This window comes from Gadus chalcogrammus, chromosome 6, assembly GCF_026213295.1.
Source record: "Gadus chalcogrammus isolate NIFS_2021 chromosome 6, NIFS_Gcha_1.0, whole genome shotgun sequence".
Classification (NCBI taxonomy): Eukaryota; Metazoa; Chordata; class Actinopteri; order Gadiformes; family Gadidae; genus Gadus; species Gadus chalcogrammus.
This window is the reverse complement of record NC_079417.1, coordinates 23,784,965-23,929,143: the sequence shown is the minus strand read 5'-3', so window position 1 is coordinate 23,929,143 and position 144,179 is coordinate 23,784,965. Positions and strand designations below refer to the sequence as shown.

At 44.5% G+C, this 144,179-nt stretch overlaps 3 protein-coding genes and 1 pseudogene across 3 annotated transcripts; all 4 read left to right on the top strand.

Annotated features, from left to right (window-relative positions):
• Window positions 1-23,977: 23,977 nt before the first annotated feature.
• xbp1 (X-box binding protein 1) lies at window positions 23,978-27,016 on the top strand. The gene is made up of 5 exons (XM_056593023.1): window positions 23,978-24,401; window positions 24,883-24,979; window positions 25,082-25,232; window positions 25,357-25,466; window positions 25,808-27,016. Exons 1-5 carry the CDS (start codon window positions 24,133-24,135, stop codon window positions 26,408-26,410), a joined length of 1,230 nt encoding a protein of 409 aa, XP_056448998.1. The 5' UTR covers window positions 23,978-24,132; the 3' UTR covers window positions 26,411-27,016.
• Window positions 27,017-44,577: 17,561 nt separating this feature from the next.
• LOC130384702 (uncharacterized) lies at window positions 44,578-45,861 on the top strand (annotated as a pseudogene).
• Window positions 45,862-62,598: 16,737 nt separating this feature from the next.
• On the top strand, window positions 62,599-122,533 carry LOC130384701 (uncharacterized). Its single transcript, XM_056593021.1, has 8 exons — window positions 62,599-62,914; window positions 105,220-105,290; window positions 105,541-105,714; window positions 105,974-106,029; window positions 106,107-106,169; window positions 106,258-106,320; window positions 107,530-107,580; window positions 122,030-122,533. Exons 2-8 carry the CDS (start codon window positions 105,263-105,265, stop codon window positions 122,159-122,161), a joined length of 567 nt encoding a protein of 188 aa, XP_056448996.1. The 5' UTR covers window positions 62,599-62,914; window positions 105,220-105,262; the 3' UTR covers window positions 122,162-122,533.
• Window positions 122,534-123,453: 920 nt separating this feature from the next.
• Window positions 123,454-132,105, top strand: LOC130384698 (uncharacterized). Its single transcript, XM_056593017.1, has 2 exons — window positions 123,454-123,994; window positions 128,609-132,105. The coding sequence occupies exon 2, from the start codon at window positions 128,744-128,746 to the stop codon at window positions 130,763-130,765; it is 2,022 nt and encodes a 673-aa protein (XP_056448992.1). The 5' UTR covers window positions 123,454-123,994; window positions 128,609-128,743; the 3' UTR covers window positions 130,766-132,105.
• The last annotated feature ends 12,074 nt before the right edge of the window (window positions 132,106-144,179 follow it).

Here is a 144,179-nt window from a genome sequence, read left to right as displayed (position 1 = left end):
CTATTTTATGTTGAAATGCGACGTAATCCAGTGTTCACGAAAAGTACACTGTCAACGTATGCTTTTGGCGACTGGGTTGGCTCTCAGATATACGTGTTTCTAACAAGATGATATCATTAAAAGTTACATAAAGTAACAGTTTAATAACACAAACGCAGGAAGCACGTGAGCTGCTAGTTTAGCGAAAGCAACCTGACGTCGTTGAAACATGCGAGCGAGCCGATCAAATCCTAATAACTATAAAACTAAAGATCAGACACAATCACTGACTGAAGATTATGCAAGTAAAAAGTATATTTCTCGCTAGAAATGTTATTAGAAACACGTTTAACGGTGAATCGGTCCTAAAATATTGCATTTCCCATTCAGATAATAAAGATTAATAAAGATCATACACATTCACTGACTGAAGATTATGTAAGGAAAATGTACATTTCTCGCTAGAAAAGTCATTAGAAACGCGTTTAATGGTGTATCTGTCCTAAAATATTGCATTTCCCATTCAGATAATAAAGATTAATAAAGATCATACACATTCACTGACTGAAGATTATGTAAGGAAAATGTACATTTCTCGCTAGAAATGTCATTAGAAACGCGTTTAATGGTGTATCTGTCCTAAAATATTGCATTTCCCATTCAGATAATAAAGATTAATATAAGCTACGCCGTGTTCCGGAGCCGCGGGGGATTCTGGGAATTGGGGTTCTCAGTTGACAAATGGGGCTTTTGTTAACTTGTTTTGTTGTTAGGATTAAGTGGGGTTAATGGGTTCGGGATGTTATGTGGTTGTGTGTTGTTCTATTAACATTGTTCGTGTGTTCATTATTGTCGACACCGTCACCGAGAGTGACGTGACCATCGTTTCGTCCAGCTGTTCCGTGTTGAAGTCTCGTTCAATAAAAACCAACTCTCGTTGTCGAGCGTTCAATAAAAACCAACTCTCGTTGTCGAGCGTGCCTCCCCCCTACAAACTTGTCTCCCCCCCCCTCAACAAATGTGTCCCCCCCCCCCCCCCCCCCCCCCTTCAACTAACGTGTCCCTCCCCCCCCTCCCTCCCCCCCCCCCCCCCCTTCATGGGTCTGATTCGCCGATTTCCCATGCTGATATCCCCGAAGATTCTCGGGCATCTTCGACAATTTGGCTATAGATTGTCTCATTACACGCTAAATAATATAATTATAGCCTTGTAGTGACCGTAACATAATTCACCTACAGTATTTCGTTATGTGTTGTTCTTTCAATTGTGTTGTTGTTTACTGCATGTCATTTACGTTCTTGGTGGTTCAGGGATCGCAGTCCCTAAGGATTACGTACGTCTCATGACGTCACAGACCATGCTGGATTTGTTTACCTTCAGCACGCTTTGTTTTCCGGTTTTCTTTTTTACAAAATAAACGAGTCACACGGCTGTTTGCTCAACGTGCGAAGTTGTGTTCTTAACTTATTGCAATTTCCACAGCCTAATTATATCTATAGGTTTTGGAATAAACATAACTAGGGTGCACTGTACTATCTGCGCACACCCTTTCTGAAGCCTCTCTCTCGCGCTCTCTCTCTCTCTCTCTCTCTCTCTCTCGCTCTCTCTCTCTGTCCCTCCCGCTCTCTCTTTCTCTCTCTCTCGTACCGTTTTGTGGAGCACGTTAATTGTCTTAGAACACTCCCATTCAGAATGCATTGGTTTACATTTCGTTTTGTGTAACACGCAAAAAGTCGGACTATCGTGCTCGGGAACACGCTTCAATAGATTAACGTTTGTGCGCAGGAGCACGCAATTGCGTGATACCGGGTTGGTTCTCAGCATACCGCAAAAAAATTAAGAGGGTTCAAGTTCCAGTCCCCAAATTCAGTTGAACCACTACCTGGACATTTGTGATGGACAGAGCTGCCTTCAGTTTTGGGCCATGAACAGGCGCAACCTCCCCTCTTTGTTCAAGGTGGAGGTAAGAGTTATGGCAGTCCCTGCATCAAGTGCACCTGTTGAACGTGTGTTCAGCCATGGTGGGGTGATAATGTCACCCCATCATTCACAACTCAGTGACAAAGTACTGTCAAATTTTTTTTTTTGCAAATGCAATGCATTGGAAGTCGATGTATGTTGCGCGGCTGCAAGATTGCTACCAGCTTTCAGGCTTGTGCATTACTATTTCCCCTTCCTACAGTATATGTATGTGATATTACTTTTGAAATATTCTTTTTTTTCATGTCTGATGCCATGTGTTGTATTCTACAATACTAATAATATTCTACAACATGTAAGGAGATTGAGTGATTGACTTGAACTGTTCTCGTATACAGCCACCTAGAGGTTCCATTTGATTCTGTTCATAGGTTGGATGTAATGATCATAAAAACATTTTCAACCTATTCACCAGTCGCGGATTGTGTATAGGGGCGATTTGGGCGACGCACTACCAACTGGGAGAAAGAGGATTTTTTTTATTTTTTTTATTCTATCACGGCAAAAGTAGTTTTCAGCGTTCTAGACCTATTATCTGTCATTGTCCAATCAGAATCGTCAGATTCAAGTCGCGTTTCAAATGGGCCCGCCTCTATGGGCGAATTCATCAACGGGGAAAATCGTCCAAGCCTTCTCCGTTGACTCTAATGTTAAAACTTTTTTTTTTTGGAAATTGAGCCTTCAATGCATTTTCAATGGGGATTTGGGACTCGCCCTAACGTGCTTGCGTCATACGTAACTGAGCAAAGAGCGCGAAGGGATATCTTCGATCAAGTCACTTGATGATTTCAACATGGCTGCAAATGTGCACAATTCCGTTTCGTCTCTCAAAGAAGTTCCATTTACAAAGCTGCAAACTTGTCGCCTTTCGGCGACAATCGCCGTTTTCTTGGTCAATTTGGTCATTCACGTGAATCGTGTAGAATCTGAGAGGTTTTTTTTGGGGTGGGGGGGGGGGGGGTCCATAATTGCAAAAAATTATCGGATCATTCTTATAATTGACATTTCTCTGGGCCAATCAGAATCTTGAAGCACACAGCGCCAACTGAGCTCGCCATTGGATGAGACGGTCGCCTGGCTACCGCGCATGAGCATCCGCATCCGCATGCGCATGCATGCGGCCAAACAACGCAAGAGAGCTTGCGAAACACTCTTCCAGGGGGTGTTCCACAAACTGAGGTTTAACAAACACTGATTTAACGCTGAACTCTAGGTTGATTTACCCTGTGCCGACTAACCCAGAGTTTTCGGTTCCACAGCAGCGGTTATGCATTAGTTCAATCAACTCGGGGTTGGTTAACACAGGGTTGTGCGCGTCCACACCAAACCTAAGAAGACGTGATGTATGGATCATGGAAACCCTGATCGAAATGGCGAAACGGGCCGCTTATTTCAATGAAATGGAACTTCAGGTTCTCCTGGAGAGCTATGACGAGGAGAAGGACATTATCACAAGAAAAGGGAACGCTAAAGCCTCTGCAACCCGGAGAACCAAAGCCTGGCAGCGGATCGCTGACCGCGTAAATGCGTTAGTTACACGTCAAAAGCATGATCCTTAATATTTGAGCCATGAATATATAAATATCCCAGTTAAGCATTCTTAAAGATCCTACCACATAACCCCTTTCTTCTAAAAAAATATGTACTCCGATGGCTTCCAAGCGGTCAGCGGATCAAGTATAAAAATGAAGTATAAAAAACATACAAACTGGTAAGCTTTTCCCACCATCGTATTGGTATAAATTGAAATGAGCCATTTTTTTCAGCCAATCGTGAAAAGGCAGTCTGGATCTGGCCCTCAAATTGTTTTGACCCCGGTGGAGGAGCTGTTAATAAACATAAATTCAGGGCGCCCTGGCATGGAGGGGGTACCTGGAGGTACCTACCTCCTCAGAGAGTCAGGGGCCATACCCCACTGGTTGAATGTAGGTTTTTGTGTTTTCTTGTATTTTAGATTTTTTTTGCCTTCGAAGTAACATGGGTCATCTGAAAGGACTGAGATGTGTTCAGCATCTCCAACATTATAGCCTGGATAAAACTACCATTTGCAAAAAACGGAGGGCTACGCAAATAGTCTGGAGTGAACTGAGGCCAGGTCCTCGATTGGTAGTGTTGGCCATGTAAGGCTATTTAAATATATTAAAGATTTGCGCGAGAATCTATAAGCCTATCTCTCCACTCCAGCAAAAAGTCATTTGATATGCCAAGATGTCGAGCCGTGGTCTTATCAATCGCTCCCGGTGGATTGCACGTATAATTTGCGCTCCGATATCAACAGTTCTCTCATCAAAAGGGCATGCCATTGTGAACACATGAAATCTGCGGTGAACGCGGATTAAATACCCAAAACCGGGTTATGTTTCAAACTTAACCTGCGCAAAACCTGCTCCGACCAGGTTTGATTCAGAGCATATGTTTCTATAGCAACTACCGTGATCCTTTTGGAACGGAAAACCTAGGGTTACAGCAAACCCTGGGTTAACTTACCCGGTTATGTGATAAAACCGGCTTTTTGGAACACCCCACAGGCTAAGAGACAAAAAAAAAAAGAAAAGTATGCTGAGTTTTGTTAAGTCACGCTCAGACTAGGGTCATTTGCACTGTCACCTTTTTTCCTCTGAGGAGTTTGCAGGTCTGCATTTAGTCGACGATCCAATTCCGGACAATTGGAAATGAAATATATTGTATATAGTTCTCTGCAACCCTATGGTGGCATCATGCCTTCAGTGTGTATATTGTATATAGTTCTCTGCAAACCTATGGTGTTATCATGCCTTCAGTGTGCATATTGTATATAGTTCTCTGCGAACCTATGGTGGCATCATGCCTTCAGTGTGTGTATTGTCTATAGTTCTCTGCGAACCTATGGTGGCATCATGCCTTCAGTGTGTATATTGTATATAGTTCTCTGCAAACCTATGGTGGCATCATGCCTTCAGTGTGCATATTGTAAATAGTTCTCTGCAAACCTATGGTGGCATCATGCCTTCAGTGTGCATATTGTAAATAGTTCTCTGCAAACCTATGGTGGCATCATGCCTTCAGTGTGCATATTGTATATAGTTCTCTGCAAACCTATGGTGGCATCATGCCTTCAGTGTGTCTTGAACAACCACGCATAAAAGGTTGCACATATTATATTGATATTTTATCGTATTTGTCTAAATGCATACTTAACTGTAGATAGATTTATGAGTGAAGTTACCAACACAATAGATTGTCCGTAACACACTCACCCCTTTTAGAATCACATTCTCTCAGTCTCACTCTCACTCTCTCACAAACACACATAATTCCCAATTATTATTGATGTATTTGCACTTTTAATCTTGCTGAATTCTACAAGGCAAATAAATTAAGTAAAAACTTAGTTCCCCGGCTCCATTCGTCTTTGTAAGGAAATGTTCTATTTTGTCTTTATTATTTTGTCAGAATGCACCAGAATGCTTCGTTTTTTTATATGAAAAACACAAAAAAATGGGCCCCAGACCCCCCTACAGGGGTTTGGTTTACAAACTTTCTGCCCCCCCTATAATAAAATTCACCAGCCGCCACTGCTATTCACGTAATGGTTTTGGAATGTTTTGAATAGTTTGAGTTATTATTGTTAATGTTAAGACATTGTTATTGTTAATGTTGAAATAAAACTCAATTTATGAACCTCTCTCTTTACCGATTTTTTAATTTGGAAACTGGGTTAGATCATCAGATTTTTGTATGACTTGACTTGGGACTTGCTTGATTCTCACCAGAGTGACTTGGGACTTGCTTGAGACTTGAAGGTTATGACTTGAGACTTGCTTGTGACTTGCACATGAGTGACTTACCCCCACCTCTGCTAAACGCTATAAGACTAGAGTAAGCCATCTCATTCCAAGATCTTTTCGTGTGAAGTGAAAAAAATTATCCCTCACCCTAAAATTTTCCGTCTCCTCCAAACTAAACAAGCGGCGTCTCTTCGGAGCTGTCATTTTCTTAAATAAGTAGCGGCAATATTGCAAATGAGCTCCTAACGCTGCCCTCTTCCGATTGGCCCCTGGTGAATCCCGCGCAGGGTCTCATCCAGGTCTGCGCCATCTCAGACCATTGCAGGCGTTCGAGCCGCTCTCTACACAAAGTCAACTTGCAGTAAGCATTAGTGATGGGAATTTCGGCCCTTTTTAGTGAGCTGGATCTCTTGGAACGGCTCACCAACAAGAGCTGGCTCTTTCGGCTCCCAAACGGCTCTTCATATTACCGCTTACGTATACCTTTTATAATGGTGCCATGCCGTAATTCCGTCGGTCATACAGTCTTGGAATCATTTTTTGAGAGAGTGTTTTCCTGCTTGGAGGAACATATTCCTCCAAGCAGATTGAGAGCCTGTGTGAAACTTCTGAATCCCTTGTCCTCCACAATTGAGAACGGTTGGAAATCACTTGCAATCAGGGCTTGCTGCATTGTCCTGCGTACTACGGTGCCGGTTTCGGTGCTCCCTAGCAGATGCTCCCCCCCCCCCCCCCCTTCTCCGTTTGTTTCATACATTTTAATTGACTAATTAAGGGCGCCCTCGAGCCCCCAACGCATTTGCCGCCCTAGGCGATCGCCTAGGTCGCCTATGCCGAGGCGTTGCCTGTCAGTCACAGGCAACGTGTGTCGCGCATCGAAATCCCCCACACCTCGCTGCTTGTTCTCATGATCGGTTGCTGGCTGCCATGCATGCGCCGTGACATGCATAGCACGCGTAGAATGAATGGATATAGCACCCGTAGCGAGGGAGAAAAAAAAAAACACTGGCTCGCGTTCGGGAGCCGACTCCCATCGTTCACTTAAAAGAGCCGGCTCTTTGAGCCAACTCGTTTGCCAACGACCCATCACTAGTAAGCATGCCTCGTGTTTCAATTCAAACACAGGTCTTGCCGCAGTTTGAGCCACTGCCTCTCACTCGGAGAGTGACTGTGTGTGAGTCGGAGGCAGAACGGTAGAGAGATAAGCAGAGTTACGAAATAGCAGCCCACTGGCGTGGCTCGAAATGGCTGTTATTTCAAATAGCACATTTTAATCTGATCGGTTAACCGGTATTAACCGGTTATTGAGGCTCGGTGGCCGGTCAAGAATATTTTACATTTTCGCCATCCCTAATTCATACCTCCAGATCTGGACGAAATTCGTCCGTCCATACCAAACGTTGTCTCCGGGACTACCCTTTATACCTCCGTCCGGTTTCAGCATTGTAATGGATGTTACGCAATACATCCTCTAGAGGGCAGAGACTGTTGTGTCACATATTAGCGGCATCGACAATCAAAAACATGGCATCTGTAGAGGAGATGATTTTGCTTTGTGTCATTCATAATCGGCAAAAAGAAAGGCGCATAAAGTGTAGGCCTACTCGGCGGTGGCATGTGACGCCCCTCACCTACCCACAGATTCTCTCCTCAAAATGTTGAGCCATTTTTAAACGAACAGTTACAACTCATTGCCAAAGCAGGTGAACAATAAAATAAAAAGGTCAGGTATGCATAATATAAGTATAAAACGTTCAATGAAATATATAAATACATATCTGATATTATACTTTTTCGCCTTATTGTTATACCTTTCCTGTTCCTTTGCTCTCAGACCGTAGTCGGGGAGCACAGGGGAGACGTTCCCTCCAGGGCCGATGTCCTTTCAGGGGTAACACCCATTCAATATGACCGGCAGTGGGTCTGTTTATAAGTCGGAAGACACAGGCATGGATTCTTGGCGTTTGGTACTTTATTTAACAGTAGGCTACAGTGGGGTGTTCCACAAAGCCGGTTTTATCACATAACCGGGTAAGTTAACCCAGGGTTTGCTGTAACCCTAGGTTTTCCGTTCCAAAAGGATCACGGTATGTTAGTTGCTATAGCAACATATGCTCTGAATCAAACCTGGTCGGACCAGGTTTTGCGCAGGTTAAGTTTGAAACATAACCCGGTTTTGGGTATTTCAACCGGCGTTTCATGTGTTCACAATGGCATGCCCTTTTGATGAGAGAACTGCTGATATCAGAGCGCAAATTATACGTGCAATCCACCGGGAGCGATTGATAAGACCACGGCTCGACATCTTGGCATATTGGATTACTTTTTGCTGGAGTGGAGAGATATAGATTCTCACGCAAATCTTTAATATATTAAAATATCCTTACATAGCCAACACTACCAATCGAGGACCTGGCCTCAGTTCACTCCAGACTATTTGCGTAGCCCTCCGTTTTTTTCAAATGGTAGTTTTATCTAGGCTATAATGCTGGAGATGCTGAGCACATCACAGTCATTTCAGATGACCCATCCAAGATTTGTATCAGCCTCCTATCATACAAAGAGCAATATTGTCTGAGTACTATGCCGAGAGGCATTTACAACATAAAGTATAAAATAGTCCTAACGGACTTGCATCCACTGGAGAATGTTCGATCGTAGCCGGCGGCTTCATTACAAGCACTGATCCATCTTGATCTGTGAAGTCGATGAATTGTCACTTTTAGGTTTTCTACCCAGTTACCAAAAAAAGAAACATTTGGAATAGTATGCGCTGTGGCAAGCACACGGTTTGCATGTGTTACTTCGAAGGCAAAAAAAATCTAAAATACAAGAAAACACAAAAACCTACATTCAGCCAGTGTGGGGTATGGCCCATGACTCTCTGAGGTGGTAGGTACCTCCAGGTACCCCCTCCATGCCAGGGCGCCCTGAATTTATGTTTATTAACAGCTCCTCCACCAGGGTCAAGACAATTTGAGGGCCAGATCCAGTCTGCCGACTGTCGGCCTTTTCACGATTGGCTTAAAAAAATGGCTTATTTAAATATATACCAATACGATGGTGGGAAAAGCTTACCAGTTTGTATGTTTTTTATACTTCATTTTTATACTTGATCCTCTGACCGCTTGGAAGCAATCGGAGTACATATTGTTTTAGAAGAAAGGGGTTATGTGGTAGGATCTTTAAGAATGCTTAACTGGGATATTTATATATTCATGGCTCAAATATTAAGGATCATGCTTTTGTGACGTGTTTTGACGTCAGCGATCCGCTGCCAGGCTTTGGTTCTCCGGGTTCCAGAGGTTTTAGCGTTCCTTTTTCTTGTGATAATGTCCTTCTCCTCGTCATAGCTCTCCAGGAGAACCTGGAGTTCCATTTCATTGAAATAAGCGGCCCGTTTCGCCATATCGATCAGGGTTTCCATGATCCATACATCACGTCTTTTTAAGTTTGGCGTGGACGCGCACAACCCTGTGTTAACCAACCCCGAGTTGATTGAACTAATGCATAACCGCTGCTGTGGAACCGAAAACTCTGGGTTGGTCGGCACAGGGTCAATCAACCTAGAGTTCAGCGTTAACTCAGTGTTTGTTAAACCTCCGCTCGTGGAACACCCCTCAGGTATACTCCCAAAACACAACCGGACTTGTTTAGTTCCTCCTAGACTGACACCCGCTCAATCGCTCGTTCACTCATTCGTCGACTCATTCGCTGACGTCTCTCACACACACACACACACACAGACATTCTCGCGCACGGACATACGCCACTCTCGTAACACTACCCCACTCTGGATGACAATCAAAACAGAATTTCACTCCAGCACAATAATCAACACCAACATGTCCATACAGATATACAGCCCTCATACACATTCAGGCCCCGTCCACACGAAGCCGAAACAGGCGAAACCGTGACGGTTTCGATCTATCCGGTTTCGCAGTATCTCCGTAAAGACGAAGCCAAGCGAAACCGGGTAGATCTGTAGAAACGCTGTAGTACACATTCCAGGCCCATAAGGGGCGCTGCTTCTGCTACAGAAATCCTTGTTGTTGTGAGTTCTGAGACTCCACGGGCTTAACAGTCATTGGCTAGAGGGTCGAGGGGTGGGGCGATGACATCATGGTTTACGGTTTCAGTCGGTTTCAGGCGTCCACACGAATCCAAAACGAAACCGGGTAGATTTGAAACCACCTCCGAGGGCGGTTTCAGAAGTTTGCGGTTTCGGTCAGCGGATTCGCCGGCTTTGTGTGGACGGAAGGCCGAACCGTACAAGACCTTTGCGGTTTCGCCATGAAATCGGCTTCGTGTGGACGGGGCCTCAATCTAGTTGAAAGGATGCAGTTTAACTAGTAGGCGTCGATTTAAGAGGAATGCCGATAAAGTGTAGCTTGTAGTGCAAGAATTTCCCATTTGGCAAGAATTTAACAGTGTGTTGCATTTAGTGCACATATTACAGTTGAGCAGAACAAACCCTGAAAAGGCATTACAATAACCATCGCTCAGGCTACGAGTAGACGATATAATTAGCATTTTAAAGGATAATAGTAGTTCTCTGTAATTGCTCAAAATATTAACAGACAAATACACCAAATGCAGTTTACCCCATAATGCATACAACAACCATAACGGTCAAGTTTTTCTCTTTTTTTTTAAGTATAGAAAATAACAATTAGCTGGAAGAGCCTATAACAGTTGACTTTGTATCAAACTTTTTTTTACATTTAAGTTCTCTTTTTTTTAATATATATTCTTTACCAAGAGAAATACAAAACATAAGCAATAAGCAACTTCTAAACTTCTAAACATTGTAAACATTGCCCTTAAAGTCTTGGAACTGCCCATGAACACGGGCGCTCAGTGAGCCACCCACTCACCAAACTGAGTCGTGGTCTACGCCTGCGCTGGGGCCTTTGAGAACGAGGGCTCTGAGGGTGCTGCACCGCTGCACCACCCCCATTGTCCTTGAAGTCCACAGGAACGGAGGAGTCAAGGTGAGTGGTGGAGGGCTGAGAAGCAGCTACATGAATGTCCACAGCTGGATCTGATGAGGGAAAGCTGGAGCTGTCAGAGAAGAGCTGGGGCAGACCCAGTAGAGTGTTAGCAGGATCTATGTCGTCTGGGGGTGACACCTCCATTGGTGTCCAGCTCTGGACTTGCTCCAGGGCCCAAGTATTGTCCAGTGGGCCCCGGCAGCGATAAGGCTTTAGCTGATCGTGGTGAACCACCTTTACTTTAATCTTTGGCCCTTTCTGGATTCGATAAACCAGGTCATCCAACTGACCCAGAACGAAGAATGGCCCTTCGTAAGACGGGAGGAAGTTCCTCACTCTGTTCTTGAATTTTTTTGTTCCTTTGATGAGGTACCACACAGCATCACCAACGTTGTAATGTGTGCGGCAGCAGTTCTTGTCATATTGTCTCTTTGCACGTTTCACAGACTCTCCGAGAGCATCTCTAGTGATTTGGTGCGCCAGCTCCAGTCGCTCTCGAAGGTGCTGGACATACACAGGGGCTGAGGGAGCTGGTTCAGGGTCCGGCGGCAGGCCGGATACCAGGTCTACTGGCTTACAGCTTGTTTGTTAGGTAGGGGAAAAGCTTCGACCCATTTTGTGAAATAGTCCTGTACTACCAGCACATATCTGTTGTTGCGCTCAGTCTCATTCAGTGGCCCCATTATATCCAAAGCGATGCGCTCCATAGGCGCTCCGACTCGAACAGTGCCCATGGGGGCTTGTGGTGTCTTCCGTGGCCTGGCTTTTGATGCGCAGCTGGTGCAGGTGTTACACCATAGGGCAACGTCCTCCCTCATTCTGTACCAGAAGTATCGGGTTTGCAGCCGAGCTACAGTGCGCTCTACACCAAAATGTCCACCAACTTGTCCCTCATGCACCTATCTCATGATGTCTGGCCGGTAGGTGTGGGGCAGCACTACTTGTGGATAGAATTGGGTATCGTCCAGGCAGTAGAAAGGTCTAACTAGCACTCCGTCTCTGATGTAGAGGCGTTTCCACTGGCTCCAATATGTCTTTGTGGCTGGGCTGCATGGTGAGACTGTTACCCATGCAGGACGTTCTCCGCTGGTTTCCAACCAGGTTCTGATGGGTGCAATGTCTGCGTCGTCTTCCTAGGCTTGTTGCAGCTCCTCCAGGGACAAACCACCAAACAGTTCATTTTCTTTTGACTTAGTCAGGTATATTTTCTCGGGTGGACTTTTTCTAAAGTTTTTAGAGTCAGCTGGCAGGGCCTTGTCTACCCCCACTAGACTTGCTTCTGCGGGAGCTGGGTGTCTCTCTACCCCCACTGGACTCAGCATCGCCTGGTTGATGTCCAAATTGCACTGCACAGCCTGGTGACTGATGTTCAACTGAGGAGGAGATGGGCTGGGGAGCTTACAAGGACATGACTGACGGCAGGGTCTCCGGAAGAGGCAGCACTTAGAGGGTTTTAGTTTCAGTTTGGCCTGGTCGAGACGACTGAAAACCTGATCCAGCTGCTGCAGCATCTGCGGATCGTCGCTGCCCAGCACCTGGTCCATCCAGCGCTGGAATGTCGCCGGAGCATTACACAGTCCAAATGGCATGACATTCCATTCAAACAGTCCACTTTTGGTGCAGAATGCTGCTGCTTTGCGTGCTGTTGGGGTCAGTTCGACCGGCCGCGAGGTCAAGGGTGCTGAACCATTTGGCATCAGACAGGGTGTCCAGCGTGTCCTGGATGCGGGGCAGAGGATATGCATCTTTAATCGTGCAGTCATTCAGGCCTCTATAGTCTATGCAGAGGCGGTACGTCCCATCTTTTTTCTTTACCATCACTATGGGCGATGCCCAACTGCTGTTGCTGCGGCAGGCCAGCCCCGCCCCCAGGCTCTGTTGAATCTGTTGGTCAGCATCCTGTTGTTTCTCCAACGCCATCCGGCGTGGTGGTTGCTTGACTGGGAGGCCTGGCATGGTTACGATGTCATGCTGAACCAGGCTGGTCCTGCCGAGGTCAGTGGGTCCTGTGGAGAACACATTCTCATAGGTGCACAGCAGCTGAGCTAGCTGCGGCTGCTCCTCTTGGTTAAGCTCAGTAGAGCTATGGGCATAGAGCTCCTGTGGGTGCTGGGGGACCGAAGGGGGGCTGCTGACAGTCTGTTCAGGCTGGTTGTGGGAAACCGCATTTGTAGGCTGCAGAACCTTTACCGGCTGGAGGAATCCCACGATGGTCCCCTTTTTAATGGTTACGGCACTGTTGCCCGGATTGAAGATGCGGAGGGGCATGGTCATATGGGGCTGAGCTTCCACCAAAACTCGGGCCACTAACAGTTTTTCTTTGGTGGGGCTCAGCATCAATCCCCCTTCAACTGGATCTTTAAGGTGGATGTTGCCTCTTACCACAAACTCCTGCCCAGCCTCCAGCACCACCGTCCGGGCCACTCTCACTCCGTGCGCCTTTGGTTTGTTTTTGGAATCGAAATACGGCACCTCTTCTCCAAACAGCACAATCCGTTGATTCCCAAAATCAAGACGTACCTGGGCCTGGCTCAGGAATGGATGGCCCAGGAGGGCCTCGTCACCAGCTATATCAGCAACCAGGAAGAGGACACCCACCTGACAGTCGTTGATATGGACAGGGATGTGAGCTTCGCCGAGCATGGGTATATCACCAGGCCCAACACCGATCAGAGTCTATACGATGGATGACTGAAGTGGAGGCCTGACATCTGGATGAATGGCGTTGTAAAGACACAGAGGAAAAACACTTTTCCGAGCCCCACTGTCCAAAACAGCGCACACTTCTAGCTCGTACACAAACATTTGAATGTTCATTTCTTGACCCTGGGCCTTAAGGGGAAGCATAGCTGACCTTGAGCTTTGAGGGGACATGGTTGAAGTTAGAGCCCTAGCTGCATTTCTTGGTGAGGGGCAATTTCTCTTCATGTGACCCAGGGCTGAACAGTTGTGACGCCGAATCTCATCCCATTTAATGTCTCTGGGGCTTTTACCTCTTGGTGTGTGACTGTGGCTGGGAGACGCAGGTTTAAAGATGGCTGATGGGGGCGCTGTAGCCGTCTTTAATTCTTCTTGGTCGGTTCCCTCTCTGATCACCATAGCACGGGGCCTGCGCTCAGCTATGTCACAGGCTCCTGAGTGCATGAGACCGGCGACATATGATTCTGCTCGCTTCGTGGTTTCATAGCGATGGGCAATGTCAAAGGCTTGGGCTAATGTTTGTGGGCGCTGCTCTAAAAGCTTTTGTACAATTTCTGCATCCCCTAGAGCAGGGGATGCAGAAATTTCTGCACCCCCTATACTGCCGAAGTAAAGGGTGTTACCCCTGAGAGAACATCGGAGGGAACGTTTCACCCAAGGCTGAAATAAAAGTACATGTATTTCTAATTGTTGGTCATCAACGAGGTTGTAAAGTAGTAACTTCGGGCACAACTGTCAAAATAAATGTATTTTTACGATCTTTATTCATTCATTGCGCCGCGGCTGAACTGACGGGGATATTCTCTGATATTATGAGGCTTAAAGACAGTGTGTTGCCTATCTTTGTACAATACAGGCTATATAAGGCATAATGGGGGAAAAAAAATCTCACGCACCCTTTTCAATCCGCGCATGCGGGGTATGGTTGCTAGGTTGTAACCAAGGACTCGAAAGGGCGCGAGAGAGTGCATGTTATGATGGTCAAGTGCAGAGCACTTGACCATCGATTAATCGCAATTCTTTTTTCTATGATAAATATCCCTTGATTTCTTTGTCCCATTAATTTTTCTCATTTTAATGCTCTTATCAACATGGAGAAGTGCATCGGCTTGCCTTGTGCAAATGTTTTTTTATTGATAACAACATTGGCATATCAAAACAGGATGATACAAAAAAAAAGCCTATAGTGCAATTTAACGATGAACATACAAACATACTGCCTTGAACATAGCAGTCAGGCTACTGCTTCTTTGTTTTGAGCCGAAGAAAAAAAAGAAAAAAAGAAAAGAAAAGAATTGCGTTAATCGTGCGATAAAAAATTAACGCCGTTAAAATTGGTTTGCGTTAACGTCGTTAATAACGCGTTCAACTGACAGCACTAATTATTATTGTTAAAACTTTATCTTTGTGTCAGAAAACAGTGTTCTATTGTGCACAGTTAATTGTGGCTACGCTACGGCTTTCTATATGGCTTGGTAGATCTCGATACACTATCAACTTTTAAAGTAGATCTTGGACCAAAAAAGGTTGGGCACCCCTGCCCTAGAGCATTAGTAAAGACTTCAACTCCTATGGCGTCCTGCTCAGCATCAGCCCTGTTGCTGTAGGCTACTGACACTCTCCCGTAGATGTCATATCGCAAAACATGGAGAGCCTCACCCGGTTTGCCGACATGCTGTCTCAGCTCGATAGCTACTGCAGCTGCATGCTGCGAGGAAGGGCCGTATGCAGTTTCTATCTCCTCCACCTGGCTAGGGTGACCAGATTTGAGTTTGTAAAAAAGGGGGGGGGGGGGGGGGGGGCGGGGTGTAGTGTACAGCATGCCACACCATGACCATGTGAATGCATACAAATTTCACAAATGAAATGACAAAAATGACACAAATGACAATATGAACATCTATTTATTGAACTTTAACAAAATTGCAAAGTGCAAATGTAAAACAAATCTTTTTTGTGGCATTTAAATGTGTCAATAATGATAACAAATAAAACATTCTAAATAATAAATTCTTTATATGGCCACATTAAAATAAGAAAATTAGAAACTTTTCAGTCCTCCTCATATATTAAAGCAATAATGACAACAAATACAATATTCTATAGCAACTTCGACAGAATGTGGGGCTATCACGGCATTAACAATGGCTTCTGTCTTGGTGCGAGCACTTGAGATTTTTTGAGCTGTCACCGAATCTGGGAAAATCTTTCTTAGCAAACCAGATTTGCAGTCCATTGATCTGTAGCTGTTGTGATGCTTTATAGTGTGAAAAGCAAGGGTACCCTCTGCAGCCGTAACAGAAGTGTCGGTTTTACTCACAAAAAAGTCGGTCACTTTACTCGATGAGCTCTCTCCTCTTGCTGCAGTTTTGTGTTTTGCAGAGTGCACGTGAGCTTCCAAATCGCTGCCACCTTTATTTGCCACTGACACGAAAGTGCCTGCTCTGCATGTCATGCACTCAGCTTCCGAAGCATCACGGCCGAGGCGAAAACATGGGTATTTCTTCTTTAGTTCGTCCGTGAACTTACATTTACGTTTAGGCATGGCTGCAGATGTAATGTGCTGTTGTAAACAGAGTGGAAGCGGCAAGGTGCTCAATGTTGCCAGATTGGAAATGGCAAAGTAACGTACCAAAGGCTAAAAATGGTCGTATTTGGAGGATAATTATCGTGGCTCTGGCAACCCTGAGATCGGTCGCCCAATGACAGACTCTCTCTACAGTCAGCTCGCGCAAGAAGGTGGAACGTAAGTGAGATACCATTTCCAGAACTTGGAAGGCTGTAATAACCATAGAGATATACAATGGTAATAACTAGTAGGTTATGTGAAAGACCCAGAAACACAAATATGCGACGAGGCAAAAAAAATAAAAAAAATAATAACAATAATATTTTTATTTATTTTTTGCGACGAGGCAAAATACCGGACGTTTTTGGAATCCCTGCCGGACGCATTTTTTAGGTCTCGAAAAGAGGACATGTCCGGGAAAAAGAGGACGTCTGGTCACCCTACACCTGGCGGACGTAGTCCCACTGGGCGGACCGAGATTTCTGTGGATGATGGCCCCGGCTGCAACCACCATGCAGAACTTCAACTGAACAGCCATTGTCTTTGCAGACCAGTAGTTAGCTTTAGCACAACTCTCAAACCTGTGCAGGAACTCTGTCCATGGTGTGGTGCCATCATACTGTCTGGGTCTCAAAGTGGGGACTCTTTCTCGATGATCATAGTCATCCTCACTCAAGGAGGAGGGCTGATGTGACTTTGGCTGCTCATCTTTGCGAAAAGAGCTCTTTAACTTCATAGTCTGACTGTGCCCTGGCTCCGGCGAATGTCCATAGTTAATATCCTATGATGAAGAAGGGCAGGTGGGGCAGAGGCATGTGGGGGCTGGGGGGCAACCGATCTTGGGGGTGCTGTGGATGTAACTCCCCTGGTCCGAGGAAAAGGGGTTTGAATGTTGCGGTGCAATAGCAGCAGGTTGTGGTATAAAGTCACTTTGTCTGTTGGCCGCACCACATTGAAAACGGTAGCTGTCCTCCTCGGAGTTAATGAAGGGGCTCCGGCTCGAGAACTTGGGTTGAATGAGCTCACATGACGCCGCCGCATGCTTCATTCTAATAGGCTCCACTTCATGGTGGAACACTTTAGAAAGTCCATAATAACTTTTCCTTGACTGGGGCTGGACTGGGGAAATTTTTCAGGCCGGGCATTTTTAACCAAGAGCAGGCCACCACCAGGTATTGACGGGGAAAAATGTAAGCGCGCTGTGTGACAGCGTGGGTTTTTTCCCCAACTGCCTTTTTGTCACACCATGAGTACCCCTTCACTCATGCAATGACTATGCTGCACACATTCGTTAATTTATCCACATACCCCCTGCAGTTTGCTTGCGCACCTCAGGTGGTATATGTACCATATACCCCTTGTTGGGAATCACTGCCTTAAACGATCAATGTGCACTAGGAGACACAAACATTTTAACACTATGAGAAGCATTATGAAAAGTTCTCCCAAAATACTGTTAGGCTTATCAAAAGTATGATCTATTGACCATAGGTCACATTAATTTTTAGACATGTCCTTTCTTTCAACCTTGTTACTTAAATTTAAGTAAAGGAATTATATTAAAAAATATTAATTAATTCATTTTAGTTAATATAATTATAATAAATGTAATACTGTAGGCTAAACTATGAATAATATATCATTACTTGTGTGATACAATGCATTATTAAAGCAAGAAATGACTGGATGACTGTACCAATGACTGGATGCAAAGGCTGACCTAAAATTGCAATACACAAAAAGGCCACAAGATGTTTATCTTTATCTCGCTACAAGCTACAAGTAACAGCAAGGATTTCTCTTATTACCAATTTGTGTTGCTAATCAACTGTCAATACAAAATAAAATGTTAGGTGTGTGAAATTATGCCAGGACTTGGAAAGAATAGGATTTTCATCCATTTAATTTTGAATATAAAATAAAAAGTGATGACACACATAACAATTGAAGTTAAACACTTATATTTACAATGAGTCAATAATTACTTAAGTGTACAAAATAAAATAAATTGCTTAACTTAACAAATCACTTAACTGTACAAAATAAATAGAAAAAATAAAGTAAATAAATACACAATTATACTGTATATTAAGAATATGAATATCAATAAAACAAACATTAAAACGAAAAGGAATGGGTAACTTACATGCAGCATGCAAACCAATGAGAGCTTTCAAATGGACCAGAACATCGTGAATCGTGAACCTACGGACTTCAGTGATGGTTTCATTCCGTCTATACGAGCAGGTGTGCGCCTTTTGTGAATCAAATCATGCTTCTGACATTTATAGTCACAAGTAAAATGACAATAGTATAATAATAGTCTGATATATTTATGTATTTATTTATTTCCACGGGGTTTTTGCCTTTCACATTCAGCCTCTCGCCACCAGGGGGGGCTGCAGCCCCCCCAGCCCCCCCACTTCCAGCGTCCATGGTCGGAAGGTATTTGTACGCAAGCCCAAGGAGATGATAGGCATCTGAGAGCATGTTGAATCTCCGAAGTACTTGATAGCAGCAGAGTGGGCAATCTTTTCAGGAATTGCAGATTTTGGTTACTATGCCACCATCTTCTTCAAATTCTGCTGAGGCTTCCTCTGCTGTTCTTGTCTTATACTCATCCACATGGGACTCCTTCAGCCTGTCCCACTGTGCGGCAAAACTTTTCAGTTCCGACTGTAGCTCATTCACTGTAGCCCTTGAGTCGAATTTCAGGAGACACATGCTGAGGTTTTTAAGTGCATTGCCCGGAAGAGTAATGGCTCTGATCTGATCAAACCTCCTGGGGTCCAGCCAAGCCAGGTCAGCAATTAGGGTGCCATGCGTGAGGAAACGCCTGTGTATTGCCTCTATAGCCACGTCCAGGATGGGGTTGTGCACCTTAACCTCGTAAAACTTGCCAGCCTCCATGGGGACCTCATCGTCTGCCATCTCTCCAGCCATGCGTCTTCTTTTTTTGGCCCTCTTCTCAGGCAGTGCAGCCTCCACCTCCACATCTGTGTTTTCCTCCCTCTCCTCCAGTTTCTCATTTGCCCATTTAACAAATGAGTCTCCTCCTGCTTGGTTTTCTCCCATAGACTGACCCTCTGATATGACTCCCTGATGAAGACAGCAATATCATTGATAAGAACAAAGAGGGAGCCACTTTCAATTACAGCCTGTGTTGTATCGGAGAGAACGAGATTCAACACATGTGCATAGCACCACACATGCACATGTGTTGGAGACTGTGCAGTCATCAGAGCCGAGAAGCCTTTGTATTGGCCCTGCATATTTGATGCCCCATCGGTTGTATTCCCAATGCACATCTCCTTGTCCAGGTTCAGGCGCTGTAAAACTCTGGAGATTAAATCAATAAAGGACTGTCCTGTGGATGCTTCACACCTTACCACTGCCACCAGCCTCTCCTGCACAGCCTCATTGACGTATCTCAGTATTACGGAGCACTGGTCATGGCCTGTTATGTCCTGGGTGGTGTCTAACTGAAGAGAAAACATCCATGCTTCCCGGACATCACTGGCGATGCTTTGTTGAATGAAGTGCCCAACAGCGTCAATCACTGAGTCTACAGTGGTTTTGGAAAGTAGGGTGATGAGGGAGCCTCTGCCTCTTCCACTGGTAGCACTTCCTGCTCGTCCCATCCTTACAAGTAAACACCTTCTGAACAACTGCACTGGTGTTCTGCTGTGGGTGGTGATCTAAGAATGCCTGTAAAAAGGCAGGCTCTGGGCGAGCAAAGTAGTTGATGCCTTGGCTCTCTCTCTGTGGCTCTTCTGCATCTCTCTGCTCCAACTCTGTACATCGAACCGTCTCACTCTCCTGCTCTTCCGTCTCTCTCTCTCTGACTTGTTCTACCAACTCACTCTCCTGCTCTTCTGGCTCTCTCAACTCCTCCCTCTCCTCACTTGCCCCCTTCTCTAAGGATGGTGAATCAACCTGAAGTAACAAACATTATCATTATCACAGTCACAACCTCAAGGCCCACATTTTTCCAAAGAAAGTAGCAGAGGCCAATATAACGTTTTATACCATGAAATTGCACAAAATCACATGCACACTGAAACATTTTGTTTCATGATTATAAATGGATTTAGGATTGTGGCCCAAGTAGGCATTAAAACTATATTTGAGCTTTTCATAAATATTTACCAAGTAATAAACTGGGCCCACTATTTACTGATCTGACGAAAGTACAGTATGTTTTGCAGCTTCTGGAAACTGGCAGCAGCCTGGAAGTAGCCTACTACTACAACAACAACAACACCATAACCATACCACAAACACCATACACAACCTTTAAATGAAGTATCTTATGCAGAGTTTATGTTTATTTTAAAATGATAAAACTACATTACTTTGAATCCCGTGCAGTTATTATAAAATTTTATACACATGTCAGTCTATGTAATTACTCCCCTTTCCCTTCCCTCTGTAACTGATACGCGGCAGCGTTGTAGCTAGCCATGCACACCATTTAACCTAGCCCAGCCTACATTGCTAGGCTAGGTTACATGACTGGCAGTGAGCAGCACCAAAATAATATCCGACGGTCCGACATTAATTCATATCTGAGTGACAAGGTTAGACAGCACTTAACTTCGACAGAAGATCAATATTTCTTTCTCACACATAGATGTCTGATTTATAAACATTTTGCTGTTCATTAATTAATAGCTGAAGTTAACCTTGACTTACCGTCATGGCCGCCTCGTCCACCTGCTGTCGAGCATCGGCTCCTCCACTACCTGTTGATGCTGCTGCTGCAGATGTGGAGGCTCCATGTCCACGAGCAGCAAACATATCAGCTATTTTTAGGCATTTCGTAGCATCTGCCTGAAGGGCTGCTTTTTTCTGGTCCCTGGCTCTTTCAGCGCCACCCTTTCTTTTCTTCCCACTCGGGTCCATATTGCCCGTTTTCGATCTGCCTGCTAGCAGTGGCTAACCAACCAAGTCACCAACGGAGGCTGATGGTGCGTTCGAGTATTCTCTGCGAACCGACTCGGATCTCGGATCTGATGCCACGCCCACACTTCAAGCGTTTAATTATTCGCTCGGTCGTTGGAGGAAAACATGGACGCCACCCGGAAAGCTGTTGTTGCGGTAGCATTGGCAGAGGACCAGGCGATCCAATATAAGTAGGCTATAGGCCATAGTCAAGTCAAGTCAAGTTTATTTATATAGCACATTTAAAACAACAGTAGTTGACCAAAGTGCTGTACACAAATACAATATATTTGTGTACATAGGCAGAGAAACGGATGCAGTAAGGTATTGCAGTAATACGAGTGATTGAAATGACCATTTAAACCACCAAAGTGGTACAAGCACAATGAAAACAGTTCATACTTCAAGTCACAATGGGCGCAGCCATCTTGAATTCTGTCTCGGAATTTCGCTCGGTCACCACTGAGTTCAACCGAGATGGCGAGATCGCCGTCCGAGGAAAAGGGGCGTGTTTGTGCGTGTCGCTAGGCAACGTCCTCGGACCTCCGAGACGGATGGATATTAAAACGCACCATGAGATGGAGGGGTAGGCGTAATTGGCCTGCCCCTCACCTCATTGGCCCAGGCTTCAATCAATCATGATAAAGGGCAGATCTGCCAGTTTAACTTGCATTAACTTGAATTGACGTTAATGTGGCCTGCATTGAAGTTAACGTGGCCTGCTACGTTAGACGCGAGTTTGGCATGAATAAAAAAATAAATAAAAGGCTTCAGGCCACCGGGCATATGCCCGCCATGCCCTATGCACAGTCCAGATACCGTATTTCCTTGACTCATATTGTCTATGGTCTCTTCCACATCACCGTCGTTTATCGTTACGAACGGGTTGGACTTTGAGTAGTTGAAATTGCACGGGCTACGGCGGTTAGCGTCCGCCATCTTAGCTTAGCTGAAACAGGTAAACAATGCCTCCCGCTTATTCTTTAGTCTCTTCTAAGTTCCCCGGTTTATTTCACCGTTCATTCTTTGCCCACCACTGTCTTTCTTGCGTGAGAGGGTCCCATCTGGGTCGGAAATGTTACACCTTTCCTGTTCCTTGGCTCTCAGACCGTAGTCTGAGAGCCAAGACCGTAGTCTGGCTCGGGGTCCGTCGTCTGCTGATTACGTCACACAATAGCTATCTACAGCAATAAGGTTTTTTATGGCTTAAATTAAAGAGCCTGTAATGATCTTTCATTTTGAACATAGACCATTCCCAACCTATCTGTATGGATAGTTTTCTTCTAAAAACAAAACATCCCTCGGAATCATCTTGGCTGTTAGGATAAGCCGTCCGTGTTGCCAGATTGGGCACATTTTCAGCCTGATTTGGCTACTTTGAATCACGTTAGGCGGGACATATGCCCAATCTGGCAACACAAACCGAAACTAGACATAGACCTACTCGCGCTCACACATGTGCTCGCTGTTGCCTCGTGGTTGCTATGACTACAGCCAGAGCTACAGCACAAAACAGCCAATCACAACTGTCCGACGTACAGCCAATCACAATGTACGCCCATTCAAGCGTACAGCCAATGATATTGTGTAACATAACCAGCAGACGACGGACCCCGAGCCGATCTGGAAGCCGAGCCGATATGGTACTTACACCGGCAGTGGGTCTGTTTATAGGTCGGAAGACACGGGCACAGATTCTTTGCATTTGGTACTTTATTTAACAGTACACGTATACTCTAGTGTTGGCTCGTTCGTTCGCGAACCGGTTCGAATGAACAAGTCTTTAGGACGAACGAACCGAAACCGGTTCGGTTCTCTTGTTCGTCTCGTTCACCATTCGATTCACCGGAAACTCGACTGAACGAACGAACGAGTTTCCGGTAGCACTAACTCCACTGAGTCTGACTGACTCAGCTGAGAACCGTGCAATGGCGTGCATTCCATGATGCGATTCACCGCTACCGGAAACTAGGCTGATTTGCGAACGACTCCTTCCAGTTCAGTCGAGTTCCCGGTGAATTGATTCACCGGAAACTCGACTGAGCTGGGAAGAGTCGTTTCCGAATCGTTTGTTCGTTCAGCCTGGTTTACGGTAGCGGTAAATCGCATCATGGAATGCACGTCATTGCACGGTTCTCAGTCAGACTCAGTGGAGTTAGTGCTACCGGAAACTCGACTGAACGAACGATTCGCGAACGACTCCTCTTGATGAACTGAATCACGCAAACTGGGACACGGAAACAAATCATTAAATCGACCACAAGTATACTCCAAAAACACAACCGGACTCGTTTAGTTCCTCCTACGTTGACACTCGGCCAATTGCTCGTTCACTCATTCGTCGACTCAATCGCTGACGTCACTCACACACACACACACAGACATTCTCGCTCACACACATACGCCACTCTCGTAACATTATTTTCACGAATGGTTGGACTTCTGACTCTATACTGCCGCCTCGATTTCCGTTGATATTGCGCCGTTTGATAAAAAACCAATCAACTAGAATTAAATGTATTCAAATCGTTTACAGACGGTTAATGGGCTTATTCTATAACCAAGTCCTTTGCCAACATTTACATGGCCACTAAGTATTTCCTTAACACTTAACACGGTACAGATGGCCTAGTGTGAGTGCGCCCTTAATCTACCAACACTGGTGAACGCTGGCAACAAAGAAACGACATTGCCAAGAACAGCAGACGAGGAAATGTGATGCAACTCCTTAATGTTGACAGAGTAACAAGATTCAACTCAAAACATGAGAAAATATTTGATATTTCATGATGGCACAATATACTCTTTAATTGGAAAATGTATATACAATTATGTTTACAAATATTAAATAGATTGGGTTCTGGAATTTAAAGGGAAAATACTATGTTCAGGCCTTTTCTCTCTATTTGTAGTCCGAGTTCTGTGAAAATGTACATCAGACCAGCGGCCAATCGGAGGCGAGAAATGCTTGTGCGTCATAACGCCAGTGAGCCTATCAGCGTGTACCACGACAGTAGAATAAGATCCCGAGCTCAGCCGCCCTTCCTATAGTTAGAACAGACGGGGATCAGGGAGCAGAGGAACCGGAGTCCATCTTTAAACACAACAGCGACTCCCCGTCACCTCCTCAGTACCCCTGACCCAGCAGGACTACCCCTTCACCTCTCAGGACCCAGACCCCAGGAGGACTACACCATGGTCGTCGTCACCGCGGGGCCCGGAGCCTCACACAAAGTGCTCCTGATAGCAGGGAAGAGGACCGGGTCTTCCGAGGCGACGCAGCCGGGCTTCCGCCGGCCGCCAGTGGGCTTCAGCCGGCCGCTGTCCGCCGTGCTGCCGCCGTCCGCCTCCTCGAGTCCCGCGTCGTCCGACTCGGACTCCCCATCGGTAGGTGGAGGTGGACCGCCGATGAGGAAGAGACAGCGGCTCACACACCTCAGCCCGGAGGAGAAGGCACTGCGCAGGTCAGTCTCATGCTTTTAAAATGTGCAAATGGTTGGTTTTGTCGACACTGTAATGAATCCTTGACATCGTTGAAATATTCCATTGTTCAGAATTTACCAAGGCGATTCGCCCGTCTAACGTCAAAACAGCAATTGAGAGAAACCCTCCAATCAAAGGCTCGTAAACGTTGCCTACTACATTTTGCAGCCACCAAAAATGAGTAATGTCGCTGAAAATATCACATCTTGAATCTTGTATGTTCAAAAACGTACTTTTGAGGATTTTTGTTGGTATTGGACTTTAAACGCCAGTGTCGAGCTCTAATGTCTAGACCCGCCCAGTCTGGGGGCTGGAGTCGGACACTGATACCCTGCTGGTCTGCCTGCGTGGCAGGAATAGGGCCCGTTGTTGCGCAACAGTTACCACGGCTCGGTCCATGAGCATCATGGAAGGAAAGTTTCATTAACATTTTTCTTCTTGTTCTTCCATTATTTCCCCCAGGAAACTCAAGAACAGAGTCGCAGCACAAACCGCTAGAGACAGAAAAAAAGCCAAAATGGGGGAACTGGAACAACAAGTCTTGGAGTTGGAGCTGGAGGTATGTGAACCCTCCCTCCCTCCTCCAATATTTGCTATGCAGAACAGCTGTTGGTTTTCATGAGGCAGTTGAAAGTACCAATATTTGTATCCCTCCCTGCAGAATCACAAACTTCACATTGAGAACGGGCTGCTGAGGGAGAAGAGCAGCGGCCTGGTAACCGAGAACGAGGAGCTGAGACAGCGGCTCGGCTTGAACGCCCTCGAGACGAAAGAGAGCGTAAGCATTCAAGACGGAACACTACTGAATCAGAGCACAGGATCGGTCGGGGGGCCAGCTCAGTCCATGTTCCAACGCTCACCCTCCTGTTTGTTCCTCAGGTCGTGGTCCAGGGGTCCGGTGGGGACGAGGCAGGTTTAGGGGTCGGGTCTTCTGAGTCCGCAGCACTCAGGCTATGTGTGCCTCCGCAGCAGGTGCAGGCCCAGTACCCTCTAAACCTGAAGACTTCCCAATGGTTCCAGATGGTCCTGACGCTTCAGACAATGAGGTGAACCTCCTTCAGATACATTCCTCTGTGTTGTCCCGCTATCGGCTGGTGTGAATTTAGGCAAACACGTTGGGCTGATGCATATTGTTGAAGGATTGCTTCTTCTTGCTTGTGTGCGATGGTAGTTTTGTGGACACCTGAAGGAGATGTTATATTGTACCCTGTTAGGGTGGTTTCATTGATCAGCTGTCTTTGGACTGAATGAAAACACCCTTGTGTCACATGATGGCCTCTTCCTGTGCAACTCCATGAAGATGCTAATACTGTGTCCACTGGTTGGTTCTTACAGGGTCAAGCTTCAGTAGGCTAACCCCCCCCCTCTCTCTCTCTCCCCCTGACAGTCTGATCTCCTCCTGGGCATTCTGGACATCCTTGACCCAGAGCTGTTCCTTAAGTCTTGTGAGCAGGAGTGTGCAGAGCCGCAGGTGTTGCTGGTCGGCCGGGGGCACCCACTACCGGCCGCCCCACCTGCAGCTCTGGGGGCCGCACCAGTTAAGTTGGAGGCCCTTAATGAACTGATCCACTTTGACCACATCTACACCAAGCCCGTGGATGTGGAGGAGTGCGACGGGCAGCACAGTGGCCACACGGAGAGCGACACCGAGGTGAAGATTGAGGCGCCGGTCTACCGCGCCTCCAGCTACGAAGACGACGCCGCCACCGACGCGGACGACGAGGTTGAGCTGGAGACGGAGACGGTCTATGTCAAGGACGAGCCCCAGGAGGAGGCCATCCCCCGGGGCCGGCCCACGGACGACTTCCTCTCGGCGGCGGCGCTGGGCGGCCTGGACAAAGAGGCCTACCTGGCGGACGCCTACAGCGACTCTGGATACGAGCGGTCCCCCTCCCCCATCAGCGACATGTCATCCTCCCCCCTGTGCTCCGAGAGCTCCTGGGAAGACGTCTTCGCCAACGAACTGTTCCCCCAGCTCTTCAGTGTCTGAAGCCCAAGCCAAAACCCTGTTGAACCCAGCCTGGTTGCTCACCTAGCGGCCATCTTGGTTCTTAAAGCTCACTTGGGTTTGGGGGTACTGAATGTGTGAAGTGTTCAGTCCCCCCCCCCCCCCCCACTACCAACGAGCATTTAGAAACAAGGTGGAAATAAGATGGCCGCGAGGTGGATGAATAGGGCCTGTAAGATGACTTGTGGTGTAGCAGAACCAGGTGTCGGCCATAAACGCATTTTAATCATTTAAAGCACCCTCTTAAAGTTAGAAGTAAATCAGAGTAATCCTTTTTTACAACAGCAGGTCTGTACATTTGGCGTTGCTGACTTATGTCAGATTTGAGTTCTCGGGTTACATGGCATCTCCAAATGCTATTGTGGCTCCAGATGGCCAAATCGTCCTATAGTGAAGGGTGGTTTGAGCTCCAGTATTTCAGTTGATGTGTCTATAGGGGACGGGGACTGATCATATAAATACAAATCTTATTTATTTGTGTATCATTTTCAGAGTCTTTGTATGTAATTCGTTGGCATGTAAAAATGCATTCTTTAATTTTATCGCTCTCCATGTAGTCTAATTACTGCATTAAAGCTTTGCATTCAATGATGTCTCCTTTTCTGTAGCAATAGAGGGAAAATTTTGTGGGGGGGGAAAGGGGCATGACCTGACATTAACATAGTATATGAAATGAGACGTCAGTTTTCTCAATACAGAATAAGCAAAAATTCTGTTTGTTCTACAGCCAGATGTAAACTTAGGAGCGCAGTCATCTGATATTCGGCTTTGTATATAGATGCAGGAAAAAATGCATGCTTGAATACAGTTTCAATAAGAAATCGGGACTTTGGGCCCCTTCTTGAACACAAACAGTTCTGCTTAATTTAAACAGACCTATGTCCTGCACTGAGTTTAACTGAAGGCATCTGCCTGTGCGAATGTTCATAAGCTTTAGTGCATTTCAATACTTTAATAAGTTTTCCATCACTTGACATTGTCAACAATATCCTGGGTTGGTTGCTTACTCTTTAACATCTGGTTCACTTCACATGTTGGAGATAAAGGAATTTGTTAATCATTCAGTCTGTGTAACTAGAACATTCACATTATGGCTGAAATACTAGTCGAGTTACTTATACTCATGAGGGTTCAAAGTGCATGCAGATAAGAGTGACATGATTATTTATTCCCTGCTATCTTGTAAAGTACACAAAAACACCCTTCTGGGAAGGATATAAAAATGGTGGCTTATTAACGGCATAATACTTTGTAGGAGAAGGGGGGAGGTTTGTGGGAGGAGAACTTGAGACAAGGGCTCAATGCTAGTTTACCAGGAGAACAGAGTGAGGTGGTTATTGTTATGTTGTCTCAGTCAAGGACAATAGGGGGGTAGGGCTTTGGGTGGGTGCGGTCACACTTTTCCCCCAAAGGCACCTTCTCTTATCACCACACTGCTGGGGCCTTAATTTATCTCCTGCGGGGGAGGGCTGGAGATAGGTGTATGTTGAGCCTTTATTAAACCGGGACACTGCCTACCCAGACTCTCCCAGGACTGATGAAATCAAGGCCTCTGTTCTACCCTCTTCTGATGTGACAGAGCCCAGCTCTGTGGACCACTGTCGGCTCTCATAGTTGAATGCCTTGGTTTTGTTAAGGGCTCTCGTTACAAGATGGCGCTTGTGGCCGCTAGCCAAAAATATTCCTGTGTACCGTGTCGCCCAGAACGGGTGTTGTTTTGGTTTATCATAACGTTACAGATAATTATAGATCACAATGTACTATTTGTAATTGAAAAAATAGTGTTACTACAGATATATACCATGTGTATTCATCAAGAAGTATTTTCCAGCAAATATAACGTAAACAAGTAAAAAAAGACCACACATAAAAACACCAAACACCAACCTCAGCTACTTGTCCTCCATTTTGAGCATTTTGTCTCAGTATAGGCAGAGAGCAGAGCAGGCGACCAGGTTCAGAGAATGTGGTGAGATGAAGACTGTTTCCGGTCTCATACAAGAAACCACAAAGAACTGGTTCAAACCCCACAGCTGTGCCAGGGAAACAGAAACATACTTTGAATTTGAGATTTCACTCGAAAGTGTGGCTTTTCTTCTTTCAAGCCTTACCTTCTTGTACAGACAACATGTAACTTAGATCGTTTTTTACCAGAATCCTTGTTGAGATGTTGGTAGCCTAAATGGAGGGTCTCCCATATATATTTGGACTATATTTGAATATATTACAATTATGTACACAGGACATAGACAAGTATTAAGTAAATTATTCCATGTTTCAATATCATGTCATTTGTCTGTTGCATTTCCGCCATGTTGGCCTTTCTCAATGCTGGCAAAAAGCCATGATGTTGGGCAACACTTCTTAATGCTTAAATTAGTGACAGATTTATTTCACATTTAATGCAACAATGTCATCACCTATGTGTGGATATGGATAAGCCCTACTGGCAGTGTCCTATCACAACACTTAGCAGTAGTTTAAATGGGGTTGCTAAACCTACCCTGGCAGCTGTCACACTACTGCCTATTCCCTATGTTTAAAGAGTTTATTTATTTATACTGTATCATCATATCACCATCACAACATCACTTCCAGGAGCTTTGCGGGAATGAGAAAACACAAAAATATAACATTTCTAAAACAAATATGTCCTTGGGTTTGCTTAGGGTGGATTTACCCAAGCGTCCATGCAGATACATTTGGTAGACCTCCCCATGTTTTACTGTAGAACCCATCAAGCCCTCTGCCTGCTCTTTGGGGTCATGTGAGAAGAGGGTACAGCAGCATGGGCGGGCAGTGATCTTGGGAAGGCAGTGATCTGGACCGGGACTCTGAGGTGTTCTGCTGGCTTCCATCCACTACTCTCTACGGATTGGCTGGAGACCAGGCAGTTTAGTGGAGGTGAACCACATCTGTGAAGTTCTTCCAGTCAAGGACATGACCAAACACAAATCAATACGAAAAGTTTAAACATTAGTAACAAAGTTGACAAACACAGTTATTTCTAAAGGTCATTAGAACTTGGCTTCTTAAAGAAACGCAACATGTAGCACAGGAAGTCTACATGCTGGCCCCACAAACACACACACACACACACACACACACACACACACACACACACACACACACACACACACACACACACACACACACACACACACACACACACACACACAGCATGAATAAGCCATTAGCAGCCAGGCTGAGCTACTTGTTATCCACTCTGTGATCTTGCATTGTCATGGACCAACCTCCACATCAAAACTTTCTAATGCAAGACTGAAGGCTGAAGTCGAGAAAAGTTTTTATATCTTCCACCAAAACAACTGCATGTATTGTTCTCTTCTTATCTAAAAAAATATCATTGAAGCCTGGCTGTTTGTAATGACAAGTGAGGCCATTTTGAAAATAGTTGCTTTTTTGAGCCCAGCCAGACACACAGCCACTCCAGCTCCCCTCAAGCAGTCAAGGTGATTAATCCTGTGCCCAGTTGTGAAAGGACAAGAGCTTAATTGGTCGGCTGAAACTCTTGCCTTTGTTACCACCGGCAACAAATAGCCCTCAGTCAACTGTTTACTTCACTGCTGCTGGACAGCACGGTACCTCAGAATCCAACATGGAGTCTACTATTGAGCCTCTACTAAAGCTTTTACGGTTATATTCTTAAAATAGTTGTTGGCTGTGTGTAGAAGGACAAAATGTCGGCTTGAAACCAGTTTTAATAAGAAATAGGGAATTGGTGCCCCTTCTGGAACACAATCAAACAGTTCCGCTTAATGTAAACAGATCTATGTCCTGCGCTGAGACAGGCTTGTCATAGTTGTTAGGTGGTAAGTAGACACTAAGCTGATGATTGATAAGAAGATAAATTATCAAATCTTATGACACAACTAAGAAAAAAAGGGCACACAGGGAAGATAATTGAATTATCTTGATCCTGAAAGAACAGGATGAGGATTATCGAGGAGGGGATTCATCCCCTCGGCCATCTGCCATCCTGCATGATCAGCTCATCACTATATCCTTACCAAGTGCCTGGGCTTAACACACCAATACGTCCCCATCTAAACACACCAATACGTCCCCAAACACACCAGTGGGTCCTCAAACCCACCAATACGTCCTCAAACACACCAATACATCCTTAGACTCACCAATATGTCCCCATCTAAACACACCAATATGTCCATATCTAAACACACAAATACGTCCCCATCTAAACACACCTATATGTCCCCATCTAAACACACCAATATGTCACCATCTAAACACACCAATACGTCCCCAAACACACCAGTACGTCCTTAACCAACCAATACGTCCTCAAACACACCAATACGTCCTCAGACTCACCAATCTGTCCCCATCTAAACACACCAATATGTCCCCATCTAAACACACCAATACGTCACCATCTAAACACACCAATACGTCACCATCTAAACACACCAATACGTCCTCAAACAAACCAATACGTCCCCAAACACACCAGTACGTCCTCAAACCCACCAATACGTCCTCAAACACACCAATACGTCCTCAGACTCACCAATATGTCCCCATCTAAACACACCAATACGTCCTCAAACAAACCAATACGTCCTCAAAACCACCAATACGTCTTCAGACTCACCAATATGTCTCTATCTAAACACGCCAATACGTCCCCATCTAAACACACCAATACGTCACCATCTAAACACACCAATACGTAACCATCTAAACACACCAATACCTCACCATCTAAACACACCAATACGTCCTTAAACACACCAATACGTCACAATCTAAACGCACCAATACGTCACCATCTAAACACACCAGTACTTCCTCAAACACACCAATACGTCCCCATCTAAACACTCCAATACGTCCTCAATCACACCAATACGTCCCCATCTAAACAAACCAATACGTCCTCAAACAAATCAATACGTCCCCATCTAAACAGTCCAATACGTCCTCAAACACACCAATACGTCCCCATCTAAACAAACCAATACGTCCTCAAACAAATCAATACATCCCCATCTAAACACACCAATACGTCCTCAAACACACCGATGTGTCCACATCTAAACACACCAATACGTCCCCAAACACACCAGTACATCCCCAAAAACACCAATACGTCCCCATCTAAACACACCAATGCATCCCCATGTAACCACACACGTCTCCGTTCAGACCACATAAGGCCCATAGAAGTCAGGGTTTGTGTTGTCAGCAGCAGAACGCAGCCGTTCCAGAGTGATGATGCGTCCGAAAGGCGACATTTCCCCCAGCCGTCACGACTCAATGGCAGCATGAAGCAACTCTAACGCACAAGCTGGCCACCCCAGCGTCACCAACACTGGCTTAACATCACAGGGCGACAGGTACTCTCTGCAAACAAACACAACTGGTATCAATCCACCTAAACGAGAGGGAGATAGAATAATGAAACTTAAATGGGAAACAGTTGGTGGCTCTAAGCACACAGAGTGGGTATTCAATAGTTATGGGTATACGATCTTATTCAACTTTTTTCGCTTTGGCAATGTAAATTTACGTTTTCTATGCCTATAAAGTTATCTAATTCTTGAATCTTGAGGGATACAGAGAAAGATGGAGAGTCGGATCTGAGAGAGGCAGAGCGAAAGAGAAAGGCACAGAGAGAGAGAAAGGCAAAGCGAGAGTGAGAGAGAGAGAGAGAGAGAGAGAGAGAGAGAGAGAGAGAGAGAGAGAGAGAGAGGCAGAGCATGAGAGAGAGAGCTGACGTCAGAGACTGCCAACGTCTTTCATCGCCATGGTTTCATTTCCTGTACATGTGGCGTATCCGTGACACGTGACAGGGCATGAATCCCCTCCACAGCGATTAGAGGAGCTCAGTTTAATAGCCAATCCTCTGCTCCTTTTGCTCTCTTCCTCTTTTGTAATCAAAGACCTTTAACCTTCTGGGGTTCGTTTCCAAAAAGCATAGTTGCTAACTTCCTTAGCAACCTACCACTTAGGGACTCAACCCTTAATAGAGTGGCGAAGTCACGCCCCTTCCGGTAGGGCTCATGGGACCTATGAGATCGAAAAATATGAATGGGTGTCAATGGAGAGAAAATAATAATTTTCTGGTCCCAGTCTTTATATGCCCTGGATTACACATATGTTGTTTGTGGATTTAAATGATAATTCATGCAAAGAAAACTAAAAATGTTCGTGAAGAAGTTTGATAATTTTAGGTTTTATGTGAGGCCGCTTTGTGAACTACAGCTCTTCGCTGCTCTCGACGCATATGATATACGTCACCACACCCGTCCTTGGAACTCGGCACAGAGATGGCGATCTCTCTGCCCCACTTCACCGCTTTTTCCAAGGAGAGGACAAAAGCATCGAAAGAGGTGAAAACCATTATAAGTAGGGGCACGTGCAGAGTTTCAGGTATGCCGATGGGAAGATTGTCGGTCTTCTCCACGCCAGTCGCAGGGAGCGTGACGTCACACACGAGCCGTGTAGTCTTTCTCGTTGTGTTTTCTCTACAGCCTTTATCTGAACAATTGCACAATAAACCGTTGAACTCATTGCATGAAAAATTATCCTTTAAATCCACAAACAACATATGTGTAATCCAGGGCATATAAAGACCGGGACGAGAAAATAATTATTTTCTCTCCATTGACACCCATTCATATTTTTCGATCTCATAGGTCCCATGAGCCCTACCGGAAGGGGCGTGACTTCGCCACTCTATAGGAAAGTGTTACCCAAAACCATTTCACCTACATAGTAAGCTCATAGTATCGAGCAAGTTATTAAACTCCATGGTACTAGCAATGTAAGGCTTCGTGACTGTTTCCCAACAACATAGTCTGGCTGAGTCCTTATTATCAACATGGTAAAAAGGCAAATTATGGATCTAGGCCTGATGTAGGTCCATAATATTATTATGCCACATGCTTCCTGGATATTCATGGTCACATGACCGATTTCAGTCTTCTTTGCCTTTTTTACGCAATTAGTATTCCGAGTTAGTGCAGTACCGCCTCCAAATTAGGGTGTGGAACATCACTGGACATTTAATGGGTCACAAATATTTTCTTTAACAATCCTGTTACTTTTACATATGTGATTAGATTCTGGGCAATGGGTTTCAGACAAGTGAATTAAGTGATTTAAAATAAAATAAAACAATTTAAAATAAAATAAAAAAAGTATCAAGAAACATGCATCCACTGCAGCGACAACACAAGATGTTGCCCCCCTGTCAAAATGAATAGGCTATCAAAATATTGTAGGGAGGAAACATACAGCCTAGGTACTTTTAAGAGATCGACAAGCCTCAAACATCAAAAATCTATAATTAGAACTGAGGAAACAAGATGCATCTGGCAGGGCTCGAAACAGTGGCAAAAAAAACCAGACCTGTTACACTCAGCCAATCGCGACTCTTGCACAGAATTGGGGAGAAAAGTCATTTATTTACTTATCCATATCCTAGAGCAGGGGTCGGCAATAGGGATGGGCAAAATTATTCTTTTCCGGGAACTAGTTCTTTCATTTCAGTTCACTATAACGATTCGTTCGTTTGATTAGTTCGTTTTGATTCGTTCATTACGTCAGATTACGTCATTTGACAGGGAATCTCACAGGTGTCTGCCCCCCCCCCGCGAGACGGCCCTGAGCATAATTTAAGCGACTTCTAGGCTCTACCCCCTGTGAAAATCGACAAGATATACTATATCGTATAACCAAACGTCCCACCAATATTTATACCACTTGCATACTCTCTATATGTCATTCATGGTTTTACAATTATAATTTTATTTTATTTTACATTGAATTCTTCATTATTCAGGCATTACAGAACTTTCATGGTCATAAATAAAAAATATGAACTGCAGTTTAATTTCTTTGTTTGTTCTTGAATTGACATAGAATGGAGCAAAGACTCCTGGGATTGGGAAATGCGTTTATCCAATAAACAGATGGAGGTCAAGTCTACACACAGATGTTAACTCATTTTTGCATGCGGGTCTCTTCATTCATAAAACATTCGGGAATATGCAAATTATTCTAAAGAGGTCTAGACTCCGTGCGCAGCCCCGCCTTCTCCAGTGAACCAAGAAAGCCTGCACTGTGACGAACGGGGGGTTTTACCCCCTCGGACACAGGAAACTTGAGATAAGACGGTGAAATCGCCGGGCGTGCAAAACCTCGACCGAACCGGCTTGGCAGTGTAGAAAGGCCTTATGCTGGAGAGAGGGCAGTAGTGCGCACCTGAAAAAGCAGCCAACCACTCTTAAAACACTTCACGCAACACAACACAACACAACAACACACACTCACACACACACCACGGCGGGGGCTGACCGACTTCACACACACACACACACAAACAACGGCGGTTGCTGATTGACTGCGCACACACACACGCACATATATGGCGGGTGCTGACTGACTGCGCACACACACAAACCTCCGTTCCTAGCCTACTCACCATTAGAAGAGCTGTAGGCAAAGTAGCCTCATCAGAGACTCTACTTGCGTTAAACAGCAAAGTCTCAGAGCTTGGCGTCTTAAATCATTTGTGGACTTTTGTCAACAGCTCCTGCCTTTCTCTACGTGCAGTATCACACAAAAATACGTAATGTCGGGTCGCCATGGTTGTTGTATATAGGCCTATAAAGGGGGGTTCCTTTTCATTGAATATTGCATATTTTCCAATAACTCTGGCTCAGCCCCTTGCAGCTTACGCGTGACCATGACGAGTGTGTCTCTAACCTTCCGGGATTAGTAGCAGTATTTTTAAATTAAATTCAAAAACGGTTGTGAAAGAAAAAAAAGTTCACTGTAACCGGCCCTTTACATTTAAGATAACAGATGTAGATACTCGATATTCCAAATTCAGAATAATCTGGCGGGCCGGATATTATGTCTGGCGGGCCAGTTATGGCCCGCGGGCCGCCAGTTGCCGACCCCTGTCCTAGAGAATAATGTAGTCAAAGCAAATTTCTCACCAAATTAATTTTTGAATTATCTTTTTCCCATAAACGTATCAACCGTTTGCAGCAACTATATTGCATTGCATAGATAGTGCCTATATGCTGATGATTTCGCCAGTGTCATTACAAATTTGTGTGACGTTTTTTCCAAACAAACAATTATTTCCGAAATTGTTTCGATTGTTGATGCAAAGGATAGGTAGGCTATACACAATCAAGTTGGCGAATATTAACCACAACTGTATAACAAGTATGTAGTCTAAATATCAAAGTTTGTGAGGCTTCCACCTGTGAATGATTGAATGCCTCAGAGCAACACCGAACTCGGCCTTTAGAAAACATCTGTTCACTATGTATTAGCTGATAAGTATGCAGCTAATCAACAAAGAGGTCAGATACGTGTTGCTATGTTAGCTGGAGATTTTTGGGAAACACTCGTACTTCTGCTGCTGCATAGTACAACTGGGCTTAATAATAAGAAGTCGGCAAAATGCTAACGTCCTGACTGTTTTGGGAAACGCACCCCTGGACGGATCACAACAACACCAGTGGAGGATAGACCTGGGGTTTTCTATGAAGTGTTTTGAGTTGGAGGACAGGAGGAGGGAGGACTGAGGCCAGATATCAGCCAGGGGAGCAGGAATCGAAAGGATAGTGTTTTTCTTCCCTGTCTTTAACCAAGGCCCGGGGGTCTGAAGGCTCAGTAGACTGCGGGTTGCCTGACGGTAATTACAGGCCACAATCCCATGATCACCGAGCAGTGCTAGAAACACAGGATCACAGACATACGCACGCACGCACGCACGCACGCACGCACGCACGCACGCACGCACGCACGCACGCACGCACGCACGCACGCACGCACGCACGCACGCACGCACGCACACACACACACACACACAGGTTGTTATTTTTAGCTTAATCCAGAGGTCTATGAGAGACCTTTGGGCCATGTTTCACCCTCTGGACTTTGAGACTGGATGAAATGAAACGTATCACCTCAGTTGAACTGAAATTTTGTCACCATGACACAATAAATATCTACCTTGAACCAAGGTAAATAAGGGATTTGTGTGTGTGTTTATGTTTGTCAGTGTGTTTGTGTGTGTGTGTGGGGGGAGCTATGCTGTCTACTTCCCCCTCCCCTTTTCTGATTTATATTGGAACATGCTATTTTTTTGGTGTTTGAAGGGGCGATAAGGCAATGACAGAATGTTCCAGAGACCCGTGGACTCCGGCCTTTATCAGCAGGCCAGAGTGCTGGTAGACACTTAAGAACATAAGGCAGGCAAACACAGATTGTTCCAAATAACACAGCCAGCTACAAATGCTGATTATGTTTGGAATCTGGGCAGAAAAAACACAAGGAAAATCTCTTCACAACTGGCTTTAATTCTGCAGCAACGAGAAGTGATTTCTTGACTTCATTAGTATATTTGCCAGCAGTGGGCGGCCTCCAATAATGATAAAATAAACCAACAAAAATACAACTTACTAGCAGGACTAACAAGGAGATCAGTTAAAAAATATATATAAACTATCTGAAAACTAATCTGATGACTTTAAGGTTGATTGAGTCGCTAGAAGGCGTTTTCCTGCACTATTCTGAGGGGACCATTGGATGTTTCAATGTCTCTTCGTCTCTAATCTCTCTAATTTCCCTGTTCTGCTTACCCCTGCCAACTTGTTACACAGCGAGGCCAAAGTGGAGCGACCAGCCTGGACGGTAAGGGAGAGTAAATATTTGATTAGGCAGGAGGCTCGGTAAGGGAGTGTGTTTGAAAAGTACTTTAAATTTACTCCAACAGAATGTGACATAATTACAGGCCACAATTTACGTACAAAAATGAACCCTACTAGATCTGCCTCAGATTAATGATTTCCTGTCCCCCCCCAGACACAAACACACAGAAAAATGCACATGCACACACACACACACACACACACACAGAGACAATCGCACACACACAAACACACACGCACACACACACACACACAAAGACAATAGCACACGCACACACACACGCGCACACACACACACACACACACACACACACACACACACACACACACACACACACACACACACACACACACACACACACACACACACACACACACACACACACACACACACGGGTCAGGCTGAGGTGTCCTAGTTGTGCTCTGTAACATTCCTGAAGTGAATGCCGGTTAACAACGCCCAGCCCTGTCTATGTTTCCCGCTCCTACTCCTCCTCCTGTTTAGGCCCCGTCCACAAGGTTGAAAACGATCCGTTTTCGTTCCAGGCCATAAGGGGCGCGGCTTCTACTACACAACTCAAAAGAAAGAAGAAGAAGAGGGGAGCATGCGCATAAAGCCTGCGCGCTGTTTGCAAACATACTCCCCTGTGGGGTATTCCACGAACAGAGGTTAAAAAAACACAGAGTTAACGCTGAACTCTAGGTTGATTGACCCTGTGCCAACTAAACCAGGGCCCAGTTTCCCGAAAGCCAGTCAGGGATGGGCAACTTTCATGATAAAGAGGGCCACATTTTTCGTCATAACCATCGGAGGGCCACATGACTGCACACTTCAACTAAACGTGAGCTGAGAGAAGCTACAGAATTTTGAATTTGGTAGATATGATTTCCTGTATTCTGGTGCATTTTGGGGATGGCCACTACCTAAAAAATCCTCCAGAATCATAACCTATGTACGGTATGTTAATTGAACCAACATACATTCATTTCCTGTTTTCCATGCTCAAACAGCCACATGAATGGTCAGTATTTTTTATCAGTGCAAAGGGCTCACATACATCATCATTCAATGAAGTCAAAAAACTGAAAAACAGTGGCCCAACATTAAGTGCAACAACTCAATGAACTCAAACCCAACAAGCAGTTGTAGTAGTTATAGTGGCGACTTAAGTGGATATCTTTAATGACTGATATCGCTTCTAAGCAAACTAGACACATGGGTTTGCCTTCGAATTCTATGAATTCTCCTCATCTTTCTTGACCGAGTTTTCTGTAACTTGATCAATTATTATTATTATTCTTTTTTTTTTTTTTTTATTATGTGCGGGCCTGACTAAGTGAGGATGCGGGCCGCACTGAGTTGCAGTACGGAGCCCATTTCAGCACTGTGTCAGTAGACAGTTACAATCCTACGAACGTCGTGAGTGCAGTGAACGCGCGTTCATGTTAAGAGGAGTTTCGGGAAACGCTCAAAAGAAATTCACGATGGTTCGCAAGATCCATCGTGAGAATGATCGTACGAGCGAAGATCCATCGTTATCGGGAAACAAGGCCCAGAGCTGTCGGTTCCACCGCACGGGTTATGCATTAGTTCAATCAACACAGGGTTGGTTAACATAGGGTTGTGCTCGTCCATGCCAAACCTATCAAGACATTATGTATGGATCATGGAAACCCTGATCGAAATGGCGAAACGGGCCGCTTATTTCAATAAAATGGAACTCCAGGTTCTCCTGGAGAGCTATGACGAGGAGAAGTACATTATCACAAGAAAAAAGAACGCGGATCACTGGCCGCGTAAATGCGTAAGTTACATGTCAAAAGCATGATCCTTAATATTTGAGCTATGAATCTCTTAATATCCCTGTTAAGCATTCTTAACGTTCCTACCACATAACCCTTTTCTTCTAAAAAATATGTACTCCGATGGCTCCCAAGCGGTCAGCGGATCAAGTAAAAATGAAGTATAAAAACATCATACAAACTGGTAAGCTTTTCCCACCTGAATTGTCATACCATATTTGTAAATCCTGGATTTAAATAAGCCCTTTTTTTTAAGCCAATCATAAAAAGGCTGACAGTCGGCAGACTGGATCTGGCCCTCAAATTGTCTTCACCCCGGTGGAGGAGCTGGCAATAGACATAAATTCAGGACGCCCTGGAGGCAGGGGCAGAGTGGGGCACCATAGCCACTGGGAGAATCCTCCCCGATCCGGGGAGGATTCAATGTGCTGACAATCAGTGGGCTTAGGCAGATAGGCCTACATGTCAGGATTGCCGCGGTATACGGTATTAACGGTGTTGAGGCCAACACCGATTACTCAACACCGGCAACACCGTTTATTTTATTTATTTTTTTCTTCAGTAATAAAAAAATAAATCTGTAAAAATTAATGATTTAATTTGAATTAAGAAAATAAAAATGTGTAAAATAGGCCACAGTTCTGCTCTGTGCGGAATAAGATAGGCGCTCTGAGAATTGGCGCGCTTCCTTACAAGACCGGTAACCATAGCAACGCCAGTAAACAAATCCCGCAAAGCCCTGCGAGAGCTCCCCACGCTACGGCCATCCGGAGGCGCACAGAGCTTTTGGCCGTGATATTATATATACAATTATATTATACTATTATATATAGAACGTTATAAGACGCTGTCACCGAGTGTGAGAGGAGAGTTGACGGACAAGATGGCGGTTGACCTAGTTTAAAAGTTTATACCGTTTATACTCAGTAATACCGGTGTGGGTGTCGGATTGACTCGGCTGCCAGATTGACTCGGGGCACTTCCTGTAAACGCTGTCTTTTAAATGCGCATGCGAGTTTCATTCATTCCCATGTTATTCCCAAGTATTAACGACCTCCTTTTGTTTTCTAATCTATGAATAATAATCTAATGTACAAATTATTGTTGCCTATACTTGGGTTATAAAGAAGAATCGGTTAACTCCATTCACTGAACGGGGCGATCCACTTTATTTCCAGCACTCACCTCACTTATCAACTCCTCCCTCACTTCAGGCATTGTTCCAGTGTCTTTCAAGGTTGCCAGCATAAAGCCTCTCCTCAAAAAATAAACTCTTAATACCACCGATATCCAGAACAACAGACCGGTATCTCTTCTTTTATTCTTCCTCTCTAATACATTGCTAACCAACTGTCCTCCTATCTCTCATCTAACAACCTGCTTGACCCTCACCAGTCAGGCTTCAAGAAGGCACACTCCACTGAGACGTCACTCCTCGAGGTGACTGAGTCCCTCCGTGCTGCCAGAGCCTCGTCCTTCTCATCGGTTCTCATTCTCCTCGACCTGTCCGCAGCATTTGACACGGTGAACCACCAGATCCTCCTTGCCACTCTTGCCGAACTTGGCATCGCTGAATCTGCTCTTTCCTGGTTCACATCCTACCTGATGAACCGCACCTATCAAATGACATGGAATGGCTCCTTGTCCAAACCTTGCACGCTTGAAACTGGTGTCCCTCAAGGCTCTGTACTGGGGCCTCTTCTGTTCTCTCTCTATACCAGATCTCTGGGCTCTGTAATTGCATCACACGGCTTTTCCTATCACTGCTATGCTGACGACACTCAGCTATTTCTCTCTTTCCCCTCATCTGATAAAGCCCTGATTGCAACACGCATATCGGAATGTCTGGCGGACGTCAGCACCTGGACAACTGCCCATCACCTGAGGCTTAACCTCAACAAAACCAAGCTCCTCCTAATCCCAGGGAAAGATTGCCCACACATTGACTTACTGGTCACCGTTGAGAACATCACTGTATCTCCTTCTCCAACTGCCAGAAACCTCGGTGTGGTATTGGACAATCAGTTATCCTGCACCGCAAACATCACTGAGGTGGCCTGTTCCTGCAGATTTGCACTTTACAACATCTGCAGAATCCGGCCCTTCCTCACAAGGGAAACAGCTCAGCTTCTAGTCCAATCACTGGTCATCTCCCGCCTCGACTACTGCAACTCACTCCTGGCTGGACTTCCTGCCTCTGCCATTAAACCTTTGCAGCGCATCCAGAATGCGGCAGCACGCCTCGTGTTCAACCTACTGAAGTTCTCCCATGTGACCCCCCTCTTCCGGGACCTCCACTGGCTCCCTGTAGTAGCTCGCATCAAATTTAAGACGATGGTACTGGCATACAAGGCAGTCGATGGAACTGCCCCTGCCTACCTCCAAGCATTGCTAAAGCCACACACCCCAGCTCGATCCCTCCGCTCAACTACCTCAGCTGGATGTCTGGTACCGCCATCGCTAAGAGCTAGCAAAGGCCGTTCAGCAAAGTCACAACTTTTCGGTGGTGGAACGAGCTCCCTGCCGTTCTCAGGACCGCAGAGTCGCTCACTATCTTCCGAAAAAGACTCACCTGTTCAGAGTCCACCTCGACTCTGCATAGCCACCCTCCCCCTTCTGGCCACCATTGTACAGTGTATTGTATTGTGTTGTATTGTATTGCATTGTATTATAGTACTTAACTGTCTAGCAACTGCAGTAGCTGCTATCATTGCTGTAATACGGGGAATTGGTTAGCCTAGCGATTGTTGTACTTGCACTTGGTTCTATGAATATCCTTTCTGAACCGACAGCGATATATTGTTGCACTTCTTATGACAAATGTACTTATTGTAAGTCGCTTTGGATAAAAGCGTCTGCTAAATGCCCTAAATGTAAATGTAAATGTAAATGTACCCACACCGGTGTTGACACGAGTGTATTACTCGGTGTGAAAATGTCCACACCGCGGCAACCCTACTACATGTTCCAAATCTGTTAACATATTCTCCATCCATTAAAAGAGAAAGATCAGTTAATTCATTAATTCATCTGAAACATACCAGCCAGCCCATACACATTTGACTAGCAGCTTGTGCTAGCTCCCGCCTAGCAATAACGTCAACGATGGAGCTCTGGCTAACTGTTTCTCTGTCAATTCACCTGCACAACTCGTTAATGCCTGACTTTTGGAATAAATCCGTTATTTTTGAGCACTTAGATGCATCCCCCACCAGCATCCGCTTCTTCTTTATTCTGGGCTTTTCAGCCCCTCCTTTCTCCTTCCTCTTCTTACCTTCCATGAGTGCCACAACAAGCAAGCAACCGAACTTGCTCGCCTTCCCTGTCTGACGTGTCTTTAGGGTCATGCAATTAGACTTAGTGGGGCCGCTCATATATCCCCCTACATTTCCGAAAATGGACTTGACCTGCAAGCTGTTTATTGGATAAACGTATTTCCCAATCCCAGGAGTCTTTGCTCCATTCTACGTCAATTCAAGGAAAAGAAATTTAAGAAATTTAAGTAAACTGTAGTTTTTAGTTTTTATTTATTGCCATGGAAGTTCTGTAACGCCTGAATAATGAAGAATTAAATGAAGTAAAATATATATATATAAATAAAACCAAGAATGAGACATAGAGAGTAAGTAAGTCGTATAAATATTGGTTGGTTGTTCCCGAGACTTATATTGTATTTATCTGGGATTTTCACGGCATCTTGAAGGGGTATAAATTATGCTCAGGGCTGGCTTGCAGACGCCTCGCGGCCACTCACAATGATAGTGGGCCGGTCCAACTGACTTCGCAGGCCGCTCACAACAATTATGGGCCAGTCCACCTGACCTCGCTGTCCGGCCGGCCGACCGGGAAAACCGATCGTCCCGACGGCCACCCCGCCTCTGCCTGGAGGTACCTCCTCAGAGAGTCAGGGGCCATGTGAGGGTACCCCACTGGTTGAATGTAGGTTTTTCTGTTTTTCTTGTATTTTTTATTTTGTTTGTCTTCAAAGTAACACACATGCAAAACCACAGCGCAAATGTTCCAAATGTTTTTTTGTTGGTAACTGGGTAGAAAACCTAACCTTGGTCCGGACGTGGATGGGTCATCTGAAAGGACTGAGATGTGCTCAGCATCTCCAACATTATAGAGAACCATATGCAAAAAACGGAGGGCTACGCAAATAGTCTGGAGTGAACTGAGGCCAGGTCCTCGATTGGTAGTGTTGGCTATGTAAGGCTGGAGAAGGCTATTTAAATACATTAAAGATTTGAGCGAGAATCTATATCTCTCCAGCAAAAAGTCATCCGGATATGCCAAGATGTCGAGCCGTGGTCTTATTAATCGCTCCCGGTGGATTGCACAAATAATTTGTGCTCCGATATCAGCAGGCCTCTCATCAAAAGGGCATGCCAATGTGAACGCATGAAATCTGCGGTGAACGCGGGTTTAAATACCCAAAACCGGGTTACGTTCCAAACTTAACCTGCGCAAAACCTGCTTCGACCAGGTTTGATTCAGAGCATATGTTTCTAAAGTAACTAACATACCGTGTTCATTTTGGAACGGAAAACCTAGGGTTACCGAAAACCCTGGGTTAACTTACCCGGTTATGTGATAAAACCGGCTATGTGGAATACCCCACAGGTAGCGCTTCGCGGTGGATCGAAATAGATTTTGGGCCCGTCCACAAAGGCGAAAACAATATTTTCCCCTCCGTGTTCCTTGATGCGTTTCAGGAATATCTCCGTAAAGACAGACTCATTGCGAGCTGTTCATAAGGTTCACGTGAAGTCACTGTAGCTTTGCGGCGCCATCTTGACGACCGATCCCACCCACTGACCCACTGATTTCAGTGATAACTCAGCACCAACAACAACACCTACGACCACAATCAAACAATGAGGATGCGCTCTTTTATTCTCTTTAGTGCAGGTAATGAAAGGTTCTGAAAGATGCCATATCCATGTAGCTTACCAATGAATAAAATGCATACAAAAAACGTTGACATGACCCACTATGTTCTGCTCCATATACCCAATGTTGAAATCGTCCCAGCCAAAAAGTATTGGTATTAATACCTCATTCATTGTCCAAAATAATCCATAATAATTCAAATCGGGTTTTGTTGTGGGTACAAAATGAATCTTGAAGGAAACTCGTCCTAAGCGTCCCCGGCGAAATGATCGTCTATGATTTGACTGATTTTAACGATCAATGATAGTAACCCACCACAAACTGTTCACAAGAAGTCACAAATATATAGTACTTAACTTTGCCCTTATCAGATAAAGATTATTGGTGGCCAAGTGCCTCACTTTAGCTCCCTTCACCCATCCAGCCACAGCATATTGGTAGGCATCAGTGCTCTTGAACGCTTTCATGATATCTCCACTGTATGGGGAGGGGTTGTGGAATAAATAAATATATATGTATATGTATATATATATATGCTTTGGATAAAAATACATGCTCAATGCTTGTGCTGCTGGACCTGAGCGCTGCGTTCGACACGAACGACCACAGCACTCTTCTTCACCGTCTTGAGCACTATGTTAGTTTCGGGGGTACGGCTCTTGGTTGGCTTGAATCGTACCTCACAGATAGAACCCAATTTGTGCTTCATGAGGGTTCAGATCAAAGCACTGTAAATTACGCTTTGGCGTACCACAAGGGTCGGTCCTTGGTCCATTACTTTGTGCAATCTACATGCTTCCCCTGGGCAACGTTATCCGCAGCTTCGGAATTAGTTTCCATTGCTACGCGGATGACACCCAGCTCTACATTCCTGTAGATTCCGGGGACTCGGCCCAGATTCAAAGGGTTGAGTCCTGTCTGGCTGCTGTGAAGGGCTGGATGTCACAAAACTTCCTACAGCTTAACACTGGGAAGACAGAGCTGATAATTCTCGGCTCGAAGCGGGACCGGGTAGAGTTTGAGGATGTCTCTCTGTGGTTGGATGGCCTCGCCATCCCACACTGTGGGATGGCGTCCGTCAAAAATCTTGATGTCCTGATTGACCCTTAACTATGCTTTGACCAACATATAAGAAGTATAACTAGAATTGCCTTTTTCCATCTGAGAAACATTGCAAGAATCAGACCAATGTTATCTGCAGCGGATGCAGAGACACTGATTCATGCATTTGTTTCGTCAAGACTGGACTATTGCAATGCACGGTTCTCGGGATTACCGAACTCTACCACAAAAAGTCTACAGCTGGTACACAATGCGGCAGCTAGACTGCTGACCAGAACGAGAAAGTTTGATCATATCACACCTATTCTCGCCTCTCTTCACTGGCTATCAATAACTTTCAGATCAGACTTTAAGATGCTACTGCTAACCTATAAAGCCTTGCATGGATTATCTCCATCCTACCGGAAGGACCTGATCATTCCTTATAGTCCTTCTCGGTCCCTCCGGTCTTCGGGAGCCGGCCTTCTTTCATTGCCGAAGGTTAAAAAGAAATCGGCTGGACAGAGAGCGTTTGCCTATCGAGCCCCCTTCCTATGGAATAGGCTGCCATCAGCGATCAGGGAAGCTGACTCTGTGGAGCTATTCAAAGGAAAGCTCAAAACGCACCTCTACAATCTTGCATTTGGAGTGTGAAAACGACAGATGCGAAGTGAAGACCACTCTGTTTGCTTGTGCTTTTTTCTCATTACATTATACATTCCCACTATGTACTTTTCCGTTCTAATTCACTATTCTGTCTGTTCTTGCGTGTTGCGGGTACTGGACTGGATGCCTGGACTCTCCTCATGGATAACCGGCCAGAACCCCATCACCATTTTAATATGATGTGCATATATTTACCTGTATGTCAATTGTGGCACCCATTGCACTCCTGACCATCCCTGGAAGAAGGGATCCCCTACACTGCGTTTCTTCTCAAGATTTCTTCCTTGCTGATTCAAGGGAGTTTTTTCTTGCCCGTGTGGGGGCAAGGGAAAAGGGGGGTGTCACAAATATTTGGCCTGTTAAGCCCTTTGAGACTGTAATGGTGATTAAGGGCTATACAAATAAAATTGAATTGAATTGATTATGTCATGAAGATTGATTTGAGTAAAGCATACTAATGGACAAAAAAAACTAGGGATAACAAATGAGGATCGGAGCCTAAAATCGATAATATATCTGTCTTGGCGAGATCGGTCGTGCAAATGGCGGCGTTCCAGAAAACGTGACGTAGATGAACCGTATGAGTAGAAACGCTGTAGTAAATATTCGGGCACGCCTTTGCTCCACAGCCTCAGGATCAAGCAACTTGATCAATTGTCTTACTGTATTTTGCGACACAACACAACCTTTATGTATTGCACGGAGGTGCAACCATCTGTATCTTTGCCCATTTCCCATGTTCAACCCGATTTCTGAAATACAATTTTGCCAAATTACACAAGCCATTGGATTCAGTGCAGGCCCTTGAAGCGGTTGCTATCCCTCCCAACTGTATTCTAGACATTTCGAGTTTAATGTCGACTTTAATCTCGACATGTTGAGTTTAGGTCGACATGACATTTCAACTTTATTCTCGATATTTCGAGTTTAATGTCGACATGTTGACTTTAAAATCGATGCGTCGACTTTAATCTCTTCACGGCAAAAAAAAAAAAAAATTCATGTGTGGCCCTAATACTCCGTTTTACGCATAGGTCCGGATATATACTTATAAAAGTATTCAAGAAAAGTGCGGTTTCGGGCACCGGATCTGCCGGATCCGTCTGGACGGTCGGCCGAAACGCACAAGACTTGCGGTTTCACCGAAAAATCGGCTCCATGTGGACGGGGCCACAGACAAACAGACGGACACACCTTCCGCCTTTATAGACTTGTCTCGCTGGGTGAAAGAATCGACCCCCACCCCCCCGCTGCCCCCATCGAATGTGGACTCAGCCTTTTCCCTGTCCCCCCCATCCCCCTCTGCACACACAGACTGCCTCAACCCTGTCCGTCTCAAATGGAAACAGCTTATCAGAAGTGGATAAGGAGAACTACAAAGTGCTCTGTTGAAGTCGGGCAAAACAGCGACAATTTACCTCTGATCAAAACGTTTGGGCACAATGGCATTTATTAATCAGAGCGATTACATACACCCTGAATTACATAATGATTAACTAAAAATAGAAACACGGTTTCTATTTGTAGTTAATAGCACAATATTTCAACATAACCATGAAACAACCTAGAGTATTTTCATCTCATCTCATCTCATTTTCGTCCGCTTATCCGGGGTCGGGTCGCGGGGGGAGCAGCTCAAGCAGGGGGCCCCAGACTTCCCTTTCCCGGGCCACATTGACCAACTCTGACGGGGGGATCCCGAGGAGTTCCCAGGCCAGTGTTGAGATATAATCTCTCCACCTAGTCCTTGGTCTTCCCCGACGTCTCCTCCCCACTGGACGTGCCTGAAACACCTCCCAAGGAAGGCGCCCAGTGGGCATCTCCTTTGGCACTGTACCCGACTCCCACGCGATGTTGAATAGGCGTGTCAACCATGACAGCCCCTCAACACCCAGAGCCTTTAGCATTTCTGGCTGGATCTCATCAATCCCTGGGGCTTTGCCACTGCGGAGATGTTTGACTACCTCAGTGACCTCCACCAGGGAAATTGACAACGAAACACCATCAACCTCGAGCTCTGCCTCCAACATAGAGGGCGTGTTATTCGGATTCAGGAGTTCCTCAAAGTGTTCCTTCCAACGTCCGACGACCTCCTCAGTTGAGGTCAACAGAGTCCCACCCTTACTGTACAGAGCTTGGATGGTTCCCCGTTTCCCCCTCCTGAGGTGCCGGATAGTCTTCCAGAAACACTTTGGTGCCGACCGAAAGTCCTTCTCCATGGCCTCTCCGAACTTCTCCCACACCCGCTGCTTAGCCTCCGACACGGCAGAAGCTGCAGCCCTTCGGGCCTGTCGGTACCCTGCAACCGAGTCAGGAGTCCTCCAGGATATCATATCCCGGAAGGCCTCCTTCTTCAATCGGACGGCTTCCCTGACCAGGCAATGGACCATCGTTGCCCACGTGGGCGTTGAAGTCACCCAGCAGAACTACGGAGTCCCCTACTGGAGCCCCATACAGGACTCCATTCAGGGTCTCCAAGAAGGCCGAGTACTCTGAGCTGCTGTTTGGTGCATACGCACAAACAACAGTCAGAGTTTTCCCCCCTACAACCCTTAGGCGCAGGGAGGCGACCCTCCTGCTACCGGGGTAAACTCCAACACCGCAGCGCTCAGCCGGGGATTTATGAGTATCCCCACACCCGCCCGGCGCCTCACGCCCTTGGCAACTCCGGAGAAGAATAGAGTCCAACCCTTATCCAGGAGTACGGTACCAGAGCTGAGACTGTGCGTGGAGGTAAGCGCCACCAGATCTAACTGATAGCGCTCCACCTCCCTCACAAGCTCCGGTTCCTTTCCCCACAGCGAGGTGACGTTCCACGTCCCCAGAGCCAGCGTCTGCCGCCCGGGTCTGGTCCGTCGAGACCCCTGACCTTCGCTGCCACCCATGTGGCTGCGCACCCGACCCCAACGGGTCTTCCCACAGGCGGTGGGCCCATGGGATGAAGAGAGGGGGGGTGCCACGTAGTTTGTTCGGGCTATGCCCGACCGGGCTCCGTGGCAAACCCGGCCACCAGGCGCTCGCCATCGAGCCCTCCGTCTGGGCCTGGCTCCAGACGGGGGCCCCGGGCTTCCTCCGGGCCGGGTCACATCTCCTCTTCTTTCGTTGTTCATTGAGGATTTTTGAACCATTCTTAGTCTGGCCCCTCACCTGAGACCACTCTGCCATGAGAGACCCTACCAGGAGCACAAGGCTCCAGACAACACAGCCCTCAGGTTCACAGGGACACGCAAACCTCTCCACCACGATAAGGTGACGGTTCCAGGAGAGGGAGTATTTTCATACAAAATGTTAAATTTGTGTTATATTCCTTTTGGTTTAGTTTTCACATTTCATTTTGGAGATATGGTTTCACTTTCTGGTAGAGATTATTTTTAAACTACGGTGATAAGCCAACTATTCAAGCCAACTACCCTAATAACATTAATGAACAAATTATTATGATGATTATGATGTTACATTAAGTAATTTAGGTTAGATCGGAGGGTTTGGTTCCATAGCAAAAAGTGCAGGAAGGGATTTAATAACAAAAATAGGGAATGGGATTAAACAATCAGACGACCCTCAACACAATAATGGACAACCAACATGTCGCACTCATTTGCATTAAGTGAACCCAAGTTCAACTCTGGTCCCGCCCTCTTTAGTCCCGGTCTGAATAGTCTCCCTTCACAAAATTTCTCATGAGCATGTGTGCTGTTCTGTTAGTTTGCCTCGAGTCCTCCCTTATCCCCTCCCCCACCACGAAAGACGGCTGGGAGAGGGGAGAGGGCGAGGTCATCTGCTGCCTGTGGAGGAACGCAGGAACTGAAGGCAGATTTACCCTTGAGCACAGCCAGGCGTCGTACTCCTCCCTCGGCATCTGGACAACGTTCTTCCTGACGATCTGGTGTGAGAGAGAGAGAGAAAGAGAGAGAGAGACGGAAAGGGGGAGAGAGCAATGGAGAGGGTGGGAGACAGAGGGCAAGGGAGAGGTTGGGAGAAAGAGAGGGAGAGAGACGGACAGTGTGCAGGATAGAGACAAGGTGAGAGAGGGAGCGAGAGAGACAGAGAGGGAGGCAGAGAGAGGGTGAAAGAGAGGGAGACAGAGGCAGAGAGGGAGCGAGAGAGACAGAGAGGAAGCAGTGAGACAGAGAGGGAGACGGAGAGAGAGAGAGACAGATAGGGCAACAGAGAGGGGGAGAGGTCATTTTTTCCTAAGTATTCTTAAGACAGGAAGTGAGACACACACATACACAAACATACAAAGTTACCTCCCTCTGTTTCAGAGGAAGAGGTCGTTCTGTGAATGCATACACATAAAAAGACACAAAACAAAACCACACAGACTGCACATAGACAGAGCGAGCGAGAGAGAGAAAGAGGAAGTCAAACTCCAGTCCCCTCTTCTTGTTCTACCATCAGTACAGATCTTTACAGCCGTAAAGATCCTCCGTCTGAGGGCTTCCTGTAATTACCTTTTGTGAGGAATGTTCCTCACGGGAGCCAGTGGGGACATGTTCAGAGAGACCGGCCCCCCAAAAAACAAAGCTCAGGCTGTAGCGTGTTGTCGACGCAGAGGAATAAGTCATCAAAGTCATCAAAATAAGTCACCTTTCACATTCAGGAGAGAGCAGCCCAGTGACTAATGTAACTTCTTATAGAACAGCAATCACATCTTAAACTAAACTATCTAAGCTAATTCCAGGTTAGCCAACAACTTTTCTAATGGTAAATGCAATAAAAACATTCTAAAATCAATACAGCAATTGACGTATAGTAACACTCCAATTAGAGCAAGTGGGTTTGTTTCATGAAAAACAAAAACCCTCTTGTGGTATATATGTGCGTGTGTGTATGTTTCCATGGGAACCAGTAGCCATACTTCGATGGCCACACACAGGTCTGGCAGACAGAGCTGCCATGGCTTCAGACCCTCCAACACCTTGACCAAGTGATGTGGCCGGACCCCGGCGCTCTCCTCTCCGACCAGACCACTCAGCTTCTGCAGCATCCTGCTCACCTCCCGCTCCCTACACACCTCCACCTGCAGCCGGCTCAACAGGCTGGTGATCCTGGACACACACACACTTAGGTGAAAGTCCTCGGTACATGAAGGAGGTTTGAGTGAGTGGAGCGGAGGGAGCGTGTTGTGTTATGTTGGTTGAGAAGTTCTTTGAGGTATTCTTTGAGGGGGGGGGCATGTCCATGGATACATTGGTGGTTGAGGAGGGAAACCTTATACTCAATCCTGGTGGAAACGGGAAGCCAGTAGAGTGAGTGGAGGATGGGTCATCAGAATCCTAGCTTCAGAGTATTGTATGTATTGCAGCCTCTGCAGGCTCTTGCTAGGGATCCCGATGAGTAGTGCGTTACAGACATCCAGTCTGGAGGAACACATGTTTACCCAATGTGTGTATTAAAATACATATGTTTGCTATGTGGGCAATCATATAGCTGCACACTGGCGCACACACACACACACACACCATGGACATATTATAAAATTGACAACGGATTCCAAAATGGCGCCTATTCATTCCTATGTAAACTGCTCAATGGCGCAGGGCAACATCAAGGAGAGATATGCTTCCGCATCATGGGTCCATAGCCACGCCCTACTTCATGACGTACCGGATGCAGAAATATTCTTGCTTTTAGCATTGTTAGCATTGTAGCATCATAAGCGAGAGGTCTGAGCGATAGCAGTCGCATTGTTTACCAACCATGGAAGTAATCCCCCGATGATTCTCTGTATGTTTAACGATTATTATTTTAGATTAGTTTGCCCCTTTTTGACTTTATAAGAAAAGCACCTGGTATATACCTTTTTGAATGTTAAAACAGAAATAATAATTACCACTCTTTTTTTTATATATTTCTGTTTCTGAAACGAGAATCAAATGCCCAATATATACACAGACCCATCAGCTGGTGTACCCAGGGAACTCACAAGGTGTTAGGAAGCAAAGGAGTCTGAAATGACCCCACATGGTATCATGGACCTATTATGTGTGGGTGCAATAAATAAGACTGATATGATGGTGGCGGTGCCAGCCCCACGTCAGGTTTCAAAAACAAGTAATACTGAAACTGAATATCAAACTTCATCCTGAAATGTATTTAACATGAAATATTGTACAGGGAGAGGGCTCTGGCTGCAATCGATGGAGGAGGCAGTCAGGTGTGCAGGAAGACAACAACAGGAGTATGATGGACAGGGATCTGACATGGACAGGGAATTTTTTTATTTAAACATTCAGAGGAAATCAGGCCTACTGTAGGCCTATGTAAATAAGATTAAAGATAGTATAAATGATAACTGTAAATGGCAGGTGTACTTTGCTTTTGATGGAGCCATAATGTTATATTAATAAAAAGCTTTTTATGGATGGGCACCTTTCAGGCCACTTAAGCACACCTTGAGCATAATTAATAAAATATTAAAAACACTTGGGTGGAGCGTGTTTGTCACTTATGTGAAAGAGCTGGAGTAACGGAATAAGATGCAGCTGGGCAGGGCGCTGAGAGGTGATGCATGAGGCATGATGGTGGCACGGCAGACAAGTACAGGAGCATGATGGAGTTTCAAGTTTCTGCAAACAGAAGAGAAGGGGTTTAGTTAAGGCTTTGTATCATTAATAAGATAGACTGTGACAAACAATCAATAACAAGCAAAAAAATAAAACAAAGTCTTAGTTTAAAGCCCACTCACCGCGTCAAGGTGCAGGCCAAGAGTGGGAACATAGAACAAAGACTCACATCACAAACTCAGACAGTCACAACATGAAAAAAACACATAAATACATGAAACATGTACCTAACTATACGAGACCATAGACCCACATCACAAACTCAGACAGTCACAACATGTAAAAAACAAATAAATACATGAAGCATTTACATAAATACGAGACCATAAGATATGTTTCGGTTTCTCTTGTTTTATCTTAAAAACAAAATACAGATAACATTAAGAAAAGAAGGGAAGAAAATAAAAGTAATAGATAAAGCTAAACTCAGTTAGTGATGGGCATACATTTAAATGTACCAAAAATTACAGAGGTCATTGATCGGATATGCTGTTCAAAAAGAAATGCACTATTAAACTATGCCTTGTGCTCCGTTATGCAAGCTCCAAGTCTTCAATTGAACAATGTCTCTTTGCAGTTTTGAGTGCTTTGTGCCAACTTGTGCTCCGTCATGCAAGCTCCAAGTGTCACACTGCTTAAGAAACAGATTCCTTCCAACTAACTATTTACGAAAAATCAATCAATAACTTATGTACAAATAAATGGTTACATTTCAACCAGCAACGAAGTTGGAGTGGCCTACACACATATATAATTGTAATACACCAACATTGTTAACGGCCATACATAGGTAGCAAAACAAGCAAATGAAAAATTAAATACCAACGCTGAAATGTTAGACTATTAACAATAATATAAAATGATACCGTAATGCACCTGTTCTTTGTCTTTGGATCTTTTGAATAAATGGATCAATATATGGTGAATCACAATGATCGCAAGCAGAGGACCGTGAGAGTTATTGAGCAGCAGCTGAACCAGTCTAAAAATCGGACACTTTAACGGAGCACTGAACTAGGCCCTCTCGGATGCCAGGTCGAAACAACATTTGTTTCACTACGACTCCTTTCAGCTGCACACCCCTCCTTCTCCAGCTAAAAATAATTCGAGAGAACGGCTAATAAAACGCTTGAGGTGGCGTTTTGAAAATATATTTTTTTTAGGACATGGCATAAAGATATATTGAGCCTTTGATTGATATCCAGACATTTTTTGTGGAGACACATTCCTGTTCCCCACTTGTATTGGAGTGAACGGAGATATCTACTTCTGGGTCCCTTGAATCGAGGGACCCATCAACAGCCCGCTTAAACAGCTGCAATACCAGGCTTGGCTGCTGGATTGCGGAAGTATGCACTGTTCCTGGGGGCTTGACACACACACACACACACACACACACACACACACACACACACACACACACACACACACACACACACACACACACACACACACACACACACACACACACACACACACACACACACTTCATTCCTAGCTCAATGTCTTCAGCAGGCTGTGTACCACATATTGTTTATTTTGTTGTTCGTGTTGAAGTCTTTGGCCCCCGTCAACGGGGAATACACTGTGGTTACCAGGGGGCAGGTCAAATGACCAGGAAGGAGTTTGGGACCAGTAGAGTGATCTAGGGCCCGGTACTTCTGGAGGCCGCTGTTCAACCGCTTCTTGTTCGGAAAACAGGAAGATGATTAGTCTAGTTGAGGTAAAGTGAAAACCCTCGGGTGTTGGTTTACAGTTCCACTTCCTGCAGTCTAGTGACGTCCAGTAAGGTGTCAGAACACACAGAATGACACTGTGTACTTTATTTACACCAGAGAGGAAGTTCAGGAACCATAGCGGAAAGTACCGGACAATAATATAATAAAGAGATTCACGCGAAGTCGGATTAGTGTGAAGGAGATCAGAGCTCCACATCACCAAAGCAGAACCACATCCACAAAACAGTGGATTCACTTCATTATTTTGGTGAGGTGCGAGGACAAGGATTTAAACCATTCATGCCCTCATCGCTGACTTTGAAAACGAAAGAGGCAAACAAATCATGTGGAACCTCCGGGGGTTTCAACCACAGTTTGAATGTGAAACAGGAGTGAATGAGACACCAGAAACAGAAGATGTTGTTCTTCCCAACAGGTGTCAGAAACACACAGGGTTTCAGATTTTGTGCATCAATATTTAATCTGATATGAAGCAAAATAATATTTAATAATAAAACATTTCTATTAGTTAGGGAAAGTTAGGTATTTTTTTTGCCATTTCCTGAAATAATTTATTACCAATAGCTTTTTTTACCATGTGTTCCTATAGGTCTCTAGTAACACCTCCCAATTTATCCACGGCAAAATCCTGTGGGATTTGGGTAAAAATAGGGCTTGGGTAAAGAGGGCTTGGGTAAAAATAGTGGGAAAAAAATATCTACCAAAAGCGCAAATCTATCCAAGTAATTAGTTTTGAGTAAAAATGACTCCTTAACCCTGAAATATGGATCGGTCAAATTTCACCTATGGGTTCTGTTTGAAAAATGTTATCTGCTCATTAAATTCGAGAAAAACCCACTCTGAATAACTTTTTAAAAATACACTACAGTAATGCACCTGCTATGCACATGCTAAGTAGTATGACCTCTCTGCATGTGGGGAAGAAGCAGGATCGTTGCGAGAAAATATAAAGGTACAGTTGTATTTTGCAGCCATTTTTATTTAAAGCGTTCAAATTGAACCCCGGTCTCCCGGATGTCAGTCGAAGACACTAGCCGCTGCTCCAACACGCCCACAACAAAATTACTTTCTGACATGGTAAGTAAATCATTTCGCTTTCTAAATTTTAGTTGTTTATTTATTTATAGGCCTCTACATCATTTTATGGCTTAGTTACAGCCTAAAATGAATGTTGCTAGCTAGCATCCAGCTTAAGTTAGCTAACATTAGGCTAATGTAAAATCTAGTAGCCTACCTTAGCTAAATAAACCAATGTAAATAGTCTCTGTGTCATCGATCAATATTAATTGTGTTGTAAATTGTGTCATTTTATAGTGGGCTCATTATTTGATTCAAAGTGAGATTATTCTTTATAGGTACACAGAGGGCCCTATTTTAACAGTCTGAAACGCAAGTGAGAAGCGCCAAACGCAAGCAGCTTTGTGGGCGGTTCTATGGCGATGTTGCTATTATACCGGCGGATAAACGACTCTTGCGCCCGACCCAAATCTAAAAAGGGTTGCCCTGAAGTAGCGTAATTACCCGTAGATGAGGTTTGGGCGTAACGTGCAATAAACCAATGAGAGTGCTGTCGAGTGTTGGACACCGCACGCGCGGTGATTTATGGGAACGATCGCGTACGACACACACACACACACACACCGCTCCGCGGGGGGTGTTTTGTGTGTGTGTGAGTCTGGGTGTCGAACGTAGGCTACGCTCCCCGGGACCAACCTAGGTCGAGACCCACTTGTCTCCGTGAATCGTCGGTTTCACGGAGGCGCTCGGTCCGGCTCGGCTCAGTCTTAATCCGGTCCGACCCAGGTCACTCTGTTAAGTCCCTTCACAACAGTTTACTTTAATACGAATTCAGACCCGTCCGTTTGGCTGGACCAAAGTCTCTCGAAACAATAATAGTTAATACGAAATGATGATGTATCTTTTTTGCCTTGTCACCCCCTATACACGTCAGTCACAATCAACCATTGCTTGTACTATGCGCCACTTACCGTGAGGGGATCAGCTGGGAGAGCGTGTGTCGTTCTGCTTTGCCTGTGTCGAGGAGTCGACAGGGAAAAGGACTCGAACGATTGAGTTAACCTACTACAAATGTAGTCAGGTAGATTTATTTTTAGGTCCAATAAACACAATAACTTTTACAACTGAGTATAGATTTGAAAAGAAAAGACAGTAAAAAGAAGAAGAAAATAGATGAAGAGTGGACAGGACTTTTAACCTAAACTATTGCTAATTCTAAGAGGGGATCCTAATTGAGCCTTCCCCAGGAAGGGTAGGCAGCGCTTGTAAGGAGGGGAGGGAAATCCTATTAAAACTACCAAATGCACTCGAGCGGCTCGAGGACGGTGTTTTAAGACTAAACCTACTAAAAAGCCACCAACAATTCTCGAGAGGAGCTCAAGGCAGGTGGGTTTTTAGGACTACACTACCAACGTTTCCCGAGTGGAGCCCAGGAATTTAACGTTGAAGCAAACTCTCGTGCCCCAATACAACGCACGACCCCGAGAGCTGCCTCTTTCTTTAGGGAAGATGGTCCTAGGACTAAACTACCAACGTTTCCCGAGTGGAGCCCAGGAATTTAACGTTGAAGCAAACTCTCGTGCCCCAGTACAACACACGACCCCGAGAGCTGCCTCTTTCTTTAGGGAAGATGGTCCTAGGACTAATCTACCAACATTTCGTCAAGAAGAGCTTGAGGTTGGATTTTCTAAATCTAAACTAAAAAGAAATAGAGTCTGAACCGAGCGCTTACGGTGTCAGAGTCTTTAAGTTAAAAACCTATTGCTATGAAGGCCGCTGTTTTTTGGAAGCAGAAGAGCAAGGGCAGAGCAGAGAACACACGGCACCACACCAGCAGCAGAAGAACCAAAAAGAACGAGCGAGCGAGATTTCTCTGCAGATTTTCCTGTTTTACTCTCCTGATAACAAAAGATCCTTTGATAAACGTTCCAGAGTTTCCCTTATTTTGCCCGAGGGGCAACACAAGGAGCTTGAAGTTGTGTTCATACATCATGGGGTCTAAAGGGACACATGTTCTTTGTATTCCTCCAATGTTTCTCCACGAGGAGACATGTTTAAGCATTCAATTTACTACATAAAAGTGTATATAATGTAACCAGTTAGCCCTATGGTAAGACATTTTAAGGCACATCATCTTAACACATAAGAAAATCTAAAGTAAGCAATTTACTTTCACACAAGCAGTTATAAAGAAACCAATTTTCTTTATCCTAAAATATATGTAAGCATTGAAGAAGTTATAAGGTAATCAATTTACCTTATCATAAAATATACGTAAGCATTAAAGAAGTTATAAGGTAATCAATTTACCTTATCATAAAATATACGTAAGCATTAAAGAAGTTATAAGGTAATCAATTTACCTTATCTTAGGATATATTTGATACACAATAAGTTATAAAGCAATTAATTTACTTTATCATAAGAGATACACAAAAAGTTATAAAGAAACCAATTTTCTTTATCATAAGAGATACACAAGAAGTTTATAAAGAAACCAATTTTCTTTATCATAAGAGATACACAAGAAGTTTATAAAGAAACCAATTTTCTTTATCATAAGATATGAGATACACAATATATATGGTGACCTTGTTGAAAGCATGGTGTCACAGCATGATTCTGGAGTGATTCTGGAACGGCTAGGTGCATCAATATAGTGAGTCCTATCGGGACACACGTCAGTGCCATCTCCCATCCCCTTTAGTGAGCCATGCGCATTTGAACCTGACAAATGTATATTTTGACAGCGCGTTTGCTTTCTCCGATGAGACAGATACATGAACAAATTAATTTCAAACTTCAAATCGCTCAGTTCATGGGCAAATAATATGGCCTGATTCACAAATAGAATAGCGTTTTCTTCTACAACTTCAGAAATACTGAGCCGTCATGTAAATTTCGGTAAAGAAAACCTAACACACATACGATACGCGGTCCTGTGTCCGCAAATGTGGGTCTATTTATTGATTGGCGCCAACAATAACAAACATTGTTTCTTACCAGTATTGTTTACAGTATTGTATAAAGTCTCTCCAACCCTCTCTTCTTTCAAATCTGCCCTCAAAACATACCTTTTCACACTAGCCTTCCCCACCTAACTCCCACCTTATTATTCATGTTTAACCTCTGTTTTTCTTTTATTCCTAGTCTGTCTTACAAAGTTTTGATAGGGCAATATGTAAAGCGTCTTAGAGTACCATATTAAGCGCTATATACATTTCATTTATTATTATTATACATTATCGTTATCAACTTGTGAATATGCATGTGTCTCCCCGTTAATATACATTGCCATGGACTTTATTCTGCGTTATGTGTTTAGTTTGCGTGTGTTTAAACAGATGGATGCACACACGCACACCCGCTTTCATTCATTCATTCTCAACACTCACTCGCGGTAAAACGATTTCGAACGAACGAAATTGTCTTTCATCCATCCATAGGACAAGATGTCAGGACCAACGATCCTACAGGATGAAACGACGCAACGTACTGTCTTGGCCAAGTACTTCAAGTGCTGGCAGCTCCACATCCCAAACCCCATCAGCACACCCGGTCTACCTTGATGTGTGTATCCTCTGCAATAAGGGCATCAATGTTGTAATGCTTGAAAAATACCCTTGTAAGTTACCTGTATTCTATGTTCTCATGAATAGTTTGAAAGGTCTTTCTTTTTTTTTTTGTAAAACTCTCTTGAAAGTAAATCATATATGTGGCTATAACCCAGACAGGCCGGGTTATAGGCCGGAAGTTGTATCGTGCACCTGACAATCGACGAACAAAGAATGCATGCTGTGAGATTCAGATTCGTCCAGACTTAAAAAAGTATCGTTCCACAGGAAAAGTTTCTTGACAACAAGAACAACAAGGCCCAGCTCATTCTGCACCTTGCCGAGACCTTCCAAAGAGGTAGGATCAGTGTTCAACTATGCTCTGATGATGCTGACGCCTCCATCGTGTCTGCAGCACTAAATTAGGCAACAGAGTCCTCTGTTGAGGTGAGGGCTGAGGACACATTCGTCCTGGTTATGCTGGTCCATCATAGGGCGAACCACCCGGTCTTCCTCACGACAGCTAAAGATACATCTTATGATGTCGGAAAGATTCGAGAGGCACTCCCGGAGAGGTACCGTCATACCTTATATTCCTTAGCTTCTCTGGCTGTGATACCGTATCAGCAATTTCTGGGTTTAGCCAACCAACTTTGCTCAGCAAGCTCTGCAAGACAAAATCGGAGAGGGCCATGGATGTGTTCAGAGCCAAGAAAAGTGACATCATCAAAGCTGGCTATGAACTGTTCAAGATCATATTCCGCGGAAATCCATCTGAAGATTTGGAAGACTGAAGATTTGATATCTCAGCAAGCAGGCCGCAGCTGGGAGCATCAAGCCTGAGAAACTGCCTCCAACTACAGGAGCTGCAGCACATCACTCTCTGCGGGCATATCTCCAGACCAGAGATTGGCTACTGCTACAAAGTCCATCACTGGATGTCCATAAGTATGGATGGAAATAAGGAAAAACAAGGTTATGCACCAGTCCCTACAACAGATCCCTTCGCATCGGACCACCTTCTGAAGTTAGTCAGCTGCAACTGTGCAGGTCACTGTGGCACTCTCACGCCGGGATTCCACCGCACACGTTACGGCCGTGTTACAGCTGCGGCACGGAATCGCTGTGACTCTGCCCTGCTTGCATTTCCACCGGGCGCGTTACGGCAGCGCAGCGCTGACTTGCGAGCCAGCCCTATTCACGCGAGATCACGAGATCATGCGATAATCCTAAACCGAATGTACCCACCTTCCACTCCCAAAACTACTGCAATGAAATGCCACGCTTTGTCCATCCGGCCATTGTTCTTATAAAAAGGATGATTTGGTACATAAATGACTTCATGTTGCTGAACTTCGACAATGATTCTCTCTTCGTCCATGTTGCCGACCCTCTGAGACCCCTTGATTGATTGACTGCTGACCTGGTGCCACCTGTCATGACGTAATAATGTTGATGTGAAGTTGTGATAGGCTACATGAGCTGAGTATTGTGTTTTATTTTGAAAATTGACCGGATGCTCTATGGGTTTTACTTTTTCACTTCCTGCCCTGCTCGAACTGCTCTGTTGAAATTGACGAGTTTCAGCAACATCTTGCGGCAAAAATAGAAATGCTACAGAATGATAGCGCTGCGGCGCGCCCGGGGAAATGGTCTCATTGATTAGAGTGGAACCTATCTGCTGCGGTGACCGCGGCCAAGACGTGCCGCAGCCGTAACGCTGCCGTAACGCGCCGGTGAAATCGGGCCTTTAGATGCTGCTGTAAAAAGCAAGGAGTCAAATGTATTTCTGCTTGTGGGAACTGTCATGGTAACAGAAAATCCACCAGCCAGATGATAATAGTAGTGAGGTAGATGCAGGGGAGTTGGATGAGGTTTGTTAAAATGTCAACTGATAACACAAGTTTTGATTTGTAATTGTTCAATAAATAATTTTTTTATGGATTTGGAGTTATTATTACTCAAAACGAATGACTGGGATAGATTCAGCACCGCTAAATAACCCTGGTTAGCCATCTCAAAAGGCACTTTTCGGTATATTTTTTTTTCCACTATTTTTACCCAGGCCCTCTGGGCACCCCAACTTTGATTGGCTCTCAAGGAGATTCCCAGAGGATTTGGCTATGGATAAATTGGGAGATGTTACTAGACACCTGGTAAACACATTGTGAATATGCATGTGTCTCCCCGTTAATATACATTGCCATGGACATTATTCTGCGTTATGTGTTTAGTTTGCGTGTGTTTAAACAGATGGATGCACACACGTGGTAAAAAAAGCTACTGGTAATAAAGTATTTCAGGAAATGCCCAAATAAATACCTAACTTTCCCTAACTATATACTTCTTGTTCCGTATGTGTTTTATAATGGTAAACAAAATACAACGTTTGATGTAATTGATGGATCCAAACGGTTGGATAGATCCAGTGGATCTGAAGACAAAGACAACAATAATGATACCTGATATCTTTCTGTGATTTAAAGTTGATATGATAACCTTGAGATAAAGACTTGAGATATCACAGCATTGTTCGCTTGCTTATGCTTACCTAATCCACACCCTGTCTGTATGTGTCTCTCTCTGTTCCTCGATGAAAGGTTGAACAGTTTAATATAAACATACGTTATTCCCAATGTAATGATAACGTTTGGCAGGCCCGCCGCTCTCTATACGCAGAATACGCAGAGTGCTAAGGGCACAAAGAACCGGGGGGGCACCAACAATTAAGGTTTGTAAACAAAAAAAAAAAAGATTACATTATTGAATTCCAAAAATATATAAATTAGTTATGAAGAGGCCCACCGCTGTTTTTTCTTAATTGTATAACCTATCACTCAATTTCGGCAAATGAGATGTTTTTACATAATACATAGGGCACCGAAATGGCCAGCAACGGCCCTGACATTTGGAGATCAACAACCTGTGATAACATGGTTGAGGATGTCGGTGCTGCCCAAGGAACAGTAACAGACACCATGCATCAGAGACGACAGGACTAGAATTACAGCCCCAGCAACCACACGATAATACAAGCTCCTTCTACACAGCGCCTTCATGGAGTCTCAATGAGCCCTACAGGTGAGGGGTGTGTGTGTGTGTGTGTGTGTGTGTGTGTGTGTGTGTGTGTGTGTGTGTGTGTGTGCGCGTGCGTACACGGGATGTTCAAAGCCAAGTGACGCTAAACGGAAGGAAGAACCATTGAGACTGGAACTCGTCCTTTATCAAAGGTGAGGTACACACTGGTTAGTGCGTAGAACAGAATGTTCTACGCAGAACAGAATGTTGGCTGGCTGGTTGCTGAAAGAGAGGCAGTTATTTTCCAGAGAATAGTGATGGGGAGTCTTTATGCCTGCTAGTGATGTTGTTGACAAAGGTTTGAAATGTGTTCCTACTTTCTCTGTGACGCTGTCTAAGTCACATGATTTACAACAAGGAAACCATAAGGAGGTCTGAACATAAGCCCTAATGGGGATACCACGGGAGCAGTCTACTATAGGAACGTTGGAATGTAAGGATTTAGGTCACAGAGGCCCGGATAGCAGGCCCTTCAGTAATGGTAGAGAACGTAGTGCATGGCTATTCAACCTCCTTAACAAGTGGGACGAAAAGGAAAACTACTGGGGGTTCATGGGCCACACAGAGTAAAACTACGTCAATGAATCGATACAAATAAATCGTACTTAAAGTAGTGTTAACTTAATATATATAGTAGTACTACATTTTTTTCGTTCTCACATATTTTGGACAAGTATTTAGAATTCAACAATGTTGTTTGAATCATCACAAAACATAACTACTGTACATGAGACATTTTGAGCCAGTGAGAAAGATTGCACTGCCTTGTTTGCCTAGTTTGGCTCATCCTGAGACACTCATGCAGCTTCTCATAGGTCATCGAGCAACGTGCCCTTGTTCTGATGGCATTCATATGAGAAAAGCTAGACTCATACGTATCGGTTGAGCCAAACATTGTCAGAATAAGTGATGCCAGTTCCTGATTGTGGGGTACTGATACTGGCTAGTATCACCGGCTACACACAGAAACTTGATTTGCATGCAAATCCTACGTACGTCCCACCCCCCCCCCCCCCCCCCCTTCGTTCCAGTTGTTTCTCCTTTATTTTATTTATTTTTTGCATGCAACCTCTTGCGGGCCAGAAAGAAATTAAGAGGGGCCGCATTTGGCCCACGGGCGAAATGACGTAGTGGAACATGCTGTGCTATTGTGATGTTAACAGAGATAGTCATGGAGCTAGCAGGCTAACCTGCCTGGAAACAGCACTAGCTTGCCTGTCAGAGGGTGGGCTGCTCTCCTACTTGACACCCTGACGTACCGCGTCCAGGAGCCTGCAGAGAACTACAGGAGAAGATTACATGAATTGATCATTGTACTCATTATTTTGATAGCATTATCAGTGTGAAGTAGTTTGTGTGTCAAAGTCTTGGACTATATTATAGTACAGGAGATTTTACAAAAGCGGTAAGTAAATAAAGTAAAATCTTGAAATAAATTTGACACCCAGCTACACCGTGCTATATAGGTCACTTGAAATATGGCCTCGCTCCGGTTTTATAGCGATCCGAAGGCGCCCCCTGCTGGTTAAACGGCAGTACTGCATAAACAGGTCGAACAGTGCGTTGGATTCAACAGAAGATCTGCTCATAGCATGTGGAATCACATTGTAACGTGAATTCTAAATAAAGAAATCCTATGATTTCTGATAGATATCTGAATTAAGCTTAACATTACAATTTTTAATAGGTTTATGTTGAATAAAATGGCTTGTTCTCTGCAAAATCTCAAAGAGACGATTGACTTGTATTTAAGAATCGCTGAGGTCAGCAAAGTCTCACGCATTCGGCGTGAGACACACGGAATTCAACCCATGCACACGCTCACACGCCACATTTCGTATTTCTCACGCAGAGAAATTACCAGGATAGCGCCCACCAACTTGCGCCCCGGACATGCCCTCGTTTTGAGACACACGGAATTTCAAAATCGTCCAGGATTTTATTGAAGCCTCATACATGTTGACATTGAATTTGCGTTGTGTCCCTCTTGGTCGTTCACAAACGAGTTAGGCTACGCCCTCCCTTACTAAGTTCTGATCGCTTTGCATTGGTGGAAGTGAGTAGGGGGAGTGGTTAAGAGCCTTCAGATTGGACGGTTTGAGTTACCGTCATACCGTATAATTTTTTACCATTATTGTTTTATAGGGACAAACATTAACAGATTTCTCCTACAGGGGATTGATGAAGTTCTATCTATTGAGCAGAAAGAAACACTGGATCCTACTATACACACTTTACCACTGCATTGTACGACAGAGTTTTAGGGCCACACATGAAGAAAAAAAATATTTTTGCCGTGACAAGATTAAAGTCGACGCGTCGATTTTAAAGTCAACATTTCAACATTAAACTCGAAATGTTGAGAATAAAGTTGAAATGTCATGTCGACTTTAATCTCGACATGTCGATTAAACTCGAAATGTCGAGAATAAGGTTGAAATATTATGTCGACTTTAATCTTGATTTGTCGACATTAAACTAGTAACGTCAAGGATACAGTTGAAATTAGTTTGGAGGGATAGCAACCGCTCCAAGGGCCTCCACTGAATCCAATGGCTTGTGTAGATAATTTGGCAAAATTGTATTTCAGAATCGGGTTTAACATGGGAAATGGGCAGATGCAAAGATACAGATGGTTGCACCTCCGTGCAATACATATAGGTTATGTTTTGTCGCAAAATACAGTAAGACAATTGATCAAGTTGCTTGATCCTGAGGGTGTGGAGCAAAGGCGTGCCCGGCTTCTGAGGCGCAGGCAATAACACAGCAAAGGTCCGAAATGCACTCATATGGATGGGTACGATAAACTAAAGCCATATGGCATTGCCATCAGTGATTGCATTGAAGGTTGTAGTCGCTATATTGTTTGGATGGAGGCCTACACCACAAACAATGACCCCAGGGTTATTGCCGACTACTTTGTGTCATACCCTGCACGCTTGGGAGAATGCCCGGAGCGTCTGCTTGCTGACAGAGGAAAGGAAATTGACACGTCGAGATTAAAGTCGATATGATGTTTCCACTTTATTTTTGACATTTCGAGTTTAAAGTCGACATGTCGAGATTAAATTCGACATGAGATTTCAACTTTATTCTCGACATTTCGAGTTTAATGTCCACATGTTGACTTTAAAGTCGACGCGTCGACTTTAATCTCGTAAAGGCATAACACATAAATATATGGGCCTTATTATGTTTTTCAACGTTTGCAACGTTTAAAAGTTCAGGGAAAAGTATAAGCCTCTACTGGTGTTGCTTAGGCCAATATCCTTTTGAGGCAGTGTTATTTCGGAATATTAGTGTTTAGGGCCAATAATGTTTACTAATATCATCCATTAGTCACCATGTCCCCCGCCGCAAACCTAATTATTAGACACACAGAGACAATTTTACACATTTTAAAATATTAAAATGTTGCTTAGAAACATAAAAACGATCAAGTCTAGCTGAGGAGATCCTACTCTCTCTGAGGTGGGACCATATGTACTGTCGGCAGTCTGGATGCATCCTTCTCCACACGTCCACCAGGCCATGAGAAAAAACCAGCTGCCTCAGCGCATGTTGAGAGGCTGGATGTGGCTCTGCATGGTTGCGATCTAACAACGCATTTTCTGTAAGATTAAAATCCCCACCCAAGAATAAATAATCCTCTGAGTTGCAATTATTTAATGTTATTTTTCCTAAAAACAGCTTCCTCTCTGTACCATTGATTGGAGCATAGATGTTTATTAAAAACACATTAAATTGTTCAAACCGAGCTTTAATAAAAAGAAAACTCCCCATAATGACATGCTTGACCTCCATGGAAACTGGAGAGAAACTCCTAGAGAAAAGGAAGCCCACTCCTCCACTGAAATTAGTGTTGTGGCTCAGGGCTACCTCTTCTTCCCATTCCCTTCTCCAATCTCCCTCGTTTTCAGCACAACCATGGGTCTCCTGTAAGAAAAGGACATCAATTTGTTTAAACGAGTGGCCTTTTTTTTGTCTCCCTTGCTCCATTAACATTAAAGGTACGGCCACACTGAACGCATTTTGCGCGTAACACGCATAACCTGACGCTTGATCATTGTGTGTCATAAAAATGGTTCAACGCGCCTACGTAGCTAGATGAGCCCGCCCAAAACTTAATTTACCCCGCTACTTTTCTTTTGCTCCACAAACATGGCTGAGATCACCACCATCGCTGCGCTGTATTTCTTGTGGGAGTTCAAGGAGAGTAGGAAACCCAAACGCCGCCATGTTTGGGTGCATGATAGAGCTTAGATTGGCCAAAAAATCCAGCCCGACTCGGCCCGAGCACATTCTGTCCAAGCCCGCCCGACACATTAAATGTAATCAGGGTGCGATTTGCCGGTGGGGATGGTGGGGATTATCCCCCCCTCTGGTTTACACGTCCTACCCTCTGCTGAATTATTTTTATCCTCGGTGGGGATAAAAATTATCCCCCCCACCCAAAGTATTTTCACCATTACATCGTAATAATTAACAACCAAAATACACAGGGTCCGTCTTCATTTTGATTGTGCTGTGATTTTGATCTACCGGGAGCGAGTCAGAGGCGTCGCGCGTGAGCGCAGGCTGGATGACAACGGGATAATGACTGCCGCCGCCGCTCTAAATCCATCAAACTGGCCATCTGATGAAGACGAGCGCATCCTCTACGGCGATGAAAAACTTCTCGCCATACACAAAACTCTTGCTGTTGAGGCCGCAACCAGTCCCATACTCCTGAAGGAGTTCCATGAGTTTAAATGTCACAGTGTCACAGGAGAGAGCATGTGCAAAGTTCTCACCGCTGTCTCCACGCTCCTATTGTCCACAGCCGAGTGTGAAAGAGGTTTCAGCGCCATGAACCACATTCTTACAGATGGCAGAAACAGAATGAATGTGTCCACACTGCACAATCTGCTTTTCATCTCTGTAAATGCACCAGATGTTGCCTCCTTCCTGGCCCGCAGATTTGCAGAGATGTGGTTGAAGCAGGGTCACCACGCTGCTATCGATCCGCCAACAGGAAAGCAAAAAAAAGAGGCAGAAGTGCGTCATCAGAGCAGACTGTTTTCGTAGTCGGACCTATAGTCTACCCGATTAACCCATAAAAAAAAAAAAACGTCTTGACAGCACATTGTTGTATTTCATATTTTCTGTTGAACTGATATCGGGGACTTTTTTTTTTTTTTTTTTTTTTGGCACATTTAAAAACAATATTAGCTATGAGAAAATATTTCTGCAAATGCAGTGGTTAAGTTCACGTTCAAAATAGGCCTACCGCCTACGTTATGAAGCCTAAGTGTAAGGTTTAGATACACAAGGTCACAAGATCAACTGTTTTCATAAGTTTTCACACTGTTGTGTGGTTATTTTTCCTGAATAAAATGTCTCTCAAAATTATCCCCCCCTCTGGTTTTTTCACAAATCGCACCCTGAATGTAATTATGAGCCTGCCCGATTTCAACCCGACATTTTTTTTAATACATGTATAACTTTGTACACATTTGTTACTTAGGCCTTCTCTGCTAAATATATATGTAAGGGATAATGTGTAGAACGCCGGCCATTATCGGGAAAGTTTGCCCCGACAGGGCTGTGACGGGGCGCATAGCTACCGTCACGGTAGTGATACGCTACCCACGACTATGTATTCCGTTGCCTTCATATTGTTTTAAAATCATTTATCAACCATGTAATTTATCATACACGCTACGGCAGTTTAATACAATCTTGCAAGTACCATCATTACAACTTTCTGGTTAATACCATTTATCATTACCGTCACCTGTTCTGTTGCAATAACCACTCAAACAAGTATGTCGTTATCAAATTCCAGGTCTGTTTATTTAGTTTAAAAGTTACATGTTAACAGAGCGTAAATGTTCGTTTCACCAGCGTCTCGTCTAGTCTTTGTATTAGAGATTGTCTGCCGAGTCAACAGGGTTTAAATTGAAGTCATAACTTCCTGGTAAACCGGAGGTGACCCCAAGTTGTAATTATTTTTATCGCTGTTTTTGTACATTTTGGCTATGCCAAAATCGAGCAATAGTACACAGTTTTACCGTGCTTATTTTTCAAGCTTATAGAGGGGAGAATTGTAGCTGTTTAAAGCTGTTAGGTAATTTAACTTGTTACACCCCTGTCTCACGTGTAAATTGGTATTCGCCAATTAGTAGGGGAGGGAGAGGCCTATTTAGGCTGACGCTCGTCAGTAGTGGTGGATTTAATGATTCGTTTCCGCGACCCAGTTCGCGTGATTCAGTTCGCCAAGAGGAGTCGTAGTGTTGATCAGCAGAGAAATAGTCAGCCAAAGACGTTTATGTCGCTTAGCAACCGAAGACGCTGGGGTTGACAAGTTACCGGACTACTAACCATGCAAGTGAACGGAGCGTTCCACGGCATTGAGAAGACCCATGTAATAAAGGCCCATAATATTTCTGTTTATGCCATCGATTTCTCCTCCGATTAGGCCATAAGGCAATGATTAAAAAAACAAAACACGAACGGTCGAACAAAGGCCTAGCCCGACCCGGCCCGAGGATAGTGGTGGGAAATATCGGCCGACCCGTCCTGCGGGTCGGCTCTGGCTTGGGCAGAGAATCTAAACTCTAGTGCATGACATCCTCAGTAGGCGCTCACAGAGTTTCACCACCTCCTCATAATTTCAGCACACACTGAAAGCGATGACTTTGTCGTCCATGTTCTTTCTGCTTCTGTGCGTCCTCCGTTTCTCTGCCAGTGACATCGGGTCAAGCTCAACACTGATTGGCTGATCGCAGCATTTACATTTGCATTTAGTGCATTTAGCAGACGCTTTTATCCAAAGCAACTTACAATAAGTACATTTGTCATAAGAAGTGCAACAATACAACCCGGTATCACATAGATACGTTGGTCCACATCGCAAGGCGTGTTCAGAGTCACGCTATTTGGGCTGCTTCCAGGACATTTTGGGTGGATTTTGAACGTTATGTGGGCAGCACGTTTTTTGCAGGACCTGGCAACCCTGTGTTGTTGCCCGAGGTGCTGAAATGCTCCGGAACAGATCTGGATCCACCATGGCCAAAAGACTTGTATGCCCCACCCCCTTAAATGAATACTATGGCAGGATAAAGAATAAATGCATGCATTATCATTCAACTTGAACATGTGTTTTTACAGTATAGAGTGGTGGAGGGATGACGCATGCTGGCCAACCCGGAAGTGAGCGTCGCCCTGGGTTCCTTTGACAAAAAGCCAACAGGTTTTTCCATTGGATTTTGGATTATTGCAGAAAAATTAGCTTCTTTGAAGCACCTCCTCAAAAACTGAAAATAAATAAATAAATAAAAATAACCGTGCTCCAAATAACGAAATGTAAACCAATGCATTCTGAATGGGAGTGTTTCTCAGATTTTTCCATGCTACACAGAACGAAATGTAAACCCATGCAAATAAAGACTTCACGGTCATAATAATTTAAATATCATTAATCTCCTGAGTGTGTAGGGTGGTATTCTATTTTTTTCAACGGGGCTGCATCCAGTCACTTGACCGTCATGGTTGCTATGGTGGTTGCTATCGACCGCCCCCTCTAATCCTTACATGGCTCTAAAAACCATGCGGCAAAGGAGCTGCCATCAATTGTGTTGTTTTTGTCGTAAACTAGGGTCTGATGGTTAAAAAATCGAATACCACCCGACATATATGCTGGCGGTTGTTGCTGTGTGGAACAATAAATATAGCGATGACGGTGAGTGTTTGTCGGGATGGCCGTGTTCGCGTTGGATGTCTGTGGAATTTCGGCGCCGGTCACCCACGTGGGCGTTCGCTTGCGTTGGGATGTATGGCACCACGCGTGTGCCGAGGTGTGGGTGTTATCAGTCAATGTGTATATTGTTGTGTGAAGTTGGTTATTTGATGTCTACATTATTGGATGACATTAATGTTTATAGTGGTGAAATGTGTACGTAACATGTTATTTTGCATTTCCTGTTTGCAGGCATGCCACTGCCGTATTTTCTAATGTAGTGTTTTCTTGTATTTACTTTATTCATTTATTTTATGATTTGAGCAGATTTAAATTGAAGTGCAACTGTTGCGCACAGTAAGCTATAGCTGGTTAAAAAAGAACATATAACACTCTGCCACAAAAATCATTGTGTCCCAAAATAAATTAATGCTACAAGAAACCCCGAAAGTCATTGTGTCCTGTGTGGCATCTAATTCCACGGGCTACACTAAAAAAACAGTTTTTGAGATAGGAAGGTCCTACCGCCCTGAAATTTGAATACCTTATTCCGACCCCCGCACCGACACTTGGCCCGGTCGGACCCCGAGGGCAGGAAGAGGGGGCCTGCCCTCGGGGTCTGACCGGGCCAAGTTTCGGGCAGGAAGGGCCCCCGGCATTCAAATCCCAGTAAGGCCCTAGAATAAGGTATTCAAATTTCAGGGCGGTAGGACCTTCCTATCTCAAAAACTGTTTTTCCACCACATTCTGAACCATTAGGTCTTGCAGCCAACACTACTGTCGAAAATGACAGTCCATTTTCTCTAGGGTTAGGGCCCCGGGAAATGTTTGTAAACATTTTAGCATCCCTAGCTATCTCAAAAAGGCCGGAAAAGGGCCGTGACCTCCAACAGTACAGTAAATGTACATGCAGACCATGAGCAAACAGTGCCTGGTGCGGTCCGAGGCATTGGGGGAGACAGAGGTTAGTTTCTAGTCCCCATTTTTTGTGGGATGGAGGTGTACATTTGTGGCTTAAGGTGTGTAGACACAGCTGGCCTGTGGCCACTTTTTTGAGTCTGGGGTCAAAAGGAGCCGGCACCACGCCGCTTATGAGATAACAAAAAGTTAACTTGTATTTCTTTCATAACTTTTTGTCATTATTGAAGAGAGGCCTGATTCTCAGATATGCATGTTGGATGTCACTGTGAGACTCCTCGACCACGCCCAACTCTAACATGGTTGCCAATTCGCGCCGCACCACATCTTGTTTGTGGACGGGCAGCCTGTAGGGGCGTGTCCGCACCGTTAACCCGGGCTGCGTCTCGATGTCGTGAGTAATTAACGGGGTGCGACCGGGCAGGGGCGAAAAGACGTCGCAAACCGGAGTTGCAGGCCGGCAATGTCCCGCGCCTGACTCCCTGAGAGGTTCTCGCCCCGACCTACTGGAGGGATGGGACCTGGGCCCGGGACTTCCGGCCCGAGCTCTTCTCTTTCCGTCAGCGTCGACGCAAACGCGACAGGGACCACATGTTGTTTTCGCCCCCGTCTGAACACGCTACCTCGTAATCCACATCCCCGACTCGCCGCATGACCACAAAGAGCCCTTGCCACTTGGTTGGCAACAGTACAAGGACCTTGTCCCCCGGGGTGAGATCGCGTAATCTCCGGCTCCCCTAGAGAGTCAAGCTTTGCATTTCGTTTTTGCTGTCACTGTCCTCCCTGTTTTCTTAATGAGGTCCAGGACACCCCTGGGCCCATAAAGTAACTCAAATGGGGAAAACTAGGGATGACGAAATACTTTTATCACCGAAACAACACGGCCGAAACAGAAATTTGTGATGACTCAAACAAAAAGCGCGGCCAGCACACGCTTGTCTGGATGAGCGCCAATATGTCTGCGGTGTGGACGTTTTTCAATGTTTCTAAGAAAGACCCACGTATAGCGATTTGCAAAAATTGTAATGCCTTGATTTTAATGAAGCTAGTACACAGTCATAGCCATAAATGCAATGGTACTAGGGTTGTGTTACCGATTACAAACCGTATAAACTTTGAAACTAGGTCAACCGCCATCTTCTATGTCAACTCTCCTCTCACACTCGGTGACAGCGTCTGGCAGCGCGCCAATTCTCTGTGACAGCGTCTTATAACGTTATATATGTATAATAGTATAATATAATTGTATATATCATGGCCAAAAGCTCTGTGCACCTCCGGATGGCCGTAGCGCGGGGAGCTCTCGTAGGGATTGGACATTGCGGGGTTTGTTTACCGGCGTTGCTATGGTTACCGGTCTTGCGTGTTCCAATGCTTTATTAGGTAGCCTATCTATTATGTTTGTATGTATTCTTTTTTTTATGAAAAAACTAGAGCTGTCAGTTAAACGCGTTATTAACGGCGTCAACGCAAACCAATTTTAACGGCGTTAAAAAAATTATCACGCGATTAACGCAATTATTTTATTATTAATTTTTTTTTTTTTTTTGCGGACACGACGGATGGCCCTGGTGATGGCGTCATAGTCTCGCTGGGCCCCAGCCGGCAGTCTGTTGGCCGCAAGCTGCGCCTCTCCTGTCAGGAGCGGCAGTAGACGGTCCGCCCACTCCGGGCGAGGCCACCCTGAGACCTCGGCCACCCCCTGGAAGGTTTCGATGAAGGCCTCCGTGTCATCTGCCTCCCCCATCTTCAAGACGTGGATATGGGTTGCTGGTCCCGCCCCTCGGGGTCCTTCGCCGCATCCACCGGAGGCGAGGAGCTCGATCGGCGGCCAAGGACTGGGCCAGCTCCGTGAGCACCTTGTTCTGTGCCTGGTGGAGCTGGCCTTGCCGCTTGGCCTTCTCGGCCAGGTACGTACCCGAGTACGTTTCCCAACGGGGACTGGCCCATTCTTTCTGTGTTCGAGCCCCACGTTGGGCTCCACTGTAGTGGGTTCAATGAGTATGCGAAGGCAGAATTGTCATCCCTCAGCGGGAGCTTATTTATTGTCCTTAGAAGTGGAACACAACAACTCAAAAACTATAATTTTTTAGTAAAGATTTCCGAGAGTCTCTGTGTGTTTGTTTTTTTCTGGTGAGATCTCCACTCGCTCTCGCCATGGATCTCTCTAGTCCGTTCACTCCTGGTTCTCCTACTACAACACAAAGCAGGCACATAAGTACACACTCCCTGATTGGCCTGATTGCGAGCAGGTGTCCGCAATCAGGTCCAATCCCCCCAGCCGATCCGGTGTGCTCCCAACCTGCACATACTCCCCCTGCAGGCCAAACGTCGCACGTCCCTCCACAGGGTAAAAATAGTAATTTAATTAAAAGTTAAAATTCATTAAAGGAACAAACATTGGTATTGCATTAAGCTGCATACATCATTTAGTGCATTAATTAACATTAGACAGAGTGATCTCTCACAGACAAAATAATTCGGGAGTGCATCTCAATATTCATAGCTATGGGCAGCTAGGGGACGCTACATCTATATCTAAATAATATCATATTATACACAGATATCTATATCATATCATATAAAGTGTAGGTCAAGTTACTAAAAAAAAGTCTAAAGATTGATTTCTGATTACTTATCCAAGAAAGTAATCCAGTTACTTTACTGATTACTTACTTTCAAAAGTAATTAGTTACTTTACTAATTACTTTACTTAGTTACTTTTGTCACGACTCAACACACAGTGTGCCCTCCAGGACTGCAGAGGGCACTGAGGAGTCGGCACAAGGCCAGCTCAGCTGAGCTGGTGAGGAAGTGAGCGGCCATGTTTAAATTCTACCCCGCATGGCTCGTCAGTGCTCATTCATGGTTTGCATGCTACAGGTGCTACTTCTCGTGATCTTCTCTTGGGAATTACTTTGGAACTTTGGATACGCTGACTCTTCACTTGACCCTGCTCGCCTCAACGGATTTTGGATTTCGTTTTGGACCGTTCGCGTGGACTCTCTTTGGTTTACGGTATTGAACCCTGCTTGCCCCTGACCTTCCCTTTGTCTTGCCCTGTCTGGATACGTCGCTACTCTGATTGAACTCTGTGCTTTGAACCTGGACTGTGCCCTGGACTATGCTTTGGACCTACCATGGAATGTACTGTAACCAAACTAACTTTACCTTTGCCCTTAACCTGGAATGAACTCTAAGTTTAACTTTAATCACTCGTTGAAGTGTTTGTGATCCTACCTTCTGAGTTGATTTTTATTATTTGTTGACCGCTGTCTAAGTTATTTATACTGAACAATAACACTGAACTGCGTCTGCGACTGTGCCCGTCATTCTATCCTGACATCATGAATGAGCCAGATCAAAGTGGCACAGCGGATGTAGAGGAGCTTCGATCCTTTGTTCAGAGACTCAGGGTTACAGTACACAACCAACAAGATGGTCTGGTCGATTGGCTATCGAATGAGGACTTTGCCTGGTCATGGTTCTCCTATTGTTACTTTCCCTGCGCCAGAGCCTACCGTTAAGCTGTCCCCCCCACCACCCTTCGGGAGCCGGCTGCCTGCAAGGCCTTTTTGACTCAGTGTTCGTTGATCTTTGAATTGCAACCAGCAAACTTCCCCACTGAACGATCTCAAGTGGCATACATCATCACCCGGCTAATCGGAAAGGCCTTGGACTGGACTACCGACTTATGGACTCATCGACATCCAGACTGCATTTCCAGTGAGCGGTTCATGGATGCTCTTTGGCTGCTTCACATTTGTATTCCCTCTCCCAAGGGCCACGGTCAGTCACAGAGTATGCCATTGAGTTCCGGACCCTAGCAGCTGAGACCGGATGGGAAGGTGAGGCTCTGGTGACTGCTTTTTACCAGGGGTTAAGAGAGTCCCTGAAAGATGAGATGGTGAACCGAGACTGGGGCGAAGATTTGATTCAATTGCCCGTCTCTGCCGCCACCTCACTTCCAGTGGTTGGAGCTTTGGTGGCAGAGCTACCGGGCATTAACGCAAGGGCAGCCGCAAACCTTGGCCTTGCGGTGCCCATGCCTCAGGACCCCCAACGCCCGGACCTGCTCCGTGGCATCTGGGGGCTCGAGGCCGCGAAACGCCCTGCCCGTCTCGATCTGATCTGGCCAATGTTTCCCGCCATCTGCCCGTACTTTAGTGGGGCTGCGGCGGAGCCCGGGAGGCTCGGTGCCCCGGTGAAAACATTTATCCAGGTCAAGAAGACGGAGGGACTGACAGACCGGGGTTACAGGGCGGTACCGCCGCTGGATCCCGCTCTGTATGCTGTCTTTGGAGTGAAGCCGGGGCTAGGCGACCGCTGCCCCACTCCCAAAGACCAGCTGATGGCCAAGCTTACAGACAGAGCGCATCGGTGTATGATGCAGCAAGAGGCTGTTGTGATTAACATCGCCCTGCTGACGCATAACATCTCCACCATGGCGGTTAACCCTCATCGTCTGTCCGAACAGGCAGTCGACGTGGCTAAAACCGCCGGTGTCATCCTCTGCCTCTGCTCCACCGGACGGCGGCATGGCAGCACCTCATACAGAGGAACCTGTGGCTGCAGCAGACCCCGGGCATCCCTGAGCCGATGAGGCGGCAATTACTGGAGTGCCCCATCAGCCCGGACGTGCTGTTCAGGTCCCGTCTGTCATCTATAGTGGATGACATGCAGGCCGCTTCCGAGGAGGCAGAGAAATTCCGGAGACAAATCTCCCGCCCTCCGCCTCCACCCGGGCGGCAGCGCTCCACTCCAAGCCCCCGTCGTCGCCATAGGCACCCGACAGCCACTGTTGCGGGGCCGCCGGCAGCCTCTCCTCCTGGCCCCCAGGCTTACCAGCCCCGCCCGCCTCCATCGCAGGCGGCGGCGAAGGCCCAGGGCAGCGGGCTCATGGGGCTATGTCCCACCCCACAAGTGCCTGCGAAGGCAATTAGGGGGCGAGGGAGAAGCGAGGAAGAAGCGTGTGACAGCGAGAAAAACACCTCTTTACTGAAGACGGCTGTTTTTTCCCCACACAGTTAACGCCGGAGCCTACCGGCCCGACCATAACTGTTTCTCACTCATCTCCCACCACATATAGGCAGGCCGTTAAAAAACCTTCTATTATTGATCGAGCCAGCCCTTCATTACCTTTACGAAGGCAGCCTCGCCCGGCTTACCGGCCCCGCCCGCCTCCATCGCAGGCTGCGGTGACCGGCCAGCAAAGGCCTCGGGCAGCGGGCTCATTGGGCGATGTCCCGCCCCACAAGCACCGGCTATTACGGGGCGAGGGAGAAGCGTGTGACAGCGAGAAACACCTCTTTACTAAAGACGGCTGTTTTCTCCCCGTGCCCCAGTTAACGCCGGAGCCTACCGGCTCGGCCATAACTGTTTCGCACGCGTCTTCTGCTACGTATGGGCGGGCCGTCAATACACCTCGTGTCATTGGTAGAGCCAGCCCTTCATTGCTTTTAAAAAGGCGACCTCGCCCTGCTTACCAGCCCCGCCCACCTCCATCGGGGGCGGCGGCGAGCGGACAGCAAGAGCCTCGGGCAGTGGGCTCATGGGGCGATGTCCCGCCCCACGAGCGCCGACTATTAGGGGGCAAGGGAGGAGCGTGTGACAGCGGGAAACACCTCTTTACTAAAGACGGCTGTTTTCTCTCCACACAGTTAACGCCGGAGCCTACCGGCCCGGCCATAACTGTTTCACACGCATCCCCCCCCACATATAGGCAGGTCGTCAATAAACCTTGCATTATTGATCGAGCCAGCCCTGCATTACTTTCCCCTCACCGTCTCGCCACGTGTCATGCCTGGCATGACACGTGGCGAGACGGCCGCTAAAACAAGCTCTCTGTCTACGAATGACACGCAGCTCGTTCAGTGTCAGCAGTCTGCTGCCCAGTCACAGTGTTATTCCTCCTCGCGTCCCAACGCTCAGGAGAGAGGAAGCTACACTCTTGTCACAAGCTGAGCAGGAAGGGCATGCCTCTGCTAATGACACACACACCCAGCCCTTTCGGGCAGAGCCCCCCATGGGCTGCGAGGAGGACTCCTCCCCTCGCAGCGGCGGCAGGGGCTCAAGCGTGGCTCGTTTCCATGACAGCCGCATCAAAACAAGAGGCTGCACAGCCGCTTTCAGAGCATTACTCAGAATGGCTGAACGCATGCACCCTGGCCAAATGGATGGACAGGCTGATCAGCAAGGGTCACACCCTGCAGTTCACCTCTGTTCCACCGCGATTCAATGGGATTGTGGAAACAAAGCTGTCATCCAAGGATCAACAGCTGTCACTTTTGGCGGAGCTCCAGCAGCTTCTAGCGAAAAAAATGATTTCCACGGTCCCAAAGGGAGAGGAAATGCAGGGATTCTATTCCCGTTATTCCCTGGCACCCAAGAAAACAGGAGGGCTGAGACCGATTCTCGATCTAGCCCTATTCAACAAATGCATCGCGGAGAGGCCGTTTCACATGTTAACAATCAGACGAGTGTTACAGTGTGTAAAGCCGGGCGACTGGTTCACCTCAATAGATTTGAAGCACGCCTACTTCCACGTCACAGTGATCCCCAAACACAGGAAATTCCTGCGTTTCTCGTTCCAAGGGTCACACTACCAGTACAAAAGTCTCCCGTTCGCCCCACGAACGTTTTCCAAGTGCGTGGAGACGGCTCTCCGGCCGCTTCAGGCAACAGAATTGAGAGTACTGTTCTACTTGGACGATCTGTTTTTGATGGCTAGCTCAAAGGAGGAAGCAGCTATTCAAACAAAAAAGCTGGTGATTCACCTGTCGAATTTACGCTTCGCCGCTGTTCCCCGGGAAGTGTTGTGACAGCCCTCTCTGTCATGAGGCTGCTGGGCATGATGTCAGCCGCTCATACGGTGGTGCCGCTGGGGCTGCTTCACATGAGGCGGCTGCAGAGATGGTTTTCTCGCCTGCGCATCGACCCGTTGCGCCAACGGCGGCGCAAAGTGACCATTCCCCTATCAGTGGGCCCCGATTTGAACCACTGGGGCGATCCCCGAACTCTCGCGAGAGGGGTGCCGTTGGACAGAGCAACGTCACACATCTCGGTGTTCACGGATGCTTCTCTGTCAAGCTGGGGAGGAACATGCAAGTTTCACGTGGTGGGCGGCGTTTGCCCCCCCCCCCGTGACCATGCATATAAACGCATTGGAGCTCCTCACTGTGTTGAAAGTGGTCCAACACTTTGCCCCATTGTTGACGAATCAACACGTAATGATTCACACGGACAACAAGGCGACAGCAGCATACATAAATCGCCAAGAGGGTTGGGGGGGTCCCCAACCAGGAGACTGGACTCTGCACCACGATCTGATCAATCAGATATGGAGCGAGTTTGGGAAGGCGGAGGTCGACCTATTCGCCACGCGGGAGAACACGCAGTGCGAGCTGTGGTTCTCTCTCAGCGCGAAGGACAATCCCCCACTCGGGGTGGATGCGTTCGCTCACAGACCGTGGCTGAACACATTCCTGTACGCTTTCCCACCCGTCCCCCTGATTCCCCAAGTCTTGGACCGAGTCCAAGAGGAGCGGCTGTATATGATTCTCATAGCACCGCAACGCACGAGTGCACCGTGGTTTCCCTGCCTCCAGCGTCTGCTCTCGGGGCCGCCGAAGGAGCTCCCTTGGCGGCGGGACGCTCTCTCACAGGCAGGGGGAGCAATCATAGATTACCCAGAGATCTGCCAGCACTTGTGGGCCTGGCCGCTGAACGCGAGCGCCTAGAGGGTCTCGGCCTCTCCCAGGAGGTCGTACGGACCATCCAGGGTGCCAGAGCTGACTCCACCACAGCGTGTTACCCGGCTAAATGGGCGGCTTTCCAGAAATGGTGCACGGAGAGGGGTTGTGATCCCATCTCCTGCCCTTTGCCGCGTGTGCTCTCTTTCCTCCAGACACTGATGGAAAGAGGGCTGGCCTTTAGCACGGTTAAGACGTACAAGTGGGAGCTGCTGTTTCATCATGCCACGAAGGCTTCGGGGATAAAACTGTTCTAAGTCACCCCTTAATGAAGCGCTTCCTAAAAGGTGTGAGGAGAGAGAGACCCGTGACGCGCTCTCTCACTCCACAATGGGATTTAACACTGGTGCTGCGCGCACTGGTTAAAGCCCCATTTGAGCCTCTTGACCGGGTGCCCCTCAAGTTTGTGTCAGCCAAGACAGCTTTGCTGCTGGCCCTGACGTCAGCTAAGAGAGTGAGCGACCTGTCTTCACTCTCTGTAGCCCCTTCTTGTCTTAGAATACAAGGGGACGGCAGTTCGGCCATATTACGCCCGAACCCGGCTTTTACACCTAAGAGTATTACTAGCTTGTTCAGATCGAGAGTAATAACACTCAATGGTTTCTCTCTCCCTCCTCATCAATCTGAGGAGGAGGCAACAGCCCATCTCTTGTGCCCCGTACGCGCGCTTGCCTGTTATGTGAAGCGCACGGAGGCTCTGCGCAAATCTCAACAGTTATTTGTGCATTACGGAGAACATTCCCAGGGCCTCCCCCTGACAAAACAACGGCTGTCGCATTGGCTGTGTGATGCTATCACACAGGCTTATGTGTCAGCGGGGGCAGAGCTGCCTGAGACTATCAGAGCTCACTCGACCAGAGGAATATCGTCCTCTGTCGCTCTGCAAAGAGGGATGCCTATGGAGGATATCTGCACAGCAGCCTCCTGGGCTTCCCCATGCTCTTTTTTTAGGATTTACCTAAGAGACATGTCGCGCCTCTCTATGACACACTCAGTTCTAGGCGCTTTGTCCGAGTGAGTGTGATTGTGTGAATATTCCCCTTGCATATTAAACAATGTGAGGAGGAGTCAAATATTCATGCTGAGAGCTCTTGTATCTTATCAGACACATTGGAGCTGCTCGTTGATGACGTGCCGTTAGACGCATGACGTATGTTATGCTACGTCTGACGCATGATACTAGCGCGTATGTAGCTGTGTTTCTGGTACTGATCGGGTTCAATGAGGCATAGACTATAATAATAATACATAGGTTTTACATAGCGCTTTTCTCTGTACCCAAAGACGCTTTACAAAAACACAAAACAAAAAGGATACAAATGGACAGTACAGTACATACATGCATACATACAAATACTCCAAAACAACAATACAGAGAAAGATAGGACAATAAGAAAGAGAGAGGGTGAAAAAAGATTTGTCAGGTGTTGTCAGTGATGATGAAGAGATGGGTTTTGAGATGACTTTTGAAAGACGGCAGTGAATCAGAGTTACGGATGGCCAGGGGGATGGAGTTCCAGAGGGTAGGGGCGGCAATGGCAAAGGCTCTGTCCCCTATGGTGCGGTATTTGGTCCTGGTGATGGGGATGAGGGTGTTGGCAACAGTGGAGCGTGTTCGGTGTGGGTGAATGGGGCGTTGGAGGAGATCCGTCAGGTATGAGGGGGCAAGGTTATTTAGGGCTTTGTAGGTGGTGAGGAGGATCTTGAAATGTATGCGTTGTTTTACCGGAAGCCAGTGAAGTTGACGGAGGACGGGCGTGATGTGTTCTCTGGAGGGAGTGTGGGTGAGCAGTCTAGCAGCGGAGTTTTGAACATATTGCAGTTTTTGAAGAACAGTGGAGGGGAGACCATACAGGATGCTATTGCAGTAGTCGAGTTTGGAGGTGATGAAGGCATGAATTAGTGTTTGAGCAGCTGAGAAGGAGAGAGTGGGTCGAAGGCGTGCTATGTTCCGCAGGTGGAAGAAGGATATTTTGGTGACGTGGTTTATGTGTGACTTGAAGGAGAGTGCAGAGATCACGAGGTTTCCAGGGGGGAGGGAGTGACAGAGTGACCATCAATGCAGAGTGAGAAGTTCTGGGAGGTGGGGAGGGTTGATTTTGGGCCAAAGATTATAATTTCAGTTTTATTGCTGTTGAGTTTGAGGAAGTTGTGGCTCATCCAGGTTTTTATGTCGGTGAGGCAGTTGGTGAGGGTGGAGAGAATAGCTGGAGTGATGGTTTTGGTGGTGATGTAGAGTTAAGTGTCGTCGGCATAGCAGTGAAAGTGAAGTCCATGGCGGCGGATGATGTGGCCAAGTGGGAGCATATAGAGGATGAAGAGGATGGGGCCAAGCACTGAGCCTTGGGGAACTCTGTGTGAGACAGGGGTGGTGTGGGATTTGTGGTTGTTTATGGCGATATAGTGAAATCTTTCTGACAGGTATGAGTTGAACCAGGAGAGGGCGGAGTCGGTGATGCCTAAGGATTTCAGGCGGCTGAGGAGGATGGAGTGGTTGTCGGTGTCGAAGGCAGCACTGAGGTCCAGGAGGAGAAGAATGGTGAGGGAGCCAGAATCAGAGGAGAGTAAGAGATCGTTTGTGACTTTGATTAGTGCTGATTCAGTGCTGAGGTGGGTTCTAAAGCCGGATTGGAATGTTTCATATAGGTTATTGGAGAGGAGGTAAGTCTTGAGTTGAGCGATGGCTCTTTCCAGTAATTTTGAGATGAATGTGAGGTTGGAGATGGGTCTGAAATTGTTGGGGTCGTCAGAGTCAAGCCCAGGTTTTTTAAGGAGAGGGGTGATGGCAGCAAGTTTAAGAGGAGGGGGGACAGTGCCAGAGGTAAGGGAGGAGTTGATGGTGTCAGTGATCAGTGGGGCGAGAGAGGTAAAACAGGCTTTGACGAGTTCAGAGGGCATGGGGTCCAGGGGGGAGATGGATGATTTCATGGTGGAGAGTATTTTGGAGAGGTCTGAAGTGGTTCTCGTGAGAAGGTAGAGAGCCGGTGGTCTGAGGATGAAGGAGGTGTGGGTTCGGGGACCGGGGTGGAGGCAGAGGAGGTTGCAAGCTGGTTGTGGATGTTTTCTATTTTGGAGTTGAAGAAATGAAATGAGGTTGTTGCATTTCTCCGGGGTGAATGAGGATGTCGGGGGATGTCGGGGGGCTTGAGGAGTTTATTTATGATGTTATTTATGTGTATGATATAGATGTTGACGAGGTCCATGGGGGTTGGATTTGCAGGAAAGGTGAGGCTGGAAAGAGTGTTTGATATGCAGGTGGAGAGAGAGACTGGGCAGATGGATTTAATGTTGCGGAAAGTGATTGTGCGGTCCTGTTTGAGTTGGGGGGCGGGAGTGTCAACGACAAGTGTGATGGCCAGGTGGTCAGATATGGAGAGGTCAGTGCTGGAGATATTGTGGATGTGGAGGCCAATGGAGCAAACCAGGTCTAAGATGTGTCCACGGTTGTGGGTGGGAAAGTTGATGTGTTGGGTGAAGCCGAGGCAGTTGATAAGGTCCAAAAAGTCCATGGCATTTTTACAGTCCGGGGAGTCAATGTGTAGGTTGAAATCACGAGAAGTAAAACAGATGGTGAGATTGAGGAGAGTGCGGTGATGAATTCAGAGAGTTCTGGTAGAAATTATGGATTGGGTTTGGGGGGGGCGGTAGATGATTGCAATAATGAGAGGTTTTGGGCCGGATAATTTAAAAGCCAGGTGTTCAAACAACACAGTCTCACTCCCTACTCGTCAAATGTGTGACGCATGGCCATGGATCCCTGGCGTCAATTTCCGACGAAAAACTGGTACATTTTTCGTCGTTTTTCAACGCGGGGGTCCGTCAGATAGACATTCATGTTAATCCCTTACCGTCGGATATAGACGAAAGGAAATCAATGTCCATCGGAGAGGCCGTCACATTATGCGACTATTGACTATAAATAAGAATGCGACGATCCCAAGGTTATTTCGCTTCTGAACTCCAATAGGTAAGTAGGTACTACATTCTAACCTGAATCAGAAAATTTAGCACATTTACGTATAAGATATGACCGAAATATGTCAAGAAGTTGTCGTCGTGTTTGTTTGCACAGTTTAAATGCCCTGTAACTTTATTACTTTCATTGGACAGAGACCAAATTACCGACATATTATAACTAGGGGTGTGAGATTAAACTCGACTATATTACCTGTCGCGTTAAAATCTGTCTTGCGAGATTTGTCAGCTATCCAAGCTTCTATTTGTGGCCTGTGGGGGTGTCACACCAAATTTGTACCGGGTACGTCATCCTTACGTAATCCATTCCAAACTTGCCTGGCAACAGACGATTGCGTCGAACGTTGCCTGGCAACGGACGATCGCGTCGAATGAAGTGGGAAAGTTCAAGTACATTCGCAAACTCGTTCATTGAGCAAGACAGATAACGCTTATTTTACAAATTAATTTATTAGCGTTCCTAACTTTATATTTGTATTGTATTTATCTATTTCCCTACACAGTAATAGCTAAATGTTATGGGGATAACGTGAATAATAATAATAAAAAACATTTACCAGTTAGTAAATGCCTGCTCACCTATCTACTAGGGATGGGCACGAGTAGTAAATTCCAAACTCGAGTGATCGAAGGAATTCCTCGAGGATCAATCGAGTACTCGTTTCATCAAATCTATTTTTAGAATGCAACGCATCTGCAGCAGGAATAGGCCTGATGATGAACGGCAATATTACCAACCAAACATGTAATGCTTATTATCCATCAAAACAGTCAGAGTTATTAGAGTATTTGTTACCGGTCCCAAGTGGCCAGGACGGGGGTAACAAATAGAGTTGAGACCGGACTCCCTGAAAAGCAGGTAACATGGGTTACAAGGACTGAAGCGGCACTGCTCTTGCTTGGTCTCCGAAATCCGTCTCTTTATTTCACAATTATCATGAAAAACACATTAATAAATAAATAAATAAATATAAACTCTTCCCTCGTTAAAGTGCCTGTTAAATTGTCTATTATTCCTTTGTAAGTTCTCTTTGCAAATAAAACATAAAAAGTGCAATAAAAAGTAAGGCTCACATGTACCGTTTCTCTCCACTCTTAGTTCACCCTTAAAATCAATACAGAACTCCTTTTTATCAAAATCCTCATTAAAGTTAAAGTTCCTGTTTCAGCTTATTCGCTGGTTGTTTTGAGCTTTCTAACAATGCAATTAAATACTGTTCTGTTCCTATAATAGAAATAACATATTTTGGCTTTAAACCACAATAAACCATAACAAGACAATAACCAACACCTAGGGAATTAACATTACACCACAGTCGGACCTACAATGGATTTGCCTGTCTAACAAACCGACTAAACATTTAATTATAAAACATCACATCAACACTTTTCTTATAGCCTACTCTAAAATATCTTATCATTACGTCATCTAACTCTTAATCACATTAAATACATTCTTAAACATGTACGTTAGGTGTTCAGGGCCAAAGTAAACTTAAACATACTCTACAGTGTGTGTTTCCACAATAATATACTGTGCGAACGGTCCAACTGCCATTTCACGCTAATGCCGTTCGGCGCGAAACCAACAAAGGAGTTCAACAGTTAATAACTCGATATTACAGACATCAAACTTGACACAAAGTTTATCAACTGTTCTAAAATATCCAGATTCATGAAAATCGTTATTTGTGTGAGTTTCACGGAGTACAAACCTGAAAAGCAGGTAACATGGGTTACAAGGACTGAGGCGGCACTGCTCTTGCTTGGTCTCCGAAATCCGTCTGGAGAGGAAGCGGAAACGCCCCCCAACCATAGGAGTCTGGGCTGCCGCGCAAACATTTTGGTACCGCCCCTTCCGTTTCCAAGTATACCGTAATAATAAGTTATATAAAAAAAATGCTCAATGAAAATAAAACGAATGTAAATTATTGACCAACGGTTATACATTCACGAAAAAGAGAATACATCTTGAAATCGTGGTCTAGTTTTGAGTGTACCACATATTCGTTATTTATTTTTGCAAACGTTCAAAACACATTTTCCTTACAAAAATAAATATGCGTCTCACAATTTAAATCACGTCGAACCAAGGCCTGTAACAGTTAAAAAAAAAAAAAAACGAAACAAGTAGCCTAACCATTGCAAATAATTTAAAGCTGCAAATAAAACGGCAGCAAATGGACTATGGAAATACTCAGCGTTGCGATCTTCTCTACACGGCCGGTATTACAGCTGCATCTTGCGGCGGTGAAAATAGCCGACACACTTGGTTGCTGCGGGTCTGCTTTCCCGAACTCACCGTTGTGTTTCAGGAGCATATGTTGCCGCATAGTACTTGTAGTACTAAGTACTTCACCTTATGATCTGCTATTTCTTTAAAGTATTTCAATTCTTCGCTGCGCTTTGCTTTAACTGCTATCTCTTAACTTTTTTAATTCTGGCGTGCCTGCACACGGCACGGAATGCGCCACACAGAAATTTGATACATTTCATTTGCTTTGTGCCCATGGCATGCGTTAGTTGCGCCGCACAGAAAATTGATACATTTGCTTCAGAAAACTTTGTTTGTGTGTGTATATGCAAACTCGAGTTTGCCTGTCCAAGTACTCGAGTAATCGATTCCTCACGCCCATCCCTACTATCTATCTATCTATCTATCTATCTATCTATCTATCTATCTATCTATCTATCTATCTATCTATCTATCTATCTATCTATCTATTACCCATAAGCTATTCTCTAAATTAAATTAAAGGAATTTAATTAACACAAGCCAGCTAGACTATGATAGGGTGACCAGATTTGAGTTTGTGAAAAAGAGGTCACTTCGTCGCGGGGGGGGGGGGGGGGGGGGGGGGCGAAAACATGGGTATTTTTTCTTTAGTTCGTCCGTGAACTTACATTTACGTTTAGGCAGTGGCGCCCCGGGCAAGATTGTTGACGGGGGGGGGGGGGGAACTTGGAAGGCCGTAATAACCATAGACATATACAATGGTAATAACTAGTAGGTTATGTGAAAGACCCAGAAACACAAATATGCGACGAGGCAAAAAAAAAATAAAAAGATAATAATAACAATAATATATATATATTTTTTTTTTTCCGACGAGGCAAAATACCGGACGTTTTTGGAATCCCTGCCGCACGCATTTTTTAGGTCTCGAAAAGAGGACATGTCCGGGAAAAAGAGGACGTCTGGTCACCCTAGACTATGATACACTTTAAACACTCAGTTTACTAGCTAAATTTGATTAAACAATTAAATGCAATACAAATATAAAGTAAAAACAAGTGTTATCTAGCGATCCGTTATCTGTATTATGTTATTTCGTCTTTGGAAACCTGAGCGGGAATGTTTTCTGAAACCTGCCTGGCATCGGACAACCCCTTACGTAATCTGTTGTTCGCTGCCTGGCAACGGACAACAGATTACGTACCCGGTACAAATTTGGCAGCCGGTACAAATTTGGTGTGACAGGGGCAGTAATGCGCCTTTGCTACGTCTAGCCTTCCAGAACCTAACGAAGGAGAAGGAAAAGAAGAAGAGAAGGAGGGGAAGTGCGCTAATTTTCAGATGTCAGGCCGTTTCTCAATTCGTAGCACGCGTACTACGGACTCGATGACTTGCTAGCACGTACTTGGCAAGTCTGTACTTCAAGCACATACTTGCGAGCATGCGAGTACGTACCTGCAATTGGAACAGCAGCGGACTCGATGACGTCACCACCTCTGCTCGTCCGTTAACTGTGCTACGGCCTCATTTAGGCATATTTAGAACAATATAAACAAATTATATAAAACAAAATCTCAGCCTCTTTCATTTTCAAATAGTATTTAAATATTCTGAATGAATAACAATTGAAAAGATATGAGTGTCCTGTCATGTGTATAAGCTATACACACACATACGACCTTACATATATATATTTATATATTATTATTATTATTATTATTATATTAGGCCTATATATTATATAAATATATATATAAGTTAAGAGTAACTTAAGCTACAGTTGTAACTTGTGCGTCTTCTCCATATTGTCCGCCCTCGTACTGCTGCGAGTGCGAAATGCATCCTGGGATTTATAGCGGGAGCAAGCACACACGAGCCACCTCCGATGCATGCTCGGTGAAACGGCGATATCGAGCACGCATCCAGAACACTTCCGGGTTTTACGACAGTACTCGCTTGATGCGTGCTTCGAATTGGAACAGTGCTCGGGCAACAACTGATGACGTTTCACGAGTCCACGAGCACACGAGCACGCAAAAGTACGCGAATTGAGAAACGGCTTCAGTGTTGTTCCAAATCGAATACTTCGTGGTGCACTAACCGGAAATTACGATCACGACTGCCGCCGCGGCTCCTCCCCCACAATAAACATCCCGCTTTGAACGGTGAACTCTTTATGCCTAGCAGCTATAAAAAGCTATAAAAACTACAAAATGACTATTAATGCAGGCTACGTGGAAAAAGCACCGACTTTGGCTCAGCCTGGCTCCGCCCTCTTCCGCTACTGTAACGTAATTCACACATTCATACCAACAGGCCACATATGTCCTTGGCGACTAGAGAGGTCTCGTTCCCATCCCAAGGAGGGATCCGGCTCCTAGGGAGGCGCCCGGCCCGTACAAGAAGCCATTCATTCACGTATAAATTCTACAGATACGAGCGGCCCAGGTGTTCGACGAACTCAGAAGTTCAGGGCCACATAACAAATTGCAATGTCAGCACCATACCACAAAGCAAGTTGTAATGCCAACACATAGCCACAAGGGAGCAGCATAGAGACACATACAACATCCAGAGAGGCGGGAGTTCAGCACCATGTTTAGCCAATCAGAGCACATAACTAAGTCCACGCCTGCCCAGTATTAAAGTTACAACCCATAGCCCAGAGGGCTAGAACGCTCCAGGTAAAGCATCTACCTGTATCTCCACATGTGCATGTACAATTACCCTCCTTTTGCTTCATGTATGCTAGTCCAAACCCTTGCTAAATAAAGTGAGTTAAAGCGATCCTGACTCGGCAGACTTTTTCCAAAAGAACACGGCACTACGTAGCTAAGATGGCTGCCGTTGAGTACGAGAAGTGTACATCGCCACACACTTCGCGATTCGACCGTTTTGAGTACACCATCCGGGTCCTTCCAGTACACTTATTTTCGCCTGATCTGAATCGGAACGCCCTACGTAGTCGTCTTGTCTCGTGAGCTGACTGTATCGTCACATCACACCCCTAATTATAACCGGTTGTTGCACCAAATTAAATGTGCAGTTTGCTACACAGAAGGCTAATAGAAGCCGTTTGCTAATAGTTAGCTCATGCAAATACATTTTTGCGCAATGTGATGGCTAGGCATAATGAGACTTAAGTGTCAGCTGTATTGTATGTCTGCGTTGGGATTCATCTTGTGGCTGTGTGTCGTTGCTCTTTGCCCCCTGTTCTGTGCACATTTATATACGTGCTAGCATGAAAATAAAAAAGCATGCGCTGCGCGTCGGGGCCATTTAACTACCTGGACCGTGCCTGGACCTATTATCCCTTATTTAATTAAAGCCAGTGTTTTAAACTGCAGTGACTGCTGAGGGACGTTATTGTTTAAAATGATAACAGGGTTAGGGTTAGGGTTCCAGTTAAAGAAATGTGTTTCTTTGTAAATGCAAAATTAATAACAAACAGAGTAAATAAACAGATAAAAAAACTGGCACTGGTTATCAGCCAAACTGGCATTTTAAATGTTTGGTATCAATATCAGCCATGAATGTCAAGATTAGTCCATACCTAGTGTGATACAACCCGGTCTCACGAAAATACGTGACACTGTCACGTTATTTAATCTATTGAAATGTGATCAGGGACACGTGTTTTCAACATTTTCGTGTCAAAAAGCACAAATTTCAAACCCATGTATTTCAATTGGAAGTATTTGTCGTGTCACTAAGCACGACCTCCAAACTAAGGTTCTGTCCGGGAGCGTTCTCCCTAATGTCCCTAAAGGAGCTCGGTACAGAACATTTATTGTTAAAAATGGTCTGTGATAACTAACAATATGACAGCTTTCGGCCACCAGTTTCTACTTAAACTTGTCAGTGAGCAATATGACAGCTTTAGGCCACCCGTTTCTACTTTCACCTTTGATTCTGAGAAATTGTGACAATTCACGGATAGATTAAATGCAAGTGCGCTGCTCTGTAGGCAAACCGCGAAGGAAAAAAGGGTAGCTGCTTCATCTGTTCTTTTTAGAATTGTATGTCTTGATGTTTTGATCTAGCCATAGATCTATTGTCTTTTTTTTGGCTATGTGAATGGAAGTCTGGTGTCGCGAGCGGACGTGACGTCTAGAAATACCGTATTTAATGGGTTATCATTAATATTGATGTGTAGGGGTTGATTATAACTCGTGAATAATATTGTTTATACCACAGTCTGGGGGAATACTCGTATTCTGATTGGCTGCAGGGTGTGTATTATCTCCTGATATAGGCCTACAGACACCTGCTAAGTAGTTCTAGTCAGTGTTTAGATTCTCTGCCCGAGCCCGACCCGACCCGATATTTCCCACCACTATCCTCAGGCCGGGCCTTTGATCGAGCGTTTTTATTTTTATTTTATCATTGGTTTATTGGCCTAATCTGAGCAGAAATCTATGCCATAAACAGAAATATTATAGGTCTTTATTACACGGGTCTTCTCAATGCCGTGGAACGCTCCGTTCACTTGCATGGGTCCGGTGACTTGTCAACCCCTCTGCTGATCAACACTACGAATGCTGGTAACGAATAAATTGTAAAAAAAGACACAGCATGTGAAGTTATTTTTTTGTTTTGGCAGTAGCCGTGTAATAAGCGGGCTAATGTATAGAACGTCGCCGGTCAATATCGAAAATAAGACCCTTCAGGGCGAAGCAAGACACCTTCGCTGCGCGTCGGTGTAGGCTGTTCGCCCTGGTGGGGCTTATTTTCCCGATAATGACTATGCATTATCCCTTACATATATATTTAGCAGAGTAGACTAAATGTGAACAAAGTTACATATGTATTAAAAAAAATGTTGGGTTGAAATCGGGCTCGGGCTCATAATTATAGTTAATCTGTCGGGGCGGGGCGGGCTCGGACAGAACGTGCACCGGCTCGGGCTTGATTTTCTTTATTAACCGAATGGGAAATGCAACAGGCCTATTTTAGGACCGAATCACCGTTAAACTTGTTTCTAATAACATTTCTAGCGAGAAATATACTTTTTACTTGCATAATCTTTAGTCAGTGATTACGTCTGATCTTTAGTTTTATAGTTATTAGGAAGATTTTATCGGCTCGCTCGCATGTTTCAACGACGTCAGGCTGCTAGGGACGCTGCTTTCGCTAAACTAGCAGCTCACGTGTTTCCTGCGTTTGTGTTATTAAACCGTTACTTTATGTAGCCTAACTTTCAATGATATCATCTTGTTAGAAACACGTATATCTGAGAGCCAACCCAGTCGCCAAAAGCACACGTTGACAGTGTACATTTTCGTGAACACTGGATTACGTTGCATTTCAACATAAAATAGTGTGTTATACAAACACACACACACACACACACACACACACACACACACACACACACACACACACACACACACACACACACACTAACCCTATTAAAAAAAATTTTGGGTTGAAATCGGGCTCGGGCTCATAATTATAGTTAATCTGTCGGGGCGGGGCGGGCTCGGACAGAACGTGCACCGGCTCGGGCTTGATTTTCTTTATTAACCGAATGGGAAATGCAACAGGCCTATTTTAGGACCGAATCACCGTTAAACTTGTTTCTAATAACATTTCTAGCGAGAAATATACTTTTTACTTGCATAATCTTTAGTCAGTGATTACGTCTGATCTTTAGTTTTATAGTTATTAGGAAGATTTTATCGGCTCGCTCGCATGTTTCAACGACGTCAGGCTGCTAGGGACGCTGCTTTCGCTAAACTAGCAGCTCACGTGTTTCCTGCGTTTGTGTTATTAAACCGTTACTTTATGTAGCCTAACTTTCAATGATATCATCTTGTTAGAAACACGTATATCTGAGAGCCAACCCAGTCGCCAAAAGCACACGTTGACAGTGTACATTTTCGTGAACACTGGATTACGTTGCATTTCAACATAAAATAGTGTGTTATACAAACACACACACACACACACACACACACACACACACACACACACACACACACACACACACAATGCATTTCAATGCTAAAACAACAACAACAGATATTCCCTCAATTATTATTACTTTCAAAACGTTGGCCAAGGTGGAATATCTTTTTTATTTGGGCTGCTTCTAGGACATTTTGGGTGGAAGGGCAGGAAGGGCCCTCGGGGTCCGACTGGGCCAAGTTTCGGTGCGGGGGTCCCAGTTAGGCCCTAGAATAAGGTATTCAAATTTCAGGGCGGTAGGACCTTCCTATCGCAAAAACTGTTTTTCCACCACATTCTGAACCATTAGGTCTTGTAGGCAACACTTCTGAGGGGCTTTGTCCAAATGACCATTTGGGAAAACTTTTTTTCTCTAAGGGCTAGAACTCCAAATCTCGGATATGTCGTTCTCTGGGCCCCGGGAAATGTGTGTAAACATTTTAGTATCCCTAGCTATTTTGAAAATGCCGGAAAAGGGGCGTGACCTCCAACAGTACAGTAAATGTATAAGACAGAGGTTAGTTTCTAGTCCCCATTTTTTGTGGGATGGATGTGTACATTTGTGGCTTAAGGTGTGTAGACACAGCTGGCCTGTGGCCACGTTTTTGAAGTCTGGGGTCAAAAGGTCAAAAGGAGCCGGCACCACGCCGCTTATGAGATAACAAAAAGTTCATGTGTATTTCTCTCATAACTTTTTGTCACTATTAAAGAGAGGCCTGATTCTAAGATATGCATGTTGGATGGCTAGGGTGAAGGTCTGGGAAGAACTTCAGGCCAAAATCATTCAAGCGAGCCGCTGGGTACAGGTGCAACGAGATGGAGGGGCCTGGACTTTCATAATCTTCGCTCTGAATGTGAACGATGTTTGGTTGGATAGTTATGACGAAGAATCATAATGTGAATCGGTATATTCTATAAATGTCTTGATATAATCTTTCGTCTCAACACTTCTGCTGCAGCCGCTTAAAGTCTCACTCCGAGAACCTTAAAATATGAATCAATCCATTAGAAGTATGAAAATATCTTCCCGGTGGCGTAACGGGGCAAACAAGGTGTCCTTTGACATCTACGTTTCGAGGCGATTGCAACAGTGCCACACATGATCATATTTGAATATGTTTCTGGGTAGTAATTAGCTGTCGATTTTGGAGGCCTTTATCAATAATGACCAGCTATAGATTTGCTTCCCGATGGAGATTTTTGACAAATTACATGTTATTTAGCATCTACACGTTAAGCTGAGTCCAATGAGATCAAGCTCGCCCTCTTGCCACACCGAGATCATGTCCTAGACCATATGTACCATGTAAAATACATGTTACCATTTGCTAGAGTGTCATGATTGGTGTCATTGGACTCAGCTCAACGTGTAGATGCTAAATAACATGTCATTTGTCACAAATTTCTATCGGGAAGCAAATCAATAGCTGCTCATTATTGATTAAGGCCGCCAATTTCGACAGCTAATTACTACCATTAAACATGTTCGAATATGCTCATGTGTGGCACCGTTGCAATCGCCTGGAAGCGTAGATGTTGAAGGACACCTTGTTCGTCTTCTTACGCCACCGGGAAGATATTTACATACTTCTGATTGACTAATGAATTGATTCAGCTATTCCCTCAGAAGTCTGGGGGTCAAAAGGTCAAAAGGAGCCAGCACCACGCCGCTTATGAGACAACAAAAGTATATGTGTATTTCTCTCATAACTTTTTGTCATTATTAAAGAGAGGCCTGATTCTCAGATATGCAGGTTGGATGGCTACGGTGTAGGTCTGGGAAGAACTTCAGGCCAAAATCTGGCAAGCGATCCGCTGGGTGAGATGCAAAGAGATGGAGCACTTGCTGAGTCATTTCCTGTATGGCTGGAGCAACAGGTTGAAGCGTATATGCGTCCTTTGAGACCCCCTTTGATATATAAGAGACCCCAAGGCTTACTTAAATGTTGTCGACTCAGTCACCTATTGCATCACTTCCTTTAGGGCTTCGGCCTCCTAATTGATCATTGTAGCATAATTGAATGCCCTCGTTCATATATATGATACCACCACCACTGGGACGTGGCAACAATTCTGCAAATCCATATGGGGAGGGGGGGGTGATGCTTGTGGACAGTAGGGTTGTACACTAGACATAAATACAGTGGCGGCGCCAGAAATAATTTGTTGCAGTTGCTTAACAGTTGCTGTATGAATTCAAGAGGTTGCTGGTCAAAAAAAAAAACCTTGATCAAAACACCTGAATTTGGCAGAGGCACGGCCGGGAAGACATTTTCGGCACGGGTTGGGGTGGTTGCGGTCCCGTACGAGGCAAGTTTACAGTACAGTAACAACACAGACTAATCGCACCACTGTGATTGAGTGTGATCGTATCATTTGACAGTTCAACGTGCGCTATCTTTCTCCCTCTCCCTCACACACGCACAGACATAAAGACGTAAAGACATAGAACAATATAGAGGAAGATCTTTAAGAAGGCCAACATGAAAATAGCCCAGCGGCATGTACACATTCACTGCTAGTCCAGGTGGCACTGCGGCCACACGATAACAAACAACATAGTTCTCTCAATCAACAGCCCGTCAGCAGTCCCCCAACTACAAGGTTAGCTGTCCTGTCAATAGTGGTGAATTGCACATCTCAGACCCACCGTCGCAACGGTACATTCCAAAGCATTCACATTAGTTGCGCGATACGTCTCAAATGTAGGCCTATGTGGAACATTAATACAATAGTTGCTATTATTGTTGATACTATTATACTTCATAATACTTCTATTAAGGGCGGATCATACCAGGCTACGATAAACCCATCCTTTGACATGAGCCAAACCTATAATCTAGTTCTACTTCAAAACAAAATCACATGGGCCCCAAGTCAATATGCTGCGACGGGCAAACTTAATAACCAAACGGCCTACCTTAAATCGATGTCTTGATCACAGGACTTCTTGCAATATTCCACTTTAATCCATACGGTTTAACAAACCAACATTGCTAGCAAGCATGTGATAGTATTGTATTGCTAATTCAGAACTGTGTAGGCTACAATATTTTCTTCCGTTTCTTGACCTCAGCATAACCCCCCTCCGAACAACTGCCAAGTCCAACACAAGTCTGGCTATTAACGAGCCCATCCTCAGCCTCGCCATCGCGAGTCGTGTTTGAACTTGATTTCTTTCGAAATAGTAAAAACTTGTCCATATTTTTTAAGCGCCAACGAGCCGGCAACGAACATCTCTGACTGATAATCTCGCCGCGAGATGTCCGCATATTTGAAATGTTATTTATTTTTCGTAAGACTATGCTATTAATGAAATTATTGTTTCATGTACATTAAATAATAATTAATTAATATTGTACATATTGCTTGGGATAGTTTGTGTTAATTGTGTGTATGTGTTTTTTTTTTAATCTGTTCATGTCACTTACAGAGTGTGCGCATGCCCAACGCTCGGGAACTGGGCACCGTGGGGGGGAGGGTAGGAGAGGAGAGTCCCAGGCTGACTCGTGTTCATTTGAACGACAGTCCAGTCACGGCCCTGAAATGTTGACGCTACTCACTGATTATGCACTTAATCTGGTGATTCATATGACAGGAATGGTCGGTATGGTGACGGGTACCGCATTCGGCCATAGGTTTAGTTGAACTTATTTAATACCATTTTACGGAAAATGGCATTATTTCAAATATGTTGTTTGAGTTTGACAAAAAATCAGGGGTTGCTCTGGGGTTTCTGAGTAATTGCTTGGAGTTGCTATAGCAACGGCAAGCAACCGTTTGGCGCCGCCCCTGCATAAATAGGAAGCAAACTCAGGAGAAGGAATGACCTCTCATAAATATTTATTTAATAAATTGTTTCAAATAACCCTGCCTCGTTAAATCAATGAGCTTGGTGTTTTGCTTTCAAAAATAGGTTATAGAAGAAGTCTAAACTGCAGAAAATAAAAACATCCAAGCTGCCTTTTAAGGATACCTTGGAATATCTGTCTATTTTTTAACCATCGGACCCTAGTTTACGACCAAAACAACACAATTGACGGCAGCTCCTTTGCAGCGTGGTTTTTAGAACCATGTAAGGATTAGAGGGGGCGGTCGATAGCAACCACCATAGCAACCATGACGGTCAAGTGACTGGATGCAGCCCCGTTGAAAAAAATAGAATACCACCCTACACACTCTTAAGATTAATGATATTTAAATTATTATGAACATGAAGTCTTTATTTGCATGGGTTTACATTTCGTTCTGTGTAGCATGGAAAAATCAGAGAAACACTCCAATTCAGAATGCATTGGTTTACATTTCGTTCTTTGGAGCACAGATATTTTTATTTATTTATTTATTTTCAGTTTTTGAGGAGGTGCTTCGAAGATGCTAATTTTTCTGCAATAATCCAAAATCCAATGGAAAAACCCGTTGGCTTTTAGTCAAGGGAAACCAGGGCGACGCTCACTTCCGGGTTGGCCAACATACGTCATCCCTCCACCACGCTATACTGTAAAAACACATGTTCAAGTTGAATGATAATGCATGAATTTATTCTTTATTCTGCCATAGTATTTATTTAAGGGGGGGGGGGGCATACAAGTCTTTTGGCCATAGTGGATCCAGATCTGTTCCTGAGCATTTCAGCACCTCGGGCAACAGCGCAGGGTTGCCAGGTCCGGCAAAAAACGTCCTGCCCACATACCGTTCAAAATCCACCCAAAATGTCCTAGAAGCAGCCCAAATAAAAAAGATATTCCACCTTGGCCAACGTTTTGAAAGTAATAATAATTTAGGGAATATCTGTTGTTGTTGTTTTAGCAGCGAAATGCATTGTGTGTGTGTGTGTGTGTGTGTGTGTGTGTGTGTGTGTGTGTGTGTGTGTGTGTGTGTGTGTGTGTGTGTGTGTGTATAACACGCTATTTTATGTTGAAATGCGACGTAATCCAGTGTTCACGAAAATGTACACTGTCAACGTGTGCTTTTGGCGACTGGGTTGACTCTCAGATATACGTGTTTTCTAACAAGATGATATCATTGAAAGTTAGGCTACATAAAGTAACGGTTTAATAACACAAACGCAGGAAACACGTGAGCTGCTAGTTTAGCGAAAGCAGCGTCCCTAGCAGCCTGACGTTGTTGAAACATGCGAGCGAGCCGATAAAATCTTCCTAATAACTATAAAACTAAAGATCAGACGTAATCACTGACTAAAGATTATACAAGTAAAAAGTATATTTCTCGCTAGAAATGTTATTAGAAACAAGTTTAACGGTGATTCGGTCCTAAAATAGGCCTGTTGCATTTCCCATTCGATTAATAAAGAAAATCAAGCCCGAGCCGGTACACGTTCTGTCCGAGCCCGCCCCGCCCCGACAGATTAACTATAATTATGAGCCCGAGTCCGATTTCAACCCAACATTTTTTTAATGCATATGTAACTTTGTTCACATTTAGTCTACTCTGCTAAATATATATGTAAGGGATAATGCATAAAACGCCGGTCATTATCGGGAAAATAAGCCCTACCAGGGCGAACAGCCTACACCGACACGCAGCGAAGGTGTCTTGCTTCGCCCTGAAGGGTCTTATTTTCGATATTGACCAGCGACGTTCTATACATTAGCCCGCTTATTACACGGCTACTGCCAAAACGAAAAAATAACTTCACATGCTGTGTCTTTTTTACAATTTATTCGTTACCAGCATTCGTAGTGTTGATCAGCAGAGGGGTTGACAAGTCACCGGACCCATGCAAGTGAACGGAGCGTTCCACGGCATTGAGAAGACCCGTGTAATAAAGACCTATAATATTTCTGTTTATGGCATATATTTCTCCTCAGATTAGGCCAATAAACCAATGATAAAATAAAAATAAAAACGCTCGATCAAAGGCCCGGCCCGAGGATAGTGGTGGGAAATATCGGGTCGGGTTGGGCTCGGGCTCCAACCCGGTATCACGCGATTGCGTGCTCATGCGCACGAACGTTAATCTATTGAAGCGTGTTCCAGAGTACGATAGTCCGACTTTTTGCGTGCTACACAGAACGAAATGTAAACCAATGCTTTCTGAATGGGAGTGTTGTCAGACAATGAACGTGCTCCACAAAACGCTACGAGAGAGAGAGAAAGAGAGAGAGGGAGGGACAGAGAGAGAGAGAGAGAGCGAGAGAGAGGCTTCAGAAAGGGTGTGCGCAGATAGTACAGTGCACCCTAGTTATGTTTATGCCAAAACCACAAATGCTATATGTATATATATATATATATTGCCTAATTATATATATTGCCCATATATATGTATAGGCTATATATATAATTAGGCTATAATTATATTATTTAGCGTTTAATGAGACAATCTATAGCCAAATTGTCGAAGATGCCCGAGAATCTCCGCGGATATCAGCATGGGAAATCGGCGAATCAGACCCATGAACCGATAAAGAAAGACGTCATCTCAAGCGGGAGAGAACGTTTGCGGTGCTGGTTTGTGTCACGTAAGTACAGTGCCGTGTTCCAATACCCGTACTGTCCGTACTTACTAGCCAAAATTTGAGTACGCAGAACGTTCAAATTCAGATCCGGCGAAAAGAAGTATACTTGAAGGAACCGGATTCCGTACTCAAAACGGGCTAATCGTGAAGTGTGGATTGAAGAACACTCCCCGTACTCAACGGCAGCCATCTTAGCTACATAGCGAAAGAGGCGGAGCCAGGCTGAGCCAAAGTCGGCGCATTTCCCACATAGTCTGCATTAATAGAGTCATTTTGTAGTTTTTATAGTTTTTATAGCTTTTTATAGCTGCTAGGCGTAAAGAGTTCACCGTTCAAAGCGGGATGTTTATTGCGGGGGAGGAGCCACGGCGGCAGTCGTGATCGTAATTTCCGGTTAGTGCACCACGGAGTAGCCTACTCGATTTGGAACAGCACTCACATCTGAAAAATTAACGTAGTAGCCAGTGCGGATAGTATACTTCCTTTAAGTATACTCATGGAAGTACGGGTATTGGAACACGGCCCTGCTTTGCTTGTGTTCCCGCTTGTGTTCCCGCGTGTGCGTCAAGTACGTCTGGCGTCAAGTGCGCCCTCACGTGGACGGTTGGGGAATTACGGGTTAAAATGCGATTAATTGCAAGTAATTTATTTTAATCGAGTAATCTCTTATCGACAATCGATTAATTGTTTGCATCCCTAGCTCTCAGGCATCCTGGATTTTTCAAAACTTTCTGCAAATTGAAAACATATCACATGTTTTGGGTATTTCTTTTTTAGAGAATCATGAATCAGCACCCGTGTTAACTATTTATGACACTTAACATTGGTAATGAAATGACAGCCAGCATTGGAATTGAAAAGGGCAGCAGCTAGTTAGTTAGCTAAATTGTAACTTAAGGCAAATGTTGGAAATAAATCATGTTAGCATTCATCCTTAGACACTTGACACAATCAGTCATCAATATTGGCATGCTATTTAGCCTCATAGACTGGCCTATTTACAGACCACAAAATACTGATATATTTTCTTCAATGCAAGTTCATAAATACATGGCTTAAAATCTTGAGCAGCAGAACAGAAATTCCTAGCAGTAAGCTACGCAAGAGTCCTAACAAATGGGGGCATGTGCGACGTGCGGATATAGCACAGGCTCTGCATGCAGCAAAAAATAAAAAATAAATTATATATATATTTTTTCTTTTTTTAACAAAAAAGATTGGGGCTAATCAAATTAGATCCGGGGCTTTAGCCCCGAATAAAACAGCCTAGTGACGCCACTGATGGATATCATGGATGCCAAATATGTGTGCATACAACAAATATTACATCATATGTGTCCTAATGGTCGTTTTTTTGCTTGTGCTTTAATTACAGAGGAAGCACCCAGGGAAAATGCAACTCTACCGAGTGTGCATGTCAAGATCCAAGACCCAAGAACCAAGACCCCAAAATACTGGGAATACAGTGCAGGCCAAACTTCCTGCAAGGATGGTAGTTTCATAAATGTGGACAAACTCATTGTTAACCTTATCTGTGATGCGATGCTCTCCTTCTCCCTTGTTGAGTCTCCATCCTTCAAAGAACTCATTACAACACTGAGCCCTACATCTTCAGTGATGACAAGGAAATGACAAGAATCAATGTGGCATGTGAGGCCATGAAAACTAAGTTAAAGCAGGCACTGAGCTGCATTGATTACGTGGCCACCACAACAGATTGCTGGACAGCCCATCATCGCAGCTTCCTCGGCGTCACCTGCCATTGGATTGATGAGGTCAGCCTCCAGAGGTGTTCCGCTGCCCTTGCATGTCGACCCCTAAAAGGGTCACACACATTTGATGTCCTCGCGTCTGCACTCGATGATGTGCAAAGGGAGTACCACATCCAGAACAAAGTAGTTAAAACAACTACAGACAGTGGATCTAACTTTCTGAAGGCCTTTAGGGTGTTTGGTGAGCACTCCCCTGAGCTGGAGGACAACGACGGGACAGATGATGAGGATGATTCTGAAGATGTTGACTTTCACAACATTAGTATACTAGATGAAGATACCCAAGACGTTCTGCTACCACCACACCAAAAATGTGCATGCCATTTGCTTAATCTGATAGCAACTGCAGACATGTGCGTAGGAGCGGAAAACGAAGCATTCAAACGTGTGTACCGTTCGACATTCGCCAAATGTTCCGCTCTGTGGAATAAAGTTGTCCGTTCTAGCCAGGCAGCAGAATTTGTTGACCAAGAGTGTGATCACCAACTCATCAGGCCCATTCCCACACGTTGGATTTCCACGATCCTGGCTGTTCAGAGGTTACACCGTATATTCAAAGAAAAAGGAGAGGACGCCATGAGGAATGTCTGCTCAGAATTCAAAATCAAGATGTAAGTTTCATTCACTGAGGTTATCTCTCTCTTACACACATACACCCTCTCTCTCACTCACTCATTCACCCACTCACTCACTCACTCACTCACTCACTCACTCACTCACTCATTCACCTGTCTAACTCACCCTCCCTCACTCACTAACACACACTTTCACTCACTAAGTTAAATCATTCTTATAATTAATACATTTCCTCTGCTCCTTCAATTTATGGTTCAACCCTCTAGAGATGTCCTTCTTGGAGGAGTACGTCGCTGTGATGAAGCCTATGGCAGCAGCACTGAATATTCTCCAGTCAGAGACAAACGCCTACATGGGCTGGCTACTACCCACCATCTACTTTCTGGAAGAGAAGTTGGTGAATATGGAGTCATCAGCTAAGGTCTGCCTCCCACTCCTCCATTGTCTGCAACACGGTCTGAAGAAGCGCTTTCAGGAAATCAAAAAGGGCCCGGAGCTTATTGCTGCGGCAATACTGCTTCCAAAATTCAAAAACAAGTGGACAAATCACAACATCCTCAAGCTTGGTAAGGTTTTTTAAACACTAAATACAAGGCTTGATGTTATATGTTAGAGATGGCCAGGGATAATAATTTAATTTAATAATAAATTATACACATACTGTATGTCCTTGTCCATTTCTACAGGGCTGGACTACATCAGGCGACACACTAATTCTGAGGCAGAAATTGAGGAAGACCAAGAAGAGGATGAAGACTTCTTTTCCAGTATGAAGGTCAATAAAACAAACGAATTGGAAGGCTACCAGGGCCCGTTTCAGAAAGCAGGTTCAACAAACTCTGAGTTAAAACCTTAAGGCTGGGTTGCACCAACATGGATTAAATTAATCCTGGTTTAGGGTTAAACTAGGGTTAGTAAATCTAGGTTTAAACTGGTTTATAATTAATCCGAGATGCGTTGCACATCTTAGTTTTAACTCTGGATTAGTTAACCTAGTTTAAACAAGGATTAAAATAGGATTAGTTTGTGTTCAGTCTGCCATGATGGATCCCGGCGAAATGTGAACAAATTGCACAATATAATCCACAATTTTATATCTTTTTTCTATCCTACATCGTGAAAAAAAACAACGGTTCACGAGAGAGGGCTCGTGAATATATTCATGAGCTCACTTTTTGAATAAAGTTAAATGTTAATTTACCTTAACTGTTACAGTTGACACTGACAGTGAACACAAGTAGCTACATTTATTAAGAGATGGCACGTCAACGAGGATCAAACTATTCCACATTTGAAAAGATGTTGCTGTCCGAATTGATGGAGGACTTTGGTATTATAATTGAGGATAAAAAGACTGACAGCGTTACGCTGGAAAAAAAGGAGGAGACCTGGGTCATGTTAGCGGAGCGCTTCAATGGCTCAACTGGCATTAAGGAGGCGAGGGACAAGTCACAACTGAAAGCCTGCTGGAAGAACTTAAAGGCAAAAAAGGATGCGGCAGAAGAGAGGAGGGGGATGTTTAAAACTGGCGGAGGACCACCACCAATGATTACGGACCCTCTATCGAAAAAAATCATTAATATGATCCCGCAGCAGATTTCCCCCTCCCTAACCCATACGACGATGACGGCGCATTGGAGAGGAATACAGCGACAGAAATTGAAAGTAAGTACCGTTAACTAGTAACCATAGCTCGTTAACTACATTTTATAACCGTTTTTATAATATTATTAATAACGTAACTTAGCAGGTTACAATAATGTGTCACCCCCTCTGTCCAAAGCCATTAATCGCAGCAATGAAAAAACGTTAAAATAGTAACGTTTGTCTTTAGCTGTGGGTATCCTTCTATTAATTTGTCTCATGTCTTCTGTGTTTTTGTTTGTTTAGCTGAGACTTTCATTGTGCTCGACCTGATTGAGCCACTGTAGCCGGATGATGGAAACCTGAGTGAAGAAGCAGCATCACCAGTGAATGCCCCTGCTGAAAAGCGCTCTAAGCTTGGCTGTCACCGGGAACTTCTGAGATTGGAGACAGAAAGATGCATGCTTGACATCGAAAATGCCCATATAAAAAAAGAAGTCCTTTTGCTTCAGAAAGAGGTCCTATCGCTTCAGAAGCAAAAGCTACTCGACATATGCGAGCCGCAACTATAATTTGTAATTAATGAAGTAGCCTAGTAATTAAGTAGTGAATGAATTCTGAAACTGTGATATCATTAACGTATTTATTTTTGAATAAGCAATTGCCTTCCCCCCTGTATTGTGTTATATTTGTATGATAAAATGTTTCTTTCAATTCAATTGCCAGTCTCCTTGTCTTGATTTTCTGGTGAGTTCTTCTGGAGGAGAAAGTAAGAAGCATATAAATTAGTAAGTATGGGTTAAGGTAATCTAATGTAGAAGTGCCCTTAGTATCCATCAACGTATACAATTAGAGCTGTGTTGAAAAAATCGATTTTCCGATTTTTAATCGATTCGCATATTAATGACCGATTATCGATTCGTGCGTCCAAAGATCGATTTTTTCTTTAATAAAAAAAAAAATTAAAAAATTAATATTTTATATATTCATGGGATTCCCCTGAACACTTAGGGTGCTGCATATTCTTGAAAACAAATCTTGAGTGTGGTTTTAGAACAGATTTGAACATGCTCATATAGACGCCATTCAGTGCTTTTACAGTTTAAAATGTTCTGTTCTTATGTTCGCACTTTAAAGAAAAATGCTCAACGTTTACATTTTATACTTCCAGTTTCAGTACTTCTCAGTTTATTAAGTGTGAGCAGTTTTAAAATAAAAATGCTTTTGGTAGCAACCGCTTTTGGGTGAATTCTTAATTATTTTCAAGCGTAATAATAATGCACTGGTTAGTGTCCCAGTGGGAATCCACTGTTGCAGATATAGTCACCTCAATGATGTCCTCCATTTATTGTCCTGAATTATCTTTCTTGAAGGTAGATTGACCCTTAACCTTTTCATCAGTCTTCCAGCCATCAGTAACTACCAATACTTGTAAGATTTGCTGTTTAATATTGATATAATACTAGTTTTAATATGTTGCTTCTCTACACAGTCATGAAGTGAAGGAAACGGTTCAAATACATTTTTCATTTTTAATAACATTAACCCCCGGATCGGATCGAATCGGAAATCAGATCAGAATCGGATCGAAATCGGATCGAATCAGAGAAAATCGGAAAAAAATCGATTCTGAAACTTAAAAATCGGAATCTAATCGATTCTTGAAATGTGAATCGAAACCCAGCTCTATATACAATTATGTCAATACTGATCTGAATTATGCTGCAAAGTGATTTTCAATCAGTGTTCTCCTGACAGCATTGCCATTTGGGTTTGCAGCATTCTGCACTTGAGCATCTTCCAGGTCGTTCTGAAGTGGGTCCTCATCCACCTCTGGTAGCTCGTCTCCTACTCTCTTCCCAAAGTTATACAGCACAGCTACTGCAACGATGACGGCCAGGGTAGTGTTCACTTTTGTGCGGAGTCCCTCTTTTATGCATTGAAATCTCTGCTTCCGCACACCAAATACTCTCTATTATTCCTCTGGTTTGAATGTGGGAGCAATTGTAATTTTTCTCTGCCTGGGTCTGAGGGTTCAAAAGAGGTGTCATCAGGTAGGGGCGACATGCATAGCCATTGTCACCCACTAGGTGTCCATGGATGTCCCCTTCTTCCAGCAGCGCACAAAGTTGACTGTTGTCGAAGATACGGCTGTCATGTTTGGATCCTGGCCATCTCGCAACAACGTTTGTGATCCTGGCCTGGTCATCGCACACAACCTGAGCCCTGTTTCAGGTAGCTGGTTTTGAGGCAACCCCGAGTTTGTTCGCTCTGAGTTAGTGGAAACTCTGGGTTTTCCGTTTCAGGTAGCAGGTTCAGCGCAACCGAGAGTTAGTTGCTGCGGCAACATACGCCGTGGACCTAACCTGCTCGGGAGGTGGTTAGACCTACTCTGAGTTTGTTTTCTATAAGGCTGAAGGCAGCTCTCCGACAGAAGGAAGTGTTAGAAATGGCATGTCCTTTTACGAGAGCCTGTGGACGTAGAGGCTGCGATCCTCAGAAGGAATCTCCGTGAGGAACGATTATTAAGACCCCGGTTGGATATACTTTATTTTCCTGATAATTTTCTTCACGAGCGCTATCGTTTTTCAGCGCAATCTATCATTTATTTAGACCACCTTCTCAGCCCCCATGTTAACTGTCAAACGCACCGGGGGCATGCTTTAAGTTTATTTTTTTTATTTTTTTTATCACAATTAACGCATGTGCAGAATGATCCGCCCCGTGCATCCCACCCGCTCTGTACTACAGTCACTTCAACGTTGTGGCTTTCCCATGATCAGAGTAGCTGACTAACCACGGACCTATAACTGCTGCAAGTCAAGAAACTCATTTTAAGAATGCAAGGCAGAAAAGACCCTGGTAGCCTACTGCTTTTAACCAGATGCTGTTCTTCTCTACATGCACATGCTCAGCATAATCGTCTGCATTGTTCACTGAAGTAAAACCTTTGAGTAAACTGTTCAACAAAATAACTTGTCCCCCCAATAACTTTCCTCTTATTTTATTTTATTTTACTAATTTATTTGACTCACGCATTGACTTGTTCCGCTATTTCCTGCCAAGCTCTCTCTCGCGCTCTCGCTGCAGCGGCGGTATTGCTTTTTTTTGTTAAAATGGGTAACTGCTCGGCATACACGTTCATTCGAATTTCCAATTCCGTGGGGGAAAAGTAAGTGGATCTACGCTTTTGGTCCATGTTTGATCATGTTATCAGAGATCCATTGATGATGGCTCTTCATAGTCAACAGGCACGCCCTCCCAGAGTGAACATACTCAGAGTTGATTAACCCAACGCTGATCACCTGTTCTGAAACCGAAAACCCAGAGTTGCTTTTCAACCCTGAACTCTGAGTCAACCAACTCAGAGCGCAGGATTAAACTCAGAGTATGTTAAACCAGCTACCTGAAACAGGCCTCTGGACATTAATCGAGCAGTACCCCTTTCGATTGCGAAACAGTTCCCCATTCTCACCACCTGGATTGGTAATGGGAACGTGGGTGCAGTCAATAGCCCCAATTACTCCCGGAAAACCTGCTCTCCTATAGAATCCAGCTGTTGTCTCTCTCCTCGGTTCAAAACGTATATACTGACCCTTCAATCTGGCAATTGCCTTCGACACTCTTCTGACAATCCTGCAGACTGTGGATTTATGAACTCCAAAAAGATCCCCGTCAACCAACTGAAAACAGCCGGTAGCGTAAAATCGCAATGCTATTAAAAGCTGTTGAAGTGGTGGCACAGCAAAGTTCCTCTCACTTTGATGCTTGATAGCTGGTCCAACCTTCCCATTGAGGCATATGACAGATTCTTTGGTGAATCTATATCGCTGTGAAAACTCGCTATTTTCATTAAATTCCATTGGGTTTAATCTATCTCTAATTTTCTTGCAAGGAACTCATTCCTCTAACGCCATCCAGCGAAGATATGCAGCCATGTTCTCAAGAAAACAGTGATAAACCTAACATAATAATAATAATAATAATAATAATAATAATAATAATAATAATAATAAATGTTATTTATAATGCACTTTATATTCAAGAATCTCAAAGTGCTTGAGCTTAACATAAACCTCCTCCAGAGGTGGTTTAAATATAACTGTTAAACCAGGATTAAACTAGGTTTGAAATTGCTGGTGCAAAGGATTTAAATTTAATCTCAGTTTAAATTGAGTTTAAACTGAGATTACAAAAGGGTTAAATATAACCAGGATTAATATTAAACTATGTTTAAACCAGGTTAGAGTTTGGTGCAACACGGTTAACAGTTAAACCTTGAATTAATCCAGTTTAAGAGTTAATCCATGTTGGTGCAACCCAGCCTAACTCTAGGTTGACCAACTCTGAGCTGTCAAACTCTAAGTTTTCGGTTTCAGAACAGGTGATAACACTTAGTTCAATCAACTCAGAGTCAAGGTAACCCTGAGTGAAGCTTGTGCATGAGGATATAAAAAGCCCTCATCAATGGAGCACAGATAACATGATTCACCATGGCAACAAGTGGTAAACAGCCTCGATCCTCCTACTTCTCCCCAGTGGAGTTGGAAATATTAATGACTGCGTATGCAGAAAGTGAGCATATATTTTTTAAAAAGAAGCAATACTGTGGCAGCAGCAAAAGAGCGGGAGCTTGCGTGGCAGAAAATTGCTGACCGATTCAATGCGTGAGTTTTAATTTGAGAAAAAAAAGTCTTGAATGTTCCACTTATTCAACAATTATATTCCATATGTGTGTCTGTGAGCACAGGTGCAATCCAACAGGCACCAAACGGACTTGGCAGCAGCTAAAGATGAAATATAAAAATGTAGTTCACAAAGGTAAGGTATAATAAAGTACAAGCAATTGTGTTGTTGTCTAGCCTGCCCTCATTAAACAGCAATTAGTGGCTACATTCAACATGTGATGGATATATTTAAGTAATTAGGGAAATCTGCAAAAAAAAGAGAAATCCCAACACTGCCAGTATTTAATATTGTCTATATGAAAGCAACACCTAAATGCCTTTTATACATACAAGTCTCCAAAGTTGTGTTTTCTGTATATATTTAAATTTGACCTCCATTATAGCCAACAGAAAAAAGGCTGAGGCCCGCAAAACAGGTGGCGGTCCACCACCACCTCTCACAGAGGCTGAAAAGATGGCCCTCAGTCAGAACAGTGGGCGACCCATTGCTGAGGGCATCTCTTGGGGGAGCTCATCGGACCCACCCACGCCCCAGGACACAGGGGCCTACATAAAAGGTAATTTATTCAAATGAATGGCATGTACGTTAATCCTTTTTCTAGTGTTCGCTCAGTAATGGCCACCCATTCATCTTAGACACAACTTGGCACACTGATTTTTCTTGAAGCAGTAGGCTACAGTTCTTTGCAATTGGCTGCTTTTGCTTTCAGATATCAATCTATTTTAAGGAGACTCAGAGTTTGAAAAATTGTGTTTAAATTAGGTGGGGCACTTTTCTGGGTAATCATCAACTGTCTAATCTTCATCTTCTATCAGTTACTGATGGTGTAATCTGTCTCGTGGAGCCTTCTGCCATAACGGACCTCCATGCTGTAAGTAAGTACTCTTAATATTCCACAGATTTTTCATAATTGGTAGAATATAACACAAACATTCTGTTTCATTACAGGAGGATGGTGAAGACACTTTATCAGCTGCCACAGAGAGGGAAGATGCAGAGAGGCCTGTTGAAGTATACACCTTTTTTTTTTTTAATAACCTTCGCTTCAGTTAATAGTGTTGTTCCACTATACAACTTGCAACTTCTTTCTCTCTAACAGAGCCATGCTGGAAATTACAATGAGGAAGAAGGTCCATCAACCTCCACAGAACATCTTACCTCAGTAAGATGTTGTTCAGCATTGACCCACAATTTACAATGACGCTAAATAGATTAGATTAGATTAGATTAGGCTTTATTGATCCTTTTGGGATGACTCCCTCAAGGAAATTGATTGTCCAGTAGCTCACAGAAGAAACACAACACAATATTAAATTATATACAATATAAGATAAACAATACACTCTTAGATAACTATAAAAAGTAAAGTAAAACAAAAAGTAAACAGTAAACAATAATTATAATAATAATAATATAAGATAAACAATAAACTCTTAACTAACTATCTATAAAAAGTAAACAAAAACAGTAAACAGTAAACAATAAACTCTTAGCTAATATAGAAAGTAGAGATAATAATAATAGAAGTAAAACAGGATTCAAGTAAAATAAAATAAGATAAATGTAGAGAACTGTATAGAGGATTCATTTAAATAAATAAATATATGTATGTAAATAAATAAATAAATAAATAAATAAATAAATGTAAACATAAATAAACATGTATATATGCATATACACATGCACACACATATACATATACACACATACATATATATATACATATACATAAACATATACATACACATATATATACATACATACACATACATATACACATACGACATTGTGGATTAATATCATATAATATAGTGAATAAATAAAATGAAATGACGGTGAGCAAGGGGTGGCTGACAGTTAAATTAAATAAATTAGCAGTTCAAATTAAGCAGTGGAATAGGTTATATATCTCCTCTTTACTCTATTACTTCTATACTATTTCCTCCTACTTCCCTCCGAGTGAGGAGTTGTATAGTGTGATGGCATGAGGGACAAAGGAGTTCTTGAGTCTGTTGGTCTTTACTTTGGGAAGGAGCAGCCTTCCACTGAACAGGCTCCTCTGGTTGCTGATGACGGTGTGCAAGGGGTGGCTGGCATTGTCAATAATGTCCAGCAGTTTGTCCAGTGTCCTCCTCTCTGCCACCGTCACCAGTGGGTCCAGCTTCATGCCGACCACAGAGCCAGCCCGCCTGATCAGCTTATCCAGTCTGGAGGTGTCCCTCTTGTTTATGCTGCCTCCCCAGCACACCACAGTGTAGAAGAGGACGCTGGCAACCACAGACTTGTAAAACATCCACAGCAATTTGCTGCAGATGTTGAATGACCGCAATCTCCTCAGGAAGTACAACCTGCTTTGTGTCTTCCCATACAGGTAGCTGGTGTGTGTTTTCCAGTCCAGTTTATTATCCAGCCAGACTCCGAGGTATTTTTATTTATTTTTTTTTCATATTTTTATTGGGTTTCTTCTTTTTATAGACGCAACAAAAACACCCACAAGGAACAGTTGTCTCGTCATGAGTATACATTGCAAATTTTAACAATGAAAATAAGCATAGATTATACAAATATCAAAATATCAAACTTATAACACAAAATGAATAGTTCAAAGAAATGAATGAGAGAGAGAGAGAGAAAAAAAAATAATAATAATAATAATAATAATAAAAAAAAAAAAAAAAAAAAAAAAAGAGGGGGGCAGGGGGATTAGTCTTAGGGCAGGGCTGATAATGAGTTAAAGTAAGTTATAAAAGAATTCAATTTTTTTGTAAATTTAGTGGAGCAGCCTTTAACCGACAAGGTTATTTTTTCTAATCTAATAAAGAACATAACGTCCTTGAGCCAGACCGATATGGATGGGGGATTGGGAGACTTCCACATTAGCAAGATTCGGCGTCGTGCCAGAAGGGAAGTGAAGGCTAGCGCCTCCGATTGCAAAGAGCCAACACGGAGCCGTTCTGTTGGGGTCCCAAATATAGCAATCAAGGGGTCCGGCCTTATTTGAACCCCAAGAATCCCCGACAAAATCACAAAAAAGTCAGTCCGAAATTTAAGTAATCTGGGACAGTAAAAAAACATATGACTAAAGTTACATGAGGAGGCATGGCATCGGTCACATTGGTCCAAAACATTTGGATATATTTTAGACAGTCTAGCTTTGGTGTAATGGACTCTATGTAACACTTTAAACTGAATAAACTGCAGCCTGGCACAAGGAGAAGATGAGCGTATACTATGCACAGCTTTATCCCACCATTGATCTGTCAGATTTATCCCAAGTTCACTCTCCCAAGCACTTTTGCTTTTGACAGCTGAATGATTTTCCAGAGCCATGAGTTTGTCATAAATCTTAGATATTAGTGATTTCTGTTGGGGTTTTAAGGTCAAAAGGTCTTCCCATGGCTGGTTAATAGAGAGCAAAGGATAACATGAAAAAAGAGAAGAGGCACAATGCCTTATTTGAAAGTACATAAATAAATGGGATGTAGGTAAATTAAAATCTTTAGCCAGGTCTGAGAAAGTAGCAAAAGTGCCGTCTTTATAAAGGTCTCTAAAAACTTTAATGCCTCGGTTTTGCCATAAAATGTATGCGATATTCCCAACAGATGGGGGAAATAGATGATTGTTCACTATGGGCATCAGAGTGGATGCAGAAGAAAACTTAAAATGGCGCCTAAATTGGAACCAAATCCTCAGTGTAGATAGCACAATAGGATTCTTAGTGAAACTAGAAGGGTTAATGGGCAATGCAGATGTGAGTAAAGCCGGTAGTGTAGAGGAGAAACACGACTGGGTCTCAAGCTTGCACCATAATAGATCGGGAGAATGAAGCCAATAAGTTAATTTATGTATTTGCGCTGACCAATAATATAGAAGAAAATTTGGTAAGGCAAGACCACCGTCAGTTGTGAATTTTTGCAGTAGAGACTTTTTTACCCTGGGAGTCTTACCTCCCCACAAGAAGGAAGTAATAGTCTCATCCAATGACTTAAAAAACTTTTTAGGCAAAAATAAAGGAGTGCACTGAAAAAGAAAAAGAAATCTTGGCAAGACATTCATTTTTACCACATTAATCCTACCTATCAATGACAGAGGAAGAGAATTCCACCGCTTCAGATCTAGTCCAAGCTGGGTAACCAAAGGGACATAATTGGCAGAATAGAGAGAAGGCAAGGTGCGGGTCACATTAATCCCTAAATATTTAAACCCAGAGGGGCTGAGCTTAAAAGGAATATCGGACTGTTGGAGTTGTAAAGCTAGGGTGTTTATAGGATAGCATTCACTTTTAAGTAGATTAACTTTATAACCTGAGAAAGAGCCAAATCTCTCCAGTAGTGATAAAATTGGCGGAATAGTAGTCAGGGGGTCCGATATATACAAAAGAAGGTCATCAGCATAGAGAGACAATTTTAAGTCAATGCCAGAACGAGGAATGCCGTGAAAGTGGGGGAGAGATCTTAAAGCAATGGAGAGGGGCTCTATGGCCAAAGCGAAAAGTAATGGGGAGAGGGGACAGCCCTGTCTAGTACCACGTGACAATGTGAAATATTTAGAACGGGAATTATTTGTGTGGACACTTGCTTGAGGGTTGGTATACAGAAGTCAAATCCAATAAATAAACCTGTTCCCCAGGCCAAACTGTTGTAGAACTTCAAAAAGATATCGCCATTCTACCCGATCAAATGCTTTCTCAGCATCGAGCGAAATAACAACTTCGGGCGTTGAGGCGGAATGACCAGAGAAAATTACATTTAAAAGTGTTCGGACATTGAAAAACAGCTGGCGCCCTTTGATGAAGCCATTCTGTTCCTCCGAAATGATGACAGGAAGAATCTTTTCAAGACGAGTTGCTAAGGTTTTAGCTAAAATCTTAACATCAACATCAAGAAGTGACAGAGGCCTGTAGGAGGCACAAGAAACAGGGTCTTTTCCTTTCTTCAAAAGAAGGGATATGGACGCTTGGGTTAAAGTGGGGGGCAATGAACCACGTACTAGGGACTCGTTAAAAACAGAGTTGAGGAGAGGAGCCAGCTTATTAATAAATTTCTTAAAAAATTCAACTGGGAATCCATCGGGGCCGGGTGATTTATTGTTTTGCATGGCTTTGATAGAGGATTTAATTTCTTCCACATTTAAAGGTACATCAAGCTCATTAGCAGTAATGGGATCAACTTTGGGGATATCAAGATTCTGGAGGAAAGAAGTCATTTCTGTCGTGTCTGATGATGATTCTGATTCATAAAGGGAGAAATAGAAATCCCTAAATATGTCATTTATAGAAGTGGGATCAGAGACAAGTGCGCCAAAGGAATCTTTAATTTGTGGAATTAATCGGGAAGTAGTTTGACGTTTCAATTGATGAGACAGGAGCCTACTCGGCTTATCACCATGCTCATAATAAGTAGCACGAGAACGTACTAAAAGTCGCTCAGCGTCGCTTGTTGTAAGGAGGTCCAACTCTGTCTGTAGATCATATCTCTGTTTTAATAAACTCTGGGATGGGTTAACAGCATTTTGTCCATCAATATCCCGGATTTTAATTAGGAGTTCATTTAGTCTAGCCTTACGGGTTTTATTGCGATGAGCTGAGAAAGAAATAATTTGACCACGCAAATAGGCTTTGAGTGACTCCCATAATAATGAGTAAGAGACAGAGTCATCTTTGTTCATAGTTATAAAGTCATCAATTGAGGACAATATAAAGGTGTTGAATGCATCATCAGACAGATGCAGAGTGTTAAATCTCCAGGGTGAGGAGAAACGGGGTTGGCCCGAAAGCTGTATATTGAGACTAAGGGGAGCATGATCAGATATAACAATTGAATGATACTCAGAGGAGGTCACTTTGGAGAGCAGGGAACCATCAACAAAAAAATAATCAATGCGGGAATAGGATTGATGGACTTGGGAGAAAAAAGAATATGCTTTGGTTTGGGGATTATGAAATCTCCAAGCGTCTACAAACCCATTTTGGAGCATAAATCAGAAATTGATTTAGACATGGAAGATTGGTTTAGAGTACGTGGATTAGAGCGGTCCAGTGTTGGATTCATAACGCAGTTCAGGTCCCCAGCAAGAATTAAAAGATGGGTGTCTAGGAAAGGCAGGGTGGCAAATAATCTATTTGTAAAATCTGGGTTATCAAAATTTGGAGCATAAATGTTTACTAATAAAACCGGATTCTGGTATATAAGGCCTGCAACAATCATATATCTCCCATTTTTATCAGCTATGATCTTAGAAGCGGTAAAATGTACCCTTTTATTAACCAAAATAGCTACCCCTCTAGCTTTCGAATCAAAAGTTGAGTGAAAGACATCACTGACCCATGGACTCTTAAGTCTAACTTGATCCCTATCACGTAAATGCGTTTCTTGTAAGAATACTATGTCGTCATTCAATCTCTTCAAATGAGAAAGTACTTTCGATCGTTTGATGGGGCTATTCAGACCTCTCACATTCCAGCTTAAAAATCTAGTAGTGGATCCATTGTCTGAGTTTGGGAAAGTTGTATTAATCATCTAAAGGTTGCATTTTATCAGGAATGGAGAAGGTAGATGAAAAGAGGAGATCCCCCAGGGCAAAAAAAAAAAAAAAAAAACACAAGTAATGATACAGAGACAAAACACCAAAAACAACCACAACCCCCCCCCCCCCACGCACATCAATTGAACCCATCCCCAAACGATGGGAGCAGCAGTGCAGACTCCGACAGGAGCCATCTTCAAAATGAAGCTTTCGACTTATAAGCTAGAACTAACAGATAGAACTCTGCAGAGCATTAACTCTAAACATTGAATATTAAACATAAGGCACTTGAAATAACTATGGTGTATAGGCACAGCAGAACTTAAAATTAGATTGTACAAAAAAAAACAAAAAAAACAAAAAAAAGAAATATGCATGTTCCCACAGACTATACATCTAGGAAACGTTTATATATGCATTTAAACCCACCCACCAGTCTCTGTGACTGAAAAGAATACAATAAAAATAATAAGGGTAGTGCCATGTGGATTATATTGAACTGAGGGTCTCAGCCAAGGCTTCCCGGAGCTCAGCTTTAAACATTGCTGCGACATCGAGACGAAGAGCAGACAAAAGCTAATTTCTGATCGAGGTCACGTCCATAGTTTCCGGCGGTAGACTCTGCGGGGGAGGAGATTCAGGAGGGGTCGGGGACCGAGGGCGCGCAACAGGCCGCAGGTGAGGCGTAATACTGTTCTTCCCTTTTTTCGCCTTAGGCGACATGAAAGTAGTAGAAAATAAACCAAATGTGTAAATAAAAGTTCACTTAAGCTGCTGGACCGTAGTGGGGGTGAGAAAAGTGCCTTGAAATTGAAAAAATAAATAAATCTGCAGGAGCTCAAGACGACGCGACCTACATCTCGTTTCGCCAAGCCGGAAGTCGACCCCGAGGTATTTGTAGGAATTCACAGCCTCCACCTCAGCTCCGTCTAGCAGGACTGGTCTCGGACTTGGTCTGAATCTTCCAAAGTCAATGACCAGCTCCTTTGTCTTAGCGGTGTTGAGCTGTAGCCGGTTAGTGTGGCACCAGAGAGCAAAGTCCCCCACCAGACTCCGATACTCCTCCTCTCTGTCACCCCTAATACACCCAACGATGGCTGTGTCATCGGCGTACTTCTGTAGATGACACAGCTCAGAGTTGTAGCAAAAATCTGAGGTATACAGGGTGAAGAGAAGAGGGCCAGCACTGTACCCTGGGGGGCTCCAGTACTGCTGACCACAGTGTCAGACGTGATGTCCTTCAGCCTGACGTACTGTGGCCTGTCAGTGAGGTAATCATCAATCCAGTCCACCAAATAGGGTTCCACTCCCATCCTGTTCAGTTTGTCGTGAAGCATAGGGGGCTGGATGGTGTTAAAGGCACTGGAGAAGTCCAAGAAGAGAATCCTCACTGTGCCGCTTCCCTTATCCAGATGGGAGTGGACTCGGTGTAGCATGTAGAGGATGGCATCCTCCACACCAACATCTGGCTGGTACGCGAACTGCAGGCGGTCCTGGGCGTGTTGTACCTGGGGTCTGAGGAGGTTGAGGAAGAGCCGCTCCAACGTCTTCATCAGGTGTGAAGTGAGTGCCACCGGTCGGAAGTCATTCAGCTCGCTGGTCCTGTTCTTCTTCGGAACCGGAACGATGCAGGATGTCTTCCAGATCGTGGGCACTCTCCCTAGCCGCAGGCTAAGGTTGAAGATCCGTTGTAGCGGCTCTCCCAGTTCTGCAGCGCAGGTCTTCAGCAGTCTCGGACACACTTTGTCCGGGCCTGCTGCTTTCCTGGGCTGGAGCTTCCTCAGCTGTCCTCTGACCTGGTCTATGGTGATGTGAGGCGGGGATTGTGTTAAGGTGGAGGGGGAGGAGGGGGATGTTGTGGTGTCTGGGGGGAGGTGTGTAGAGGGAAGAAGGAGAGATGACTGTTCTGAGGGTGGGGGTGGTGGTGGGGGTGGTGGTGGTGGTGGTGGTGGTGGTGGTGGTGGTGGTGGGGGGGACGAGGGCTGGTTGAACCTGTTGAAGAAGTCATTCAGCTCGTTCGCCCTCTCCGTTGTCTGCATTGTCCCCCCTGTAGCTCTGTTCTTTGTGTTGTGACCTGTGATGGTCCTCACACCTTCCCAGACCTCCCTCATGTTGTTCTCCCTCAGCTTCTGCTACACCTTTCTCCTATAGCTGTCCTTAGCTTCCCTCACACAGTGTTTCACCTCCTTCTGTGCTGCCTTCATGGCCTCCCTGTCCCTGCTCCTGAAGGCAGCCTTCTTCTTGTTGAGGACAGCCTTGACTTCCCGCGTTACCCATGGCTTGTTATTAGGGTAGCAGCGGACAGTCCTGACAGGGGAGACCACGTCTGCGCAGAAGTTGAGGTACTCCGTCAGACAGTGTGTCATCCCCTCTATGTCCTCACCATGCGGGTCGATCAACACATCCCATACTGTGGTGTCGAAACAGTCTCTCAGGGCACTTTCCATCTCAGGGGACCACCTCCTGATGGTGCGAGTTGTCACCGGCTGTCTTTGGACCAGGGGGATGTACAGTGGCTGTAGGTGAACCAGGTTGTGATCAGACTTCCCCAGTGGGGGGAGGGGAGTCGCTCTATATGCATCCCTCACATTAGCATAGAGGAGATCAATTGTCCTGTTGTTTCTGGTAGTACAGTCTACAACCTGGTGAAAAAACTAGTAGAATCCAAAGTTACATGATTAAAGTCCCCAGAGATGATCATAAATGCCTCAGGGTGCTGTGTCTGCAGCCTTGCTGTGACGGAGTGGATCTTCTCACAGGCGGTGGCTGCGTCCGCTCTCGGAGGAATGTAAACACAGACGGTGATCACATGACTAAAATCCCTCGGCAGATAATATGGCCGCAGGCTAACAGCAAGCAGCTCGAGGTCCCGGCAACATGAGACTGTCTTTACGGAGATATGTCCTGGGTTACACCAGTGGTTGTTGACATACATGATGAGACCCCCACCTTTGCTTTTTCCGCTCGCTTTAGTGTCTCTGTCGGCTCTCACGGCAGTGAATCCCAGCAGGTCCACGTTAGTATCCGGTACAAGGTGGTTTAGCCATGTCTCCGTAAAGATGAACAAGCTGCTGTCACGGTAGATCCGTTGGTTGTTCAGTGCGGACAGCTCGTCGATCTTGTTCAGCAGCGAGTTCACATTCCCCATGATCACGGAGGGAATAGATGGTTTGTAGCGCCTACGATTATCCGCTAGCTCAGCCTTTATCTTGGCTCCAGCCTTGCAGCCCCTGGGTCTCCTCCTCAGCTCCGCTGGGATTGGGCGTCGTATCCCAGCCCGTCCGTTTGTTTGTTTGTTGTTTGTGTTGTCCGTTTGTCCGTTTGTTTGCAGAGCCAGTATTTCCTCTCTTGAGTAAGTGAGAGAGCTGACTCTTGGTTGCATTTTTAGAAAAAAAATAGAATAGACGTATCTATAGTATATAGATTAGTATAGTACAGTATATATTTTAAACACACAATAAGAAGAAAGAAGTTAAAAAAACAGGAGAGCTACTGGAGAGGCAGCCGTCTCCCACAGCGCCATGGCAACAAGACATGGCATTGGGAAATTTAACGTCATTTATGTTCGTATAGCTCCCTGTGAAACAACTGTATAAGGTATATTAGCAAGCACAAATCAACAAATTTCATCTGGAAATGGACCATATAAGGCTGCAGATCACAAAGACAAAAATGGAAACACAAATGCTGGACTAGTGGCCTGTAGGACCAATGGGAATTGAGAGGTTGGAACAATGGAGCATCCGAGAAATAACATTGGACTGACAGCTGTCTACTGAAAATATCTTTCACGAATGCCGCATGAGTTTGTTGTTGCTGGTGAATAAAGAGGTCAGCCAGTGGCTCTATAACCACTAGTTGAAATCGCCACAGTGCCACCTGTCGTACCGGGGTATGACATGCTTCGGCCAATTAATCGATTTTCTCACCACCATGTATACTCAGATTGAGGAGCATAGTCAGACTATGGTTTTAATCTGATTAAGCTGTGCATGTAAACATACTAACCCCTCTGTACAGTGGCGGTTTTGGGCACGGGCCAAAAAAAGTAAACATCCGCGTTTTCTTTCATACCATAACATTGTGTGGGGAATTGGCATATTGCCGCCCCCTCTGGCTGCAGGCGCACCTGCTTGTTGAGAAGGTGCCGTGCATAGATGGACTGAAATCCGTAGGGTCACGATACAAACCCCAAGCTTGTTGTTGATGTTGATCCAATCATGCTTGTTGTTGTTGTTGATGATGATGATGAACGCGACACACTAGCCCAATTGTCAGGTAGAACAGGCTCCAACTCCTGTAGTTTTTAGGAAGTCTTTAGTTTACTGATACTTTGGATTTCAATTTAAAAAAAGAACATTTGGGGGTCCTGATAGACTTCCCCCGCATCATAACTATCTCAGCAAGGGTTTATTGAATTTCCTCCAGTAGGGCCGAGCTCTCGTGAGTGGCCAACGACGTGCGTCGCGACGTAGGTCGCATTGGTCGCTGTGTTGGTCGCTCGTCTGGCTGCTTTCAGTCGCTGTGGTTGCAGGGCTTCTTGGTCGCTCAAAGTCTATGGGCGGTCATTAATCAGTTGATTTGCATGTTATTAACGTTTTTTTGCGACAGTTGAAGTACCAGAAAGCCATGCTCTCTGGCGGAAGCTTCCTACAGCTCTTTATTGCAAATATTATTTTTATATTTTTATATTGAAGTAGGCCTACAGTTTAAAATTATGAAATCATTGGACTATCAGTATCAATAAAATGTATTAGTTGTAATTTGGGTCGTATTCAAATAATGTATTTTATATCTTATATATAGCCTATATAGGGGGGACCGGCTCATTGAAGACAATGATGAGCAGGAGGCAGTGTCTTCCTCTGAAGATTGTTCTTCTCTGGGAGCTTTAGACAGGTCTAGACAGTACAAAAAAACAAATTAAACTGATGTTGCTGATGCCTTATACAGAATACCATTTCTTCCTTTTTTTTCCAACAAAGGTAATATTTTGTGGAAAGTCAAAATAACCCTAGACCTGGGAAGTGTTACTATTAGGTGGTTACTATTAGGTGGTTAAGTGTCGAACCAGGTTAAGTTAAGCTAGAGGTAGTGGTAAATATGATAATAGAAGAGTCTGGAGTCTCCATTCTCTTAACTACAGAAAGCCAGCAGGCTACTATAAGGAGGTTTACCACTTCCTCTAACTTAACTAACCAGGTGTACCACTTAACCTCCTACTTGGAATACCAACAGGTATATGTTTGACTGACACTGTATACATTTTTGTGTCATACACCGAGAATGTAGGCTTGTTGAACCTTACATGCCAGTGGTTTGCGAAGAGCATCCCTCTCCTTTATCACTTTCTGGAGTTTCTTATCTTGAGACCGCTCTCTCATCTTGGCCTTTTGGAGGAGATTCTTCACCGTTGGTGACCGGTCACCTGTCAAAAAACGTCATTTCAGCATAGTTTTACAGCTAACACACAGCTATTGCCTGTTTATGTTATAGCAAATTCGGTAACAAATACCACGGACATTGTCTATCTAGCCATAACTTTTGAAAGTAAGAGATTTTGAAAGTATTGTGCATCAAAGTTACTGTTAGGAGCAAAATATTGCCGTTCTCATGAATAGCTTAGAGTATTTTGGACATTTAAGTAGTAACTCAGCTGTAAAGTAGCCACTAAGCTGTAATGTAATTCATGCAGAAAAATGAAACACATTTTTATACACTATGATAAGACCAGGTTATTTGAATAGGCTCAGGCTTTAATAGGCCTACGGTCAGAGTGCAGGTTGAAACGTGACATATGAGAGAAAGGGATTTTTGCCGTATGCACAGGAGGTAGAGCAGTTGACTTGTAACTGGAAGGTTGCTAGTTCGATCCCCAGCTCCTCCTAGCTGAGTGTTGATGTGTCCCTGAGCAAGACACTTAACCCAAATTGCTCTTGATGAGCTGGCTGTCGCCTTGCGTGGTGGACTCGTGCCGTCGGTGTGTCAATGTGTGTATTAACTGATTAACCGTAAGTCGCTTTGCATAAAAGCATCTGCTAAATGCCCTAAAATGTAAAATGTGTGCGGAACAGCTTTCAGTTCACTCAGTGCACTCACACTAGGCCATCTGTACCGTGGCCCAAGTCTGTTTCACACCTAACCAAGTCTAGATGCCCTGCGATCTACGAGAGAGACGCAAATGATTCTAAAGAGGTTTGGGAGGTTAGACTCCGTGCGCAGCCCCGCCTTCTCCAGTGAGTGAACCAAGAAAGCCTGCGCCGTGACGAACGGGGTATTTTTGATCAAAAACTCAACTTCACTATCGCATCAACGTGAAACGCTAGCCGTCATGTTAATCGTTTAATGGGAAAGAAGGGTCGTCGCATGGACTATACGTCATCCAGCTTAGGTTGCGTAGCCGTGCGTGTCGGCTCATTAGCATCTGTACCGTGGCCTAAGCACACCTCTCCCAATTGTGCTCAGGCCACGGAATGGAAGTGGACTTGAGTACACTTGGCGCACTCACACTGGCCAAACGATCTAGACTTGAGCACGGTAGAGGTGTGAAACGGACTTGGGCCACGACCAGATGGCCTAGTTTGAGTGCACCCGAAGGGTCCATCCATGTCATTTCTCCGACACTCCATTTGTTCCGAACCGTGGTCGGAACAAAAGTTTTAAGAATTACATAATGCCTGGTCAAAAATAACCACATATGCAGGGGCGGATCTACTGGGGTGGCATAGGGTGGCAACTGCCACCCTAAAAAAAGCCTTGCCACCCCAGCTGCCACCCCAGTTGGCAGTGCCAAATTCATTATTATTTTTTTTTTTTTGCTTTTACAAGACATTTACGAAAGCGAGTTTCAAATGTCCGACTGCAAGTGAATGCAACCAGGAAATATCCCCCCCCCCCCCCCCCCCCCCGCCTGCACCCCCCCCTCCCCGAGACTCCCGCCGGCACTGATTTTGATTACAAGGAAGGCGCGAGAGTCCTCCCAACGAACGAAGCAAGCGGCGCGGCAGAGAGACTACATTCTTGAGGTAATACTGATCAACCGTCTATCTATGATCATAGTTAAAGACTTAAGTTAAGATTGGAATGCCTTATAGCTGCATAGCAGGCGCGTGCCGTCCATATGGGCAGGTGGGGCGGCGAACTCCCTGCAAAAGCATTCTCCCAAAAAAATAGTTCCTCAGTAAATCATTGCTCCAAGTTTATTTTTAATAATGTGATTGTCACATTAACTATCTATAGTTTCTGTAGGCTTTCCGACTATTTTTGTTCTGTTGATATCAAATTGATGGTGGCGATTCTAGTTGAGTTTAACGTGTCATGCAATGTGGGGCGGCGGAGCTCAACGGCCGCGTCCCTCCGTATGTTTCTCGCATAACCCTGCAGGCTGCAATAAGAATTGCAATCCGCGCTAAAGACGCGCTAACAAACACAAACCCTTCTACACTCAGCTGGTTTTCCTGACCGTTAACTTCATGTGCCTCCTTTTGTATCAACAGTCATTCGATTTGATTATATTAAACTTTATTGTCATTGAACCAAATAACAGGTACTTGGACAACAAAATGCAAGTCATCTTCTGTAAATTATTTACAAATGGCCATCTCTAATGTACTTGGTTGCACACCTGTCTGTATATATAAACCAATATAAGTCATCAATAATTAATAATAAAACAAGCTTCACATCAAGAGCAAAAAAAATAATATGGTAAACCCAAAAGGTCTTGAAAATACTTAGAAATTTAAGATATAAAAAAAGAAAGAGAGGGAAATCTTTGATAGCACTTCCCCTGAATCCCCATTTGGCTCTTCCAAGCATGCAGGTAATACACTCTACTTTGGGAGTTATTCTATGTCACCGCGCTTTGAGGGTGGCATTGTATGTAAATTATTGGAATCGGTGAATAAAGTGATATTTGCACTCAAGTTGGACTGATGATTGACATCTGATAGGAATATCTCATGGACAAATACCAACTTATTGTTAACTAAAGTACATATTGCAGCTCTCTTTGCATATATTGTTAGCCCCATGCCCCTGCTGGTGTAATAGTGCAGGTGTTTGTTGTAAGGCAGGTTGATTTTGTAATTATTCAGTAATAATTTATTAAATTTTGTCTGAAACCTTTTATGTTTAAATGTAAGGCTTTACTCATCCCACAATAAAATAAATATAATGTTATTGAGTCAAAATATCTAAATGTGGGGGCTTTCCAAGTAAATATTGATTGATATGGCTATTAAATCGGCATCAACCCCTCAAAATCTCCTGTCCCCCTCTTGCCACCCCATGGATATTTTTCTAGATCCGCCCCTGCACATATGTACTCCGACTGTGTAATAAATACGTATTAATGATAATAAAAACAAATCTAGGTCTCGTACCGGGGCATGACATGCTTCAGCCAATGAATCGATTTTCTCACCACGAGACTATGGCGGTGCGCCACCGCAGTGAATTTAGTTTTAGGTTGGATATTCGACGGATATTCAGTCCAGTTCCAGCTGCTACTTCATGGAGATTTGCCCGACAATAGCAGCAGGAGAACGGTTAGCGCACCTCGCAGAGCATCGCAGTGAATCGCTTGAAACTGATTTAGGGACCGTCAATAAATTACTTCACGTAAACATATCAATACAAAATACTTGCAGTTTTTTCAATAGTTTCCATTTCATGTGACCCAGTGACTCCAAACCAGTATCTTTATTGAATTATTAAACCTGAAGAATAAGAAACACCACTTGTTATGGTATTTTATTGCTTCCGCTATTTTATATGAATATTAATATGCAGGAATTATCATATTTCTTTCAATAGCTTCCATGCCATGTGACCCAGTGACTCCAACCCAGTATCCAATTGTAATAGTAAACCCTCAGAATAGGACACACCCCCTTGTATTGTATTTTAGGGCTTTCTCTATTTTATATGAATATTAATATGCCGATTAATATGCTGGCCGAGTGTGAAGCGGCTGGGATGAGGATCAGCACCGCTAAATCTGAGGCCATGACTCTTAGCAGGAAACCGGTGGATTGCTTACTCCGGGTAGGAAATGAGTCCTTAGCCCAAGTGAAGGAGTTCAAGTACCTCGGGGTCTTGTTCGCGAGTGAGGGTACTATGGAGCGTGAGATTGGCCGGAGAATCGGAGCAGCGGGGGCGGAATTGCGTTCGCTTTACCGCACCGTCGTAACGAAAAGAGAGCTGAGCCGCAAGGCAAAGCTCTCGATCTACCGGTCGATCTTCGTTCCTATCCACACCTATGGTCATGAGGGCTGGGTGATGACCGAAAGGACGAGATCGCGGGTACAAGCGGCCGAGATGAGTTTTCTCAGAAGGGTGGCTGGCGTCTCCCTTAGGGATAGGGTGAGAAGCTCAGCCATCCGTGAGGAACTCGGATTAGAGCCGCTGCTCCTTTACTTAGAAAGGAGTCAGCTGAGGTGGTTCGGGCATCTGATAAGGATGCCCACTGGGCGCCTTCCTTGGGAGGTGTTTCAGGCACGTCCAGTGGGGAGGAGACCTCGGGGAAGACCCAGGACTAGGTGGAGAGATTATATCTCAACTCTGGCCTGGGAACGCCTCGGGATCCCCCCGTCAGAGCTGGTCAATGTGGCCCGGGAAAGGGAAGTCTGGGCCCCCCTGCTTCAGCTGCTCCCCCCCGCGACCCGACCCCGGATAAGCGGACGAAAATGAATGATGATGAGATGAGATATGCAGGAATTATCATATTTCTTTCAATAGCTTCCATGCCATGTGAGCCAGTGACTCCAAACCAGTATCCAATTGTAATAGTAAACCCTAAGAATAGGACACATCCCTTTGCATTGTATTTTAGGGCTTTCTCTATTTTATATGAATATTAATATGCAGGAATTATCATATTTCTTTCAATAGCTTCCATGCCATGTGACCCAGTGACTCCAAACCAGTATCCAATTGTAATAGTAAACCCTGAGAATATGACACACCACTTTTTATGGTATTTAAGTGCTTCCTCTATTTTATATGAATATTAATATGCAGGAATTATCATATTTCTTTCAATAGCTTCCATGCCATGTGACCGAGTGACTCCAAACCAGTATCCAATTGTAGAACTAAACCCTAAGAATAGGACACACCAGTATAATAAGCATCAATAATCCTTCCCCAATGTCCAATATTCACTTTACATCTTTACAAACTCAATTTCATTGCATTTCTTACACCAGTAACTATGTGCATGTGTCAATAAAACTTTGTTGTATCCTTGTGTAATGCATCCCTTATACACAGGAATGTGTTATGCTTTGCTGCGACTTGCTTGCCTTCATGATCATTTTCTCTTTTCTTTTGTTTTGATACAGTATGGGAGAGGCAGAGCGGCTGGGGGGTGGAAAAGAAAAAACTGGGTTTTTGGCATGTTGGGCGTGAAGAAAAGTGATGGGAAGAGTCAGAGACCAATCCTGCGCCTGGTGGACAGGCGAACCAGACAATAACTTGTCCCTTTGCTATGCCGACATGAAAAATGGGCTCTTACATCATTAGTGATGAATGGCGGTCATACCGCGTACTTAATGCTATTACAGGAAACCATAAACAGCACATTGAACGTGCTTGGCGAACTGTTAAGGAGCAGGTCTGGAGACAAAGGGGCAACCGGACAGAAGAACTGTTGTCAGACCACCTAAATGTGATTGAGTGGCATGAATGGATTGCAAAAAAGGCGCACCAGGCAACATTTTTGGTTAATTTAACAGCTTCTTAGTCACTGATGATTAAATGGCTAATTACCGGGTGAATGGAGCGTCTCTAACCCATCTCTATAAACATTGTGCCTTTAAGAAACCTATTAAATCTTAAAAAAAAAAAGCTATTGGAGAGCTCTTTGTAAGAGAGTTATAAATAAAGTATTTTCATCCCCCTTCCCAACAGTGTGTGCTGAGATCATTCATTTCCAGTGTGCAGCCAGCGGCAGCCAGCCGGCTGGCCTGTCGTCGCAGCCATAGACATCTTATAGGTAGACGGAGCATTGGCTGCTGGGACGCGAGAAATACGGCCGCCATCTTGGAGTGGTCAACCGGGAGCAGTAACAGCAGCAGAAACAGGATGCCGGGCTGTTGTTCAGCGTATTCCTGCTCAAATCGGCGGACAATCCATAATAGGAATCGGGGGATTACTTATCACATGCACGATTTAACATTACCGTACTATTGGTATAATTAGTATTGAATAATAAAACACGCCAAACCATGTGGCCTTTATCATAGCTACACGTATGACAAAAAACCGCTTGAAAATCTGTGGTATTCAGTGAGGTATGATTAATTAAATGCGCTGACAGTTCATTGCTCCAGCCAAATGGATTACACTGAGCGGAGCGGATGACCACTCCAAGATGGCGGCCCCGCGTCTCGTCAGCGCCAGTAGGCGGTAGCATTCGATGCTCCGTCTACCTATAAGATGTCTATGGTCGCAGCCAGCCAGGCGTCGCTGCCCGTCGCATCATATGATTATCATACCATCGTACTAAATCATACAAAAATGTTAAAATGAAAGAGGCCGATTACGTCAATAAGTTTGAGTAAAAGAGCAAATATATACCTTCCCTTGGTGAGTATCGAATAACCACCGTGTTGATTACTGACCTGGCATCACTACCGCTTGTACCACTGTGGCATTGACTTTCACTTGTTGCACTTATATTAAACTATATCACCCTATAACGACAAACTTTGTACATAACATACCTTATTAGGCTTAATGACATTTAACAAAACAAATATGTTACGTATTTTAAGAATCTAAGCTACCCACACATAGACTCAATGAAGACCAAACATATTAGCCGTAAATACCATACATAGCCACAAGGGGAGCCTTACTGAAGGCTGCAATAGATACTTTATCCACAGAGGGCAGCACCACAGACCAAGCGAGGAAAACCGAGGATTACGTCCCACCGGTTTTCTCCAAGTCTTCCGGTCCTCCGAGTCCATAAGAAAGCCTCCACATCTTGGAGACAGGTAGAACTCTCCAGGCAGCGCTAGGACATTCGTGGGCTAAAGTCTTAGACCAGCTAGGAGAACACTCTCGCACGTGCTAAGGCACATCTTCAATCTCTCTTATCTTCAGAGCATCAGTTTACCATACCGAAAATACTTTATACAAATAAAGTATCTTTAAAGCTATTCCTTTGGATTCGACCCCTCTTTCCTTGAAGAACATAATAATTGGTTGACCCCGACGTTCGTGGAAAGTCCGGACCGAGACTGGCGACCGCGAGGCCGTTCGGAAAGCAGTACAAGCTACTTACAGGCGCCACAACAAAGGTAAACAGAACCTGTTGTCAATGACTAAACTCTGTATAGTTAGATTAGTAACATTAGGTGAATAGCTTGTACTGCATCCGTCAGGCTGCGGGGACGTGTAATCTCGGACTGGTTTAAATTCATACAGCCGGTTACAAACGGCCTAGAATAAGCTAACAGATTGAAATTAAATAACGAGCTCACGAAGTATAAGGGCTAGGAGTGTGTTTTATATGGGTTTGTAGATAGACTATATGCAATCCTGATTAGATCTAAATGTTCGTACCAACGTGGGAGACATATCACCTGTGGTTAAAGTGTTATTTATTTGGTGAAGCGCCGAAGTTAAACCGGGCCACCATAAGGTATATTTATTACCGACCATAAACTTCTGAACTCTTACGGCGGGGTGAGGAAAGGTCAGGTTTTTAACGTTAATCTAGCTTAGTTGCATATTAAACCGGAAGCTTGGCCGTAGTTAGCCAAGGAATTCAAATCGAATTGATTCCTCACAGCCCGGTTCATGTAACATCTCATGTGCAATTTTGGTTAGTATAGAACGCAGCCGTAGAGGTGGACTTACGCAGTAATAACCCATCTGCTATCAAGCGCCTCGCTAACCCGCCGTGGGGACAAACTTGCAGGAATCTCTTACTTCTTATAGAGATCCAATACATGCTTTTGACTAGAGCTACCTGGGTCAAAACTAGTTTGTCTCTACAGCCCTTTGGATGTACCACGTGGTGTACGATTTAAGGGGACCTCGCGTCTTGGAACCGTGCGTTTCCTTTGTTCATACCATCAGTCGTTATAGTCGAACTCCTTTTTTGAAATAGACGCCATTTCTCTAAAGCAACGGGGGGCTCAACTTAAGTGTTACATCCTATCTCTCTCTCTCTCTCTCCCCCTCTCCCCCCCCCCCTCTCCCTCCTCTCTCTCTCTCCCCCCCCTCCCCCTCCCCCCTCTCTCTCTCTCTCTCTCTCTCTCTCTCTCTCTCTCTCTCTCTCTCTCTCTCTCTCTCTCTCTCTCTCTCTCTCTCTCTTGCAAGTCGGTAGGGGATGAATGGTCAGTCTTTTGTTAAGACTGCATAACCTCTGACCTAGGCAAAAGCACATCTCTCTCTCGGTGCCGGTGCTATCTTGTGGCCTGGTTGCGCAGTCCGGTAGGACTGGAACAACTCGAATAGTTGTTGTACTTTTTCTCCCATACCCTAGAAAACCCCTTTGATAACCCCAACCCTTCTGTCTCTATAGATCTGGTCGTAAACTCACCCCCCTCTCCCCATCCTTTGTCCCAATATCCCATATCCTATCGTAAACTCACCCCCCCCCCTCCCCACCCTTCTGTCCTTGTCCCCACATCCTATTGTAAACCCCCTTCACACCCCTTTCATCTCTCTCCGCAGGTCCTGGAGTAAAAGCCCCCCACCCCTTTTTATTTTTTCACTTCTCCACCTTATCTCCACCCTCTCCGCAGGTCCTGCTGCAGATCCCTGTCCCCATCCCATTGAATACTGTTTATTGACGGGTACACTCACAGCACGACGTGCGAATAGTGTGTGCTTGGTCATTTAAGTGTTGGATATAGGTAATAGGTTATCACAGCCTTTTGTCGTTCAGATAGAAATCAAGAAAAGTTTCTTTATCGATAAATAAGTTGTGAATTCCGAAAAACCCAAACACTCTTAGTACTTCACAGCCCCTGTGCCGCGACCCCCACCCCCACCTAACCTCCCCCTCTCTCTCACTCACTCACTGTCTCTCGCGCTCTCTCCCCCGCTCCCTCTTCCTCTTCCTCTCTCTTTCACTCACTCACTCACTCACTCACTCACTTTGATACTCACTCACTCACTCTCTCTCTTCTGCAAATAGGTAGGGTCTGCAATGGTAAGTCTTTTGTTAAGACTGCATGATCTCTGACCTGGGACAAAAGCAGATCTCTGTCTCTCTCTCCCCCTCTCTCCCTCTCCCCCCCCTCTCTCTCACCCTCTCATCTCTCTCATCTCTCTCTCTCCTACAAGTCAGTAGGGTCTGAATGGTCAGTCTTTTGTTAAGACTGCATGACCTCTGACCTGGACAATAGCAGATCTCTCTCGCTCTCTCTCCCCCGCTCCCTCTTCCTCTTCCTCTCTCTCTCTCACTCACTCTCTCTCTTCTGCAAATAGGTAGGGTCTGCAATGGTAGGTCTTTTGTTAAGACTGCATGATCTCTGACCTGGGACAAAAGCAGATCTCTCTCTCTCTCTCTCCCCCTCTCTCCCTCTCCCCCCCACTCTCTCTCTCTCACCCTCTCATCTCTCTCATCTCTCTCTCTCTCTCTCCTGCAAGTCAGTAGGGTCTGAATGGTCAGTCTTTTGTTAAGACTGCATGACCTCTGACCTGGAATAGCAGATCTCTCTCGCTCTCTCTCCCCCGCTCCCTCTTCCTCTTCCTCACTCACTCACTCACTCACTCACTCACTCACTCACTCACTCACTCACTCACTCACTCACTCACTCACTCACTCACTCACTCTCTCTCCACTTTGTTTGTACAGACATATTGCTTTTGGGCAACCAGGAAGGTTGTTCCACAGATTCAATACGGAATATTGAAGAGTAATTAACGTTGTACAATCTTGTAACTCCCAATTCCTCGCTCTTTCTCTCTGTCTGCCTGCCTGTCTAAAGGTAGGCCCTCCCTCACCCTTTAAATTCCTTCCCCATCCTTTAGTCCCTATCTCCCACCCCCCCCACAGAATAGCTTTGTCTTTAATGCCCCACTGGCGTCGTTTTGAGTACTTGTAGTTAACGATTGTTCATGGTTATGGGTGCGAGGTAAGGTCCTCCACTATCGGTCTCTGTGAAGATCGAGCCACAAAAGAACATTAACGAGAGTTCCAATCTCCTCCTCCACTGTCTTAATGAACCCCATCCCCCACCACCAATCTTCCTCCCTCTAAACCCTCATCATATAGACCACCCCCCAGCCTCTCCCACGACACATCTCTCTCTGTGTCGCTATTTTTAACAACGATAACTTTTATATATACATGTACACACAGCGCGGAGAAAGTGTACTGAGAGCGCAAAATGCGGTTAAGTGGTAGCCTTATGCCATAAGGTACCACAGTGTTCAGCCGGACAGATAGAACTCAGAAGTTTCTGTAGTCGGCTGATACGTATGTAGTATGCACCGCAGCCATATTTGTAGTTCTTGGTAGTGCCGCCTACTCGTTAACACGAGATTATTCCCAATTACATCTCAACAACTCCAAATGTACCACAAGTATATAACTATTATTAGTCCCAACTAGACGTCCCCCCAACTTTCCAAGTAGCCGATCTCTTGCATTTGTAATAAATTTGTTCTCTTTTCTCGTCAGGCCTTGGCAACCCGAGCAGTAATGGATGCCCGACATTCATCATTTTAATCGTTAACATTACTACAAATATTCTCTTTTCTAATCAGGAAGTGGCAACACAACGATCAGTTGCCCATCATCATCATTTTACTTCTGTGCATAAAATATTAATTCTCTTTTCTCTTTAGGAGGTGGCAACACAAGCATTATAGTTGCCAAACACTCATCTTTTTACTTCTCTGCATTGATCTTAATTCTTTCTCTCTCCAGGAAATGGCAGTATAAGAACGAATGCCAAACACTGACAGTAATTATTTTTTTCAGGTTGCTGAGCCCTTCTGTCTATTCAACATGTGTTTTGTGTAGCAAGACAGGTAGAGAACCAGGCTGGTTCAAATAGACACGGGGTTCAACTGCTAGAATAATATGTTGAATTAATAAATGGTGCACATGGTTTTAAACGGTGCCCAAGGAGGGAGTTAGCTCAACTGCGGTAGACACAATTACAATACGTTTTTTGCGAATATTAAATGTACATGGCTTAAATTCTGCTATAATCAGCTACTACATACGAATAAACACTGCGTGAAATGTTCAAAGGTCAACTATTGCTTCCGTTGGAGCGATTGCAATAGATATAATATCGTACCACAATATGAATGCATTATCTTGTATTCGACAATTAGGAAAGCCGGATTCCAGAAACTAGAAGCCTACAAAAGGGCACCAACCCAGAGGTCTTGCATCAACCAGATCCCTGTACGGCAGTTACACAGTGATCTTAAAATAGCTAGACTCCACATCATGAACGGTTAGCCTTTAAAGTTGTCCATAGCGTGCATACCGCTCGTCCACAGAAATCCGGGGTTATCCAGGCCTGGGGATTCTTATTAGAAGAGTTCTGGGATAACCTCCAATAGAGGAGTCCCCCCCAATAGAGGATCCTGAGGACAAGCGGTAGAAATGCATAGTTCAACAGACCTGACGAGGTCCAAAATACCAAAATAAGAAATGGTTAGGATTGGTTAATTTGAATGCGCATGGCTGAAGCAATGCGCAAGGAGGGATGTAGTGTGAATATTAAATCAAGGATTGAAAGTTGTGTAGCAAGACAGACCAGAAGCCGTCCGATCCAGAGGATCCTTCACCAACGTCGGTGACACCTGGCGAGTGGATCTGGGTTAAAAAAAAAAAAAAAAAAAAAAAAAAAAAAACACACCATCGAAAGACCTAGAAGACCGGTGGAAGGGGCCATACAAGGTACTCTTGGCCACACCCTTTTCTGTTTCTGTAGAGGACCGACGTGGGGCCCAGTGGCACCACCTGAGCCGGTGCCGCAAAGCAGATACTCCTGGCAGATCGTGGACTGAGACCCTGACCGACCTAGCTGCACTCCAAGCCAAGGACAAACACTCCTCATCCCAAGACGATGGGCCACAGCGTGCCCTTGGGAAAGTACCTGGTAGGATTCCTTCTGGTAGTCCTGTTCCAAGAAGGAGCGGGAGACAACATCGCCAGGTACCCACCGCCTAAACCAACAACAACAGGTCAGGTCTCGTTAAGGTACTGTCGAGGGATAGAAAGTATCTTTGAGCTGAATTTTTGTGATATGCTGCCCTGTGGGACCAGGAAGGACCGGGTCTACCAGGCAGAAAAGTACATGTGCGTAAGCACCAGACGAGACGGTAGCTACATGAGAGATTATTCCTGCGAGGCGTGGTTTCAGACATCGTGGCTTACCCATCCTGGGTACAAGGAGGGCTATTATCCCCTGAGGTCCAACTACAAGGAAATCCAAAAGGGAATCTCCCTTACCAGAAGATTATATGGCTATAAAGAAGTCTGGAGCAATAATGGTCTAGCAGTCAAGGGAGAGTCAATATTCATAAAGTTAAGGGCAGATTTACTCATTCCCGAAAACAGATCTCATAAGACAGACAAAGGCCTGGTTTTTCTAACGTTAAGGGCGGATACTTATGGGGAGGACCTAAAGGTAGTTATCCATCTATCAGGAGTTGCATGCGGTCCCAATAAATTTCCATCTAGAGGGACGTATGATTCCTTAGGAGCGCCTCATCTCTCACCACCCCCGGTAGTGCACCCAAATGGAGGGACGCACGAAGAATATTGGGAGGTAAAGACGGGTGAGCTTGATCAGAACATGTGGTTAAAATGGATGAACTACACGGCCCGGGCCCAGGGCAAGACCAACTGCATTATCTGTGCCGCCGGCCGCCCCTCCTTGACCACAGCCCCCGCTAGAATCACCCCGCATAATTCACCGCAAGGTTTTGTTTGTTTATTGGAATTATTCGTGGACGGCCACATCCCAGGGTGCACAATTGCAATAAAATCCAGACTAAATAACATGTATCCTCAGACCCCGATTAGATCTTTACCCCCAAGATTTGAAGTTAATTTAACTCCGGACTATCATTGTATCACAGGAAGGGGAACAGGGAGAAAGGTGGGATCATTTCCTCTTGACTCTTGTAACACCACTAGAGAGATAAAATTGTTGTCCAATATGACCCGTGCCCGTAGTGATATATGGTGGTTCTGTGGAGGTCTGATCCTCAGGGGAGTTCTCCCCTTTGAATTCTCAGGAACATGCGCAATCATACAGTTAATAATGCCCATCTACATTTTACCCGATAGCAAGACGGTGATGGATCTCACATTATCCAGCAACGGTGGTCTCCCGGACTTGACCCGTCGGAAACGAGAGTATGCACCAGTCCCGGGTAGTTTTGATAAAAACATATACATAGACGCAATAGGAGTACCCCGAGGGGTCCCCAACGAACATAAAGCCCGGAATCAGGTAGCGGCAGGATTTGAATCAGTTCTATTTTGGTGGTCTACTATTAATAAAAATGTTGACTGGATAAATTACATATACTATAATCAACAACGGTTTGTTAATTTTACAGAAGAGGCAGTCAAAGGACTGTCCGAACAATTGGATGCCACCTCCCGGATGACCTATCAGAATAGGCTAGCTTTAGATATGTTATTAGCAGAACGAGGAGGGGTGTGCGGGATGATAGGGACAACATGTTGTACATTTATCCCCAATAACACAGCACCAGATGGGTCCGTGGCCAGGGCATTGGCTGGACTGCAATCCCTCAAGTTGGAGTTGGCCGAGAACTCCGGTATTGGTGACCCAATAGCTGGATGGATGGAGAACCTGTTTGGTAGGTGGAGAGGTATGATCCAGTCAGTACTCATCGCGGGAATAATGGCAGTAGCCGTGTTAATTGTTGTCGGCTGCTGTTGTATTCCCTGCGCACGAGGGCTACTGAATCGGCTGATCACCACAGCATTGGGCGCCACAAAAGTGCCAGGTGACATTCATGCTTACGTAGGAATCAGATATAATCCGTTGAACTTCAATGAGATACCACCTGAGGAACCTGAACCTATCCAATTACAATATATAGAATAAAATGCCACCATTTGTAGCACCTGTGTCTTAAGATAATCAACATCCTGGATTTACTTGAATAATTAATTATTGAACCACCAAGACGAATTGTGTTTGTTATTATATAGTATTGTTTGGTTATGAGTACAACTCGTTATTTCTGAATCGCTGCATTAATAATGGTACAGTTGATCTTCTTTGAGGCGATTGTTTTACAGGCCACCTGTTACTGACACGACGACGACGACGGAGAACCTGTTTGAAGGCTCCCATGATGTAGGAGTAACCCCTCTGAGTTGAGCCCTTGACAAGGAGGGACGAGTCTTGGGTTCATGAATTACAGGCCAGACGGCGACAGAAAAAACAATGACTGCAATAATAACAAGCCCAAAACCACCCACATGAACCGGCGCACCAAAACACGAAGATCACCTGAACCCCCCAAATCTATGCCCAAACCACCCACATGAACCGGCGCACCAATACACGAAGATCACCTGAACCCCCCAAATCCATGATAGCTTGTCAATTATTTTGAAATTTTAAAATTGTATTATGTCTACCAATTTTTACTTTACTTTTACACATGATGAAAATTGTATGGCCTTGTAGCACATAACCAAAAGTATTAGCTCAGGATTTCTATGAATAGTTTTGTTTGTGTGATATTTGGCCATGTGATTGTATGATAACAAGATTTATGTTCATTGTTGTATTGTTAAATAATGACCTGTATTCCCAATGAGACCCACAAGGTGGATGCCATTTCAGTATTATGAGCCCGTTGTGGTTTTTCCCTCTATTCAAGAGTTTTCCACAACGGTAGATGGTGTTGATCCTAATTTGACTATGTTTTCGGTGTGGTAAATGGTTTTTATGGTTTAAAATATTATTGTATGGTCATCTGAGATGACCAAGGAGGGACTGTTACGTATTTTAAGAATCTAAGCTACCCACACATAGACTCAATGAAGACCAAACATATTAGCCGTAAATACCATACATAGCCACAAGGGGAGCCTTACTGAAGGCTGCAATAGATACTTTATCCACAGAGGGCAGCACCACAGACCAAGCGAGGAAAACCGAGGATTACGTCCCACCGGTTTTCTCCAAGTCTTCCGGTCCTCCGAGTCCATAAGAAAGCCTCCACATCTTGGAGACAGGTAGAACTCTCCAGGCAGCGCTAGGACATTCGTGGGCTAAAGTCTTAGACCAGCTAGGAGAACACTCTCGCACGTGCTAAGGCACATCTTCAATCTCTCTTATCTTCAGAGCATCAGTTTACCATACCGAAAATACTTTATACAAATAAAGTATCTTTAAAGCTATTCCTTTGGATTCGACCCCTCTTTCCTTGAAGAACATAATAAATAGGCTATGTATTATTTCTAAAATACATTATTTGAATACGCCCCAAATTACAACTAATATATCACTCTATAACGAAGTGCTTTGTGCATAATATAACTTATTAGGCTTAATGACATTTAACAAAACAAATATATAGGCTATATATAAGATATAAAATACATTATTTGAATACGCCCAAAATGACAACTAATACATTTTATTGATACTGATAGACCAACAATTTCATAATTTTAAACTGTAGGACTACTTCAATATAAAAATATAAAAATAATATTTGCAATAAAGAGCTGTAGGAAGCTTCCGCCAGAGAGCATGGCTTTCTGGTACTTCAACTGTCGCAAAAAAAAACGACTGAAAGCAGCCAGACGAGCGACCAACACAGCGACCAATGCGACCTACGACGCGACCAGTGCGACCCACGTCGCGACGCACGTCGTTGGCCACTCAGAGAACTCAGCCTTCCTCATTTTCTTTGACAATGTGGCTAGAATTGTAGGAGGTGTCAAACAGGCCATCGTTTCGATAAATAGTGTGAGGGTTGGGCCCCTTCCACACAGGCGAAAACTATCTTTTCCCCTCCGTTTTCCTTTGATGCATTTCTGAAGTATCCCCGTAAAGACATCATTCATTCATTGCGAAAACACATCTAGCTGTAGAAACGCTGTATATATTCAAGGCCACTGTGTGGCGCTGGTTCTCCACAAATAAAGGAAGAAGACGAGGTGGAGAAAGCACTTTTTAAAACTTTTAGATTGAGCAGAAAATACTTTTTAATGTACAGTTAATATTTAAATTTACCAAGGGGCTGTATTTAAAGCTACAAAAATAATACAAATTCAAATCAAACAAAACAAAAATTCCAAGGAACTCTAACGTTTCCCTCCTGGTGGGGGGGGCGATGACGTCATCGTTCGCATATCTGGCGTCCACACGAATCCTTACACGAAAACGCATAGGAAAGTTTTTTTATCTTATCCACCCAGGCACCTGGATTCAAAAAAGTGTGTTTTCGGCCACCGAAAACACCGGATACGTCTGGACGGTCGGCCCAAAAGCACAAGACATGCTTTTTCACCAAAAAAAAACCATTTGTGCCATTTGTGTTATTTTAAATATGTTTTAATGCATATGAATCGCGTCAGATAATTATCCTCACAATAGGACACTTAAGATTTGGGGTGCTGTTTATAAACTTTTTCACATATATATCATTTGAATTATATGTACAATTTAAATCTTAGATCTATATCCTAAATCTAAATCAACATGAGGCTATATAGCCTATCTAAATGATAAAATAATAATACAGCTTATATCTATATATCAAAGTCCTAAATCGAAATTCTTAATCTTTTATCTAAATCCTAAATCCATACAACAGATATGCTAATCATAATAGGCCTATACTAATTAGATATACTAATTAGATATAGAATTTGTTCTGACTTCATATATCGGACGGCAGTTCCCGCGGATTGACATCACACATCAATCTGGTAATATACCAGGAGCCAGATTGATATGAGCGAGACCTCAAACAGCGGGAACTACTGTGCGTGTGCGGAGTCATTAGGTGCATTATGGAGGGGTGTTTAGTGGCTAAATCTAGGAAAAAATTCCCATTCTGTTCCTTCATCATCCGGGAGACAGAGGAAAGAGATGATAGATTTTTCGCCATCACCTACAGGTTTGTCATTAAACCAGAACTGCATTTAACAGATTAATGCTGAACGAGGTAAAGCAAAGGTTAAGCAGATTAATGGCGAAAGGGGCGATAACATTTGGAAAACTGGTTGTCACTGCAAATTGCGGTCTGGCCTGTAAAGAGCTGATTATGGTCCCACGTTCCCGCAGCGCAATGACCACGCAGACGCTTCGACGCAGTCTTGACCATTTATGGTTCTGCGTTGGGTTTTAGTAAGTGGACCAATCACAGCCCTGGCTGCTGCGTCGCCTTGACGGAAGGTTACGATTTTTGGGAGGAGCACGTCCGGCCCTTGCGGTGGTCGCAAGGAGGGTCCGCAAGGAAGCAAGGGGTCCGTAACCCCCTTGCGTTGCGTGGACGTGGAACCATAAGAGCCCTTTAGACTGGGGTACGGGTAACACATGGACCTATTAAAGAAAGGACAGAAACAAAACTTACATTTTATTAGTACATGGTATAAAGATAATTATGAGCCTCTGATTGATATCCAGAATTATTTTGCGGAGACACATTCCTGTTCCCCACTTGCATTGGAGAGAACGGGGATATCTACTGTACTTCTGGGACTCCATGAATCGAGGGACCCGTCCACAGACCCCTAAAACAGCTGCAATACCAGGCTTGGCCACTGAGCACTCGTGTTTTTCTGAAGTATGCACTGCTCCTGGGGGCCTGGGATAACAGCGCTGAGCATCACACTGTGATGATGTACCGACCAGTCTGTTGTTCACATGGTCTATCCAAAGAGCCTCGTTATCACTATTTATTACACAGCTCATCTCAATGCTGTGGAACTCTCCGTTCACTCGCATGAGCCTTCACAACTTCCTGCGGTGAATTATTTTTTGATAATTCACCGTTGCTAAGCATATAATGACCGCTGTCAAGGAAAGTGGATTTTTTGCTGTCTTTCGTATCCCTCTACAAGTAGTCCGGTAACTTATCAATCCCAGCGTACTCGGTTGCTAAGCGACATCAAAGTCTTCGGCAGACTATTTCTCTGCTGATCAACACTACGAATGCTGGTTACAAATAAATTGTAAAAAGACACACTGTAACTGTCATCATTAAAAGGTTTCTGTAATTTAATTATTACTTTCATATTATAAGACATAAGGAAATTCATTTTTGTTTATATTAGTAATTCAATAATTGTGTTCGTTATTCAGGTTTAAAATTGTATTTAAATAGTTTGTTGAATGACGTCACTTGTGTGTGTGTGTGTGTATTTAGGCTGATGTTTTGTCAGTTTGTGTCAGTTTGAGATGCGGCATGAGAGAAGGTGAACAGCTTGTGATACGCATCGCCGAAAATAATCTAGTTTCAAAGTCCCTGTAAATAGCATGCAGCCAACGAGGTATGTTTCTTGTTGTTTCCCTGTATTTTGTTTTGCTTGTTTGGCTTTTTGTGTGCCGTGTAATTTATGAATTTATGTAAAGCTAATGCCGTGATTTCTGTTGTACTGTGTATGTATTCATCTATAGTTTTCACGGTGGAGTTGGAGTAAAAGGCTACAATAAAACCCGTCAAAGGAAACCATTGGTGTCTACCGAATGCTATTAGAGGGAGTTACAGTGAAAACTCGTTGGCTGCATGCTATTTACAGGGACTTTGAAACTAGATTATTTTCGGCGATGCGTGATGATCGCGGCTCCGTGTGCCTTAACGGTCATCTGTCAGTTGGAGATGTCCGTTGATCGCGGCTCCGTGTGCCGGTCCAGCCAAACCTTAACAGGCCGATCCTTTTCTTGCGCTCCTTCGTTGAACTGCCACTCGCGTCGATGAACAGTCCGAGTTTTCACTTGTATATGCTCTGTTGGATTCGCAAAGCGACACAACCTTCGCCTTGAGTGAAGTAGTGGAAGCCTTGGAAGTAACCAAAGAACAAGTCAATCTGAAGCTTTCTACAATGAGCTCAAAAACAACAGTAGTAAGCTCTCAAAAAGTGAACAACCTCCAAGTTCGAGGGTTTTTCTCTGGTAAGAAGATTGCCCTACCACCAGTCTACACCCGGGAATTTATTCCAGCCAACAGAACTCACATACCAACTGATGAAACCGCCAAGTCCTGGTCCCATTTAGAGCACCTTCAAGGAGAGATTGCACCTCTGCAAGACTGTGAAGTAGGTTTGCTCATTGGATACAACTGCTCACAAGCCTTACTTCCAAGGGAAGTTGTTCCTGGCAAGGATAACCATCCTTAAGCACAGCGTACAGACCTTGGATGGAGCATTATTGGCCACGGGAATCTCTATGTGGACTACGGTGACAACATTGGAGTGAGCCATCACATAATAGTGAGAGAAGTAACACCAACTTTGGAGCCCTCCGTCAACCTCCGAACTGAAGTGCATTATGTGAGCCGTACCAAAGTCAAGGAAATTTCTCCTTCAGACATCATCAGAGTCTTAGAAACAGATTTCTCAGATGAGCAGCTGAAGACTTCAAACTGGTTCACCGGACCAAAGTTTCTTTGGCAACTCAAACTTCCTAACAGAGAATGCAAGGTAGAAGAGATAAAGGAAGACGATCCTGAACTTCGCAAGGCTCTAGTGTGTAACACTCAGACAAAAGAAGACAGATCATTATTGGATCGCCTACAGAAGTTCTCTGATTGGAAAAGAGCAGTAAGAGCAGTTGCCAGATTGAAGCGGAAAGTCAAGGAACACAAAGGTCTGAAGCAAAGAACGAACGAAAGCACAAGCCTAGAAGAAAGGGAAGAAGCAGAACAAACAATCGTCAAACTAGTTCAAGAACAAGCATTCTCAGATGAGATAAAGCGCTTGGAAGCAAAGGGAGAAGTTCTCATGTCCAAAGACAGTAAGCTGTACAAGTTGAGTCCATTCTTGGATGCAGAAGGTATTCTAAGGGTGGGAGGACGTCTCAGTCAAGCCACGTTACATCCACACGTGAAGCATCCGGCTATACTCCCTAGTAAAGGTCACATATCAGCTTTACTCATCAAGCACTTTCATGAGAAGGTTTATCATCAAGGACGTGGAATGACGATAAACGAACTGCGAGCTAATGGATGGTGGATCATTGGATGTTCCAGTGCAGTCTCATCACACCTATTCAGATGTGTTAAGTGCAGAAAGTACAGAAGGCGTACTGAAGAACAGAAAATGGGTGACTTACCACAGGATAGGATGGAGGCAGCACTACCTTTCACTTACTCCGGCATAGACTGTTTTGGACCGATCTATGTTAAGGAAGGACGTAAAGAGCTCAAAAGGTATGGTCTTTTACTCACCTGTCTATGTTCAAGAGCTATACACATAGAGGTCATTGATGACATGACGACTGACGCATTCATTAATGCACTAAGAGCATTCATTGCCATCAGAGGGAATGTTCGCCAGCTAAGATGTGACCAAGGAACCAATTTTGTCGGTGCAAGAAGAGAGTTTGCAGGACTCGTGAAAGGAATGGACACAGAAAAGGTCAAGGATCTAGGGTGTGAATTTCTTATGAATCCCCCAGCAGCAAGTCATATGGGTGGCGCCTGGGAGAGGCAAATAAGAAGTGTAAGAAGTGTTCTGACAGTTATTCTCGACCAGTCGTCAAAAAGGCTTGATAGCGCCTCCCTAAGGACCTTCCTGTATGAGGTTATGGCCATCATTAACAGCAGACCTCTTACTACTGAACATTTGAATGACCCATCCGGACCCGAACCTTTAACCCCAAACCATATCCTTACCATGAAGCCAACTGTTATTCTACCCCCACCCGGACAATTTATCAAAGAAGATCTTTATCTTCAGAAGAGGTGGCGTCGAGTCCAGTATTTGGCCAATGAGTTTTGGGTTCGTTGGAAGAAAGAATACCTATTGAGCTTGCAACCAAGACAAAAATGGCAAAAGAAGAGAAGAGACTCAAAGGTCAACGACATTGTCCTTCTACCAGATGATCTGGCACCACGCAATGAGTGGAAGTTAGCCCGTGTCACAGAAGTCTATCCAGGGTTAGACAGTAAAGTCAGAAAGCTAAGATTGTTGGTTAGCAACACCACATTTGACAAAAAGGGGAAACCCACAGTTAAAACTGTGTTTCTTGAGAGACCAATACATAAGGTTGTTACTCTGCTTGAGGCAGACTAGAGTGTTAATGTTTGCTTGACATTTCATGAGGAAGGGTTGACATGCTGTTAATTTAAAACCAGAACTATTTCATTTGTATATTAAAGTTTGACAAAAATATTTAGTTTAGAGAAATCCCACATTACTGGTTTGTGTGATTTGGTGGGAGTGTAACTGTCATCATTAAAAGGTTTCTGTAATTTAATTATTACTTTCATATTATAAGACATAAGGAAATTCATTTTTGTTTATATTAGTAATTCAATAATTGTGTTCGTTATTCAGGTTTAAAATTGTATTTAAATAGTTTGTTGAATGACGTCACTTGTGTGTGTGTGTGTGTATTTAGGCTGATGTTTTGTCAGTTTGTGTCAGTTTGAGATGCGGCATGAGAGAAGGTGAACAGCTTGTGATACGCATCGCCGAAAATAATCTAGTTTCAAAGTCCCTGTAAATAGCATGCAGCCAACGAGGTATGTTTCTTGTTGTTTCCCTGTATTTTGTTTTGCTTGTTTGGCTTTTTGTGTGCCGTGTAATTTATGATTTTATGTAAAGCTAATGCCGTGATTTCTGTTGTACTGTGTATGTATTCATCTATAGTTTTCACGGTGGAGTTGGAGTAAAAGGCTACAATAAAACCCGTCAAAGGAAACCATTGGTGTCTACCGAATGCTATTAGAGGGAGTTACACACACCGTGTGAAGTTTTTTTTTTGTTTTGGAAAGTAGCCGTGTAATAAGCGGGATAATGTGTAGAACGTCGCCAATCATAAAATAAGCCCCTTCAGGGCGAAGCAACAAACCTCCACTTCGCGCCGGTGTCCGGTTCGCCCTGTCGGGGCTTATTTTCCCAATAAAGACCGGTGTTCTATACATTATCCCTTATGTATTTACAGGCACTATGAGATTCTAGGTGTAAGGGACCCGTCACACGCATTTACATGAAGCCGAGATTACACCAGAGAAATGAAATTAATCAATAAGCAGAGAAACTGAACCTTATCAGTTTAAAAACCAAACAAATTGCAAGTTTATATATGAGGGTTATGGAGAAGGCTTTGTTGCCAAAGTGTCCAAACTTATCTGTGACTTTATACATTCTGCAGCTGCACTAACACTAAGATCAGTCCTGGCACGACTATTTGAACTTACGACACTGCGTACGCTTGTCGTTCTTATATATACACTTATTCTCACCTCACACGTTTTTACTTTACAACATCATCAATCATATTATTATTTATTAATGATTCTACATCTGCCATCTAATTCTGAGCGTAACCCCAATACGCATGTTGTTTTCTGAGGTCATGTCTTTAATCATCAGGACCTGTTGCATATGTGTGGGCTTTACTGTGGTCACTTAAAACCCTTTAAGTGGAATAGGGAAGCCTTATCGATGACATCAATGGGTTGCTTTCAAGTGTGTGGACGTGGGGCACGATGCCAAGCAAGATAAATGGAGTCATCCTAAAAGTTCAGAGAGACATGTAACTATAAGTATAACTCATAAAGGGTTCAACCAGCAATCAGCTGGCAAAGACAATATGACTCTCATCCAAGGTACTGTCACATTCAGAACATAAGTGTGGGGATTTCGCTTGTTTTTGTTTAATTGTATGTAGTTAAATAAACAAGATAAGACCAATGCACTGGAGCGCTATCTACATTTCGAAGTAGGCCTACATTTTTGTGTATCTGCCAAAGGGAAGTAATGGTCGTAATTAGCCACTTATTTGAGTGTTTCTGTTTTGTTGAACATATAACGCTCTGATATCCATACCTTTTGTGTATTCATCCTTTCAGTGTTTCTTATGTGCTATTGTGTGACACCACACCTCTCCACCACAGTCTCTCAACCAGAGATGAAGGAAGTGGATAAAACCATGAATGTTATGGATTACTTGTCCCCCACTATAGAAAAGTTGAAAAATGAATATGTAAGTAAGCACTAAAAATTCTTCAAGTAACTTCTCTTTAATCGTTGTATATCTTAGACCTCAACTTTTAAAGTCTGAGGCAATGGATCTTAAATTGTGCAACATTAACTTGAACTTGACATACTTAAAGGTCCTTGCCATTGGTTATATTGATGCTTGTCAACCAAAATCCTTGCACAATTTAAACCCTCTACATTGAATAATATGGACATTTCCTCACATCTGAAATGTTAGTCTGGCCAAATGAACTGCTGGTTGGGTGTGGGAGTGAATCTGCATTATGTTATATCAACATGTTATTTGCCATGTATGTTAGTGTCATTATTTGAGCATCAATTCATTAATAGGTTTCTAGTCTCAATACTAACGCTACCTGTGAGGCTAAAAGCATTAAAAGTATACATTTTGAAAAAATAGTTATTTTTTACAATCTGGTCACGTTTGACTGCCAAAGCTTAAGGGGTTTATCAAGGGGTTTTGTTGAATATCTTTTAATCAGCCGCCCGCCTAGCTTGAACGACCTCTGATTTGCATTCGGGCAGACCGACATGACGACTGACATCTCAGTCGTCATGTGTTTAATGTTTGCTGATGGAACTCTAAACCTGTATAAGTATATACCTGTGTTCCTGTGGATTTTTGTGGCATCAACCTTCAAGATTAATTCATAAAGCATCTCAAGAGGTTTCCTTTATAATAAGTCATGGCTAATTCCCATGTAACCACTTAATTTCCCTCTAGGCCAAGTTGTTCAAAGGCGACATGCCAAAGGTCAGCGAGCCCCTGAGGGGGATCAGCCTCCCTGTAGGGAACGACACCGAGGAGATCCACGCCTCTGCCTGTGCTGTCCGGGCCTACCTCAGAGATCATCTTCCTCAGATCATCAAGGAGTTCTTCAAACCCTCTCACTGCCTTGCTCTCATTGAACGGGTGAAAGAAATAGCAAACCAGCTGAGTGAAATTCCGGAGATAGGAGTTCCGCAGCACACCAACAGGTGCCAGTGCCATCTGGACTACAAGGAGCCTAAAGCTAAATACCAGAGGAAAACAATGGGCCTTCGAATCCTGCACAATGTCAACCAGTGGGTAAAGAGTTTCATTGAAGGCTTCAGTCCAGGGCGTTCCAGTGGAAGGGGGTAAACAGTGTATTAATCCCCAATGGGGAAATTCAGTTGGCACAACAGCAAATTGAAGGAGGGAAGGAGGGAAGAAAATAATGCAATGCAATGAATAAAGACGTTCGTAAAAAAGGATCTATGAGGGGTTAGAGGGGCATGGTGATGGTCATCATCCTCCTCAGGCACACACTCCAGTCTGTCTACAGCCCCCACAGAGAGCCAGCCGCCCTCCACGGCTCTCAGCACGCTCTGCTAGGTGCGCTCTGCTCAGCGCAATCTGCGCACATTCTCAGTCAGATTTCCGTAATAGGGTATGTGTTATTGGAGTGAGAAATGTGTGAAGGTCATTTGCTTCTCACGCTCAATGAGTGAGATTGGCTGCTTTGTTATCAGCCATGTTTAGCTGAAGATGGTTGAGATCACACCGATCTACAGAGTTCTTAATCATCTCTCTGTCCTCCTCATGGCCCTCCATGTTGTCAGAGACCTCTGCAGACCCTGTGATTCAGAGTTCAGTGTTACCCCTACATGCATTACAAAAATGCAATATATTTTATTTAAAACATATAGATCAAAGGTGCCCTTCTGCACCCTAATAAGTTTTTTAATTTCTAAATTGTTAACATTGTCATTGGAATAATATTGTGGGAAAATACTGACGGAAAAATAGTGCTCTGCTATAGAAGAATGAAATACGCATGATGACACTGTCATTACCCAGACGATGGGATGGTTATAAATTGAACTATGAAATATGAGAAGAACTATGTAGAGCGAAATGTTTTTGCTATTTATTATTGATATGAGAATTTATTGGATTCTATTTATTGTGCTCATCTGATTCTATTGATATGTCTTGCTCATTTGAATCCTACTTGCGTGAATAAACAAGCAATTGCAATTGACCGTTACATGCTATCTCATGACAAATTAAAAGTCATTTACTCAGTGATCAAATTTGATTTGATAAGATATGTGAGGGAATAAATAATAGATTAAATCCCTATATATAATACTAATATATAGGGACTAAAAGTCTGCATAAAGTTGCAGAGTGGAAAATGTAGTGGCATCTTATGAAACCTAATTGGCAAAAATTAAATTTTGATAAATTAGAAAGTTTAATTTGTGTATAATCTCATGAAAATAAGAATGGTGTCTTCGTAAACAGAATGAGCCATTTGGCCTCTACGGATTCAGTTTTTTGCTTAGGAAATTTCCTTTCCTAACGAGATGACCCAGAAATAATTGGAGAAAAGTTTGAGTTCTAAAAGTGCTTAGGAAAGGTGCCTCGATGCAACCAGCATAGGTTACTCATGACCAACTTTTTTTGTAACCCATAATCCTCTACGGCGGCAATAAAGCAACAGGCCACAACGTTTACAGACTCTGACTTAAGTGATTCTCACTGTTGGCGACAACCTGATTGAAATCAATACTACAAGAACACATGGATCGAAAGAGCTCTTGTTGTAGTTCATCTTCGTAAAATTGTAGTTTCACACTAGAGACTAATAATATAAACATTACTCGTCGTCGGTTAGGAAAAGTGGAGTTTAATTCATTTTAAACAGTGCTATCTTTTCCTATGTTCGAAAGTAAGCACCTTTTCATCTCGCCTTGACCCGATGACGTTTTCTACAAAGGTTAAGGAAAGGTGGTATAAAGGTTAGGAGGTTCGACTTTCCGAATTTGTCACTTATATCTGGAGCCACTGCCATTTTTCTACAGGAGCCCAGAGCGGACCAACGGCTCTAGATGTGCAAGTTTTATCAAATTTTTCGCGCCACAACAAGATGTCTTTACCTTTTGTGGAAGAGGGAGAGACGTCGGAGGACCCGACGCAGTATATTCATAATATTATAATGACCATGGAAGAGGCAGTGAATGAAGTATTGAATAGACAGAGATTTATTAGATAGGCCTACCTAATAAACCGTTGGAACACACAAGACCGGAAACATAGCAACGCCGGTAAACAAAACCCGAGAAGCCCAATCCCTATGAGGGCTCCCTCCCTCCCTCTGCACTGCACTGAGTTTGACGGTTGAACGCTGATTGGCTGAATTTGTCGCGCCACAAATCCTCGTGAACGCGCTCGCCTGTGCACGGCGAAAGTGTGGCGCGACAAATCAAACTTGTCGCCGGTTTTCTCTTGAGAAAAATTCGCCTGATACGCGTCTATACTGTGGCGAATATCAAAAGCAGAGGCGTGCTATCTTCTTTAAGTCACTTTATTGATTTCTCCAGTCTACCGTAACCACAACAAAGCTCAACGTCTTTTAACTCCTCCCCTAACTTCCGCACCGCAAAGCATGATGAGAACACATCAACCAATAGCAGTCGTACAACAACACAACAAACATAACCCCGGAGCTACATTGCCCCTCACCAGAATCTTGCCTGTCCTCAGCCGACAACAAAGTCCTGATAGCGACGGGGAGGCCGCCGCCGCCGCCTGTGAGCCCGTGGGGTCGCATGCCCAAACCCCCCACTGTCTGTTCGAGTCTGAGGACTCGTCGGTGTGAGTTGAGCCGTGCTGGGTGAGCTGTGTGTGTCGGGAAGTCTGGCCGCCAGGGGGCGGTAGGGTGCCAAGCGGTCTCTGTGTAGCAACACCACCCGCCCACGGGCACACATCTTCACCCGATACACAACAACGGAAAGTTGTTCCAGCACCTCACTGGGCCCCACCCACTGGCTGGTCAGTTTGGGGGAGACCCCCTATTTACGGGTTGGGTTGTAGACCCACACCCTCTCCCCAGGCATGAAGAAGCGGCCCTGGCAACGGAGGTCATACCCCCGCTGTTGTCGTGCCCCCGCCTGTTCCTGACGCTGCCTGGCAAACTCGTGAGCCTCTGCCAGACACTGCTGGATGTCCCGCAGGTACTCGAAGCCCGGTATCCTGGGGAGATCAGTGTCCGGGGGGGCGCCGAAGGCTAGGTCCACAGGCGTCCGCAGCTCTCTGCCGAACATAAGTGTGGCTGGCGTGCACCCCGTGCTCTATTGCACCACTGATCGATAAGCCCACAGGACAAGGGGTAGGTGGCGTTCCCAGTCTCGCTGGTGTCGTGAGGTGACGATGGCCAGTTGCGTGGCAAGCGTCCGGTTTAACCGCTCCACTAGCCCGTCGCTCTGGGGGTGAAGGGGCGTCGTCCTGGTCTTGCTTACCCCCATGCGTTTGCACACCTCAGCAAAGACTTGAGCCTCAAAGTTCCGCCCCT

Bases quoted from the DNA above. Each gene is read 5' to 3' on its own strand.
- xbp1 (XM_056593023.1), top strand. From the start codon at position 24,133: ATGGTCGTCGTCACCGCGGGGCCCGGAGCCTCACACAAAGTGCTCCTG. The intron at 24,402-24,882 runs GTCAGTCTCATG...TATTTCCCCCAG, and splicing joins GAGGAGAAGGCACTGCGCAG to GAAACTCAAGAACAGAGTCG. The intron at 24,980-25,081 runs GTATGTGAACCC...CCCTCCCTGCAG, and splicing joins TCTTGGAGTTGGAGCTGGAG to AATCACAAACTTCACATTGA.
- LOC130384701 (XM_056593021.1), top strand. From the start codon at position 105,263: ATGAAATATAAAAATGTAGTTCACAAAG. The intron at 106,170-106,257 runs GTATACACCTTT...TCTCTCTAACAG, and splicing joins ATGCAGAGAGGCCTGTTGAA to AGCCATGCTGGAAATTACAA. The intron at 106,321-107,529 runs GTAAGATGTTGT...CTTCCCATACAG, and splicing joins CCACAGAACATCTTACCTCA to GTAGCTGGTGTGTGTTTTCC.
- LOC130384698 (XM_056593017.1), top strand. From the start codon at position 128,744: ATGGGCCACAGCGTGCCCTTGGGAAAGTACCTGGTAGGATTCCTTCTG.